Source organism: Onychostoma macrolepis, chromosome 22 (assembly GCF_012432095.1).
Source record: "Onychostoma macrolepis isolate SWU-2019 chromosome 22, ASM1243209v1, whole genome shotgun sequence".
Taxonomy (NCBI): Eukaryota; Metazoa; Chordata; class Actinopteri; order Cypriniformes; family Cyprinidae; genus Onychostoma; species Onychostoma macrolepis.
In genome coordinates this window covers 3,526,581-3,668,961 of record NC_081176.1, presented here as the reverse complement: position 1 = coordinate 3,668,961, position 142,381 = coordinate 3,526,581, and the positions used below count along the sequence as shown (strand labels likewise).

Sequence of the window (142,381 nt, the reverse complement as noted above, 5' to 3'; positions counted from 1 at the left end):
AGAGTCAATAGAAATGGAGCAGGAATTAGTAAAAACCTCCAACATCTCTTCTGTATTTAATTTGTCGAAAAAGGCGGCATCTGCAAAGTTTGCTAGATAGTGCTCTGAAAATAAACTGGCAGTGAATGGTTGAATAAAACGAGAGTAGTTTACAGACTGAGGGCAAGTAGGGGTGGTGGAAACACAGACAGATTCAAACACAATTGGCAAATGGTCTGAAAAGGCAGCATCAATTACTCTCAGATTTGTTATTGGGAAGCCATAAGACAACACCAGATCCAATGTGTGTCCCAAATTGTGAGTAGGGCTAGACACAAATTGTGACAGATTCAAGGAATCAATAAGGTGTAAAAACTCTTTCACCAGGGGTTTGGATGGACAGCAGAGGTGAATATTAAAATCTCCTAGAATCAACAGTCTATCACAGCGAGACACGACACGTTTAAACATAAAATCTTTCTTAAAATATATACATGCATGTGTGTGTATTTATATGTAAGGGATAATCAACGGCTAGCTGTTGATTATCCCGTTTATGCCATGGTCATTTACCAGCATTCACATATTAAAGATGTTAATAATATTTGACCGGAACGATAAAAATGACGATTATTTTCGTCTGTATTAATATTCAACTGTAACTGTATGTTACTATGGTTACCAATGTTTATAGGAAGCGCATTAATATAGAACGTGATTAAACTGACCTGGAACTACCTGTGCAGTTCAACGAATTTAATCAACACCTGCCAGCCAATCAGAATCCAGTATTCAGACAGACCATGGCATAAATACATAATAAATATACACAGTACACACATATGTAAACAAAAACTTTTATTTTGGATGCGATTAATCATTTGACAGCACTAATATATGATGAACAGCAGAAAGTATAATAAATAAAATTTATTAGAACCAATGACTTCAACCGAGGGGGACATTGATTATAATAACTACAAAGTACTTTAAGTGTGCACCTACGAAAATACAAGTATCAGACTGTGACAGATTGGGTATTAAATTACCCAAATTGGGGCACAAAAATGATCAGTTAGTAAACTGAATCACTTTTTGAAACGAGTTTTTGAAACAAACAGTCTGAAAGAACCAGTTCACAGAGAAAAAAAAATAAAAATCAGACTTCCCATCACTAATGTAATACTCACCTTTCCTTTTTACAGATGCAGCCATGAACAGCAGGACACCAACAGCAGCAGCAGCAGCAGCAGCAGTACATATTCCTGGTATTTTACCTGAAGACAGACCTGAAACTGAACGAGTAAATAAGTCATTATTAATAGAGAGCAAATTATAATCCATTTTACAAATGTTTTTTTCAAGTTGTTACACTTTTCTGCTTTAGTCATCAGCTGCATGATATTGCTTTAACTGATAAGTGGTGAGTTCTAGTGTGTTTTTGAAGAACAGCACCTAAAATAGCATCACATCATTTGAGCTGTCAGAAGAAAATTGCAATCACTTGATGTGAAGGTGATGATCTAAACAGTAGTTTAAAACTAGGGTTGCAAAGACGTGAAACATTTCTGGTAAATTTCAGAAACATTCCAGAAATTGTGGAAATTTTTCAGCGTTTTTTTGTTTTTTGTAAAGTTTCTTTGAAACCCTACTTGATACCTGAGTCAAAGCTCACTTTTTCAAACACAATGAAACAATGAAGAAAAATTATTGAATGAAAAAAAAATAAAAATAAAATGTTTGAACTATTTTAAGATTGATCAAGGGAAATAAACTAAATGATACACACCAGTGACAGTAACACTGAAGCTCCTTGTGATGCTGAATCTGCTGCTGCTGATCTGTAGTTTATAAAGTCCAGAGTCTGTGATTGTGATGTTTGTGATGGTCAGAGATCCAGTCTGATGATCCAGCTTCAGTCTGTTTCTGAATCTCTCAGTGCCATTTATACACTGAACATCTGTACAATTCATTCTGGGTTCTTCACTGAGTTCAGCGATGCAAATGTCATTAAAATGCCACGTCATCAAATCATTTGGGTTTTTTATTACACCAGGATCTAAAGTGACAGATTCTCCCTCATTCACTGACTTTCTCTTCATTTCATCTCGTTCAGCAGCAGGAACACCTGAAACAAACCAGCTGACTGAAGGATCTTCATGCCAAAACATAAAACAAACTCTGGATCTGAAAGTGATTAATCATGCTCTTTGAAAAGCAACACATATCTCTGTTTTGCATACATTTTATAAACTTATTTTACATTAATTCCTCATTCAAACAGAAAGGATAACATTAATTATGTGATCTAAACCTGCTTTTAAAAAGATTTATTCATTAAATTCATTAAATGACTCACCATGAACAGTAACAATGAAGGTATTTTCGCTGCTGTATCTGATGCTGATGATCTTTAATTCATAAAGTCCAGCGTCTGTGGTTCTGATGTCTGTGATTGTAAGAGTTCCAGTTTTACTGTCCAGCTCTAGTCTGTCCTCGAAACTCTCATTACCACCATTACACTGAACATCTGTACAGATATAACTGAGATCTCCAGTGATTTGAGCAATTCTATTGTCATTAAAATACCATTTTATATCTTCTTGTTGTTTTGTTTCAACATCAGTGTGTAGAGCGACTGAATCTCCATCCATCACAAATGCTGACAGTCCATCAGTACCAACACTGTAAACACCTGGAGAAGAAATTAGTTAATTATAAACCAAACAAAATTATTCATCAGGAGAGTACAATGAAATAGGGATGTCACGGTGAATAAATCTTCAACCGGTATATAAATGTATAAATGTGTGACAAACTGTTTTTGCACAACAGTAAGACAGAACTAAAACAGATATATATTTTTGGGACCCACTATCCTGCAAAGTTAATTTTCAACCTGCTTCAGCACACCTGCCTGTGTATTTTCAAGCAATCTTGAGGAGCTTGATTGGCTGCTTCAGGTGTGTATTCCAGAAAGCAAGGTTAACTTACCATCTGCTAAACCCTGAACTCTCTGTTGATTAACCCAAACCTTGATTACTTGAGGTATGTTGGTTCCAAAAACGTGCCTGAGAGTGAGTTCATTCAACACAGAGTATGTTCCTGGTTAACACGCAAGACATTCTCCTCAGAGCGACATTACCGTGGAAACAGCTCTGTTCTGCTGTTCATAAGCACCATCTGCTGTCAAACTGTGTATTTACAAATTCACTCAGTCGGTCTGCCATATTTTTGTTCAGATCAATGTGAAAATTGAACCAAATTTTTGTTGTAAATATTAACCGGTCGATGGAAAATAGGCTACCTTGATATCAGAAGTGTTGAGATTTTTAGAATGCACATTAGCGTATGTGGAACTGTTTATAAACAGTTCCACATACGCTAATGTGCATTCTAAAATCTCAACACATCTGAATAAAAAAAAATAAAAATAAAAATAAAAATAAAAAATAATATATATATATATATATATATATATATATATATATATATATATATATATATATATATATATTTATTATTTTTATTCATCATTCTGACTCATCCTTTTATAAAAAAAAATAATAATAATAATAAATATTTAAAATAAAAATAAATTAAAAAAGATTTAAAGGCTGAAATGTTATTTTATTTTATAAATGGTCTAAAATTTATTTGAACATGTAGTATATGTCAGTAGATAACATGTTATAAATATGTTTTGTTAGTTTAAAATCCGGCCATCATTTATAATGTTTTTATTTCACTGTTTATGCAAACAAAAACTGCATACTGCTGCTAATTTTATTTAATTTATTTAATTTTTTATTCTCAGGTCCAGCAGGAATTGTAGGTGGGGGGAGTGAATAACCAGCACTCTCTTCCACCTTCGATACTATCCCTGCGTCCCAATGTGCATACTATCCACCATGCCCTAAATAGTAAAATCACTAATATCACATAGAATTTAGGATGGATAGTATGCACATTGGGACGCAGGCTATGACTGAGGTGAGACCCTTGAGCAAGGCACCGAACTGTTCTCCGGGTGCCGCAGCAATATGGCTGCCCACTGCTCCGGGTGTGTGTTCACTACTGTGTGTGTGCACTTGGATGGGTTAAATTCAGAGCACAAATTCCAAGTATGGATCACCATACTTGGCCACACATCACTTCACTTTCATTTTCATTCATTTGTTGGCTTTTGTCATAAAACTTGGTAAAATGATTTCAGTGTGTGTATCAGTACTTTTTATTGTTATATCTCCATAACAACGCCGTGTATAACAGTTTGGATTGATATTTAAGAGCTTTAAGTATTGTGTGTAACATTGGTTGCTCTCAGCCGCTTTCATTTTTAAAAAGTAGCTCCGAATGAAACAAGGTTGGAGACCCCTGGTTTACTCGAAACGTGCTGAGGACATCTACTGGTTAAAGTCGTGTAAATGCAACAAGAACAACAAAAACTGAAACTGACTCGTACACAAGTATGAATAATATTTATCTTTAAAAGACAATAACTGTGTAAACAGAGTGACGGATTCCAACTCCTCTCGTCTTTGAAGGATCTCATGTTCCCCAAATCATCTGTTTTTTCTTTGGTGTCTTTGCGACACGTAAGCAGTAGCAGGTCACTTTCAGTATGTGGAAACTGCAGCGCGCGAGATTACAATAAAGATATATGTATTGTTCACTGTATTTATATTATCGTTATCGCTCTTGGTGTCAACAGACCTTAATACTGGTAACACCGACTACCGCGCCAAGATAAATGATTTCTGAAGATCCCAAGGGTGAGAGACATTCATAAAGTAACTCATGAAACAAACAGCATAAGCTCATCATTGATTTATTTTGCCTTCACAGTCACCCATCAGGCTTACTTCACATATTAGCTGCTTTCCCCGAATATATTTGTGCGTCCGTACAGCCAAGTATTTTCACAAAATCACAATAAATAATATTTCCCATTACGAATATTATAAACTAGCATATTCCATGAAAACACTTAAGGAAATGGTGCTAATTACAAAATATTGATTTTATTTTTAAATATTGGTACTTTGAAAACATAGTAACTTTTGGTTTTATGTTCATTTGTAGGCTATTATTTATTTGGCAGAAGCTTTTATTCAAAGCGACTCAAATTGCATCCAATGTAGCCACTTATCAGTTTATATAACGATTTAATAGATTTCAACATTTGTGTAATGATTTAGTTTTAATAGACTTCATTTACTCACTGTATGAAGCATAGATTGTAATCATGTCCATAGGGCTGCCAGTGCCACGTGTATCTTTGAGCGCTCTTTGTTTAAACTGTAGCTGACAAGAACAGAGATTGTAACATAAAATATCTTACCGTGTGCGAGTAAAAACAAGAACGCTGAGATAAAAGTAGATCGGAGCTTCATTTTTATTTTTATTTATTTGTTTAACAAGTTAAAAATAATAATATTTAAAAAACGGATTTAGTTTCGATTTCATTCATTCAGTCAGTCATTCAAGTTCGTCTTCTTCTCTGACCTGTAATGGACCAGCTTAAGGTGCATACCGCCATCTACTGGGATGGAGTGTAAGGCATTGACGTTGAGGGAAAAAAACAACAACTAAATACTCAGTCAGCCATTCACTCTGACTGATTAACTCTGTGAAAGCTGATTAACTTAAATATCCACCCTCTTGTGGAGAAAAAAAATAAATAAAATAAAAATAATAATAATAAAAAAAAATAAAAAATAAAAAAAAAAATATATATATATATATATACAGTGGGTACAGAAAGTATTCAGACCCCCTTAAATTTTTCACTCTTTGTTATATTGCAGCCATTTGCTAAAATCATATAAGTTCTTCTTTTTTTTTTCCTCATTAATGTACACACAGCACCCCATATTGACAGAAAAACACAGAATTGTTGACGTTTTTGCAGATTTATTAAAACTCAGGTGCTGTCCATTTCTTCTGATCATGCTTGAGATGGTTCTACACCTTCATTTGAGTCCAGCTGTGTTTGATTATACTGATTGGACTTGATTAGGAAAGCCACACACCTGTCTATATAAGACCTTACAGCTCACAGTGCATGTCAGAGTAAATCATGAGGTCAAAGGAACTGCCTGAAGAGCTCAGAGACAGAATTGTGGCAAGGCACAGATCTGGCCAAGGTTACAAAAACATTTCTGCTGCACTTAAGGTTCCTAAGAGCACAGTGGCCCCCATAATCCTTAAATGGAAGACGTTTGGGACGACCAGAACCCTTCCTAGAGCTGGCCGTCCGGCCAAACTGAGCTATTGGGGGAGAAGAGCCTTGGTGAGAGAGGTAAAGAAGAACCCAAAGATCACTGTGGCTGAGCTCCAGAGATGCAGTCGGGAGATGGGAGAAAGTTGTAGAAAGTCAACCATCACTGCAGCCCTCCATCAGTCGGGGCTTTATGGCAGAGTGGCCCGACGGACGCCTCTCCTCAGTGCAAGACACATGAAAGCCCGCATGATGTTTGCTAAAAAACACCTGAATAAGATTCTCTGGTCTGATGAGACCAAGATAGAACTTTTTGGCCTTAATTCTAAGCGGTATGTGTGGAGAAAACCAGGCACTGCTCATCACCTGTCCAATACAGTCCCAACAGTGAAGCATGGTGGTGGCAGCATCATGCTGTGGGGGTGTTTTTCAGCTGCAGGGACAGGACGACTGGTTGCAATCGAGGGAAAGATGAATGCGGCCAAGTACAGGGATATCCTGGACGAAAACCTTCTCCAGAGTGCTCAGGACCTCAGACTGGGCCGAAGGTTTACCTTCCAACAAGACAATGACCCTAAGCACACAGCTAAAATAACGAAGGAGTGGCTTCACAACAACTCCGTGACTGTTCTTGAATGGCCCAGCCAGAGCCCTGACTTAAACCCAATTGAGCATCTCTGGAGAGACCTAAAAATGGCTGTCCACCAACGTTTACCATCCAACCTGACAGAACGGGAGAGGATCTGCAAGGAGGAATGGCAGAGGATCCCCAAATCCAGGTGTGAAAAACTTGTTGCATCTTTCCCAAAAAGACTCATGGCTGTATTAGATCAAAAGGGTGCTTCTACTAAATACTGAGCAAAGGGTCTGAATACTTAGGACCATGTGATATTTCAGTTTTTCTTTTTTTTTTTTTAATCTGCAAAAATGTCAACAATTCTGTGTTTTTCTGTCAATATGGGGTGCTGTGTGTACGTTCATGAGGAAAAAAAATTAACTTAAATGATTTTAGCAAATGGCAGCAATATAACAAAGAGTGAAAAATTTAAGGGGGTCTGAATACTTTCCGTACCCACTGTATGTATATATATATATATAAGCTATATATGGTTTATTAAGGAAGACACCACACATGTTGTTGTAACTGTTTTATTGAGAAACTAGTTTAAGTAAAACACCACACATGCTGTGTTTTAATTGTTTTATTAATTGTTTTAAGCATTTATTGAGAAAATGTTTATAGCATATATTAGCAAGAGTAGCTAGAGATGAAATATGTATTAGCAAGAGCGTTGAAGAAAAAAGGTGGACAGTACCTCAGCTGGTGTGTTTCAGAGCAAAGAATCCCGAAGAAGAAAAATGAGAAGATGCAAGGCCTTTTATAAATAACTTCTGAGGGGATTTCCAGTAACGTCACAAGACATTGGGATCCACCTGCTGTCTATAAGAGACTGAAGTCTGCTTCAAGACCACCTGAAGAGCTCTCCGGCACCAGAACCATAACTGATATTGCCTTGAGCAAAGAACGTTTTCATATTTATACTTTATTTAATACTTATATACAGTAGTTGTAGAATATTTGCACTGCTTACGAAGTGTAATAATAAACTGACTTGTATTTATATAACACAATACACAATTTATAGCTAAGCCAGAACAGACCACGGAGAAGTCTTCTTCTGTGACTTGTTTTGTAAGTATGAACTTAGATGCTTATGAGATAGGACAGATTTGACTTACTTTACCTAACCTGAGAATAAATAAAATAAGAAAGGTGTAGGAAATTTAGCACCATAAAACAGTATATAGGCTTCTTGTATCAAACTAAAGCCAAATAAAAAGGGAGGGAACAAGAAACAGCCAAACAGACTAAATATAATCTTAAAAAATATTAATAATAATAAAAATATATATAAAAATAAAAAGCCTACTATGCCTGCTATTTTTTATTTGTAAAAATACTTTAAGACATTCAATTATTTAAAAAAATAATAATAATTTGAATTATTTATTAAATGTTTCATATTTTAAAATACATTATATTTTATATTTATGAATTTTTTTGTTTTATGTTAGAGCAACAGCTTTAAAGGTACTAGTCAGCTCAGGGTCCCACATGGTCTTCATCTCCCTCCTCACAAGAAAAGCCATCACACAAAATGAACTTGGCAGTGAGACAAACTAATTAGCGCCTCATAAAACATTACAGACATTTGTTCACAATTTCCGATGAGAAAACTCAATGTTACAATTTAATTGTTTCATTTAAATATGTTCATTTTTGTTTTATCAACTTTAAGTAAACATGTGTGCTGTAACATTCCTCCTGACAAACATCATATGAAGTATATCTCATGTTTAACACCAGGAAAACTGTTTGCACTAACACTACAAAGCAGGGTCACGCTACACATAGTTAACTGTAGTAAATTGTAAATGTGTGTGTATATATATACACACACACACACATTTACATATATATATATATATATATATATATATATATATTTTATTTTTGCAGACAGATAGATTAGGTTCAGATAGTGCTGTCAATTGATTAAACCAAAAAAAATAATAAATAAATTCTGTAATTATGGTTTATTGCATAAAACATTTGGAAAGATTTGGAATCATAAATATATTTTCACACTGAATCTTCAAATTAATGTATAAATTAATGTATATAATTAATTTATATACCCCCCACACACACACACACACACACACCACCTTGCATAGATAGATAGATAGATAGATAGATAGATAGATAGATAGATAGATAGATAGATAGATAGATAGATAGATAGATAGATAGATAGATAGATAGATAGATAGATAGATAGATAGATAGATAGATAGCCCTATTATTTTTAGGCCCACATTATTATTATTATTATTATTATCATCAGTAGCGGTAGGTAGGCCTATTATCATTACTAGGCTATTGTTATAATTGGCAGTAGCACCATACTTCTAATGTGAGCTTGCAGACATCATTATTATTATTATTATTATTATTATTATTATGAGTAGTAGTAGGCCTATCATCATTACTAGGCTATTGCTATATAATTATATGAGGTTACATGCTTTATTGTTGTTGCTGTTGTTATTATTATTATTATCATCATCAGTATAGGCCTATTATCATTACTAGGCTATTGCTATAATTGGGAATGGGCACCAGACCTCTGATATTAATTTATGCTTTATTATTGTTATTATTACTAGGCCTTATAGTAGGCATCATCTGCATTTTTTACAGAAGCTTGCAGGTAGGTGATGTTAATGTGAGACCTGAGCCTGCTTTGCCTTGCAAAGATCTTCAATTCTTGGCTCAATGTTTGATAAACATAGCCTCAAATCATCCTCGATTTGTGCATGATTGCGGTATTTCGTTTTGAGTGCAGTCATTTTTGAGAATCCTGCCTCACACAAATATGTGGACGCGAAAGGAAGGAGAATCTTCAAGGCAACGTCACAGAGTTCAGGATATTCCTGCATCAATGCTGCCCAGAATGACGAAAGAGGGCAGGAGCTAAAGAGTACATTCAGTCTACTGTCACTCTTCAGCTCAATAAGCTGTTCCTGCATATCAATTGATAGCTCGTTTGCTGTGCACACAAACGGATCTCGAACCCACGCAAAAGAGCGATAATCCTCTTTAAAGTACGTCGCAAATCGGTTTCTCATTGCTGACAGGTGCTCAGACGCTGAGTGAAATAGGGAGGAGAAATCGTGTGACGTGCCTGCATCAGCGATAAAGTCTGCAAGGCTGGGGAACATGTCGCAGTTCCCTCGACTGATGCAGCCATGCCAGAGGTCTAGTTTTTGTGTGAAGGCGTGCACTTTGTCTTGCAAGGAGCAAAATATGAGTTTCGCCGCCTTTGCAAAGACAGGTTGAGGCCGTTCAAGCGGTCAAATATATCGACCAAATAGGACAGAGACGCAAGCCACATAGTGTCATCCAGATGCTTCACCAGATCTGATCTGATTTCTGTCAAAAACCACTTCACCTCCTCTCGCAGCTCATACAACCGCTGTAACACCTGCCCCTGGAGAGCCAGCGAACTTCAGTGTGCAGAAGCAGCTGTTCGTGCCCTGACCCCATCTCCTGGCAGAGGACCCCAAACAAGTGAGAGTTTAGCGGCCGTGATTTGATGAGATTTATCATTTTCACTGATTGGTTCAGCACGGAGTCAAAAAGAACCGGCATTTTTTTAGCAGCTAGTGCTTCGCGATGGACCATGCAATGTGTCCATTTCACAAGTGGAGCTACTTGCTGAACGCGAGCAGCTAGGCCACGCTCACGCCCCGTCATTGCCTGCGCACCATCCGTGCATAGGCCAATGCATCGGTCCCAAGCCAAACCATTTTCACGGATAAAAATATCAAGGACATTGAAAATGGCTTCTCCTGTAGTGTGCGACTGAAGAGGCCGGCAAAACAGGACATCCTCCTCAATCACCTTGTCCCGCAGATACCTGACATAGGTGAGGAGCTGTGCCTGCCCAGCAATATCAGTGGATTCGTCCAGCTGCAGCGCGTAGTAAGGACTCTTTTTTATGAACTCTATCAGTTGCTCTCTGATATCATTGGACATGTCTACAATTCTCCTAGCGACGGTGTCATTGGACAGTGGTACTGCACCGAGTTTGGCTGCTGCACTATTGCCTATCATTATTCTGTACATGTCTTGCGCTGCCGGCAAAATGAGAGTCTCAGCGATTGTATGCGGTTTACCAATTCTTTTGGCCACTACATACGATGCCTCCAAACACTGTTTAGACACAGTGCTGTGCATTGAAATGGTTGCCTGTTGCTGATGGAGGCCATCAAGCTTTCTTTTAAAATATTCAGCCGGTTTGTTTTTAATGCCAGCATGCTTTGTTTCGAGGTGCCTTTTTAATTTGCAGGGCTTCATACTGTCGTTTGCCAGCACCTCGGCACACACGACACACTGAGGTCTCAGATCAGCCGTGACTGTAAACCCAAACTGCAGGTATGCTTCATCGTACCTTTGAAGCTTTTTTGCAGCTGGTGGTGCGTCGGTTGGCTTGTTGGTCCTCACAAGAAATTTCTCCATTTTTGTTATGTGTTTTCAATAAAGTTTAGGCAATATGTAACTGTGTGTGTGGCTATGTTGAGAGACGTATCAGGGGCTAATCAGTCGGGACTTAGGCATGTTTTATACGTTTGCAGCCTCTGAAACTTCCGTCCGTCATAAAAATTAATTCGGATGGTTAGATTTTCTGCATTTTTCGCATCCGTAGCAAATATTTTGAGGGGTGTTTTTGACAATTGAGAGCCACGAAATGACGAATATGAAAAAACGAATACGACAGGGTGCAAGGACCTTAAACTTTTGAGGCTTGCGCAGCTTCTCGAGGAGAAATCAAACAAATGAGCGCCGTTTTCTAAAGTCTATGAGCGCAGCACACACAAATAAACTAAATTGACATACTGCAGTTAAATTTCAGTTCAGCAACATACATCACACGACCTGACGACCAAGAGAGCTGACAATTGACCATCACTTAATTTACCATCACCTCACGATTGAAAATGTGAAACTGATTTCATATGACAGTTCAACAAACAAGTTAATAATATTAAGTCACTTACATTTTAGACGAAATAATGACTGTTTTGGTCTATTTTAGCAGCGAAAATAGATCCGATGAATCTAAAAGATCACAGCATAGCGCATCTCACAGCAACACTCAATCGTGTTTTGAATGATTCAGTGTTTTGAACGAATCGGTTGAGTCAAAGATTCAATGACCCATGCACAAACATCTGTCTCATTCTTGATGAATCGGCCGTTTGAACGAATCGTTTGAATGAACGACTCAATGACTCGTTTAATAAAACCGCTTATCACCTGCATTTGCGCTCACTATCGACAAACCAATCAAATGTTCAAAACACTTTTTTTTTAAATCAGTCCAAACACATTTTAATTTTTATTCAGGAGTTATGTATATACAAAACTATAACTTTATAGTAGACAGTAGTTTAGTGATAAAAAAAAATTAGCAAATTTTTTTTTTCCAGGTTTCTTTTCCTCCCATCCTGTAGTCTACTCGCCCCGGGAGAGTGTCCGCAAGTGACCGGTTGAGAACCACTGGTTTAGAGGATGTCCCATTGGCAGCGTGGTTCATTAGAGGGACTGTCTGATTACAGGATGTCCCATTGGCAGCGTGGTCCATTAGAGGGACTGTCTGATTACAGGATGTCCCATTGGCAGCGTGGTCCATTAGAGGGGCTGTCTGATTACAGGATGTCCCATTGGCAGCGTGGTCCATTAGAGGGGCTGTCTGATTACTGGATGTCCCATTGGCAGTGTGGTCCATTAGAGGGGCTGTCTGATTACAGGATGTCCCATTGGCAGCGTGGTCCATTAGAGGGGCTGTCTGATTACTGGATGTCCCATTGGCAGCGTGGTCCATTAGAGGGGCTGTCTGATTACTGGATGTCCCATTGGCAGTGTGGTCCATTAGAGGGGCTGTCTGATTACAGGATGTCCCATTGGCAGCGTGGTCCATTAGAGGGGCTGTCTGATTGTCCCATTCGAGGGGCTGTCTGATTACTGGATGTCCCATTGGCAGCGTGGTCCATTAGAGGGACTGTCTGATTACTGGATGTCCCATTGGCAGCGTGGTCCATTAGAGGGGCTGTCTGATTACTGGATGTCCCATTGGCAGCGTGGTCCATTAGGGGCTGTCTGATTACTGGATGTCCCATTGGCAGCGTGGTCCATTAGAGGGGCTGTCTGATTACTGGATGTCCCATTGGCAGCGTGGTCCATTAGAGGGACTGTCTGATTACTGGATGTCCCATTGGCAGCGTGGTCCATTAGAGGGGCTGTCTGATTACTGGATGTCCCATTGGCAGCGTGGTCCATTAGAGGGGCTGTCTGATTACTGGATGTCCCATTGGCAGCGTGGTCCATTAGAGGGGCTGTCTGATTACTGGATGTCCCATTGGCAGCGTGGTCCATTAGAGGGACTGTCTGATTACTGGATGTCCCATTGGCAGCGTGGTCCATTAGAGGGGCTGTCTGATTACTGGATGTCCCATTGGCAGCGTGGTCCATTAGAGGGGCTGTCTGATTACTGGATGTCCCATTGGCAGCATGGTCCATTAGAGGGACTGTCTGATTACTGGATGTCCCATTGGCAGCGTGGTTCATTAGAGGGGCTGTCTGATTAGGGGATGAGTCTTCGACAGTATCATTCTTCTGTAAGTACAGAGATTCACAGAAGGTAATACAAATTGGATTGATTTGTACAGTTACACAAGTACAAAAATACAATAAAATACAAGACTAGAGAATGCTACTGCCATAAATTGTGTGTTCTAACATCTAGATCTTTTAGCTTTATATTATTTGTTATTTAGCTTATTTGAGATTTTTTATTTATTTTTATTTTTTTTGGCGCTGCCTCAGCTTGAATGTCTGTACCCACGGGTATAAAAATAAAGGTAAAAAAAAACCTATAAAAGGACAACTAATCACAGTGTAAATTTATGTTACAACATGCCTCTAAAGTAGGGTCATAAATAAAAAATATGATTAATATAATAATGTTAGGGTTATATTAATAACTGTTCTTCACTGTAAAGTAAAAATTCTTAGTTATTATTAATACTAAATAAAGTTACTATTTTTGAAACCACATAACAAACAGTGTAACAGACACTCCACTTTCAGATCTCACAGATCTGAATGTGTAGCTATTTTTTTTTTTTTTTAACAGGCAGACATATTTAATGCACATAGAATCTCACCTGATCTTGACCTAGATTGTGCTGCAACTCAGTGTCTGTTGAAACAATAACAAAGTCAACTAAATATGCATTACTTATGAAACTAAATTTTCACATCTTTTAATGAGTCTTTTCACACTACACACAATAAATCTCATATTTTTAATCTTGTTAAGTCATCTGTATGTAATACTCACCCTTTATTTGTCCTGCCTGACACTTGTGACAGTAAGCAGCTGCAGCAACGATTATCAAAACAACACCAACACCAACACCAACAACTATTCCTGCTATAGCAGCTGGAGACAGACCTGGATCTGAAACAGCTGGAGACAGACCTGGATCTGAAACAGCTAAAGACAGACAGTCATTATTACTAGAGAGTGAATAATATAATAATAATATTTATCAATATCTTTGACTATTTACACCTTTCTACTTTGATCAGTTTTATTCAACTAATAAATGGCTCCATCTGGTGGGATTTTGAAGAATGGCACCTTAAGCAGCATCACTGCCTTGCTAGCTGAACAAGAAACAGTAGCACTATTTGTATACATTTTCCTGTTGATAACAAAATTCTAAGATTCACAATATCACATAAAATGCGATGTGAAGTCAGTTTTGATAGCCTTGTCGGCATTGTTCCAACATAGCAAGATTCAAGAATCTGTGTTTTGTATTAGTGTCATTTTTTAAAAATCTTGCATTTTGTATTGTTCTTGATTTAACGTGCATATGTAGTCTTGTGCATGGTCTTGGTAGTTCTTTTACTGTTACCCTACTCTAACTGTGTCCAGGTGTTCCTTGTTTCCCCTTCATTAGTCATGTATTTATCCCTGGGTTTGCCATTATTTTTGTCAATTATTGTTCGTATTCATGAGTTTTGCACTGTTTTCTTGTTCATGTCATAGATTATGTATTACATTTGGTTTCATTAAACATCTTTTTATATGCATATAGATCCAGCTTCCTCACTTATTTTTTAACAGCACGTTACGATAGCACAACTATGCCTTCGGCAACCCGAGTTTGATTGCTTGCTTAAGGTCCTGTGCTGATACCATTACCTTCTCTTCGCCCCATGCTTTCCTGTCCAACAAGCATGTAAAAATACAATTTAAAATTTAAAAAAAAATAATAACAAAATAATGATGTGAAAATTGTGTCACTTGGCACGCATGTGAAGGTGATAGATGTGGTATGTGAATTGATAGACAGGTACACAGACAACACACATTAATGACATGATTTAAAAATATATACCCTGCTTTTAAACATTCATTAAATTACTCACCAGTGATAGTAACATTGAAGATCTGTGGACTGATGCTCCTGCTGTTGTTGATTATCTGTAGTTTATAGAGTCCAGAGTCTGTGGTTCTGGTGTCTGTGATGGTCAGAGATCCAGTCTGATGATCCAGCTTCAGTCTGTCTCTGAATCTTATTTTACACTTTTCATCTGTACAGATCTTACTCTGATCTCCACTAATTTGAGCTAAGCGAGTGGTATTAAAATACCATATCATTTTTTCTTGTTGGTTTGTTGTAACACCAGTGTTTAGTGTGGCTGAATCTCCCTCCATCACAGACATCAGCTCTCCACCTGCATCAGCATCAGACACTCCTGAAGAAGAAATGAACACTTCATTATAAATCACATTTTGGTTTATGTAACACATGCAAACAGTAGAAAAACATCACTGAATCACACTTTCTCTCATCAGACAAACACACGAGTCTCATGGATGATCCTAGACCAGTGGTTTTCAATCCTGTTCCTCGGGACCCACTGCTCTGCACATTTTGCATATCTCCCTTATCTGAAATTACATGCAAAATCTGCAGAGCTGTGGGTCCCCAGAAACAAGTTTGAAAACCACTGTCCTAGACAACTGAACATCATACAAACCACATCCTGATTCATATTTTACTCTCTTTGTCTATACACAGCCTATATTTGTGGATTCAGTCAACAAAATATTGTCATAGTCTAACAATGAATATTACCCATAATGAATATTACATAGATGAACAGTCTATTACCCATAAAATAATACTTCAGAAAACTGTGCAACTCTCTGTTGTTCTAAATGTATATTCCCATATTAGACTTTACAGTCCAAGTACACTTATTTAATGCCAAGTTTGTTGGGCGGAGCTCTAAAATCTCAGTTAACGTATCCCATTGATCCACCTAAAGCCAGTTTTATTTTATTACTAACCTGATCACAGATTTGCGGTAACTTGGATTTAAAGGAATAATTCAGCCAAAAATGAAAATTGTCATAATTTAATCACCCTCATACTGTTCCAAACACGTCCATCTTCAGAAAACAAATCAATATATTTTTAATGACATTTGACAGATTTCTGTCCCTCCATTGAGTGTGTGCAACTACCACTCTGATGCTTTGAAAACTTAATTAATAGATTGTAAAACTAATCCATATGCGGTTTATTTCCATTTTTCTTTACATGATGAACATTTACTTTAGGCTTTTATTCACATATAAACATTAATCAGCGCACACATCAGATACGGTAAATGGACGCTATCGAGTGCACTCATTCAATCCCATAATGCACTGCAATAATGAGTGTACAACCGATGTACACTCGGTGGCTAGAGAATATAATGCACTATGAGGGTCGTGCTAAATGAATTCCTAGTCTCGACAATGTACTGTATCAGTTGACTAGGGAATAGTGACTGAGGGTATAGAAAGTTATTTTGAACACAGAATGAGGTTTGTTCTTGTGCATCAAGCATGATTGAGCTTCTGTTTATGTTTGCTGATCAATGTTTATAGGTGAATAAAAGCCAAAATTAAATCTGTTCATAATATAAAACAATCGAGATTCGAGTCTCTTCAGAAAATTTGGACTAAACAGCTAAATTCATATGTTCATACATATATGAATTTACACTACTGATACATTAATCAAATTCACATTCATATTAGTTTTACGATCTCTTAAAGAACTTTTCGAAGCATCAAAATGGTAGTTGCATTGTCAATGGAGATCTCATTATTCATTATTTAAAATTTCATTAAGAATATTTTAATTTGTTTTCATTTTTTTTTAGGGTGAATTAACAATTTTCAAGAGAACATCAGAGTAGGTCAGAATAAATTCAAACAATCTATGAACCAGGCAACAAAACAAAAAATAAAAAATCATTGATCAATAACATAAAACAGTGGATCTGTCAATTCGGGAGCAAATTTTCCACATTCCACATTTTTGTTTAAATGATACAGTTTCAGGTGTTCTTTACAGTTACTCTTTACAGAAGATGAGTGTTCATTTAAGAAACCAATGAGAACATTTCAGTATCAAACTCTCACAATTATATAGCTTCATAATTATCTCACAATGTTGAAATTTCGATGCATCATTTATTGCTTATATTTTTGCCTTGCCATCAGTTGTGTCAGTTATTTACATTATGCACTGTAACCGTTCATCTGTGAGACAAATCAGTTTTATACATCAAACTCAGCATTACACTAAAAACAGGTGTGGTTATGTTTAATGACTTTGTGAATTGAGTTTAATGAGTGTGATGAGTTTAAGACTTTTTCTAATAAATATCTCTACATTCATGTTAATTCATTGTCATTTCCACAACACCCTGTCATTTCCACCACTACCGTCATCTTAATATAAAAATTCAAGTTATTTATTTTCTAATAAGCTCTTACCCAAACCAATATTAAATTTCAGAGTGAGACAGGTGTACAGTTCAGCATTTGGTCCTTAGAGCAGTTAATTTATCTCATTGACAAATATATAATTATTGTACATTGTGGAAAAACTGCTAAAACTAGTTACAAAAATGATCTTAGACAATTCTTGAGTGGCATAAGTAAATAACAACTGTATATTGAGATGTGGTGGAAATGACATTTGTTCATTGCAGGTCGGGGAAAAAAAAGTAAAATATTAACAATTTCTCTTGTAATCTAAGTTTATCAGACCTTAAAACTAGACAAATTATTTAAACGTATGAGACATGTGTTACGTGACTTTTGAACAAGTTTTTTTAATTATTATTATTCAACTTCACAAGGCTAAAAGTGCCCCTAGTTGAAGAAACGTCCAGATACTGAATTAAACTGCGCCTGACAGGGTCAACAGCTTTCGCGCATGTCTTTTAAAATAAAAGTCTGGCATTGGGGAAATTTTAATTATGCTTTGTACTTGTTTCTTTGACACGCACTCCACGACCAACACAAAACCATCTCGCTAAAAACGACGACCCACCGTTGAGAAGCATTACTATAAAACATCCAGTAACACAGAAATAAATATTTTACCAGGCAATGAAAACGACACATGACTGTGCAGGAGATCTGTCAACTGATTCCCTGAAACTTTTGCCATCTCTCCTTAAATACCATTTGATTATAATTAGATTTTGCACACTATTAAGGGGGGTCGCACATGAACAATCGGATGATTATGTGACCTTGATACCTGTATTAGAATACACCTTATTTGTATACAGTAGGTATGAGATATTGAGGTGTTTGTTGCACCACGGACTATATTAAGTGTGACACGTGTGTTTAGCACAGGCTGGTAGGGTATGTTGTGTTAAAATATGTACGTAACTATATCAGCTTTAATCGCCCATTCTGTTATTAGTACAAGGCAAAATAAAACACTGTGGTAGCGGTGCTTTTTGAGGCGTAAGAACATACATTTAACAGACACAACGCGATTAAGACACCGTCTGACCGCTATCAGCCCTTTGTCTGGACTCCGACTATCTGGCAAAATCATGGAAAACGCAAATTCAACATTACATGCATTTTGGGTAAGTCTCAGGTGATCTCAGTATAAGTAGCCCGTGTATGATGAGGAACAAGGAAAAAGTCATTTGGTTCATCAGGGACGTCCTAAATGCCTCTGCGTTTAAAAGCTGATGGGTGTCTTTCATGCGAAAATGATGCTTGACCCCACCCAACCACCACTGTGCCGTGACTAAATCATGATGCCACCTGCACACTGTCCTATACATTGTTAGTCGCAACTCAGATTTACATTCTGTGAAGTTGCTTTAACTTTACTTTTCATACTGGAAGAACAAAATAGATAATAAAAATGTAAAAACAACAGTTTACCCTTAATAATAAACGCAATGTGTTATTTTCGACAAAGTGCAACCTGTGTAACTGTTAACACCTTAAAAAAGTTTTATATTTTCATGACAATTTAATGCACGTTATGAGCAGATATAGTATTTCGCCTGACCACTAGTGCTCGAATCACTGAAAATGCATCTTATTACTAGAACTAATGTATGTAGTTCTACTGATGTAAAACATTTAATCACACTGTGAGGCCATGCTACTTTTAGACAGCATTATTATACACTGATCTGTGTAACGGACTTAATGTATTAAAAGTTTTGCACACGTTCTATGGGACTATTATTTTGAAACGCAGCAGAACCGGTTAGCAAATCAGTTTGTTTCACACACAAGGAGAAGGTCTGTTGTTATTTTGTTTTATTTGTGTGTGTGTGTGTGTGTGTGTGTGTGTGTGTGTGTGTGTGTGTGTGTGAAATTATGCCGTGTGTGCTACGAATATTGCATCAGAGAACTAGTAAAACTATATGTAAGAGTTGTGTATGATTTTGATAAGGCCTTCAGCTCTTCCGTGTCTTTCTATAACCAAACAGACGAGTGATGTACAATAAAACATCGCAAAATGATCTCGAAAGTCTTGGCAATCATTCGGACAAGGTAAGCTACGCTACAGAGTGAACATGGAACATATATAAAAAAAAAAATAGCTTATTACGTTTTTACGTTACGTGAAAGCTAGCTTATAAGCTAATTTGTAACTGCGTCACACGTCGTATTTCGATGTATAATTTACCAGAAGAGAGATTATAACAAACGCATGTTATACAGTGGTCAAACAAAATACACTGACAACAAAATACGAATAATAAGTGATTTTCTGTCGAATATGAAGTAATTAAAGCTATAGCTTATAAGCTAATTTGTAACTGCGTCACACGTCGTATTTCGATGTATAATTTACCAGAAGAGAGATTATAACAAATGCATGCCAAACAATGGTCAAACAAAATACACTGACAACAAAATACAAATAATAAATGATTTTCTGTCGAATATAAAGTAATTAAAGCTTGTACGAACTTGAACCGGAAGAGATGTAACAGTTGTCTTACCTTTGACTAGGAAAAGAAAACACGGGAGAAAAATGTCCATTTTTTTTTTTTTTAAACAAAAATAATGCAGCTGATTGTACGAATCATTCGATTCCTTCTCTGCTGTTATCTCGATGATAAAAATGAACTTAAGATGTTGGTCTGGGCCTCTGTGCGCTGCCCCACCCTAATACCCATAGTTGAGGGATGCAAACAGGATTTTTTTAATGCTTATGTTATTTGTGTAAATGCTATTTTATTGAACTAATAACTGTATAGTGCAATTTGTTGTGTAGAATTTGATGTAATAAATGCGGTTGCAGAAATACATATAAAATTTTGAATGATTGTCTTTTTTTATTCGCTTCACACTTGTTTTGTTGTCATAGCAGCAATGAATATGTGCTAGTAAGGCGACAAAGGTAAACATGAAAAGAAAGTTAACACAAGATTAAAATTGCGATATAATGTGAAAGCAGTCTTGTGGAAATTAAAATTCTGTTGTCAATATCGGTTTCTCCGTTGACAGTCTGCAACCACTTCAACCAGTGGTTCTCAAACCTGTCCTGGAGTACCCCCACAGCCACAGTTAAAACCAAAGTTGTGTTCATCAGTGATTATATATCAAGAGCAAAGACACGATTGTGTGCATTTTGTTTCGTGCTTTTACCAGAACAAAGCGCTCCATCGTCTGTGTGAAGATGCTCATTGTGCACGAGCGCCAAGAGAGAACTAATAACAGCAGCAATAACACAGCTATAGACCGCCTGTTATTTAACATAGACCAACAGATTTCTAATAGAATGGAGATGTTTCTTTCTTTTAGGTACATACGACCGTGCGTGCCTCGAGATGGTCGTGCTCTCTCGCCTCTAGGAGAGGAATGCTGTTGTCGTGATTCCTGCGTGTGTTGGAGAGAGACGCACGCAAAGAGAACTGTTCAATTTAATATAAGAAACAGATAAGATACTGATTTTAGTTGGTCTAAATTAATTAGGTTAGGCACAAATTCGCTTATATAGGTTCCCTTCTAGACATGAGCGCTGTGTTTGTATGTGCTTCATAACCGTGCAGCCCAGGGGGCCCGGGGCCCGTCATTACCAAGTTACGCCACTGATAGGGAGACATACAAAATGTGCAGTGCTGGGGGTACTCCAGGACAGGTTTGAGAACCACTGGACTAAACAACTCCATATATATCGGTTTAGTCCAAATTTTCAGAAGAGACTCAATCGCTTTATATAATGAACAGATTATTAAGGCTTTTATTTCTGATCTCTTTATGAACTTTTCAAAGTGGTAGTTGTGTAGACCAGTGCTTCCCAAACCTGTCCTGGGTGTCAGTTGCATAAACTTAGCCACCACGTTAAGACTGTGTCTTCAGAACTAGTTAGACCAACTAGCAGTGGCCAAGGGGTAATCAGTCTTACTTTTCCAGTACAAATAAGACCAATCTACCTTTTCATAACTGAATTAAAAAAGTTATGACCAGTCTTGAAGAAAAAAAATTAGGTGACTAACTTTTTAAGACTAGTCTAAACAGTTTATGCAACCGGCCCCTGGAGGACCCCCTGCCCTTTTGTATGTCTCCCTAATCAGACACACCCGAACTATGATGTCACTTTGTAGGCGGATCGGCTGTTAGCATGAAACTGGTTCCTCGACAAACTACAAAACGATTAAAATTCAAAATGTAATATATTTTAAGTTGCTTATGTGTTTATTTACATGCGCTGCGTGACTGTGACATCTTTTGATCATAGGTTTTGATGGAGGCGCTGAGTCTCATCGTTCAACCATGGAAACGGGGCACACACTCCAACTGACAGCTGCAACACTGCATCTCGCTGTTGTTTTCACCATTTTCAGGTGAGTTTAGTCCCTAAAATCACACAAATATTACATACAACTGTTCCTGACACTTTTCTTTCTTGTAATTGACACGCCTCTGTTTAATATTTACTTCATAGATGGTTTAGTGTCTTCGAAAAAGTCCGTTAGCATCAAAGAGGAGGTATGCTAACTCTCTCTTATTCATCAAAGTTTTGACTTTTAATCACGTTTATGTGTAGATGGGAGGTTTTGATAGCTTTGTAAAAGTTTTGTCAATGGGTTACTGGAATTAGACTAATTTATTTAGCCTAAAATATGCGCTGTATTGTTAAATCGCTGACATCACTTAACTGAATCTAGTTAAAACGTGATTTGATATTTAATGGCAAACAATTATTGATAAAAAATGTTCTGTGGTTTCAGGAGTACCGCTACAACAGAAGAGAAGCTCCGATATATCAAAATTTCTGAAGGAAGCTGCTGACAGAGATGTGGGAAACATAGGTAAGCTGAGTCACTTGATATGCTTTTTTCACTACATATTTTCATATATCGCCATTCATCTGTTACACTTCTTTATTAAAGTTATTTTAAGAAAGTTTTGACATCCAAACATGAGTTAGTGATGTTAAAATGTATTTTATTTCTGTGATCAAATCTGAATTTTCAGCATCATTATTCTTCAGTTTTACATGATGATGATTCAGAAATCATTCTAATATGCTGATTTGCTGCTCAGGAAATATTCCTGATTATTATTGTGTGTGTGTGTGTGTGTTTCTTCAGGATTCATAGATGAACAAGTTTAATATGAACAGTGTTTATTTGAAACAAAAATATTCACTCTCACTTCTCATCAATTTAATGCATCTTTGCTGAATAAAAATATGAATTTCTTAAAAAACCTCACTGACTGCAAACTTTTGAATGTTTACGTGTAGATGGGAGGTTGTGATAGCTTTGTAAAGGTTTTGTCAATGGGTTACTGGAATTAGACTAATTTATTTAGCCTAAAATATGTGCTGTACTGTTAATCGGTGACGTCACTTAAAGGAGCATGTATTAACTGAATCTAGTTAAAACGTGATTTGATATTTAATGGCAAACAATTATTGATAAAAATTGTTTTGTGGTTTCAGCAGTAACACTTCTACAACAGAAGAGAAGCTCCAAGATATCTACATTTCTGAAGGAAGCTGCTGACAGAGATGTGGGAAACATAGGTAAGCTGCATGAGAAAGCTCATTAAATCACTACATATGCATTTTTTCATTACATATTTGCATATATCACCATGTTACACTTCTTTATTAAAGTTATTTTAAGAAGGTTTTGACATCCAAACATGAGTGAGTGATGTTAAAATGCATTTTATTTCTGTGATCAAAGCTGAATTTTCAGCATCATTACTCTTCAGTTTTACATGATTATTCAGAAATCATTCTAATATGTGTCAGGATTATAAAATAAAAATATTAATTTCTTAAAAAAAACCTCACTGACTGCAAACTTTTGAACAGTATTGTACACTACCATTTAAAGGTCTGGAGTCTATTTAACAATGAATCCTGAAAGAAAAAAAAATAGTTTAGACTAAAATGTTTATCAGCACATCTGTTTTTCTATATTGTTAATAATCAGAAATGTTTCTTGAGCAGCAAATCAGATTTATTTTTGAAGGATCATGTGACATTGAAGACTGGAGTAATGATGTTGAAAATTCAGCTTTGATCACAGCGATTTTATAATAAATAATAAATTATAATATAATATAATAAATAATTTTATATTATTATAATAAATATAATAAATTACGATTTTAACACATTCAAATAAAAAACTTGAACTGAAATATCATTTCACAATGTTATAGTTTCCCTGTTTTTTTTGTTTTTTTTTGTTGTTGTTTGTTTGGTTGTTGTTTTTTGTTTTTGTTTGTTTTTTACAATAAATGGAGCTGTGGGGAGTATAAGAGACTTTTTTCAAAGATGCAAAAAAATCCTATTGACCTCAGACTTTTGAACAGTTGTGTAAATTACAATTATGATGTTCCTCCCACTTCAATAAAACTGTGACATATGTAGACTGTGTCTGTTCCCTGAATACTGAGGACAAATTATATGCTTACTAAGGGATATAGAATAAAATCAGATTGCGATTTAACCAAATATTAGCAAAGTAAGCTAAATGATGTCACAAAACTCAGAATATCAAAGTCCAGTAAAGGAGGCAGAGCTTTTTCACATTTTACTCTTAAACTCTCAAAATAGCCTTCTGATAATGTTTGAGGCTCAGACACACTCTCTCTGTTTAAATCTAGATTAAAAATACATCTTTTAGCCAAGCGTTCACATAACAACTCATAACCTTGTACTCTAGTAATAAATGCGTATGATCATCTGTTGCCTGAAATAATATGAAGAGCATCTATGCTAATTCTTCTCCTTTTGTTCTCCTGTTTCTATCTCTCAGGTTTCCCATCCCAGTGTTACTACAGCTTGGATCCAGCCTCACTTGTGGTGACTTCAGATGAAGACCCAGATGATGGCAACTATAGATGAACATACCAACCTGACAAATGTTATGTATTGTAATCATTGCCTTAAAGCATACGTTGAGTGATTTTCAACCCACTTTGTATTGTTACTATGATGGTTATATATGTGAATGAACAATGTTTAATCTTTCTCTGAGTTCCATGAGATATTCCCATTTATTTGTCAGCCAAATATTATTTTGCATTATCCGAATAATGTTTATTTACATATTACAGACTTTGTGACAGTATAAAGTGGATTTAAATTCCCTGAACCTACCCTTTAATGGTTGTCCCTTTAACTGAACATGACTTTGAACACATAACTTGTATTATCTTAGAGTTATTGACATATAGACATTAATTTGTTGTCAGAAGATGCTCCCCATTGAGTCACAGTCACCTCAGGCTGTTGATAGGAATTTTTTTTTTTTTAATGCGCAGCTGTTTGTGGTATAGCTTACCGGACTTCCAATTCGTAACGTGACATGTGTTTAAATCGGACTGATGGGGCAGCAGGTGCTCTTATGTGGTGTCACGCCATCCCATAGGTTTCGGTCAGCCTGCATGGATGTGAGAAAGAGATACTGGTTTAAGGATAAGATATAAGGACAAGAGATAGTTCTTAAAATTCAAGGTGATTTATTATTATAGCCAGTTCTGTCAATGCATTTTAGATGTCTAAAATAAAATTACATCGCTAAAGGGGTCAATAAATGAGTAATAATGAGAGGAAAATATTGTAACAAAATACCACTCACACACACACACACATTCTAGTGACTGTATTCTCAGCATTATAATGAAATAAAGAATTAAAAACGTAGCTTAAGGAATAAAATAAATATTGCAATAAAAAACTTTGAGTGTAATGAAAACGACTTGCATTTTCAGAGAGGATGTGAAATTACATCTTTACACATTAACAGTACATCCTGAAATAAAAGGAATGCAGATAGTTGAAGCTGAGTGCAGAGTTTCTCACAGAAGTAAAACGAGACGGAGGGGACACATATCCGACTTGAGCGGGAACCGCGTGTTTAAAACACAGACAAAGGTAACTCAGTGAAGAGCAGTGCAACAGTTGCAGTCACAGCTGGCATCCGTAGCCACAGCTGTCCTGCCATTAGAAACACTTGTTTGCTACAGAGAGCGAACGCTGTGCCACGTTTCATGAGAGAACATGGGATCGATTCAGCTCTTATATGTTTTTATCTATGTTATCAATTTTTGGAAAGTATCCATAAAGACGCTTAGCTATTCATTTAAATAAGTTTGATTCATAAAAAATAAAATAAACCAATAAAAGATCATTGCAATACTTATTAAATATTCTAAGAAATCAATATATAGATCTTCTTGACATATTCTATTATTACTAATATACACACACACATATATATATATATATATATAATTCTTATAATGTTTTATTTTTAGTTAAAAAATCGATGTCTTCCTTTAGTTAAAATGACATTTTTATCATATCATACTAAGAAAAATCCTAGCTGACATTTGATACCCCAACAGGATCCTCCCAACATGGAACTGTTCCATATAAACTGACTTGGACTATGTCTAAATCTCATTCAACAGTGAACATACTAGTCAAGTCAAGTCACCTTTATTTATATAGCGCTTTTACAATACAGATTGTGTCAAAGCACTTAACAGTATCAAATTGGAGGACAGAGTGTCAGTAATGTATAATGATAAGATTAAACACTCAATTTTCAGTTAAAGGCATTTCATTATTGAATTCAGAGATGTCATTGTCTAGCTCAGTTTAGTTTAAATAGTGTCTATGCAATCAAATCTGCGATAATCGCTAGAAATTAAGTGTCCCCAACTGAGCAAGCCAGAGGCGACAGCGGCAAGGAACCAAAACTCCCTCTGTGACAGAATGGAGAAAAAAACCTTGGGAGAAACCAGGCTCAGTCGAGGGCCAGTTCTCCTCTGACCAGACGAAACCCGCAGTTCAAAAGTTTATATTTCTATTTTAATTTTGTTGCAATTTCTAACAATAGTAGTATTATGTAGTTAGGTATTTTATTATATTTTAGTTATTTTGGTTGATATATCTAGGGATATATCTCTGGGGGTCATCTGGGTGTCCTGGTCTCCGCTGAGGATCAGGGCTGTAGACATCATCTCTTGGTGCTGATCCACCATCTGATCGGATACGGACTGAGAAACAGACTAGGAAAGAAACAGACAAATATTAGCGTAGATGCTATTCAACTTACGATGTAACGAGTACATCGTGTGTTATGGGGAGTGTTCCCGGTTCCGGTTGATCTAATTAATGCAGCCTAACAATCCTTTAACGGATTTGAATAATAGAAGCGTATTAATGCGTTATGTGTAAGCCAGGCTAAAGAGATGGGTCTTTAATCTAGATTTAAACTGACAGAGTGTGTCTGCCTCCCGAACAGTGTTAGGTAGATTGTTCCAGAGTTTGGGTGCTAAATAGGAATAGGATCTGCCGCCCGCAGTCGATTTTGATATTCTAGGTATTATCAAACGGCCAGAGTTTTGAGAACGCAGCGGACGTGGAGGACTATAATGCGATAAGAGCTCGCTCAAGTACTGAGGAGCTAAACCATTCAGGGCTTTATAAGTAATTAACAAGATTTTAAAATCTATCCGATGCTTGATAGGGAGCCAGTGCAGTGTTGAAATACTAAGATTTTAATCTTTTTTTTGTTTTATTTTTTATCACCCGTGGCTGAGATGGACATACCAAATAGTGAGTAAGATTTAAAGATTCATATAGCCTTTGGATAATATAAATATTTAGCTGTTTAATCACAAAATTTATAAATAGTCTGATCATTTCACAGACTGGCAAAGGCCTATTGGGCTTGAATTTATTGCTTTTGAAGAGATCGACCAATATCGTAATTATATTTTTATACGTTTATAATATTTCTTTCTTTATTTATTTATTTAAATCTAATTATGCAGAATCTATTGACTTTTATTGACGACTCTTATTGTGCTTAGCGGCTGCAACAATATCAGATGTCTGCGGAAACGGTGAGTGATTTCTATCCATCCAAGGCACTAATAATCTATTATCTGCAACGTTATATTTGTCTTATTTATATATATATATATATATATATATATATATATATATATATAAATTATAATTCGCAGGCTTCGCAGACCATATAAATCAGGCGCCTGGAGAGGCATCCAGCTGCAGCCCCGCGGACTCACTTCTTGCTAGACACCAGTAGCTGGACACCAGTGGATGGACAGCAGACGTCATTTCCGTATCGTCATTCACTTTTCAAATTTGACGCGCCATGCAGATGTCAGCGGTAAGAAAAAATAATAAACTGTCGATGATTTATAGGTCATGTCAGAATTCAAATGCACAAACTAGCTAGTAAAAAAAAATCGTCTTGTTTTCAAGGTACTGTGTCGTGTTTTTTAAAGGTATGTGAACTCTGGTGTGCCCAATTGATAGGAGTGGTTTAATCTCTGTATGTGATGACAGTGTCAAAGCTCCTAAACAGAGATTTTATGGTAATTGTTAACTATTAATTATTCATAGTACGGTCATAAAATGAGTAAACATGTTTATACTATGAGATTAAATTATTTTATTTCATATTTATAACGGTAGCAAAACGGCGGTCGCATAACGGTTGCAGGTGTAGAGGAGGATTCGGTTAATGCACCGCCGTTTTGACTAAAGCGTTGGTTGTGTTCGTCTAGTATGGTCTGCAACAGATCAGACAAATTAAAATTTAGGTTCTGCTCCATTTCTATTTGGTGTAAATCATGAACATTTTGCAGACATCTGATATTGTTGCAGCCGCTAAGCACAATAAGAGTCGTCAATAAAAGTCAATAGATTCTGCATAATTAGATTTAAATAAATAAAGAAAGAAAGAAATATTATAAACGTATAAAAATATAATTACGATATTGGTCGATCTCTTCAAAAGCAATAAATTCAAACCCAATAGGCCTTTGCCAGTCTGTGAAATGATCAGACTATTTATAAATTTTGTGATTAAACAGCTAAATATTTATATTATCCAAAGGCTATATGAATCTTTAAATCTTACTCACTATTTGGTATGTCCATCTCAGCCACGGGTGATAAAAAATAAAACAAAAAAAAGATTAAAATCTTAGTATGTTCACTGTTGAATGAGATTTGGACATAGTCCAAGTCAGTTTATATGGAACAGTTCCATGTTGGGAGGATCCTGTTGGGGTATCAAATGTCAGCTAGGATTTTTCTTAGTATGATATGATAAAATGTCATTTTAACTAAAGGAAGACATCGATTTTTTAACTAAAAATAAAACATTATAAGAATTATATATATATATATATATATATATATATATATATATATATATATGTGTGTGTGTGTATATTAGTAATAATAGAATATGTCAAGAAGATCTATATATTGATTTCTTAGAATATTTAATAAGTATTGCAATGATCTTTTATTGGTTTATTTTATTTTTATGAATCAAACTTATTTAAATGAATAGCTAAGCGTCTTTATGGATACTTTCCAAAATTGATAACATAGATAAAAACATATAAGAGCTGAATCGATCCCATGTTCTCTCATGAAACGTGGCACAGCGTTCGCTCTCTGTAGCAGACAAGTGTTTCTAATGGCAGGACAGCTGTGGCTACGGATGCCAACTGTTGCACTGCTCTTCACTGAGTTACCTTTGTCTGTGTTTTAAACACGCGGTTCCCGCTCAAGTCGGATTTGTGTCCCCTCCGTCTCGTTTTACTTCTGTGAGAAACTCTGCACTCAGCTTCAACTATCTGCATTCCTTTTATTTCAGGATGTACTGTTAATGTGTAAAGATGTAATTTCACATCCTCTCTGAAAATGCAAGTCGTTTTCATTACACTCAAAGTTTTTTATTGCAATATTTATTTTATTCCTTAAGCTACGTTTTTAATTCTTTATTTCATTATAATGCTGAGAATACAGTCACTAGAATGTGTGTGTGTGTGTGAGTGGTATTTTGTTACAATATTTTCCTCTCATTATTACTCATTTATTGACCCCTTTAGCGATGTAATTTTATTTTAGACATCTAAAATGCATTGACAGAACTGGCTATAATAATAAATCACCTTGAATTTTAAGAACTATCTCTTGTCCTTATATCTTATCCTTAAACCAGTATCTCTTTCTCACATCCATGCAGGCTGACCGAAACCTATGGGATGGCGTGACACCACATAAGAGCACCTGCTGCCCCATCAGTCCGATTTAAACACATGTCACGTTACGAATTGGAAGTCCGGTAAGCTATACCACAAACAGCTGCCACGCATTAACGAACAATGTAACCGGTCTCTTATTTCACGGATGAGGATACATAAACATGATATATTACAAACACATGTCATAACACAGCTGCATTCATTAAAAGGTCATAAAGTTAATCCCTAAGGTCAAAGGTCAACAGCTGTCGGTCATCAATCAAAATCGTTGACAGACGGTGGCTTCCCATTACCACTGTCGTTCGTTCTTTTGTCACGTGATGTGACAGCTTTGGGCAGAGAAATGAGTTAATTTACAACCTTCCTTACAAACGGGTGCATAGTCATTATTATTATTATTATTATTATTATTTACTCGTACAGTTATGTGATGCATTTCTGGTCTCAAATTATTGCTTTTAATTTCTGTCACAATGGCTCTTTTCCATAATACTGAATGTAGTAATAAAGATAATAAAGAGTTGGTTATGCTTTAATTTAATTTAATTTATTTTTTTGGAGTCTAATCTTCATAAAATACAATACCTTGTTGTATTTGTCTTTTGAGTTAACCCTTTAGATTAGACTATAGTGTTACTTACTATACTTTTGTAACATATGACACTTTAGACATTAACACTTGTGTACACACTCTTGAATTGTTTTTTTATTGTTTATTTTTGTGCCAGAAAAAGCTTTAGCAAAGAGGATAACTATTCCAAAATGAATTAAAACAATTTAAATAAAAAATACAAGAAAATTAAAATATACTAAAGCCACAGAGCCAGATCATAACCTTAATATTTTAAACTAACATTAATCATTCATATTCAAAATGTTATTTGCTTTCACTTTATGTCATTGTGTCCTTTTTGACCAATCTTCTTATACAAACATTAGACCAATATGTCAAGTCTGCCTAGGAAAAACAGTTATACCAGCAAAGTCAAAATTGGAGTAAAAATGAACAAACTATAAGTGCTTTGTAATTTTAGGCTTGGATTTTATATTATATGTTTATTGATAGACAAAGAAAGTGAAAGGACAAATCAATCAATATTTTATTTATAAAATAACACAGATCCTCAAGAAACCGTAACAAAAACATAGTGACAGAAATGAACAGACCATTTTTATTTCTAGGAAAATGCTTATTACACATATTTTGATTATTTTTGATAATTCTTAAATATGATCCAACATACAAAAAATACAGTTTTACTTTATAGTATTTTACTGATCCGGCAAGTGGTCACGTGACAAAAGAATGAACGACTCAAACCCGATGACTCGGGAGGTGAACTAATCAATTCTCTTTCCGGCTCTGACTGCATTGGTTTAGCGTACGGGGCTGTCACATGATGAACGAACGACTCAAACCCGAAGACTCGGGAGACGAACTAATTAGCCTTTTTCACAAGAATCGGAAATTACGTCAGCGCAGGGTAAAGTTAGTTCCGTTACAGGTCTGCGCCTATTATATCAGTGTGCCCTTTTCTCAAATAATGCTTCTTGCCTTTTCTGTTTTGTCTGTTTTCCAAGTTGTTGTTATATAATCTATAAAGAAATATAATTTTATTTGTTTGTAACTTATATGGCCACTCAGACCGCTGACTCGTGAGATAATGCGCTTAAGATAGCACTGGATGGATCTATTCTCCGTCTCCAGCAAAGTCCCTTTTTTAAATAGTCTTTGATCTCTGGAACATTTGAGCGTATTATCTCAGTTTACTTTAATTTATCATGATGTGGTGATTCATCATTTCCCCTCGAATCACCACATCATGATAAATTACTTCAAAATGACAACATTTATGTCCAGATGCACATTTTTCCAAGAATACATTAAACAATTATCAGTCCGAAATAAGCATATTAAACTCAACACAACAACGTAATCCCGATAGAATAGGACCAAAGCAACCGAGTCATCTCTTGTTTAATATGTATTTCCCAGGGCACATATACAACGTACATTTACTCCATCACATTAATGCAAAGGAGACCAAGTAGAAAATAAAAAAATACTTTAATAATAATAATAGCGAAAAAAATCACGTGGAGAGTCATAATGCACAGCCAGCACCAAACGGACAGAATGGCAAAGCTACTGAACTGCACACCATTTAGAATTAATCAAACTTGTATTTTTGATGACCCGAGCTGACCAAACAGTTAATTGTGAAATGTTTGCGCTTTGTAGAGTACAATACCAGCATTTCAAGCATTTTCATAGGATCTAATTTGTAAAAAAAAGACTTTGATTCTCGAATTCATTCTTGTTCAGTACGGCCGCTGTTGTCACCGGAAAAACTTTTAACCTGCAAGCGCCAATCCAGAAGCCAGAAATGCGGAAGTGTGAAAAAGGCTAATCAATTCTCTTTCCGGTTCTGACTGCATTGGTTTTAGCTTATGAGGCTGTCACGTGATGAACGAACTACTCACACCCGATGACTCGGGAGGTGAACTAATCAATTCTCTTTCCGGCTCTGACTGCATAGGTTAGTGTATGAGGCTGTCACATGATGAACGAACGACTCAAACCCGATGACTCAAAACAGGTGAACTAATTCCAGTACAGAACCTATAGGATGTTGAGCATGCGCGACTGAACGAATCACTCCCTGAGACGACTCGTTCTTCCCGAGTCACATTAAAGATTCGTTCAAAATGAACGAATCGTTCAAGAACGACCCATCACTAATGCTTTCATAGAATCAGGAAGTCAACCGGTCGTTCAAATGACAGAGGAGAAAGCGGCTTACAATAAAGGTGAAATATATGAAAAATAAGGCGTTTTTTAACAAACGAAACACGAAGACATGTTATATTGCACCCCATAAACACAATCAAGCAAAGAAAAAAAGCAGTAAACCACCCCTTTAAGCCTCTGCAGCCTGAATATGTGAGTGGGCCTGCGTGAACACACATAAACATAATCTCAAGAACTGCTCTGAGAATTTTTATGAAATCAAATAATTAGAGATGCTTTTGATTATTAAAATTTAATGAAATTATTAAAATGGATTATAGAAAATTATTGAAAATCACAAAATTTGTTTAAAAAAATAAATAAAACTGAATCTGAGAAAAAAAAAAGTATTTCACAGAGTCTTAAAATGTAACTTTCAATAAATTACTATTAAATTGTTTAAATTTCATGATTTCAATTAATTAGACATGCTTTTTAATTAAAGTGCCTTAAGACAGACTGCTGCAAGACTGCTTTTAAACTAAACTCCATTAGTTAGTCAGCAATATTGTCTGTCAAACAAAGTTATATTCGCTATAATGATAGGCCTATATGTAATATTTATAGTGTATTTGAAAACTTGGTCTGGCCTATGTCCTTATAATCATGTTGTTCATAAAGGAAGAGTTTAGGTATAAGAAGAGGAGAATACAAGAGCAAAGTCTAGTTAAAAGAGTAGTATACACATCCTAATGTGTGGAACTAACTACCCAAGAAAAAGTTTAAGTCTGATGTAGCAATTAGTAGCTGTCCTCTGAACTGTGATTCTTTTTTGACTGTTTTATATGCATCAGTTTTGATGGTTTGGTTCAGTACATTTTTTACACTGGAAAGCAGATGTGTTTAGAGGTAAAGTTAGACTTTGGTTAGGTTAGGTTCATGCAGAAGAACAGGAAGAAGCCCTCAATCTGTAAACTAAACACACAAAAAAACAAATAGCCACGCTCACCTAACTATTTGTTCACCCAGCAGATCAAACCACCTTTCTGCAGAAATCAGACCACAGGTTTCTGTTTGACTCGGATGTTGAGCTGCTTTTGTCACACCTCAGCAAGACTGGCAATAGACTCTTTTAACTATTGTTTTTTTTTTTCATGTACACAATTTAAACATGGATATTCAACTGAATTATAAAATAAGATATATTTTACCATGTAATTTAAGGAGATTGACATAATATTCCACTCTTCTGCTTTTGCATAATTAATATAGTCCGACATCTATACCTTTCAAACATTATCAATGTTAAATAATGAAGAAGAATGTTGTTTTCAAATATTAAAAATGGTTAAAGTCTTTATAAGAACCAGAAGAGCATTTATATGTAACTATATATAACATGTATTAAGAGAGCATGCGTGTGTGAACTAGGAGGGTCAAACTCTGTCGTGGGCGGATTCACACCAGAATGCGTGTTTTCAGCTAATAGTCTTATGGAGCTCTTGAAGAAAATGTTTCACATGTTTGTTTTGTTCTGTTTGTGCTGGTGGTGCTTGATTGGTAAGTTATAAAAACGTTTGTATGGCTTCATGGCATTTTTATCTCATATCTGTTTCAGAACAGATTAAAAAACTACTGCTACTGTTTAGATTAGACAGTTTACACTAGCTGTTATCTCTGATCAAACTGAGATATTATTGTGAGATATACTTTGGATTCAGGTCTGTCAGGCAATATATATGTTCTTCTGTTTGATCTTCAGGTGCGTTTGCTGTTGACATTAAGTCAGTGATGGAGGGAGAATCTGTCCTTTTACACTCTGATGTTACTGAAATACATGAAGACGATGACATACTGTGGAAATTTGGAAAGGAAGACTCTCTCATTGCTAAAATCAATAGAGAAAAACAAATCTTCTCCATATTTGATGTTCCTGATGGGAGATTTAGAGACAGACTAAAGCTGGACAATCAAACTGGATCTCTGATTATCACAAACATCACAACTAAACATGCAGGACTTTATCAGCTAGATGTATTTGGAGCTGAACATTCATCAAAAGTATTCAGTGTTTCTGTCTATGGTGAGTACAGAGCTTATTTGTTCACATATTTTTGTTTATTAGAATATTCTCAAGTTAAGCTCAATCCGCTGCATTTATGGTGCAAGGCTGATTACCACAAAAATAATGATGACTCTAATATTGCTCATGTCGCTGTACTACTGAAACGGTGAGTATTTTATTGTTTGCAGATCGGCCACATTCACTGACATTGTGAGTCTCATTGTATCTCACAGATTTGTGCTTTTCTGCTGTAAATAAATTGTGGTTCTGTTTATTATCTTATGTCTTCCAGCTCGTCTGCCTATTCCTGTCATCAGCAGTAAATCTTCAAACTGTTCTTCATCTTCATATTGTTCATTGTTGTGTTCAGTGTTGAATGTGGGTCATGTGACTCTCTCCTGGTACAAAGGAAACAGTTTATTGTCCAGCATCAGTGTGTCTGATCTCAGCATCAGTCTCTCTCTACCTCTGGAGGTGGAATATCAGGATAAAAACACCTACAGCTGTGTGCTCAACAATTCATTCACTAACCAGACCACACATCTCAACATAGCTGAACTCTGTGGGCCATGCTATGTCAGTGCTGATATACTAGGTATGTCAGTGCAGCTGTGTACTAAGGTTCATTTACGGATCTATTTAATGTTTCTTGTAGATGGGACAGACACGTTCAGTCACACTTAACAGCTAATTTTGTTCATTACAGATCAGAGTCTGCCTTCATTTAATATGATGCTGATTTCTGCTGCTACAGCTGCTGGATCTCTGTTGATTGTTGCCGTGACATGCCTCATTTGCAAGAAATGTAAAAAAACAGGTGAGACATTCAGTTATGAATGACAAATATTAATTAATGCATTTCAATCAGATATACAGATATCTATACAAGATTGCAAGCTTTGTTGTTTCAAATTGTTTGTGATTATTGTTAATGCAGTCCAGACACAGGAAGAAGACAGAACTGATTCAGCCTTGTGTAAACCAAAATCACAAAAAGCGGTAAGATCATTCTTGATTGTGTTGCAGAAAGACATGTTGCAGTCAGTTAGGCTGATTTAAGTTTTGTCTATAATGTGCATCAGGCAGTCAGTGAACAGACAAGTGAATTATAATTGCCTTTAAAGGATCCCTACTAGATCTTAGTTTTAAGCTTGTATTTAACCTATTTACATTAAAGGATTAGTTCACCCAAAAATGAAAGTTCTGTCATTAATTACTCACCCTCATGTCATTCCAAACCGTAAGACCTTTATTCGTCTTCGGGAACAACTAATAAGATACTTTTGATGAAATCTGAGAGCTTTCTGACCCTCGATAGACAGCAAGGGTCCTACCATGATCAAGGTCCAGAAAGGTAACAAGAACATTGACAAAATAGTCCATGTGACATCAGTGGATAAACCGTCATTTTATGTAGCTACGAGAATACTTTTTTGTTGTGCAAAAACACTAAAATAACAACTTTATTCAACAATTCTTCTCCTCCGTGTCACCCTAGCTCCATTTTGGAGAGTACCACAATGCATGCGTGTAACTTTCCTCTGAACATAAACAATAAATTCAACTATTATTTTCTCTTGTGGATTATATGTAAACGTCTTTTATGTCAAATATCTTATTCAGGTCAGTACTAAATAAAAATAACATGCATTTTGTATGTCTCATTGTGTGAAATAAATGCTTAAGTTCATGTTGGGCACAATTATTGGCATCCAATTATTGCAGCATCCTTTTCCCAGGATAACAGCTCTGAGTTTTCTCCTGTAATACCTGAAGAGTTTGGAGAACACCTGATAAGAGATCAGAGACCATTCCTTCATCCAGAATCTCTCCAGATCCTTCAGATTCACAGCTCCATGTTAGCACTTCTTCTCTTCAGTTCACCCCACTCATTTTCTATAGGGTTCAGGTCAGAGGACAGGGACAGCCATGGTAAAAGATTCATTTTGTGCTCAGTGACCCATTTTGTGTTTATTTTGGATTGTTGTCCTGGTGGAAGATCCAAACACGGCCCATTATGAAATTTCTTACAGAGGCAGTCAGGTTTAGATTTTTTATCTGTTGGTATTTGATAGAATCCATGATGCCATGCATCTGAACAAGATGTTCAGGACCTCTGGCAGAAAAACAGGCCCACAACATTAAAGATTTAGCAGTGTATTTAACCGTGGACATGGGGTACTTTTTTGTCCCTGTCTGTACTCATCTGGTGGGTTTGCTGCCAAAAGCTATTTTTCAGTTTCATCTGACCATAGAAGCCAGTCCCATTTGAAGTTCCAGTCGTGTCTGACAACTGAATTTGCAGGAGTTTGTTTTTGGAGTGAGGAGAATTTTCCTTGAAACCCTCCCGAACAACATGTGGTGATGTAGGGGATGTTTGATATATATTTTTTTTAGGTTTCTGACCCCAAGACTCAAGTAATCTCTCTCCAGCTGTTATCCTTGAAGAGTCTTTGGCCACTCAAACTCTCCTCCTCACTGTGCATTAGGACGATATAGACACACGTCCTCTTTCAGGCAGATATTTTAATATCTTTAGTTGATTGGAACCTCTTAATTATTGCCCTGATGGTGTAAATGGGGATTTTCAATGCTTTAACTCTTTTCTTACAGCCACTTTCTATTTTGTGATGCTCAACAGACTTGTTCTGCACATCAGAACTACATTCTTAGGTTTTACTCCTTGTGATGGATGATTAAGGGAATTTGGCCTTTGTGTTCTTCATATTTATAATCCTGTGAAACAGGAAGCCATGGCTGGACAATTTCATACTCCTAATCACCCTGTTGTGCTAAAAAATGTAAATATGTATGGGAATATACTTCAGAGATATTTTACTCATAATAATTTATAGGGGTGCCAATAATTGTGGCCAACATTCATTGGAGAAAAACATTTATTTCATCATGAGATTTTTCCCCCCACTTTCAATTGTTTTACTTCAATGATAGATTAGAATTTTGTGAATTTTTTTGGAGTGAAAGATCAAAAGGATAAACAATGCAGATTTATTTTCACAGCCGCCTTTGCTCATATTTATCAAGGGTGCCAATATTAGTGGAGGGCACTGTATGGAAAAACTGGGGGGGGAACTGTAACAATTGGCCTTTGACTTAATGTAAGTTTCTTCTGTAACTGTGTATTTAAAACAAAACACATTATTTGTAACAAAGGAAGCTAAAATTAAAGGTGATCAGGTGGTTATGGCTGTTCATCATCATAAAATGGCTAGATTCACTGAACTCATCCAAGGTCTGCTCACTGTTCATCTAAAGTGTTTTGTCATTAATAAATTAAAATTTTGAAACTGTGCATCTCATGCAACCGTTTCAAAAGTCATATGATGTATATGACTTCGATGTATGATGTTATTTCCTCTAGCTGTTGTTCTTGTGCTGTTTTGTTGATGCTACAGTTGTAAATTTGAAATAATCAAGACACATTCAGATAAACATACAGTTAAATAAATAATAATAAATAAAAATAAAAAATTCTGCTCAATATAGTGGAAATGGTCTGCAATTAATTTGCACTCTGAGTGAATTTGAAGCAAATTTCTATTAATAGTTTCTAAAACATTGCATCTGCAGAATCCTGATTGAGTGTATTTTGTTTCCTTGCAGAAATCAAAGAAGGATGCGGTGTATGAAAATGTCCCAAAAAAACGATGATCTAATACTCTATCTACTGGAATGTTAAATATTGGAAGTTAAATACTGGACAATGACTCGCACATTTTGGTTGTATTCACATTTATTTTCTAATAGGATGTCTCTGTTTTGTTTTAACTCTTGTATCACGTTTTTGGTGTTATTGTGATTGTATGAAATTTTGTTTTCATTTTGTGGTTCCAACTTTTAGTTTATCATTTACCTAACTTAAATTATTAAAATTTTAATCACATCCCCTCTATGTACTATTTTATTATTTACTGTTCTTGTTTTCTTCCTTTTAGGCAATTTAATTGGATATCAACTTAATTGCATAGTGATTAGAGTATCACACATATACACTATGATTTGCTGGATATTTTGGCAAATTTATTACAAGTACATCGAAATCACATATCTAAGCAGAAAATCACATAGGAGCCTATCTGAATAGTGCTATACTTTTGCTCACTAGCAGGCACATGCACACACAGACATCAAAGGGGGCTTGAGCACCTGCCCTTTTTCCTCCTCACGAGAAAGTGCCCTTTTTTTCTGGGGTGTTTTTTTTTTTTTTTGCTTTGGTAAATAAGCCAGGTCGGGTCGGGAAATGTTGAAACTCTGTTGAGTTCCAATGCCTTTCTCCCCTCCGCGTCTCCATGCATTGATTGGCACATGCACATCACAGACAGGCAGAGAGCTACAGAAGTGAAGCCCTCCCTCCCTGTCCCTTTCCAGTTGTGTTTGTGTTGGTGTGGAGGTGAGTGGTGAACAAAAGACTAATCTACTTGGGCCTCGAATTTACAGCTAATTATCCAAAAGGCAAATATATAGTTTATTTGTCTTGCTAACATCCATGACTCATGATCTACCATGTAATAAGTTAGTCAAAGTTTAGCTAATTTAGGCAATATATCATGGGCATATATATATTACAATAACACCAAAAGAATTAAAACTATTTATTGTCTTGTGCAAAATAAACAAATTATTAGTGAAATATGTCCCTCTCTCCTTTGTGCAGTCATTTATTCTAAATATATATATACTTGATATAATATACTTGAAACTAATGGAAAACATGCACATTGTGGCTTAGTTTCCTTTGTTGTTGCCTGTTCTTGTGATAAAATTAGTTAATGCTAAAAAAAGAACATGGGCGCTATGTGAACTGATCATTTTTTTAGACATCTGTTGAAAAATGAAACTACATGAAACAATTGGGTGAACGTGAGGGAATGTCTCAGGTTACATATGTAACCATGTTTCCCTGAGTAGGGAACGAGACACTGCGTCCTCTAGGGGTCGCTATGGGGAACGGAATACCCACACCACCATGCTGAGGGGAGTGCAAGCCAAGCACAAAAGGCGAGCACTAAGTACCAACTCTACCCAGCTAAAGGAGTTGCCCCTGGGATGGTTCGACGGCTGTCAGTGACATTATCTCCTTCGGCCAAAAACCTGAGCTGCATACCCCAGAACTTACCTGTTAGGGGCCAGGCCTCCTGGACCCAGGGTAGAGCTCAAAGGCTTGGAATCAGAAGCAGAGATTCCTTTAAGGGGATATGACCAAGCGCCTAGGATAGTAACTAGGTCTTGGCCTGTCACCCAGGGGCTACTGCTTGCTCTGCATGAGCTCACTGAAGGAATTGCCTCAACAGATCCTTGGTAGCAACACCCTGTTCAAGTAAGTATCACTGGGGATACATAGGTAGAGTGGGGCATAAGGTGAAACCGGGGTCTGGCCAACTCAAAGAAAGGGCACGAAGCTGCAGCGCGTAACCCATACCGTACAGGATTTTAGAAAGATCGCACAGCACTTGGTGTGCGATCTTACCACAATGTGGCTTTCAGAAAGTGCACAGAGACTAGCGTGCGCACTTACCATAACATGGATTGTAAACACCGTTCTAGGGTTCTGGAGAGCGGAGAACTTAATTCTCAGATGAGAGGGAACTCAGACACTCAGAAGAGAGCGGCATGCTCATAGGTGACCCTCTATGGTGAGGGGAGCAATGCTAGCTCGACCAACAAGGGGGGTATTCTATCACAGAACTCTGGGGAGCAGAGAACTCACTCTCAGAATGACCCTAGGAAGGGGAGCAGTCCCTAAGCTAGCACATAGATATCCTCAGATAGCCATGCACCTTCTCAAAAAGAGGCGTCCCCTGCCAAGAAACTGAAGTAAAAAGACCCGCAGATCCTGTAATTGCAGTGTTGCAAGAGTGAAACACACAAATACCAATGAACCGTAGATTTACTGGATCGTACTCACCCATCCATGGTTCCGGCACAATCCGAAGAGTCGTGTCCGGAACATCAGTAAGGTAGTTTCTATGAAACATAGAACTTAACCAAAACATCATAAGTCCAGCATAGAGATTGCAAAAACATTTATTTATTTATTTATTTTTTAAGTGCAGGTTTCTAGGTTCCTAGGAATTAACGGTGGTTGCAGGGGAATTAGAGAGGGAAAGATGAGGGCAGATGACAGGCCCCCCGAGGGAAGGGAGTAGATGTTCAAGTCTTACTCTGGTCCGGACGAGAGCGTTGAGAACGCCTCGTCTGGATCACCTCCCTCAGGTCTTGCCTACCTCTCTTTGACCCGCGCCTCCCTCTAGCCCTACCCGCAGGTGGGGGAGGGGCATGAGTCGCAACACTAGCCTTCTGTGCCCATCTCTGATCCCCAGACGGAGATGGGCCAGGACCCCTGCGTTGTTCGGGCTGAGACCTGGACCTTCTTGGAATGAGGTTTTGAAGGCCGCTGAGCGTGCCTTCGCCTCCCTAAACTTCTTGACCACTGTTTCGACGGAGGTACCGAAAAGCTCGGAAGGCGAGACTGGAGCATCGAGAAGAAAGCCCTTCTCTTTCTTCCCAACATCTGCCAGATTCACCCACAGATGTCTCTCCGTTACCACCATGGCCGCCATAGACCTGCCCATAGCAGTGGCGGCCTGCTTAGTGGCACGGAGAGCCAAATCCATGGTGCGGCGCAGCTCAGCAACTTCATCAGGTGACAAGCAGATCAGCCTGGTATGCCTGACGCACCACTATCGTGTGCAACGAAGTGACAGCCTGAACTGCTGCTGCGTATGCCCTGCCATTTAAGCGAAATATTTCCTGAAGGGGCTTAGATGGCAAGGAGGGAGCCTTGAGAGAGGTTGCCTCGCCCACAGAGAGATAGCTGGCTAGCGTCTCTCCACAGGGGGCATCCCCTCAATGTCAGCATAACCGGTATGCTGAAACCTATGAATGCGAGAGGAAAACGGCTTTTTCCATTCCCTCTCAACCTCCGCATGGAGATCAGAAATGGGAGGCTCACTCGAGCTGGGGGGTTATGGCCAGAAAGATAACGCTCATCGAGACGACCCTGCGGCGCTTTTCTTTCTTTCTTTTTTTTTTTCAACAGTTCATCATATGCAGGGCAGGAGGATTGAGAGGGCTCAGTCTCAACTTCTTCGCCCTCAGACATCTCCTGCTCTTCCTGGGAATAACCCAGCAGAGCACTAGCCGCCGGATCAGACGATGAAAGAGAGATCGCATCATCATCATCCAGCGTTCGCGGTCGACGAGCGCGAGAAGGAAAGCCCCCTCTCTAACTCATGAGCCAGATCCACCTGCGAGCCCCACGAGCTCGTTCTCCATCGTGCCTCGGCAACAGTGGGTCTTGAGCCGCGGGAAGCAGACGTCCCTTCTTCCTCGAAAAGAGAGACAGATGAGAGCGGAGCTTTCTCATAGAATTGTTTTTTTTTCCCCCCTTGAGGACATTGCGTGCATGCTCCTCGCCCAAACAAAAGACGCAAAGATTGTGTGTGTCATCAGGTGTCAAATAACGAGGACACGAATGCACGCATTTTTGAGACTGTCCTCCTCCGAAAAACGACCCCATAGGTCGTTTGTGCAAGCAGCGTATTAGGACCTATTATTACGTTTTGAAATCAAGCGCCCCCAGCAGCCTTAGAAATAAGGACAGTCTCGTTTGTCTGGTGTGTCGTCATCAAATGACCTTTGACTGTCGTTACCATCGTTACTAATTAAAAAAGGAGGAGTGACCCAACAATTCACCGTACGTCGTTGTCCAGGTATGTTCATTATTTTATTTTATGGTTTGTTTTTAAGGTACCGTTCTGATCGTCTGCAATTAATGTGTAAGCAAGTGCAGTTTGACGTTTTCTTTACAAATCAGTTGTGAATGTCACTGAACTAATGTAATCACAGTGCTGTTAAATGCCCAGTGGCCACAACACTTTTTACCATAGTAAATGTCGTTGCTCTCTCTCTCTCTCTCTCTCTCAGCTTTTCCTTGCCTATTTTTCTGAACTGTTATTCATAATTAATTTACACATTTTTGCTCTCTTTCTTCCTTTCTCTTTTTCATCATGGCATATTTTCAAAGCTCAGAATAGAATTGTGATCGGTTATGTCAAAAAGCTGATAATATTAACAGGTAACTTGTACTCGAAGCTCAGTGCTGAACCTGAAGAAGCTGCCAGGGAGGCTAAAGTCCTTCAAAGGTTCAACATTTTCTGTTTTCTTTGTTTCAGCTAAAAAGGAAGACCAAAGGAAGGCCTGTCGAACTCTTGTCTTGTTTGTGGAGAGGGATGAATCTGGCCATCTTGTGTGTTTATGGAGAAGACCAAAAGCTGCAAAGGCAAACATTTCCAATGGTACGTCTGTGTTGGTCTTAACCCTTTGACTGAACTTTACGGCAGTTACATTTTGCACAGAATTTGATGTTTCTTAAACTTTGGTTTACATATCCCACGGCCCCATCAGGAAGAGCCCTCAACAAAGTCTTACGCCAAAGTAGTAATAATCCATAGAATTTCAGCAAATTCATATGATATACTGTATATTCCTACAAAGTTCTAGGACTTTTACTCCTACTGTCATTGGCCTTTGCCTCAACTCTCATGCAGATTGTGCCCATCGTAAGTAGTCAAGAGTGTTTGTATCATAAAGTTTATATTAAGTCAATTGTATTCTTTATTAATCTTTACAAATTGGCGCAGTCTCGTCCCGTTCAAGCAGTACATGATATCTGTCCACATCTCACAGTCTGCCTTTCTGTCCATGTTGATTTTTATTGAACACATCTGTCTAAGCAAGAGTCTGGAAATGCTAGTTTAACTTGTCACGTGACAAATCAGATCTTCAATTAATTTGGCCAAATCAGATCACTTAAAGCTGTTCACACCAAGAACATTAACTATATTGAGAACCATTTAGCATCCACACCAACAGACAATAACATTCTATTTATTATAAGAACGCTCTATAGTTGTGTTGTTGTCTGCCATTTGTTGTTGTCAATATTTTAATTGTTCATCATGTGATGAATTCTCTTTCTTTCTGTGTTGCAGGATTTCTCACATACTACTCCATCAGCTCTTCACAATATCAGCCCTTTCAAAAGCTTCCACATCTCTGTCTCTCTCTCTGCTCTCATACAGTGAGGAAAATAAGTATTTGAACACCCTGCTATTTTGCAAGTTCTCCCACTTAGAAATCATGGAGGGGTCTGAAATTGTCATCGTAGGTGCATGTCCACTGTGAGAGACATAATCTAAAAAAAAAAATCCAGAAATCACAATGTATGATTTTTTAACTATTTATTTGTATGATACAGCTGCAAATAAGTATTTGAACACCTGTCTATCAGCTAGAATTCTGACCCTCAAAGACCTGTTAGTCTGCCTTTAAAATGTCCACCTCCACTCCATTTATTATCCTAAATTAGATGCACCTGTTTGAGGTCGTTAGCTGCATAAAGACACCTGTCCACCCCATACAATCAGTAAGAATCCAACTACTAACATGGCCAAGACCAAAGAGCTGTCCAAAGACACTAGAGACAAAATTGTACACCTCCACAAGGCTGGAAAGGGCTACGGGAAATTGCCAAGCAGCTTGGTGAAAAAGGTCCACTGTTGGAGCAATCATTAGAAAATGGAAGAAGCTAAACATGACTGTCAATCTCCCTCGGACTGGGGCTCCATGCAAGATCTCACCTCGTGGGGTCTCAATGATCCTAAGAAAGGTGAGAAATCAGCCCAGAACTACACGGGAGGAGCTGGTCAATGACCTGAAAAGAGCTGGGACCACCGTTTCCAAGGTTACTGTTGGTAATACACTAAGACGTCATGGTTTGAAATCATGCATGGCACGGAAGGTTCCCCTGCTTAAACCAGGCCTGACTTAAGTTTGCCAATGACCATTTGGATGATCCAGAGGAGTCATGGGAGAAAGTCATGTGGTCAGATGAGACCAAAATAGAACTTTTTGGTCATAATTCCACTAAACGTGTTTGGAGGAAGAAGAATGATGAGTACCATCCCAAGAACACCATCCCTACTGTGAAGCATGGGGTGGTAGCATCATGCTTTGGGGTGTTTTTCTGCACATGGGACAGGGCGACTGCACTGTATTAAGGAGAGGATGCCGGGGCCATGTATTGCGAGATTTTGGGGAACAACCTCCTTCCCTCAGTTAGAGCATTGAAGATGGGTCGAGGCTGGGTCTTCCAACATGACAATGACCCGAAGCACACAGCCAGGATAACCAAGGAGTGGCTCTGTAAGAAGCATATCAAGGTTCTGGCGTGGCCTAGCCAGTCTCCAGACCTAAACCCAATAGAGAATCTTTGGAGGGAGCTCAAAGCCAGAAACCTGACTGATCTAGAGAAGATCTGTGTGGAGGAGTGGGCCAAAATCCCTCCTGCAGTGTGTGCAAACCTGGTGAAAAACTACAGGAAACGTTTGACCTCTGTAATTGCAAACAAAGGCTACTGTACCAAATATTAACATTGATTTTCTCAGGTGTTCAAATACTTATTTGCAGCTGTATCATACAAATAAATAGTTAAAAAATCATACATTGTGATTTCTGGATTTTTTTTTTTAGATTATGTCTCTCACAGTGGACATGCACCTACGATGACAATTTCAAACCCCTCCATGATTTCTAAGTGGGAGAACTTGCAAAATAGCAGGGTGTTCAAATACTTATTTTCCTCACTGTATCTGCTCTCAGTCCTTTACTACCAACTTCCAGTCTTAGCATGTCTACGTGTATTAATTTTTCCTCTACAGTCAACACTCCCATCTCTACTGTGAGCACTTCTGTCGCTATCACTATGACTTTTATAATTATAAAATTATAATTGTTATCAGCCATTTTAATTTGTCTTGCATATAGTCACAACAGAAGAAACAATGATTACAGGAGATACATTTTTAGCCTATTTGTTCATTAAAGGGAAGAAAATAATGTATTTTCAATTGGAGGCTCAAAACTTCCAGTTTGTAAAATATTATTTGGCATCTTATAACGTTTTTCTGTAAACAAACTCTCTTTTTCTTTTTGAATATTAGACAGTTTTTTTAAGGGGTCTTCTATTGCATACTTTTTAGTTACATGTTTGTTTCCATGTACCCGTTAATTACTTTTATCAATCAGTCATTGATTTAAATTGTTATATTTCACTATAATTGATTACGTCTTTGCAGATACATTTTAATAATCAACTTTTTTTTTTTTTCATAGTGACACAAACTAGAGAGAGAATGCTGTTCTGGGCACTATGTTTGTCTTGGAAATGTTTTACATATCAATAAACACTGGGAAATGACTACAAAGTGTGTGATTCGTATTTTTATTATTCCTATTGTTCAACTGGCACATCTAAGATTGGGAAGATTGCAGGGTCCATTTCCAGGAAATACAGAGGTGATTAATTGTATACCTTTAATACACTATAAATACATTAAATGTTACAGAAGCAAAATTGATGTTTGAATAATTATGAGAGTTGTAGTTTTTTTGTAAGCAAATGAAAGTATATGCAAACCTTTGAGTTTAAATATTGCATATTAATTAATGTTAGTGTAAACAATGTAACTTATACAATGGAAACCATTACACCCTTGTTTAAAAAAAAAAAAATAATAAATTAATAAAAAATCACTGTAATCAACAAACCTATTGCTGAATTAGGTTAACCACACGATGCAATCTGATGTTGCAGTTTTATATTGAGTGGAGACAAATAAATCTTTATCTTATTATCGGTCCATTTACCACAAGTACCCGGAAGATCCTGTCATAGATGACCATATATGGACAAGTAAGTGTGACGCCTCTGCTCAACTGGGTTGCCATTGGCTTTGAACTTCTCTTGGCACTCGCAGAACTCACTGTGATTGGACTATCTTTTAACCCAAATTAAAAAACGCTTAATGTTGCAAAGTACATTTTGCTGTTATTAATGCGTCAGTAATACCTTCAGTTAACAATTAAGTGTTGCTATTTCGTGAAAAATCACCTCTTTACCGAGATCCTAACCCTAAGCATAACTTCATTGAACTACAAATAGTTTTTTTTTTTTTGCATTCAATGGATAGAATGGCAGAGGCTTATGGGTAATGTAGTTTAAAATGTTTAATAATGAAATGGGGAAAAATACAATCTTATTTGAACAAACAGGATATCTAAACATGTTCACTGTGCAAACATTTACGACATATTTAAGAGACAGGCTGAAATTTGGTATTTTACTAAGAGCACTTTTTTTAACACCTTTATACCACCTTTCCATACCAACATTATTTAGTAAACATAGCACAAATAGTTGTCTTGCCAATTTTAAGTTTGATACTATAAACAGACTTTGATTTACAGCCATTTGAAATGTTACATTTTTTGCTCTTCCAGGGGTCTCTGCTGGGCCCCTGGGGATTGAAGGGCTGCAAAACATACACAGATCTATTCCCATCATGGACAACAAACTGTGTTGAGTTGCATTTATGTCTGAAAATTTATTTTAGATTGTTTTTTCAACAACGTTCCATTATGTAAGTTGTGGCAAGTCATAGTTAGAATAAGAATGGACCCCAAAAATCGCCATTTGGAACGGGCTCCATTTATTTAATTAGATCAAGAACAAGAATACAGTGCTGACAGTAAACAAAGACACCAAATTAAACAACCAGTACATATTGTGACACTTCATTGTACTATTACAGTATTACGCCAATGTGTCATTCAGTAAGACAAGGTACAGACAGTGTGTAGTTTATGTGCGAAGTCATACAATTCGTGCATTGCCAAGAATCATAGCATAAAAGACCTTGAATTTGTAAAACTCTTGTCAAAAAAAATGCATCTTTGTCCTACTCAAGTGTTGGACATCAGTAATGTACATGTTCATCTTCATTATACTATTCATGTTGATCTTTCCCTGGTAAATCATCCTCAGGTATGCATGAAGTGCTTGTAGCAATTTAGTCCATGCAGTCTCTTCTAATGCATCTTTCAGCCTTCCCCTAATGTTAATATGACCTAATGATAATGTCTTAATTAAAACAATCATGGTAATTATATGTATTGTTTACAAAATTAAATGGTGTATGTACCACCATTCTTAATACAGAATATTCACCATACTTTATTATACAACACCATGTGCAATACTTTACTGGAGGATACAGCATAAAAACAGCTAAAGTATCATAAAGACAAATCATATTCAAGAGAAATAAAAAATAGTTATTTAAAACCATATTATATTAATCAGATAATCAGATGAAGCCACCCAAATGCATGCATGGTGAAATGTCTTGAGCATCATATAATCACATTCAGTTTCCTTCTCATCAGATCTCTCCTGGTTTTCTTCCTCTTGCTTGCTTGTCCATGTCCTTATCATAATCTTCTTCTTCAATGTCATGAACAATTTGCAGTTGTTATCCATCACATTACAGTACAACTGACGAACAAAAGAAATGTGACCAATTCAAATCAAATCACTTTATTGTCACAATACCATGAACACGTACAGGTGGTGAAAGTATTTTGTGTAAACTGCAGCATGACGTTATGGATGGAAATGGAAATGTGCAAATTTTCAGTTCTCTGTCTTCCCTGTTTGGGCACAAGAAGACCATGTTCGTTCCCAACAGGACTGGTTTGACTGGCTTGCTGTGATTGATTTTCTTTGTGTTTTTGGTCTTCCATTTTGGCTGTAAAACAAGAAAATATCTATTGACCCCATGTTTAATTACTGCTGTTGGTTAAACATATAAATTAAGACAGATATAATTAAGTTAATTCACCAAAAGATTCAGGTCAGAGGATTTGATGAATAAATATTGATTACAATTTTCTACAAACCTTATCTGGCGAGGGCTCATCATGACAAGAACTCGCTGACCTTCACTAGCAGCTGTTCAGTTGACAAAACTGAAAAAGGCCATCATGCGAACTCTCTGTTTCTACCTTACAACAGAGCAAAAAGAATGTGTGAGTGAGTGAGGGAGTAAAGGACTAAGATGAAGAGAAATAGGCAAAGAAAGGCAGAATTGTGTGTTTAAGTTTAACGAAATGAGAGGCAAAAGTTTTTTTAGAAAAAGCTGCATAAAGCTATATTAATATGAATTATTTTAAACATGAGTCTATACCGCAGCTATTTAATATTTAATGACAGCGTAACAATATCATCATAATCAATTTAAATTTTTTTAACATGACTTTAAAAAGACAGAGGAACAATATAATTGGAATTAATTTTCCAGCTGATGAACAATAAAGACAGCCAATCAGAATTCACCTGACTTTAAAGAGCTTGAGCATTTAAAGTGGCAGACAACAACTTAACTGCAGCGTGTATAATAATAAACTGAACTTTATCATTTGTTGTTGTGGATGCTAAAATACAGTAGTTCTCATTATAGTATATATAGTCATCTGATTTGGTCAAATTAATTGAAGATCTGATTTGTCACGTGACAGGTTAAACTAGCAGGTGTCCAGTTATGGGTGGGGGGTGGAATTTTTATGAGGGCGCAAAACATCAAATTTTTGACATAACGTATACTATGGTCTCTCTAGCAGCTTTAAACATCATCACAACACTGTGAGCTCAACTGGAAAGAGCTGGATTCACAGGAAAACTGACTAATTGTATGCATTGTTATGCAATATTATGTATGTAACATTCATAATGTTCTATTAAATGCAGTGAGAAAATTGTTTTACATTGGGTGCAAATTAAGACACCTTAATTAACCATGAGCACAAGACATGCATATGAAGGTGATTGTGATGTTTTTGAGTCAAAGCTCTTTTTTTGTTTTCATTTATTTGGTTGATTTAAAATCCTAAACTGTAGTTTCACATTTCTCATAAGAAAATTTATTGAGCAATTAAATTATATTCACCAGGCAGTGACATTAACACCTACAGTTCCTACAGCGGTTCTGACGATTGTGATGGTGAGAGATCCAGGTGAATCATTAGCCCCTTTCGCACCGCTTTAGTTCCAGAACTAAAAGTACAGTACTAAAGTACTGGGACGATTTTGCGCGAACTATTTCCCAGTACCATTTAAAGGGTTGCATTCGCACCGACAGTGGGTACTAAGAAGTGACGTAAGCCGTTCGACAGCGACGTCATTTGTGCGCGGCGTTCAACAACGAAAACAAAGAAGAACAACGTTAACAACAGGAGGATGGAGGACGCTGTGATCGGAGCTGTGTTTTTGTTGCGTCTTGCGGGGTTCACAATAATGCACATGGAATGTCGACGTAACTTATACGTAAAGCGATTGAAAGATCGGAAAGGAGTTCATAATGTTCAAAAGTGCCTGCACTTCAGCGTCCGTCCGTCCATCTATCGCTAGTCTCCATTCTTGCGAAATACAAGTTGATGCGATGTTTACACAGTATGTGTTTACACGGCGTTTTAAATCATGGCGGGTGAGGGCGGGTGAGGGCGTTTTCGTACGCGTTTAGCCAATCAGTGTACACTTACGTCACAATAGTTCCTATGGAACTGTTTTAGACCCTGCTCTTTAGACCCCTACTATTTAGTAGGAGCTAAATAGTTCCTCCAAATGGAGTTCCCGGGAACTAAAACAGTTCCTAGTTCCCGTGGTGCGAACACGCCAAAAAGTGGGTAGTTCCACAATTAGTTCGGTACTATGAAAAGGTTCCTGCGGTGCGAAAGGGCCTATTGATATACACATTCCCCTTCAAAGGATTGAAAAATGAATTTAATGCAACTGCATGTTTTTATGAAAAATACTGCATGTATTTTCAAATTTATTTTCACTCTCTCAGGATTCTGTGAATGATATCATGTCAAACTGAGCTGTACTAAGTCACCCCAGTGGAAACCTATTATTAATTTATTATTTTACAATAAAATGTGAAGAAAAAAAACTATTCAGTCAGGACCCCTACTGACCCCCTCCACAAGGTGTCCCTCACTTACTGCCCTCAGGCTTCTAGAGGAGAAGTAGACTCAAGTTTGAGTAAAGGTAGGAGGGTACGGAGCCTGTGGCTGTTCTGTCAGTAAGCAAGCATGAACCTGATGCAAACCACAACCAGTAGCCAACAGAGAGATAAAGAGAGGTGTGACATGGGCTTCCTTGGACTCATTGAAGACCAGTAATGCTGGTGTTTTCATTTTTCATGATTGTTTTGTTGAATCATTTGTAGAGGTTTTATTGCACATGATGGAATGCCAGCGTAGACTTGACAACAGCCTGGACAAAAAGTTGTGCATCATGCTCCGTTTGGAAGGGCCTGATGTTCCTGATGTTGTGCAGTGAATGCAAACCTGCAGGATCGAGCGTCTTTTGCAATGTGCTCTTTGATGGTCAGCCGGTCATTTCAGGATTTCTGACCAAACTTGATCTGAACTTGATGGGATTGTTTTTGATCCCTGCTGGATGGTCAAATTGTACCGTACAGTTGGAGTGACTGGGAAGACGAGAAGATCTGTTTTTGCTAGTGTGGCACTCACATAGGTCTAAAAGACCCTAAATCACAATTAGTTTAATCTGACTACGCCACCCTGGTGGAGTGCCAGGGAAATACTCCCAATAAGGACACGCAGGTACATTTTACGAATTGAGGGAAAAGAAATAAGATGTAGTGAGACGCAAGTATCAATACAAAAATACACTTTCAAGATCATAAAAATAATTCTCCAGGGCCAGGCTTAGCGGGAACAGGGCAGGCCGGATGCAACTCGCGAGGTGATCTGAACCCACCTTACACCACATCAAACACCACACACACACTGCCAACACACACCACAATGAAGGAAAGCGGCTAGCCTCCCCTGCTCCACACTGAGTCCTTACTGGCTCCTGGAGAAAGAAATAAGAAACACACATTAACCAAAAGTTACAAAAATAAAAATACACTGAATAATAAAGAAAAATAAACAAAAAAACAATCAGACTAAGTTTACAAACACTGGATGTAGTGACTCCAGGGGTGTATTCCAGAAAGCACGGTTAACTTACCGTCAGCTAAACCCTGAACTTTCGGTTGATTAACCCCAAACCTTGCTCACTCGAGGTATGTGGTTCCAAAAACGCATCCGGGAGTAAGTTCATTCAACTCAGAGTATATTCCTGGTTAAGATTCAAGACATTCTCAACAGAGCGATGAATCACTATGGAAACAGACGCTAAGAATAAGCGCCATACTGCTTCTTTCTTCTTCTGTTCAAAGGTCATGTAGGCCTTATGCTTAGTGCATATCACCACCTAATTGATGGTTTTGCAATCATTTGTATTTTTTTGTCCGTTCCTTGAGAATAAGAATTATATTGTTTGTTTGATGCTAATTATATATTAAGTCATATCAGATATGTATTTTTATTATAGAAAATGCCGATTCATGTGTGAGATGATAATATAAAATGTGTATATATATATACAGTGGGGCAAAAAAGTATTTAGTCAGCCACCAATTGTGCAAGTTCTCCCACTTAAAAAGATGAGAGAGGCCTGTAATTTTCATCATAGGTATACCTCAACTATGAGAGACAAAATGAGGGAAAAAAAAGAAATCCAGAAAAATCACATTGTAGGATTTTTAAAGAATTTATTTGCAAATTATGGTGGAAAATAAGTATTTGGTCAATAACAAAATGTCATCTCAATACTTTGTTATATACCCTTTGTTGGCAATGACAGAGGTCAAACATTTTCTGTAAGTCTTCACAAGGTTTTCACACACTGTTGCTGGTATTTTGGCCCATTCCTCCATGCAGATCTCCTCTAGAGCAGTAATGTTTTGGGGCTGTCGCTGGGTAACACGGACTATCAACTCCCTCCAAAGATTTTCGATGGGGTTGAGATCTGGAGACTGGCTAGGCCACTCCAGGACCTTGAAATGCTTCTTACGAAGCCACTCCTTCGTTGCCCAGGTGGTGTGTTTGGGATCATTGTCATGCTGAAAGACCCAGCCACATTTCATCTTCAATGCCCTTGCTGATGGAAGGAGGTTTTCACTCAAAATCTCACGATACATGGCCCCATTCATTCTTTCGTTTACAAGGATCAGTTGTCCTGGTCCCTTTGCAGAAAAACAGCCCCAAAGCATGATGTTTCCACCCCCATGCTTCACAGTAGGTATGGTGTTCTTTGGATGCAACTCAGCATTCTTTCTCCTCCAAACACGACAAGTTGAGTTTTTACCAAAAAGTTCTATTTTGGTTTCATCTGACCATATGACATTCTCCCAATCCTCTTCTGGATCATCCAAATGCTCTCTAGCAAACTTCAGATGGGCCCGGACATGTACTGGCTTAAGCAGGGGGACACGTCTGGCACTGCAGGATTTGAGTCCCTGGCGGCGCAGTGTGTTACTGATGGTAGCCTTTGTTACTTTGGTCCCAGCTCTCTGCAGGTCATTCACTAGGTCCCCCCGTGTGGTTCTGGGATTTTTGCTCACAGTTCTTGTGATCATTTTGACCCCACGGGTGAGATCTTCGTGGAGCCCCAGATCAAGGGAGATTATCAGTGGTCTTGTATGTCTTCCATTTTCTAATAATTGCTCCCACAGTTGATTTCTTCACACCAAGCTGCTTACCTATTGCAGATTCAGTCTTCCCAGCCTGGTGCAGGTCTACAATTTTGTTTCTGGTGTCCTTTGACAGCTCTTTGGTCTTGGCCATGGTGGAGTTTGGAGTTGGACTGTTTGAGGTTGTGGACAGGTGTCTTTTATACTGATAACAAGTTCAAACAGATTCCATTAATACAGGTAACGAGTGGAGGACAGAGGAGCCTCTTAAAGAAGAAGTTACAGGTCTGTGAGAGCCAGAAATTTTGCTTGTTTGTAGGTGACCAAATACTTTTTTTACCGAGGAATTACCAATTAATTCTTTAAAAATCCTACAATGTGATTTTTTGGAATTTTTTTTTTTTCTCATTTTGTCTCTCATAGCTGAGGTATACCTGCGATGAAAATTACAGGCCTCTCTCATCTTTTTAAGTGGGAGAACTTGCACAATTGGTGGCTGACTAAATACTTTTTTGCCCCACTGTGTATATATATATATATATATAATTTTTTTAAATAATAACCACATTCTATGACCAAACTCATACCAGTAAATTTTCAGGACTCAACTGCATTTTTGGTGAAGCCCTGCTGTGTGAACAAAACTGAACTGGACAACTAGTTTTCTGTAATGTCTTTAAGTGCGAGAGATATAATTTGCTTGTAATCTGACCTAGCACAGAGGTGTCCAAACTCGGTCCTGAAGGGCCAGTGTCCCGCAGAGTTTAGCTCCAACTTGCCACAACACACATGCCTGGAAGTTGATTAGCTGTTCAGGTGTGTCTAATTGGGGTTGGAGCTAAACTCTGCAGGACACCAGCCCTCCAGGAGCAGGATTGGACACCCCTGATCTAGCGTTACTCGTCATAATTGCATTTTGACTAGTAAGCAACCACTGAATTAAAGAGCTGTACAGTTTAATTTTTTCTAGTCATATGTCTCCATTGACTTCCATTCATTTTTAATTAAAGAGCTCTACCAGTCAAAATTGCAGTTAGAGAGCTCTTTAATTCAATTAAGGCAGTCGCACACCGGACGAGAGGCAGAGCATCACATCGCAGCTAGAACAGTTTTATAGGCATCACACACTGGACACTTCGTGTTCAGTTCAAGACTGTTAATCTAATCACCAAACATTGAGTTTGGTGTTTTAAAAAAAGAGAGTAAAGAGAAAGCGTGATCTATTATAGATCTTAATACAACGGATGAACTTGCTCCTCAACGCTTGCCATTTCAAATGTGGCAAGACTTCACATTTTTATTTACATCACCATCATTGATATTACTTTGGTCACTGCTCTTACAGTTCATACAGACAACAGCCTATTCAAGACACGTAAGCTGCTGTGTGAACAGAATACTTTGAGACTCACTAATACGGTTGTCAGTCCCAAACACTGACAGCGTGAATGTAGCCAGTGAGTGGTCAAGGACACCTCAGTCATGTGTATTGAAGGTGGAGAAGAGCTTTGTACATTCACTCTCCCCACCTACAATTCCTGGCTGTACTGAAACTCTGAACGCACAACCTTTTGGTTACAAGATCGACCCTCTAACCATTAGGCCAAAACTGCCCTCATTTAACTTAATTTGCTTAATTTTACTTTAATGTTATAAATTGTACATGTTAATAGCATTAGACTTGTGAACTGGATAAGCTTGTTGTGCCATATTGAAGCGCATGCAAAGGTGATGGGTCTCAATTATATTTTAATAACTCAAAACTCACTTTTGACCACAATAAAAATATTTACTGGGATGATTTAAACATATATATTAAAAAAATATATATATTTTTTGTTTTGTTTTAATTGCTTAATGGAAAAGGCCCTGAAAGACTCAATTTTACTCAATGACAGTAAAAATGAATATTTTCAAACTGGTGAAGCTGATGCTGTGCTGAAGGATGCGGCTGATGATCTGTAGTTTATAAAGTCCAGAGTCTGTGGTTCTGGTGTTCATGATGGTCAGAGATCCAGTCTGATTGTCCAGCTTCAGTCTGTCTCTGAATCTCTCTTTACACTGAACACCTGTACAGATAAAACTCTGATCTCCAGTGATTTCAGCGATGAGAGTCTCATTAAAATACCAAGTCATCTCATAATTTTTGTTTTTTATGACACCAGGATCTAAAGTAACAGATTCTCCCTCCGTTACTGATATTGTCTTCACTTTACCCAATTCTGCATCAGGAGCATCTGAAACACAAACCAACAGCTGCTTGAAATAATTTTTTTGGCAGGTGCTCTTGACTTTCAGCATGAAACACAACATTAGCGCATGCATTTTGTTTCAAAGATGAATGTTTCATTAAATGTCTCACCAAGAACAGTAACACTGAAGGTCTTTTCACTGATTTTGCTGGTACTGAAGATCTTTAATTGATACACCCCAGTGTCTGCAGTGTTGATGTTTCTGATGGTCAGAGATCCAGTTTGGTTCTCCAGATTAAGTATGTCTCTGAATTTCTCAGTGTCATTATTACACTGAACATCTGTACAGATCCTGCTGAGATCTCCAGTGATAGCAGCGATGCAGGTGTCATTAAAATACCATAAAATCTCTTCTTGTTGTGTTGTTGTAACATAAGTGTATAGAGTAATTGAATCTCCCTCCAACACTAATACTGTCACCAAAACTGAATTTACTAATTACTAAAGTCAAAACACGGACGGAATTGGCGTTAGTGCGGGAGCGACGAGCCGCAGAGGATTCCACAGCCTTCCTCGAACAGTTATGTTCACGATTTCTGATTTACTTAAGGTAAAGGTACACTGCTTGAGGGGGGCTGTGATTGGATGAGGACAGCTGTCGTGTCGGTGATCATTCTCAAGTGTCGTGACCAGGGGTGCGTTTCCCAAAAACAACTATGGTCGCAAGTTCAGTCGTTACCAATAGAGTTCAATGGAACTAACGACCATAGTTAGCTAACGATGCTTTTGGGAAACGCACCCCAGCACTGCTGCTGTTTTATCAGTCAGTGGTTATCATCAGCGTAGCAGTCAAAGTACGGGACAAATCAATTAGGCCCAAAATACGGACGGTTAGGAACCCTATTTATAGAAAAGTGAAAGTAACAAATGTTTTACCAGGCACGACGAATACACACAACCTGAGCAAAAGAAAATAATCCATTTAACCAAGATTCAAGATCCATTCATATTTTTCTTCTTCTTCTTCTTCTTCTCTTCTTTGGTGTTTATTGGCGGTTGGCAACCTAACTTTTTGGTGCATTACCGCCACCGACTGGAGTATGGATCAGGACATTTGCTTTTAAACAGGATAGAAATAAACATAAAAACCAAGCAAAACAAATAAACAAACTGGAAAATAGAACAAAACAAAAAATCAATCAAAACTATATTCTTTTATATGATTTGCTTTCTTTCACAAAATTAATAATATTGCAACAACTGGATGTTATTCTATAGAATCTGGGGGTGACCTAAGCTAAAATAGGCTAGTAAACTATTACTGGGCTAACTGCTAGCGGGAAGCTAGCATCTACACATCGCAACTCTTAACTTTGCTAGCAAAAAATAGGAGTACTTGTGTTCCATGCATCGTATGACCCTGAGTGTCTCTATGAACAGAAATACTGTCATTACAAACCACCAGGAGGCAGCATTGCCATCTTACTCTTTTATAAGAAATCAATGTTTAAATTAATTCTTATTAAGTTTTAACATATTGTAGTTAATCATAAAGTAAATTGTGCTATGAGCAATATGTAGGCTACAGTGAGCACTTTGACAAGACAGTGTCAGACTCAGACTGTCAGGTTTATGGAGCTAAAGCATCTCTCTTTAATTTCACTACTCATTTAACAAAGAGTAAGTTTATCATCACTAGATTATAAGGATTTGATAGCTTATCATATATATATTCTTTCCTTTTCAGCCAATTGCAAACATGACAACACAAGCCTCAAGGAAATCTGAAGAAAGCCTGTTCTCTGCATTTCCAAAAGACTATACCTCCACAGCCTAATGTTGTATTTGTACTAGTTAAAGCCCGAATAGCCCTGAATGAATGGTCAGAATGACCCTGATCATATTCAAAACTCTCTGTCTCTCAATCTCTGCCAGGGTCAGAAATGAACTTTTCCATTGTGGGGCAATATTTGCCCCCAGAATAGACTTCCAGGAGCATTGTTTTCCTTTGTAAGGGCAATTTTTCTGTTGTTTTTGTCAAATATTTAAATTTAACCAGTATCTTCAATCACAATACTATTGACTACATTTAAAATTACTTACACAGTCTGTTTAATACTGATCATGTATGTGTATTTACACAAAAACTGCATAATGTAAATAGCCTAGAAAGGAAAAACACAGGAACTCCATAGTGAGTGAAGCAGCAATATCATGACAAAATAATTGTTGATTATTGCTCTTGATGTTGTAATAATGATTATTAATTTTGATTAATATAAAGGTTTTTGGGGGCATCTCATATTCTGGTCTGTGTTAAACATAACTTTTGGCATTTTGTTGTCCATCGTAAACTCTCACACCACAAACATTCCTATGTAGTAACAGATATTGAAAAATAAACAACATTTTCAAAATTTGTGTTTTCTGCATGAGTGAGTGTAATTTGCATTGTATAGCAAAATGTCAAGCTTTGTCAAGCTGTTTACCACAAACCTTATTTTACTCAGTAATTAAAAAAAAAAAAAAAATGAAATATAGGTAAATCTTGAGGGAAGCAGTGAAGAATTAGTCTTTATTAGTCAGGTTTTGACTTCACAACTAAACCACTCTATTCCCAGGGAAAGCTAGAACTGAAAACTGAAATAAAATGTCCTTGAGCTGCAGATTGATTGAAGAGGATTTTATATCTATTTCTATCTATATGTAAATAATAATTTAGATTTATACATATAAACACGATTGTCTTGTTTGCTTGTCTTCAGTTGTGTCTTTGTTTAATAATATTATTTAGATTATTTAGAACATTTATAAACATCAATTTGGTCGTTAACTTTTAAATGCATCATTATGCAGAAAATATGAGCAGAGTTCTCCGCATGAAAGACCCGTGACTGGCAGATCAACGAGCTACTTCTTTTCTCTCCAATACGGTAGGAAGTTAAATTAAATGAAATGTGGAAGATGTTAACTGTGACAAGATGATTGACAGGCCAGTTTACAGTCACAGGGTGCATGTAACAGGTGCGACAGAGACGCAGTTGTATGACATGATAGTATGTCCCAAAGCTTGCCTGCTCTTCTACTACACACTCAAAAGTGTGTATTTTTTCTTCACCAAAAGAGTACATACTTTAAGGGCATAGTATAAGTAGGCACATTGGGACGCAGCAATAGTCACTTACATGACACTCATGTAAATCGAGCATAAATCGAATCTAAAGCTATTTGCACTGTGTAAATAGCATATCACTAAAAAATACTGCTATTTTCACTTATCTACCGGCAAGGCGATAATTGTGATTGTGTCCCCCGTTATGTGATTGGCTTACGGGTACACCAATAATTTTAAACTTCAGACAAGCGCCCTCCCACGAGAAAGTAAACGCTTGTCAATTATGCCCTTCCAGACTCTGTCTACGAAGCATTACCAGGCTACCTTAAACTTGCCAAGACTGATAAAGAATCAGAGCATATAAAAACCTTTTCCTGCCCTAACTTTTCCACCCATTGCAAAGCAATTCAAATTGTCATCATCTCTACTGCATATACCCCTAATTTATTAGATGTTCTTTTATTAATTTCTACTTCTTTCCCTGGAATTGCCACCCCAAACCCTGTTTCCTCTGTCTCTGTTTTTTTAGCACCGTCTGTATAAATCTGAATAAATTCACTATAGTTTCCTCCTACTCGATTGTTAAATATGCTTTTCAAATGAACTTCTTCCTTTGATTTTCTTTTCTCCTCAAGCACAAACCAGTCTACCTCAGGCCATGTAATCTGAGGGGCAATCTCTGGAAAAACTACCGTAGGGCTTATTCACGGATTAAACACTTCTAACTTTTTTGCTACATTGTTTCCAATTCAACCAACGTTTTCCTTAAAATTTCTTCCATTTTCCCAGCAATCCTGCAATACTGCTTTTGTGGGATGAGAGTCAATATGTCCCTGCAATCCAGCCCAGTAATTAGCCATCAGTTGAATCCTTTTTAATTCCAGTGGCAATTCTACCATTTCCAGTATGGCAGGTGCCAAAGCATCTCAGTATGGCCGCTGCCATCTTGAGTAAATGACGTCATTTGGAGCCAGAGTCTGCGCAGTAGAGATTTGTTTGGTGACTCATGGCTCGGAGCATTCAGCTGGAGTTTTGATTCTAAAAAAGCTTTTCACTGGGGATGTTTTGCACTATTTCAGTGACCCGGATGGACATTTTCTGCTTATGGTCATCTGTTTAAATAATACTGTGGTTATTCTAATTAATATATATGGTTATAATAGTCCTCATGAGAATGACTTATTGTTAGATGCAATAGATGGGAAAATTCTGTTGTGGCTTAATGCATATCCAAATGTTTTAGATTTCATTGGTAGGTACTAATATTGTGCCTAATAATATTCTTGATAGACTGCCACCTAAACAGTCTTCCTCTACTAATTCTAAATTAAAAATATTTATGGATAAATTTGATGTTACTGATATTTGGAGGGAGAAATTTACCAATATTAAATCCTATACTTGTGTAACAAGACTATAAGTCCTGCCTTGTAGGGGGAAATTAATGTTACCTTGAAAGAGTTAAGGAGGAAAGAATCTTGGTCCCCCACCCCAGTGCTTTGAGTCTCAGTGTATATGTTATGTATACGTGTTACCTTACTCTGTTGTGTAGTATACTAAAGGGACCAGAGAGTGCGGCTTCAGGTAAGTTTATAAATACTTATATTAATCTGGTGGCTGCCTGAAGTGTGAATATGTGAGGCAATATAACAGTAACAATTCACATTCCCACCCCCTGGTACCTAACAGAGCAAGTGAGACGCCCCTACCCCAAGGTAAACTCAACAATAATGCTCTTAAGATTTACTTAAACATTCAATCAAATTTATTCCTCTTTTTTAGAATGTTTTTCTTCTGCAGTGTTTCAGAGGGATAAAGAAGATGAGAATGAAGACATGAAATGAATGTAAAAAAAAAACTAATAAAACAATGTTACTCAAATAAAGTTGTCACTATACTCTTTACCCGTGGTGCACCACAAATATATTTTCAGACAGCACTTGATATCTTAAACAAAACTCTGAACCATATAAATGATTCTTGCAATTGAAATCAAATGACTCACTTCATCACAGCTATTCCAGATTTACCTAGACTTATCTCCAAATGACTACAGCGCCATTGACTCCCTCTGCCAATGCATTGATGAAATTAACAGTTGGATGTGCCAGAACTTTCTTCAGTTAAACAAGGAGAAAACTGAAGTCATTGCATTTGGAAACAAAGATGAAGTTCTCAAGGTGAATGCATACCTTGACTCTAGGGGTCAATCAACTAAAAACCAAGTCAAAAATCTTGGGGTGATTCTGGAGACAGACCTTAGTTTTAGCAGTCATGTCAAAGCAGTAACTAAATCAGCATACTATCATCTCAAAAACATTGCAAGAATTAGATGTTTTGTTTCCAGTCAAGACTTGGAGAAACTTGTTCATGCCTTTATCACCAGCAGGGTGGATTATTGTAATGGTCTCCTTCCAAAGAAGACCATTAGACAGCTGCAGCTCATCCAGAACGCTGCTGCCAGGATTCTGAGCATATCACACCAGTCCTCAGGTCCTTACACTGGCTTCCAGTTACATTTAGATTGATTTTAAAGTACTTTTACTCGTTTATAAATCTCTCAATGGCCTAGGACCTAAATATTATTTAGAGGTATTTAGTACTAAGTTAATACTAATATGTATTAAATAATTATATTGTGTATTTATTTGTTTGAAATATTTTAAGTTTGAAATGTGTCATGGGAGTTCAAAGCAGTTTGTATTGTTAGACTATAATACGTGTCCTTTCTCAATTTCCAGGGAGCAGAGCAACTTTTCCATAAGCTTCTGATGCTGACCCAGAGGATGTAGTGATAGTACCAGAGATCCACTGCCCTCATCAGACAAGAATCTTATCAGAATCAGACAAGACACATCACCTTTGAATGACTGGGATCTTGATCTTCAGACACCTGATATTATGCAAATATTTTAATTTCTTTGGATCTCTAGATTAAAACAAACACAGTTCACAAGTACATAAGAGGTTGCACAGTTCAGCCAAAAATAAAAATTATTTTACTCACCCTCATGCTGTCTCAAATGCATATTACTTTCTTTCTACTGGACAGGTAAACACAAATTAAGATTTTTAGGCAAATAATCAATTTCTGTGAGTCCTAAAGATGCTTTAAAAACCACACACAGTGACCGTGACAGTAGGGGTGTGTGATATGACGATTTTTGATCGTGGACGATAAAAATGTCTCCACGATCTGCTTTTGAAGAAATATCGTAGTATCGTGCTACAGCGCACATTCTATACTTGGGTAAAGTTGGTTTTATATTCGCACATTCGGACTATTGCATTCAATTACTTTGTTAACCACACTACATTGGACATTCAGCGGACATTCGCAAGTAAGTATGACATTAAAACAATACTTGGCCGCTTTGATCGATTGTGAAAAAAATGTAGTAGGTTGACAATAATGTCGCTGATTAGAATTTGCAGAAAAACTAATTTATTGCACATATAATTAGAAAGTTATTGAACGCAAAAATGTGTGAATGTTGTGAATGTGCGAATATAAAACCAACTTTATCCAAGTCGGGGTTACACCATCAAAAAGGTCATGTGGTCTAAATGTACTGTTTAGTGATCATGAAACACTGGTTACCAATACTTTCCCCGTACTGTGTTTGTTTTTTCTCTCGATACAGTGTAAGTTGGGGTCATCTTATTTGAAAATGTTCACTTGTTTGTTTTTTCTGCTTGTGGCATCTGGTTGGTAAATTAATTTTATTTGTAACCTGTCGCTGCAATCTAATATATAGAGTTCTTAATGGACATAGTAGCATACAAAATGCTGAAGACCAAAGTATATGGTGGCTGTTCTGTTAGGCCTGCTGGTCAAACAAATAAAATAAATATTTCCCTAAAACAGTTCAAATGCATTTTTCTTGTTCCCTTATTAGTCCTTTTATAAAGATGTATCCTTCAAAGTGACAAAAAATGATGAAAAATCTACTACTTTCGAATTCTGGTTCATTCAAAGTCATCCAAATTGTATAGTGTGTTGTATTATCTGTATACATGAATCGATGACACATTAGTCTCTAGATAAAGCTTGTGTCCCTCTTCAATGTGCTGTGATATATATTTTTTTTTTCACCTGTTTATCAGGTGTGAGATGTACGAAATGGATTATAATATATACATTAGTAAGCACTACTACTACTATAGTATGGATATTGCAAGCCGTATGCATACTAGAACATCATTTAAAGTTTTATTTTTGCCAAATGTAAATGCCCTTTCACATCAAAAGTGAAATGAATAAGCCTCAGGCTGAAGGAAATGTAAATTCACGTCTGTACAGTAGAGGGTGCAGCTACAAACAAACCTTTCAGCTTTTAAGGAATACTGAATCTGTTTTTGTGCAAGTGAAATGAGTAAATGCATGTTGGCATTTAGTCTAGCAAACTCTAAAATCATGACAAACAAATGAACAGATTAGCCATTATGAGTGAATCTCATTTTTTTTAATGGCATGCATCACATGAACAAACAGAAATCTTACAAGTCATTGTCATTCATATAGGCTCAACTTCTTCATAGGCTGGTGCAAAATAAAAAAAATAAAAATAAACAGTCTGAAGATATCACAAGGCACACAATTATTGCATCTTACTGAGGTTGTGTTACAAGATTTTATGGGTGACAGCAGGCCTGGACTTTAACATAGGCCATTTCAGTACTTCAGCTTTGGCATGATAGTTTCTTTGTTACATTTACGACACAAAAATCAGCACCATGATGACGTTTCTAAAACATGTTTTAAAGCATGTCTATCTTGCACTGATCTCTGAAGTTGAGTGTTCAGAGAAATCTTCTGATATGTTCTGTAGGCAGATATCATTATTTCTGAATGGGATCAGATTTGATAACCAATCAGATTTTGAAACCTGAAAAAAATCTAATTACATTCAAAAATTCCTCTTACAGCTTTCCAGGACTGACGTCACAGAAAATTTGTCAGTATCACACACTAATATTATTCTAGAATATACACATCCGCACAAAATAATTACATAATATGAAACAAATAGATAAGTAGAACAGAAAGAGACATGAGATGGAAAAAACACTTGTAACAAATAGATAATGTGCAGGATAACCAGCATCTCATAAATATTACAAATGCTGATTACAATGTATTACATTCAATATTACAACTTGACTAGTACCTTAGTACCTTAAGAATATAATAAAAAAAAAAAAAAAAAAATACTACAGTGTGGAAATTGTGCTACAACATGATTTTCAGCATTAAGTGTTTTCCACAGACAAGTATACCTGAGTAAGCTCAGAAATAAATAAATAAATAAACACACATAACATTCAGGAATGTTCATGTATTAAAATAAATGAATGAATTTCCTCCATGTAAACCTAAATATCCCTTCTGTTCATGCAATAGACCACTGGAATGGAATCATGTAGGCAACATAATACAATAATAATAATGTAGACTTTTTCTGGTAACTGCAACAAAACCGTAACATCATCAACAATATCAATAGTGTGCTAATATTGTTTGACAGCTGCCTTAAACTCATTTGCATATTTGTGCACATTCTCTAGATAGAATGCTCATGTTTCACAGCATGACACTGTCTGAAAATGCCAATCTGTGAGGTATTCAAGTAAACAGGCAAGATAATAAAATCAGATCAGTGCATTAATAGGTCTTATAGTGTTCCCTGATGGTGACTGGCTCACTTTAGCAGCTGAAATAAAACATTCTATACTGTTATAGAGTTATTCTATTAATGTGCTGGTTTGTTCCTCATTTTATTACTGATATACAGTTTATTTGTTTTTCTTTGAAGCAGTGTTTACGTAATTGGGGCTCATGTTTTATGTTAAAATTTATATGACATATTATGGCTTCTGTGGATAGTTTTATACACGGCTTCTTGTTCTTCAAATAAAATGTTATAATTGCACTATTGACGGAGAGAGGCAGTTTGTTCTATGTCAAGGCAGTTTTCTTCTGAGGTAAACAGTGATAGGCAGGATCTTGGAATGTGCACCAATAAAGTTGTCAGACATACAGCTAAAATAGTTAATGAGTTTGTGTGCTGATGGGAGGGAAGACGATGGGTTTGTAATATATAAAGTATCTGCATATAAGATTAATTTATGGTGGTATGAATCTGACTTAATTCAAGAAATACTATGTGGACTTCATAATTAATGCTGCTGGTGGTTCGAATAAAGACTGCAATAGAGAAGATAATAGGCATCCTTGAGGAGCACCTCTTTTGAAAGATAATGGCTTTGAGATGATTCTTGTGGTTACAGGGGATTAATAGATTATTTTGATCAAGTTGGTGAAATGTGTATTAAATCCAAAATGATTAAGTATGGAGAAGAGAAATGAAATGCTTTTTCTACATCTAACGATGCTATTGTTTCCAAGCATGGGGTTTTCTGAAGGATGTCTCCCTTCAATAAATCCAGTTTGTTCATTGAATATTAAGGTTGTGATTACAGCTTCTAGTCTGGCAGACAGTCTTTCACTTCACTGTAATGATATTGGTCAGAAGTTGGCACACTGTGTTAAGTTTTTGTTTGGTTTTGGAATGTTTTACAAAGAGCAGCCTTGCAGCTACTATAATAAAATCAAATAAAGCTAACACTATTCAGTTTTGAAATGTTGTGTGCTGAATCATATTTTTACTCTTATAGGAAAATCCATGTATTTGTCATTAACGGAATAGAACTTGGACACTTAGTGGCACTGAGGAGTTATTTTTGCTCTTAAACAGCCTACGAAACAACAGTTTGAAGAGTATAACCAGTGTAACCGACCGCATGTAATAATGTAAGAACTTATCAACTTGTATTGTCAAACGTATTATGAAACGAGCTTGCTTGCAGTGTATATTTGGCACTATATAGCTTCTTAGATTCTAATCATGAGCGAAAGGTTTGCTGCATTGCAGCTGGCCTATATCTGAGTGTCGAATTTACACATGTAATTAACACGTAAACACAGAGACAGCGGTTCAAGTTCAGAAATGTACAAGCACGTGATTCCTGTACAAGCAGCTTAATTCATATGTGTGTGAGAGAGAGATGCGGAAGCACTGATATATAAACATATAACTTCCAATTTGTAAATACAAAGCTTATAGCAAATCATGGTAAAGTTTATGGTAATGAAGATATTGATACTTGGCCTCCTGACTGAACATAGCGGTTAAGTAGAAAATGAAGTATCCTTGGCAGCTTCTTTGGTTCTGTTCTTGATTTAGAGCCCATTATTGTCCTAGAAGAAGACAGATATTCACAAAAAAAAAAAAAAAATTAACAGGATTAATGATTTAGTTACACTAACACAAAAACATGAGACCAGAGAATACTACTTTGTAAGTAGTGAAAATATTTTTGATGTTTCACCTGATTATTTTGTTGAATACAGATGCCTGTTTGAAAAAAAAACAAAACAAAAAGCAAGCTCAATTAAACATACATTACTTTGTTTCATTAGAATTAAAATGCATATTTCCACATTTGAACAATTCTCTTCACACTTCATTTCATATTTGTGTCTTGTTAAATCAGCTTTAATTCTCACCTTTTGCAAGAGCACCAGCAACTGCACAGACAACGAGCAGCAGAACACCACATATTCCTGCAACAGCTGCTGGAGACAAACCTGAATCTGGAACAGCTAAAGAAAGACAGACATTATTACTAGAGAGTAGAGTTGACCAAAAGTCAAAACCAAGACGAGTGTGTTGAGAATGAGTCAAGACCAAGACCAGCACTACTCAAATTTAGCTTCTTTTTTATTAAACATTTATATAAATTGAACAAGTTTGCAATTGTGCTCATATCTCATAAAAATCTCGAAATCATTCTTGAAAATGGTGTGCATTTGCATTAATTTTGGTAAATCATATTACAAATTTATCGACTGCATTTGAAGCAGGAAGTTTTACATCCAATCACAAATGTGGTCGATGCACAGACAAAACTGAGAACAAATTGTGCAGGTCATAGATTTTACTTATATTACATAATCCGCATTTCTAGCAGGCCAGTCGCATTTCCACTGTCACATCCAGAGCTTGATTGTCTCTCATCAGGGCTTCCTCAGGGCCAAAGGCCAGAGATTTTCCACTCACTTAATGCCATGGTCCTGTCACGAACTGTCAGTTTATTTTTCATTCCATTAGATTACTATTGCAATTAATTTGATTATCACTCCGTTCGTTTAGTTTGTTATCTGCATGTACTTAAGTTCCTTGGTTTCCTCAGTTCATTGTCGGTCATTGTTTGCGTTTGAGTACACACTGTTATACATTTGGACTTTGCTTCTTAAAATTACCTTTATTTGAAACATTTGACATCTTTGGACCGTGCTAGTATGATAAAATATTGATGCTGAAGTCTTTATTTTAAATCTTTATGTAAGGACCAAACGTCCGCTTCTGTCAAGGTTTTAAAATTAGTTTTCATTAATTTACCCTGGCTGGTGAAATGGTGGGGTTGTGTGATGCCTTCTGGAAGGCATGTTACGGGCAGGTTTTTAGAGTAGCGATGCCCCATCAGTGGAAATGCAGCTTGATTTTGGCCTCCCAGTTTAAGGTCCGAGGCTATTGGCCCCACCTAGCACCATCGTTAGCCCTGGCACACACTTGCCCGACAGTGGAAATGCTGCTATTGGGTCAAAGCTATCTTGGATTGATATAAAACACTGAAATGTATTTAAAAATGCACAGAATTATGCTCACCAGTGACAGAAACGCTGAATCTCTTTAAACTGGTGACACCGATGCTGTGGCGACGACGACGACGACGACGACGGATGCTGCTGCTGCTACTGATCTGTAGTTTATAAAGTCCAGAGTCTGTGGTTCTGGTGTTTGTGATTGTCAGAGATCCAGTCTGATGATCCAGCTCCAGTCTGTCTTGGAATCTATCAGAACACTGAATGTCTGTACAGATCTTACTCTGATCTCCAGTGATTACAGCAATTAGAGTGTCATTAAAATACCACGTCATCGAATCATTTGGGTTTTTTGTTACACCAGGATCTAAAGTGACAGATTCTCCCTCCACTACAGACTTGGTCTTCTTTTTATCTCGTTGAGCAGCAGGAACACCTGAAACACAAATCAACAGCTGCTGATGAAAAAAAATAAAAATCTGCATAACCTGAGAGAACTTTAAACATGAATGCAATTGCACAAGCCCTTTCTTGACTTTGAATCTGACAAACAACCTTTATCCAAGTTTTATACTTACAAAACACATTTTACATACTGATTTTACGTGAAGTACTCAATTAAGAGAAGCTGATCAGAAATTATATGATGATAGACTGTCATTGTTTCAGAGCACAACTGCAAAACTACCTGTTAAAACTAACAACTCAAACAATCCACAAATAAATCTACAAATTCCAAATTAACAATAAATGTGTTTTAATGAAATTATCTATATAACTTATTTGAATATACAGGTAAGTGGAAAAACACATAAATTATGTACTTAAAACATGTATAATCTCCCTATTAACATTTATTACAGTATCTGACTCACCATGAACAGCAACTCTGGAGATCTTTGAATTGCTGCTGTTGCTGCTGATTATCACTAGTTTGTAATCTCCAGAGTCTGTGGCACTGATGTTCATGATGGTCAGAGATCCAGTCTGATGATCCAGTTTCAGTCTGTCTCTGAATCTCTCTTCACCATCTTTACACCGAACATCTGTACAGATCTTACTGAGATCTCCACTGATTTGAGCGATGCGAATGTCATTAAAATACCATACAACCTCTTCTTGTTGGTTTGTTCTAAAATCTGTGTTTAGAGTGACTGAATCTCCCTCCATCACATCTGCTGACACGTCATCTGTACCAACACCAGATGCATCTGAAGAAGAAATGAATCGACAATCACAAGCCAAACAGTGTAACACACAACAGAAAAATGCAGTGGAAATACATTTCTACATATCATAGAGATTGTAAGTAGAGAAATATTTCTGGATTCATAATGTAACACATCACTGATTTACACATCACACATTATCTTAATGTGTCATCATTTAACACATACTGATTCATATTTTATCCTCTTTCTCTATACATAAATTTGTGAATTCATGCAACCAACTATTTTCTTGTCTTCATAATAAACATTACACCTATTACGCATACTCGTTCAGTAAGTAAAACCAATGAGATGTTCCTTTGCAGGCCGCTCTCAAGTGCTATTGGCGTGTCTTATAGCTGAAATACAACAACAATGACCTATACTATATAGAGATCACACCGTCAGGCAATATTCAAACATAATTTATATGCTTAAAATATACAAAATCGGACCATTTAGAAAGGATCAACATTGTTTTAATAACATTAGCCTGAAACAAAGTTAAGCTTAGAATGTAACTGTTCATCTGAGCACAAAATTGTATAAATTGTGTCGTTATGTAATGAGTTCAGCCATTGATTTATTGAGGTATTGTTATGAGCCAACAGCTTTTTTACATTCTTCTGTTTTGCCTTTAAAAGTACACTGTAAAAAAAATGCATAAAATTTACAGTTAAAAAAACAGCAGCTTTGGTTGCCAGAATTTTACCGTAAAAAATATGGTAGCAACATTTTAGCATTTTACCATTTTAACTTAAATTTACAGCTAAATACCGTAATTTCATTAACTGATATGATGTTAATATACTAACCTATAGAAGTACTGAAATCTGTTTTGTACATTTGAAATACACTGATAACCACCAAATGCAGAAGGTGATGAGAAAGTCACATGATGAACTAAAGCCCGTCACAAGCAGCTTTTAAATAATAACATATATAGAAGGTGCACAATGTCATTCACACAAACACTAAACACCATCATGGTGAGACTCATTAAACTGAAATATGCAATAAACATTAATTTAACAACATTAGATTTAACATACAACCCTGATGTACAAAACTGATAAGAAAAAAACAAGAAGAAACAGTTATTTCAAACAAACATCAAATTTGAAATGTAACGCAGGGAATTCTGGGAATGTAAATTTACGGTCATTCACTGTAAATTACACGTTCTTTTTAACTTCCAAAAAAGGTATACTACCGTAAAATTATATGTAATGTCCAATACAGTTTTTCACCGTATATAGTAGGGGAATTTACCATTAACCATTTAACAAGTTTTTACTGTAGCATTTTAATGTTTTATTAATTTTAACTTTTAATGTTAAATTCGCAGTCATTTTTTATTGGTATTGGCATAATAGAAAGAAAAAAAAACTCATTTGGTGAAGGCAGCAGAAAACTTGCTTATCACTTCCTCCAAACTTGCTGTAAAGCTTAGAAACGAAGAATAAGACCCTTATTACTAGGGTCATTAATAATTTCTAAACAATGTTTTTCTTCTTTACAAAAGGTACATGTACAATAGCCTATGTGAAGGTTAACTTAACTTAACTAGGTTAACTTCCTCTGAATAAATACGTTTATTATTATTATTATCATCATCATTATCCTCATATATGGGAATGTAGTCTTAAAATGTAATCTAAACATTTTAATTATGATAAATTTGTAGTATAGCTAAAACATTTCATAAAATGCATCATATGAAAAATATTTGGTGTTGGCTCATTTATTTGGACTGTATCAACCCTACCTCTGGCAACAACACAATTTATTGTTGTTCAAGATGAACAATTATATTATAAGCTTAACAACTTCTGATGATGCATGTTAACTACTTTTTTGGAATACAGTTCTGTAAGAAACTATAGTCTGCCCTGACCCAGTGTATCAGACGCAGATGCTTGTAGACTTCTTATGATCTGCATTCCTCGCTCATTAACTAGTGCTCTCTCACAGGAAATGAGAGAAAAGAATAACAAAGGTGCTGGGAGAGAAGCTCTGCTTAGAGTTGTTGTGACTGATTTGGATAACATGAGAAAGATAACTGAGGTGTCAATGGAACCTGAAAAGCATCCTTTGGTATTTGCATCCAGGTTGTGGGAAATGTTTATCTGTTACAGTGGTGTGCTAAATGCAACTATACAAAATCTTCCCACAAATGTGGGAAGCCATTACTCTGCATGTAGATGTAAATACACCACACAAGCAAATAATTTCTAAAATGACAATATTTCAATGCAAATGAAAGCTGCAGAATCCAGACATCCAGCTGCTGCCTTTGACAGGAGAGAATGTTCAACATTAACTATGGCTTCCATCAGATACCAAGGATATTTTAAGGACATTTTGACCAAGGACAAGAGTGAATTCATAAGGTGTTACTTTCTGTTATGCAAGTGGAAAAGCTGGTCACATTGCTAGACTTTGTCAAGACAATGAGAGACCTCATCAGAAAAAAAAAGAAAAAAAAGGGAACTGATGGCTGCGTTATGCGCGTTTGTCTTGACGCGGAAATGACTGCATGACAGACCTGACATATTCAGCCCTAAGAAGCGTCGTAGAGAATATGCAATTCACACTCAAGCATAGGGCGAATGGAAGTTTTCAAACACGATTTTTGATCTGCATTAGACAACGTCAATTATCCCGCGTTCACCACCTCCGTCTGCAGAAAGACTCTCTGTCTTTCTCGTTTCTCGTTTGCAGCGGGAGCGAGACGATACTACGCACTTCAACATGGAGACACGCGTGATATGTACCCGTAGCAAAAACGAAATAGCGCGTCAATATTTAACAGTCCCACTGTTAACATTTTCAATGCATGGAAACAGCGTAATGCAACACTCAATGCTATCAAAAACAAAGATAAATTCCTGGGTGTAGACTTGATTTTAGAAGATATCAACATTTAATCAAGCTATATAGGCATTATGAGCATTACACAGTTAAAAATACATTAATATTGCAAAATTCACTTGACCCGAACATTTACAGGGACCGCGTTTTCAATATTTTTACCATAATATCTGCGTGACGAAACTAACTGACTATTTTTAAGTGCGACACACATCGTTGACTAAATCAGAGATTATAGCAAATTAATGTCTATAATGCTCAATCAAAAAACACTGCGAGCAAAATACAAAAAAAATAAATAAATAAATCTCCGTCGAATAAAAAGTAATTATAAGTGGAAATGGAAGAGGATTTAACATTCAAATGTCTTACCATGGTAGGACAAAATCAACAGGCAAATTAGTAGATTCTTCATTTGCAAGCCTAAAATAATAATAACAATGCTGATTTTATCAAATATATGCTCTTAGTTCCCTTTGCAATAATGAAGCACCTCCGCATAGGTCAGAAGGCATCTCCAGGATTGCAGGTCAGGGTAATAGGGTGGGGAAACTATGACGTCACTTTGTAGGGAGTGGGGGTTGCCTCTTAAGCAACATAACATGATGATAACATGAAAACCGTGGACTTGGCAGCATTGGAACCTCAGAAACTGTGAGTGTAATAAATAAGTTGAATAAAGAAATCAAACAATCAATAAAATAAAATAAAACATTAATTTATAGTAGAATTTGGCGTTTTTGAAAATTGTGCAATATGTGCAGAGATTAAAAATAGTTTTGATCTTGTATGAAAGCACATTGAATAAAATTAAAAAGGTAACATTTTTTTTTAATCACACAATTTTGACTTTGTTTTCTCAGAATTGCATGATATAAACTCGCAACTTTGACTTTATTTCTCAGAATTGTAAACTCACAATTGTGAGTTTTAAAGTCATAGTTTCATGATATAAAGTCTTAATTTTGTGTTTTAAAGTCAAAATTGTGAGAAGTCGCAGTTACCTTTTTTTCTTCTTAAATTCCATTGTATGTGTGTGTATGTGTGAGTGTGTCGTTTTCTTTGAAACGGTATAGTCTTTCTCCAGGAAATCGTCGTCATGCTCTTCATCTGGTTCTCCAAAGGCTGTTGGCTGTCAATTTTTCCTGTCAGTAATACCATCACCTAGTCAGTATCTTTATTTGCAGGTCCTCTGCTAGTCTTAAACATCCGCAGCAGCTCATATATATATACAGGGCTAGAATTGAAGGGGGATGCGGGGGGATGGCATCCCCCTGGTCGAAAAAAATTACAAAAAGCATCCCCTCTGTAAAACCACCATCCCCCCTTACCATCCCGTTTGCATTATAAATTTGTGTATTACGTAAAACTTATCATGCAAATGAAATGTTAAAATGATCGACTTATGATCATTTACGAACTAAATAACAGCGCACAAGCAGAAGCAATTTCGTCATTTGTCGCACAAAATGGTTCAAGCGCAACTTTTGAAGTTATTTTAAAAGAAGAAAATGATTTTTCCTTGATTAGAATTTAAAGACATTTTCCTGACATAATGTATGTGTGACTGTGAGGGACTGAGAGACGGTATGAGAGCTGACATTATACAACTTTGAGAAAAAAAGAAAAAGAAAAAAAAACACGTCTTGAGTCCAAAAGCATTCACTGCGCGATGAAGCCCATTAGAATACAGTTAGAATGCCCTTATAATTCCAGCAATGAAACAAAAAAATACCCATGTATGAGTTTTTATGTTTTTATATTCATTGCACAAGCAATGTACTTTTCTGTATATCAGCACATGTGCGCTAGGCCGCGAGCACAAATGTGCTATTAGTTTTATACAACAGCGCAGAGCAACACGGCGTTTCATTCTGTGAATTAATTCCGTGAGTTTTTGAACGAATCGAGTGAGCCAGTGATTCAACGGTCCATTCAGATGGTCCATTCACTTGTTTCGTTTCTATTGAATCAGCCGTTTTGAACGAATCGTTTGATATGAATGAATCAGTAAGTCATTTATTAAAACAGGGACTTGCTGCCACCTACTGGCGGTTTTATTGTCATGTTTATTAATTCATGACAGACTGAAGGTGCCAGCACAAAAACACATTCAGCAAAATATTGTTTACTTATATCAATATTGACCAAAATTCCTCTATTTCAGGTCACAGAAGGAAAAAAACAACAACTTACAAATAACAGTTAATTTAATAAGGCTATTTTTTCATTAAATACAAACCTTTTTAAAAATGAGACCAATTTTGTAATCATTGTGTAAAATTAGCCACAAGAAATCCAATCCAACTTTGTTGGTACCATGACACATCATCAACTTTGTGCATCAGCTCAGGTTTTGATCCTGTGTTTATGGAGTGTGTGCACATGAAATCAGTAAAGAACCAATCATATGCCTTGAAACTATGATTCACTGATTTAATTTAAAAAAATGTTTGGTCCCACTTTATATTAGGTGGCCTTAATTACTATGTACTTTCATTTAATTTAATAATTTGATACAATGCACTTATTGTGTACATACATGCTTTTACATTGTACTTATATTTTTTAAAATACCTGTATGTAGTTACATCTGTAATTAATTTCTGTAATTACATTTATAATTACACTGTTGACCCATCCCTTACACCTTAACCCACCCTTAAACCGACCCATACCACCAAACCTGTCCCTAACCTTACCCGTATCACACCTCAATAGCAGTAAAAGTGTTTTGCAATACAATAAGTACATTGTACTTATTTTTTGATGTAAGTACATAGTAGTTAAGGCCACGTAATATAAAGTGTGACCAAATGTTTTACTATGCAGTGGTCTCATGAAATAAGTTTGGGTCCCCTGTGCACATGTAAGGAAAGTCATGCTTCATTTTTATATTAGCATTCTGGACCTTCTTTTTTTTATGAAACTCGCCTGGATTCATCTGATCTTTCGTCTATGTGTGTTTGTTCTGACATCTATTTGCTTAAAAAGTTTATTTTGTTCAGTAAATTCTGCTGTTATTGTTTTCCATGGATTTGCTTCTCAGTTCCATACAATTTTAAGCTTTTCTTGGTTCACTCCATGTTTTGTAGGCAACCTTGGCCATAATAATTCAAATTATCACAGTTGGTTTTAAATTAATCTGATTTATTTTAGTTTAGGACTTCATAGTCCAGGTGATCTGAATTTAATCTGTGCTTCAGAAGGCCATTTTTTAAACCACGATTAAGGCCTACTTTAAACCCTTTCTGGGAAAATGACAATCAATAGTGCAATAATCAATAGTGTAATCAAGCACCTGAGCAAGAAGAAAATGTAGGGCGGGAATTGATAAGATCATTGTCGTTTGCTAGATACTAGGGGTATGACGTGACACTTATCCCACGAGACGAGACACGAGACAGGGTTCACGAGATTTTTACTTTTTAAAAAAAATCCTCAATGATGAAATACATAGGGAAAAATAGTATTTTATTCAACTCAAAAATGCAAAATGTAAAACAATGTAGTTTATGAAATTAAACTTCTATTTTAATTAATTATGCAGTAATAAACAGCATGTAAACTAAAGCTGCACTATTCTGGATAAATTGAGAATCACAATTTTGAACCACGATTCTGAAAAATACTACAGCAGAAGTATTCTTATTATAAGTGTTTCAAATTTAAATGGCTACTTGTAGTACTTTTCAAAAATAAGCATGCAAGCCCTATGGGCTGGTTTCACAGACAGGACCAGGATTAGGCCATAGTTCAATTAGGACATTTAAGTAATTTTTATAAATGTGCCTTAGAAAAAAAAAAACATTACTGGTGTCCATCTTGAGACAAAACAAAGGCACTGATATATTTTAAGATGCAAGTTTCCTTCAGTTGTAACCACTCAAAATTACATTTTAGTCTGGGACTAGGTTTAAGCCTTGTCTGTGAAAAGGGGGGTATATGTTTTACCACAGCTTGAGTCTTGAGGGTGTATGTGACTATTTACAATTAACTTTATATATTATTAGGGCCTATCTATTATGTAGCCTATCCATTTCTATAGGTGCAGAAAAATGTTTATTGTGAACATTCTTTATCAGCACTGTTGTATATATAAATGTACTGTACATATACATTTATAAAAGCACAACCTTTGGCCATTATGAACCTTACGAGAGAATAAATTCAGGGAAGAGGTACTTAATGCAGTTTCTAACATCAGGGATTCAGTTTCTTCAAGTGGGGCCTTCTGCAATTAGTGGAATAGATGACAGGCAGTGTGTGATATGTGAATATTATCACAGCCTGCTCTTTAATCATATGGTTCCTGTGAACAATTTTAGGATAGTATATAAAGTTCACACTTCAGTAGTCTTGTAGAGGAAATCATGGCTGCACTACAGCAAGTTTTCCAGTTGAGAGTGAGGCAAAGAGAAAGGCAAAGACAAAGACAGAGACGACCACGGAGTACACTATTTACTATAAATGTCTTCATTCGGCAGCATCAAAATCCTCTGGATATGCTTGATGATATGGCTGTCATTGACAGATACCGTCTGCCACGAGGAGAAATAGTCCAACTGCTCAATGTCATTGGGCCTCAGCTGATGCGTGCTACAAGGAAGAATTCCGCCTTGTCCCCTGATGTTCAACTCTTAGCTGCTCTGAAATATTATGCAACAGGCAGTTTCCTTCAGGTACTTGGTGATGGACTTGGACTAAGTAAAGCATCTGTGTCAAGAGCTGTACAAGCAGTCACCTATGCATTGCTTCCACTTGCTGCTGAACACATCCAATTTCCAGCATCAAGACAGGCCATGTCAGACATACAGGAGTATTTTTTAACTCATTACCATATACCACAAGTCACTGGAGTGATTGATGGTACTTTAATCCCCATCAGTACACCATCTGTAGATGGCCATATGGGGACAGCGGATATCCACTGAGGCCTGTTCACCCCTGTTGCTAATCCTGTCAGTAACAAGGAAGCAGATTTCAATGAGGCTCATCGTGTTGCCCGAAGTATTGTGGAGCGCACTTTAGGGAGGTGGAAGCTATGCTTTCGGGCTATTCACAAGTCCAGTGGTGGTCTTCTCTTTGTGCCACAAATGTGCTGTGCTGTAATAACAGAAACAGCTATGTTGCACAACATTGCAATGCAAGCAAGAGTGCCCTTGGACATCAGGGAGGAAGACGAAGGGGTGGAGGAAGAGAATGAAGATGACATGAGACCTCATGATGACCAACCAAGGCATGTTCAATACATTGCTGGGTTTCATGCACGCCAGTAAGTCACTGACACATTTTTTGAAGTTCCTCCTTTATTTTTCTCGTTTTTAAAGCACACTAACCATTTCCCTGTTAAATACAACATTTGTACTTTCCTTGAAATTTCCATATACAGCAGTGCACTTTTTCATTCTATAATTTATTTGTATTCAGTTATGTCATTTTTATTTTATTTCTTTATTCATTATTATTTCTATATTGAATTATGCGTGATGAATAATAATAATAAATAAAAAATAATAAAATAAAATAAAATTATACGTAAAAACTAAATGAAAGTCACATTGAAGAGAAGTATATTTTAGGTGCAATTTGCTGGTTGTCCAGAAGGTGGCCTCATAACTCTTTCTCCTTACGATGCACTTAGGGATTTACGATAACTCCAGAGCACTCGTAGATCTACGAAGATTTTCAAGTACTAAAGTTACGATGGTTTTGGGAAACGGTCTGCAAGTCTAAGATGATTCGTGCGATCGTTTTTACGATCAACTTTAAAAGCTTACGATGCTTTTGGGAAACGCAGCCCTGGGTTCAGTTATTTGGCAAGGAAGATAGATCTTGGTCTTTCTGTGATCATTTGAAAGATTTTTATGCTGAAATTTGGTTTCACTTTCTTGAACATTGCAAGACAGGGGTGAGAGTCTAGTCACCTTGCTGCTCTTGTTTGTAATTGAATTTACATATGCTTTATTACAAATGAGTTATGGGGGAAAAATGAGTTTTATTGAGACTGATCATCCTACCCTGTGGTGCGCTTCACAAAAGCATCGTCAGCCAACTATGGTCGCAAGTCCCGTCGTTACCAGCATAGTTCAACGATTCGGTGTTTCCCGAAAACATAGTTCGAACCAACGTTCGCAATCAGCATCACAAACTTACCTGGTTACAGCTCTCGATCTGTGGTAAGAAGCATAGTTTCTTGTTAGTAAGATATGGGCTTAAATATGCTCTTGGGCACAACAAGCAAGCTAACATGCAGTACTATCTGTATCTTCCATTCTATCTATGTTAGAGACTTTTGATTGTCAGGATCTGATTTGCAATTGGATGAGCGAATCCCCTGGGTGTCGGTTAGAGCACAATATTATATAAGGATGAGGAGACCGGTGATTGGGTTTAGATGATGTATTGATATGATATTATCGATTTACAGGCAGTAGAGGCATTAGTCTGGAATACCAGAAATACAATAAAAAATATTGATTATTTTGAGCTGTTTATACCAAACTAGCGATCACATTCTGATGTGCCGTGATTATAGCCGTATATGGAGGGATGTTTATCATGTTAGATGATTGCTTATGGCTTATAGTGTGATACTTTCCCTAACAGCACACATATGTCGGGCAGACGTCGACCCGATGTACAAAATTCCATCGGAACGATGTCGCTCAGGGAGCATTTGCTAATCGGGAATACGTCGCCGCGACGTCGGGCTCTGATCGCAAATGCTCTCCGGCAGATGTTGGGACGATGCAGCTGTAAATACCGGCCACTCTGCGTGGACGCGGTTCACCGCACAGCAAAAATGCTTTTCTTACTTAGATTTTTTTGTCTTGTTCCCAGCCAAAATATCTAAAAATTCTTATATCAAGAAGGATTTTCTAGACAAGTAAAATTACTGTCTTGTTTTCAGAAAAAAAACAAGTCAAAATTAAGTGATTTTTTTGCTTAGAACAAGCAAAATAATCTGCCAATGGGGTAAGAAAAATAATCTTGTTTTCGGTTTGAAAACTATGATTACTAAGTCATGGTTACCACAATTTTACTGAAGTATTACTACAATATTACTATAGTAGAATATTGCATCAAAACCATGGTTTGGAAAAAACAAACAAACATGGTTACTACAATCATGCTTACTACAGTTTTACTATAGTAAAACCATGGTTAAATGTTGTATAAGTGTAGCACTTTTCACAATACTTATTTCAAAGTAGGTTTACAGAAATTGCATGTTTCAAGGTTCAATTTAAAAACATCCTGTTAGCAGGGGATAATCGTACTCTCTTCACCTCTGCAAATGATTCAGAATGCAGCAGCACATCTTGTTTTCAAATGAGCCCAAGACAGCCCTTGTCACACCATTTCTCGTCTCTCTGCACTGGCTTCCAATTGTGGCTTGCATCAAGTTCAAGACATTGGTGCTTTCCTACAGAACAACCACGGCTCTGCACCCCCTACCTCCGCTCTCTCTTACACATCTATACCCACTCGAGAATCCTGCAAGAGCAATGAGCAGAGCCTCATTGTTCCTTCGCAGAGAGGCACAAAATCACTCTTAAAGACGTTTCCTCACTGGTGGAATGACCTACCTAACACCATACGGACAGCTGAATCCCTCACAAGTTTCAAGAAACAACTGAAAACTCATCTCATCCATGCATCTAAAAATATGATAAACTGAAGACCTGCATAACGGGCACTTCTCGTGTTTATTGCCATTTTATAATGATGAATCGCTTGTTGTTTTCCTGCCAAATGATTAAATGTAAATTAATCTTATTTGACTTTTCATACATCGGTTTTGATCGATTGATTTACTACTTTATTTCATTCTAAAGCAGTTTTAGAGAGGAAGTCAAACTCTAAAGTTCATTGCAGCAGAACTGGAAGAAACCTTTCATCTACGAACTAAACACACATCTAATCAATGGCTACATACAAGACGTTTCTTCACTCAACAGATCAAACTACTTTTCTGAGGAAAAACAACCACACGAGGTTTCAGTATGACTCAGTATGAGCTGCTAGAATCACGCTTCAGTAAAACTGCCAACGTTTTTGTTTTATTTTTCCATATACACAGTCACTGATATATATTCCGTTTAATTATAACATAAGTCAGTAAGATCCATGTTACCATAGAATTCAAGGAAATATACCACTTTTCTATTATTAGGAGTAGTAACTAATATAGTCAGACAACTATACCTTTCAGACATTATCAAAGTTAAATGATCAAGATCAAGATTGTTTTCCACTGTCAGGAACAGTTAAAGTCAATAAGAAGTCTACAGGACAGAAAACCATTTATATGTAACTATATATAACATGCACACAGAGCATGTGCATTGAACTAGGAGGGTCAAAGCCTGTTGTGGGAGGATTCAGACAGGTTGAGTGTTTTCAACAGATAGTCTTATTAGCTCAGACATCGAACAACTGAAGAAAATGTTTGTTTTGTTCTGTTTCTGCTGGTGGAGTCTGATCAGTAAGTTATAAATGCTTTTTTTTAATATATAATATATAATATCTCATCTGTTTCAGAACAGATTTACAAACTACTGCTACTTACCTCATTAGACTACTTTCATTTGCTGTTGTCTCAGATCAAATCAGACAACTAAGATATTGTGAGATCTGCAGTTGATTTCATGCTTTGCAAACCATTAGGAGCCTTAACCTGTCTAAAACCTGTTTTGTTTGTCCTGAAGGTGTTTTTGTTGCTCTGACAGATGAAATACAGTCAGTGTCAGTGGTTGAGGGAAATTCTGTCCTTTTACGCATGGATGTTACTGAAATACAAGACGACGACAATATACTGTGGAAATTTGGAGATGACCATTTTCTCATAGCGAAAATCAACAGAGATAAGCAAATCTTCTCCACATTTGATGGTCCTGATGGGAGATTCAGAGACAGACTGAAGCTGGACAAACAAACTGGATCTCTGATCATCACAAACATCACAACTGAACACGCTGGACTCTATCAACTACAGATAATTGGTGCAAAATGGTCATCAAAAACATTCAATGTTTTTGTCTATGGTGAGTAGAAACAAAATCAAATATTCTTGTTTTATTAATAATTCATTAATTTTATATTATTTTGGACTGTTCTCAGAGGTTCGCTTATAATGTTATCAAGATTTTTACATAAACAATATCATCATTTTCATCGCCCACTGCTATGATTGGCTAACAGTTGTGTATATTTGACAGCCTACATCCTTCACAGATGGACACATAAATACTCAGTACATACCTGTAATAACAGACAAAGCTATAGTGAGAACGTAATAAAAACAGTTACTCACACTTGCATGGTGTGATGTTACTTTTGGATCCAATATAGTCGGCACAGCATCGTCTTTTAGTTTCAATCTTTCTTAAAATCCTGTGTCGAATTGTGCCTTGTTTGTGAAAGAATCCATGAAAAAATGAAGTTAACAAAGAACCGAGTTCTTACTGACGTGGTCTGGATCTTCATTAAAAATAAAGTTCATACACTCTTTCCTAACACGAGAAGGAAGGCAATGCAAAGACAGTTTTTCCACAACTTGGCACTGCACAGCGTCTTGTATTCAGAGCCACCTTTATCATTTGCATTGAAAAAAAGTAGAAGCAAGCATTGAGCTTCTTTTGCGTAGGCGGTGTTTAGCCACACTATTACGTCATAAAACCCTTTTGAGATACCTTAGTTTTGAGATGTGACACTTACAGGATGTTTTCATAGTACATTGATTTCTTATATGCCATAAGATCCTGGTAATTTTGATTTCTCAGTTCATAACCCCTGTAATAAATTAATCAAGAGCATTTCTTGAATACCACAAATAAAACTATGACTCCTTTTTTCCCCCAAGAAACTGAGGTTATGTTTAGGTCGCAACAGAGTGCGGCACCAGCGGGCAGGTAGACACATTTGCGTCCAGCAGGATTCAGAAGAATAAAATGATTTGCAGGATTCCCGCAAAATAGAAATATCTAAACATTAATTGCTATTCATCTATTGCACAAGAGCAAAAAGAACAACTAATATAAAATAAAAATGATTAACAGGCGCAAGCAAAGATAGAGTTTCTAATTAGAACATGTGTTAGCAGCATTGAGCAATGTACCCAATCAAAAACATATCTGTTGATTTCTGGAATGGCCAATCAGAGGTGTTTAAGTTAGAATTCTTGGGTAGTGCTAAAATTTGCGTTCTCGTGAATCCTTTCAGTATAACACATGAAGTGTGGACATAATGAAAGATTCATTGTGCATATATTCATTGTGTTATAACAGCTTTGTGAGATTGCGATGAACTGAGACGTCAGCTTTTTAGTGATTATAAAGCGAGCGCTCTTTGCTCGCATTCTATGCCAAACATGCAGCAGCCCATATGCTTTTCTGTTAAAAATAACAGTGGTTTGTGAATGTTGATGCTTTAATAATAAATATTGTATTGGGAGCATTTATGCTGGGATGTTGTGGAACTCACGGGATGTTACAGAACTTACCATTTCATGTAAATGGTAAGCGGGAGTGGGACAAAACCTCAATGTTGCAGGTGGGAGTGGGACTGAAAAATCTGTCCCGTGCAGGTTTCTAAATGAAAGTCCATTTTTGGAGTATTTTAAAAGCAGAAATGTAACACATTTTTATATATATATAAAAATATGTATATATATATATATATATATATATATATTTTTTTTTTTTTTTTTTATGAAAATGCTTCTGAAAATGCACTGATTCTTCTGTCTAAACAGGTCATCTACCCACTCCTAACATTACCAGAGATTCTTCACAAAATCTTTCATCATCATCATGTTCATTGTTGTGTTCAGTGGTGAATGTGGGTCATGTGACTCTCTCCTGGTACAAAGGAAACAGTTTATTGTCCAGCATCAGTGTGTCTGATCTCAGCATCAGTCTCTCTCTACCTCTGGAGGTGGAATATCAGGATAACAACACCTACAGCTGTGTGCTCAACAATCCCATCAGCAACCAGACCACACATCTGGACATCAGTAAACTCTGTCACACATCTCCAGGTATGTCAGCATTGATATGTATTTATGTATAAATTCACTCACACTAATGACTGTCATCCTCCATTCTCAGTTTCTCTGATAGTGCTGGTTTCTGCTGTTGGATCTCTGTTGATTGTTGCTGCAGTCGTGATGTGCTGCATCTGCAGGAAATGTAGAAAAACTGGTAAGGAATTCAACTATTACCTACAAATATTAACTAAAGCATTTGGATCAGATATTTCTAAGATTGCAAGCTCTGTTGTTTCAACATGTCTGTTTTATAGTTACTGCAGTTAAGACACTGGAGGAAGACAGAACTGATTCATCAAAATCTCGAAAACCGGTAAGATCATTCATGATTTGAGTTGCAAGAAGTTGTTGCAGTGAGTTAGTCTGATTGAAGCTTGCTGATTGAAGTTGTGTGTGCAATAGCATCAGACAGTCAAAGAACAGACGTGGGTGGTCAGCCTTGGTCATTATTACATACAGGGAACAGCTCGAAAAAGGAAGCTTTTTAAGCATGTTTTTGCCTTATTTTCATTAAGTGTATGTACTGTTTGCACCTCAGTGTAAATATTAACATACTTAATGAGACGTCACATCAATAGCTGATGCTACCCACATGAAAAAAAATACTATAGTAATTTATAGTAAATACTATAGTATTTTTAAACCATACTATATTAAAATAATTTGTTGTGGTAATTTCATTGTTGCTGTGGTAATATAACAACTATAGTCATATAAACAAATTACTTTACCAAATACTGTAATTCTATACTAGTTTTCAACAACTATAGGTTATATTATACCACAATACACTACAGTTTAATGTAGTAAAAACTTAAGTATACTACAGTATTTATTACAGTTTATCAGTTCACTATAGTTAATACTACAGTTAACATTCATTAAGAAAGTGTTGTAAATACTATAATATATATAGTATAAGACACTTTACTATAGTATGGTTCCAAATTTACTATAAATTACTATAGTATTTTTTCATGTGGGTATTGGGGGAAAAAACCTTTTCCTTAAAGTACTGAATCATTATTGAATTACTGCAGCAGCTTTGGAAATGAAAGTAATGAAATATTTTAGCTCTGTTTTTCAACCCCTCACAACTGTGCATGTTTGATGATCATTTATTTGGTCATTCTATTTAAAAAGTCATGTGATTGGATGTATGATTTCCTCCAGCCACTCTGTGTTAGCAACTGTTCTTGTGCTTGATGCTATAAAGTTATATTGTGAAATATTCACTCTGATTATTTTGAGATGGTTTTTAGACTGTTTGCTGATTCTGGATTTCTTGTTTGTGTTTCCTTGCAGAAATCAAAGGCAAATGCTGTGTATCAAAATGTCCCCAAAAAACGATGATCAAATGCTGTATCTACTGGAATTGATGCCAGAGTACATATGGGACAATACCTCACTTTTGGTTTTATTCACATTTGTTTTCTTCAGGATGTCTGTTCTGTCTTCACACTTTGTATCACATCTTTTGGTGTTAATGCGATGTCTGAATTTTTGTTTTAATTAAGTGGTTCATCAGTAGCATAGCATCCAGAAACTCAACTAAAATGTTCTATTTTTAGTTTATCACATGGAAATTTACCTAATATTTATTATTAAATGTTAATCACACCCATTAGGAGTGCTGTCATGTCATTGTCTGTCATTTACCATTCTTGTTTTATTCTTTTTGAAGAAATTAAACTGGATAATAAATGTATTGCATATTGGATTACAGTGTCACACACAATAAACTCTGATGGATACTTTGGTAAATGTAACACAAGCACAACATCGCTCTCTAGTGCTTAAAACAGAAAATCTCTCTAAAAACAGCACAACTTCTATCTGATACAGTGCACTATAGATGTTGCCTGAAAAAAATTATATTCATGTGTAATGGTTTAACCACTAGATGACTGTATGGCTGTTTAATAGATATAGGCCACATGTATATTGCTCTAGTCTAAAATAAATATAAGACATTTAAATTTAATCCAATAAAGAAGTTTACAATAAAGTAAAAAAAAACAAGGCAAGGGTAAATGTAAGTTATTGTAATAATGTATTATGATTTGGGACACACTAATTTTAATTTCGAAAACTATTTAAGATTGATAGCCTGAAAATTAGGCTGCAGCAGATGCAGTCGGATTTCATACAGGCCAGATGTGGGCTGGATCTGGGCCAGAACTATGTTGCTGTCTGGGATGTGTTCCACGAGAGAAATCACAAGCTTCTTTAGATTGACTTTTCCCCCACACATAGAAGACAAAGAACCAGACTGAAATTCCTTTGTTCACAGAACATGTCCTTATGTCCAGAACTACACAGACACTGTCTTTTCCATAGGCACCTAAAATCATCTTAAAAGGACTTATGAGCAACTAATCATTTCTATGCATAACTCCATATTATGTATGTAACCCACACATTAGATTATCATGTTTTAATCACATATTATGTATGTCTTTTTAATAACTATTGAACGACTTTAAGGATTTATATTCTTGTTTGGTATGTATGAGTTTGAAAAATCATGCTTTAAACGTTTCTTCCAATCAATTCTTTGTCAAATGTATCATATTCTGGTTATAGAAATCACATCCAAAAGTATACTTTGCAAGAGCGTGTAAAGTTCGAACATGTGACTGACCAGATAACATACATGAGTTATGATGGGGAGGAGAAACATAGCAACACCCCGAGCAAAGACAATATCTAATTGGTCAAGACAACATTGGGATGTGTCCAAAAGCCAAGTTTAAAAACTCAGGACACCATAAAATCTCTCTCTTCTCTTCTAACTTTTAGCCATGCGTTTTGTCATCACTTTCTGTGTTCTTTGAGCACCATTCCAGCGTGCTTCGGCCTGCACGCCAGCTGCTACCACGATGAGAAGAAAACCCCCCTAGTCTCATACATCATTTTATTCTTTTACTTTAGTTTCTTTTCTTTCCGTTGCGAGTTTTGTGTTCTCAGTTTATGTTTTGCCGCCACGCCTTGTCTCCGAGTTCAACTCGAGCCTGTGACCGCCTCAAAACTTCAACCAGACCAACTCCGCATCTCCAGCCAACGCCCAAGACATCACTTCAACGCCTACTGAACTTCCAGCCAATCAGCAACTTGTGAAACCCCCTTTCTGCAAAGACGATGACAGAAGGAAATCCCTTAACACAAAGGCAACGCAAGTACAAACTTCCAGACTGAACTGGTTCATTTAATATAAATTTTAGCCTCATTGAGAAACTCAATGCGAGGGTTAATTAAGTGATTTATGGTTGTTCAGATCTATGCAATTGCACATATTGCTGTAAACTTGGGATTTCACATTTTCATTCTGTAAACTCATCCTTTCCTCACTCTCTCTCTTTCTGCAACTTGTGAATGCGTGTTCATGTGTTAGATTAGTTTATGTCTTAGGTTTATATAAGTAAAGTCTTATTTATATTGAAAAGAGAAGTATCTTGTGTTTTGTGCTTACAAGTTAATGTCTTAGACTGCCGATCTTGTTACTGTGCTATTAAATAGTGTTTTCACTATATTTTGGATTTCAATATCCATTGCAGAGTTGATGTTATATGACTCGTTCAGTGATTCGCTGGCCAACTCAGTGATCAGCCATAAAAAGTGATTCTGTTCAAATTCCCTATAAAATCATCAATGATTCCCTTTGAGCTAAATTGACTTATTTCCCTTACATTACATTTACCAACAGCTTTCCAGATACAGTATTAAACTATTTTATTATAAAATGTGAAAAAGTATTAAATATGCATTAACTATGACCACTGTGTTTCTACATTTATGCATTTAGCAGACGCTTTTATCCAAAGCGACTTACACTGCATTAAAGTAACAGTTTTTACATTTTATCAGCTCTTGCTTTCCCTGGGAATCGAACCCATGATCTTGGCGTTGCTAGCGCCATGCTCTACTATTTGAGCTACAGGAAAGCTGTTTCTGTTACACTTTTGCATCATGGTTCAATGTTTCTGTACACTCTCAGAAAAAAAGGTACAAAAGCTGTCACTGGGGCGGTACCTTTTCAAAAGGTTCACTTTTGTACCTATTAGGTTCAAATATGTACACTTTAAGTACTAATATGTACCTTTAAGGAACCAAAATGGACCCTTTAGGTACAGACATGTACCTTTTGAAAAGGTACTGCCCCAGTGACAGCTTTTGTACCTTTATTTATGAGAGTGTAGGTTACAGTGCCTCAGTTGTACATAAAAGCAGGAAGAGGCCTTTCACCTCACGCTCTAAATGCCAGTTCTCTCATGTACAAGATGTTTGTCCACCCAGCAGAGCAACCAACGTTTCTGAAGAAAACCGACCGCAGCAGCTTTCAGTTTGACTCAGAAGCTGAATTTATGTAAGACTAGTAATGTTAGATGCAGACACTGTAATTTTTTGAACTTTGTATTTCTATGCAGAACAACTGACTAAACTGAACAAATACAACCATTTTTAAAACCCTAGTTGGCTAGATTAATATTCTTCTTATAATTAGAGTAATATTCTTCTACTTTTACATATTTACCAAGTCAGACTGTCGTTAAAAATGTCAATGTTTTCCACCATTGTGAACATTCATATAGATAGATAGATAGATAGATAGATGATAGATAGAACACATTCAGAAAATGTTATGGTGAACTGAGCGTTAACACCTGTTGGGGGAGGATTCATCACCAGATCAACAGGTTGAGAGTTTGCAGAAGACATCAGCGCACATTAGATCAGACCTTTCACTGAGGAACATGCTTCACACACTTGTTTTGTTCTGTTCGTTCTGTTTGTGCTGGCTGAGTCTGATGGGTAAGTTATAAAAGCATTTTAACGAAGTAATTTCAATTCTCTTTCAGCTACTGTTATACCAAATGAATGGAGATTCAATTAAATTCAAGTCTGTTTTATCTACTGATCTCAGTGTGTCATTTATTTAAAAAAATCTTTTGAAATTATCAAGCAGAATTAAACTTTAAGGCTGTAATTATTGTATATTTATAAAAAAAAATAAAAAAAAATAATGTATTAATTTGCTCATGTTAATGTTCTCCAGGCATGTTTGGGACTAAAACAAATGAAATAATGTCAGTGATGGAGGGAAATACTGTTACTCTAAACACTGACACTGACTTTGAAAAACACGAAGACGACATATTGTGGACATTTGGAGCTGAAAAGTATCAAATAGCTTTAATTCAAAGAAAGAAGCGAATCTTCTCTACATCTGATGATGTTCCTGATGGGAGATTCAGAGACAGACTGAAGCTGGACGATCAAACTGGATCTCTGACCATCACAAACATCACAATACAACATGCGGGACTCTATCAACTTGATATTAGTGGAGCAAATTTGAAATCAAAAACATTCAGTGTTTCTGTCTATGGTGAGTAGAGATCATTTATCCAAACATTCACATTCTTGTTTTATTAACTATTTACAATTTAACTCATTTTATATATTAAGATCACAGAAACATTCACTCAAAACATTGGACCAAAATTAAGATTGATTAGATTTATCCAGATTTCTCTTTATTCTCATGTTTTCAGCTCGTCTGCCGGTTCCTGTCATCAGCAGTAACTCTTCACAATGTTCTTCATCATCATCTTCATCACAGCAGAATTGTTCATTGTTGTGTTCAGCAGTGAATGTGGGTCATGTGACTCTCTCCTGGTACAAAGGACCCAGTTTATTGTCCAGCATCAGTGTGTCTGATCTCAGCATCAGTCTCTCTCTACCTCTGGAGGTGGAATATCAGGATAAAAACACCTACAGCTGTGTGCTCAACAATCCCATCAGCAACCAGACCACACATCTGGACATCAGTCAACTCTGTCACACATGTTCAAGCACGTTGCAGTTTTATGATTTGATCTCTATATATTTGTGTAGATCAGACTGACACATCCACTTCTTTCTTTATCCATACAGCACTGGACCCACACTCTCCTTCACAACAAGACTCACCTCTAAAAATGCTGGTCTCTGCTGCTTCTGGATCTCTGTTGATATTAGCTGCAGTCGGGATCTTCTGGATCAGCTGGAAATGTAGAAGAACTGATCAAGAAGGCAAGTTTTACCTACTGCGTATTATAAAACATATTCAAAAAATGTTAATCTATTAGCCCTAGAAATCTTATACGAGCTTCAACAGAAATCATGAACATTTCTAGAAATGACAATGTAATTTGTGAAAATTGTGAATCAAGGATATCGTTCTAATTATTGCATGCTCTGCTAAGGGCTTTTATGTATGTGTGAACCGTTGTAATGTGAAATACATACATGCTTGTGTTTTAATTATAGCAATTGCTTGTAATTTAATAATATCATTGAAAAATTACATTAAATAATAGAATGTTGTGAAGAAAGACATATATTTGGGATTGAGGTTTCGTGTTTTAATTCCTGGCTGGTGGAATGATCTTCCCACCCCCCTCCGGAATACTGAATCCCTGACGATTTTCAAGAGACAGCTGGAAACTCATCTCTTTCGTCAACATTTGACTGCATACTAAAAATAATAATAAAGAACTTAGCTTTCTCCTTCCTTAATCCCTCCTTGTCTAGCTTGTATTTATCTGAACAAAGTCTGAAACGTTGTATTATGAGCACTTCCTGTGTATATTTGCCTCTTTATGATGAGATGCTTGTTGTATTCTTTTTTTTTTTATTATTGTTTGGATTTTTTGATTGATTTTATTATCATTCTTTAAGCAGTTCAGAATTGTGATGAAGAAATAACTTATGCTGAAACAACATTCTACAAAAGAAACACATGCAAATTGGTAAGAAAGTTTAATCTCTGCATTTCTCTATTATTTTATCAGTGAGTCATATTTAGATATGTGTCTGTATAATGACCTGTCAAATGTGAAAACTATCAACACTTTTAAATTACTGTAAAAACTCTCATTAGTCATTAAACATTATATGTAAATTAAAATAATAATAATAATAATAAAACAAAAGAAAACATTTCCACACAATTAATTCAACAAGACTAGAATGTTACCAAGTTTGTGTTGTCCGTTATCTAGACGCTATAGCCCTGTCGCAAATTAGCATACTATTAAATCATATACTTTAAAACGTTTTTTAAGCATACTTGAAATTACAGATCCACCGCCCAAAAAATGATTTTACATAATTCATCCATGATTCATCCAGCCCTAACACAAAATGACCTTCTGTTTTACAAATTTTAGTGAATTAAGTGAACATTGTGTTTCTGTTGGCAGAAAACAAACAATCTGATAGGAAATTAAAACCTTTTAGAAAATAAAAGTCACAATGACACACATATTTCTGCTCCTGTGCATGACAGTCCATTGGAAAATGTGCAACCATTCAATGACAGTCAAAACTGCTTTGGACCATGGATTGGACATTGATACAGCAAAATCATGCATCAGTTCAGATTTGTGTGTGTGTGTCCAATTTGGTACTGCTTTCATAGGGTATTAAATCTGACTGGTAGTCTAAACACAAAATTTCAAATTTTCAGCTTACATCTTGTTTATATTTTGCATAGTCATTGGCCTGTGCAGTTTATGGTACACTCTTATAGAAAAAATAAATAAAATAAAAATAAATAATAATAATAAAGACACCTTTGTAACTTATTTACCAAAAGAGTTCATAGTAGTACACTGTAAAAAAAAAAAAAAAGTTGAGCGAACTTAAAAAATTTTTTTTACCAGCTTCAGCAGATTTTTGAGTTTGCTCAACTTATTTTTGTGGGAGATTCTCGTATTTTTGTTGTATAAACTTAAAACGACAAATCTGCTGAAGCTGGTTGCCTTAAAATTTGAAGTTGGCTCAACTTTTTTTTTTTTTTTACAGTGTACCATAAGAGGTACGATAGGTATATAAAGGTATTATAAGCACCCCGACAATCTAATATTACTTAATTTCGATGCATTGCCACTTGATGCCCAACCTAAAATTTGGGCCCTGAAGAAAAACTACTGAGAACCTAATCTTAATCTGCTTTATGTTAGTTTAGCAGTTAGAGTAAAATAAAGATTTTATCAAATAACATTGCATCAGTGTTATTATTTCAATAGGAATGTCAATCAATCTTCAGGATGCCACATTTTAATGGTTAAAATATTATAGCTTGTGTGATGTTTTTACAGAAAGTTAAAGAGGAGAATCACGTGGAGTATGTACCCGTCGTCATGAGATGATATTCAAACTAAAGTATTTTTCTAAGTCCCAAATACAACTGTGTGATCACCTTCATTAAGAAGCTCCTGATACATCCTCAGAGATTTAGAGTCTATGGTCGAGTTCTCATACTGGTAAGAATCACATAAACAATAACAACAATAACAAATTCACATGGATGATTTGATATAAAAACAGATAACTTCTAGCTAGCGTTGAAAGCATAAGATCTCACCCACGCTGCAACTCACTCTCCAAAGCCACACCTATTATCAGTGTTTGTATATGAATAAAGTTTAAATTAAATCGGTTTGTTATATAAAATGATCGTGTCTTTTCAGAAGACTTGATATGACTTTATATACTTTTTGAAGCTTGAAAATGTTCATGAAGAAAAATGAAGATTAATGACTTGGGGACACATGTCATAAATGTAAAATGTTCATCAAAAGTCGAAATGAACTGCTTCATTCTGTGAAATGTGGTTTGGTAGACAAACATCTTCTGCATGAGAATGTGTCTGCTGCTGTATGTTTGTGTTTGATGTCTGTTCATGAGTTTGTGTCGGAGGTGTCAGTAGTGTGACTGTGTTTATAGCATGTGGTTGTAGAGTGTTTTTCCATTTCTGCCCATGATTTTAACAGTTTGACAGTTTCCTGTCAAAAAAAAAAAAAAAAGATTATCTCCAATAAAACGAACATCATGTACTTGTGTCTGTGAAATATAAAGCTGATGTAGGGCATGTGCATCTCATTACAAATCAATGATCGTATGAACATAGCTCTGCTAGTTTTAAAAGTTACTTTCAGCGCTAGCAAGAAAAACGTAAGTTATTTCTAACAATAACTATTCTTGGTCTCACAGATGTTTTAACGATCATATCCTGTTTTGTCTGTTAATGTCTGGAATTTGTTTTAAGAATAAATGCAATGTATGATTTGCTATTGTGATATTTATAGTACCATGCAAATGTTTATCAGTTAATAATGTCTTTAGTTTTCATCAGTTTGGTGGAGTAACTAACATAAAAGAGCAGCACTGCTATACACTACATGCCTTAGTAAAAGCATTTTGTGATCCAGACAGACTGTTTCATGAATTAAATTAATATTTATTTATTATTACATTATATGACTGCCCCATGCAACTGAGTGATTTCTGAATTTAGTATTCAATATTAAAACAATAAGCATAAATTTGCCAATCTTGACTTGCAATGCTATCCTTGATTAGCATCCAGCTCAGTGAAATATCAATGCTTATATTAGGGTTATTATTAATGTTCACAGTTGTTTCCCATGGAATTTCTTCAGACAGCATCTAAGATTTGTTATAAATTGCCTAATATTTAATTTGTGCATAAAAGAATATGTTTTTGTACTACAAGCAGTGTATAAGCATACCACTGGAATGTCCTCTAGTGGCAAAGCCAGGAACTGAGGACTCAAAATGAAATAAAACTTTAAAAGGTGCAAGTTTTAACCAATCAGAGTTGAAATCATATTACAGCTTATACACACAATGATTGCTGTAATAACTCAGTGTTATTTAGTTATTCCAGTGTTAGTTGGTTCAGTTGTTTCTCAATACAATCTTCACAACAAACTCACAGATTACAGACTACACAGATGTTACAAAACCGTTTATTGCCAAAAAAAAAAAAAAAATTCTCAAAAAGTTGTATAAAAACATACAAAAGTTTTGAAAAATTCAGAAATACAAAACCAAAAGCATGAGGACTATGCACACACACAAAAAATAAAATAAAAAAATAAAATAAAATAAAATCATGAAAAATGAAAACTTGGCAGTATGCTAAACTCATAAAATATCACCTTTTTCCCCCACAAGGACTAAATGTAATGGTTTCATTTTTTTCACATTTTAGCAAAGATATACAGATAACAAATACAAGAAGACTATTAAAAATGACTATACAAGTGTTTGTTACTGTTTTATCATGTAAACACACATTTGTGTGGAAATCGTGCAGTACCTTTGTGTTTCATACACATATTTCATCATTCAAACACAACCCACATCATGTATGCATACAGGCATGGGACGTAATAGAGACTCCCAGTGAAATGTTTCAACTACTATGAAGTAAATGACTAAATGGTCTTCTAGTGTAAAGATAGTTGATCTTAATGGCAGCTTTAGGTAAAAACGCTTGTTACATGAAAAATACAATGTCAGTATTTTCCATTAATGTCAACAATATCAATTAACAACACTTACAGCAGTAGTATAGACTCCTTTCAAAACCTAAACACCTGGGCCCGTATTCTTAAAGATTCTAAGAATCCTTTTAGAGAGCTCCTAATTTAGCTTAAAAATTTCTAACTAGGAGTCTTAGCTTAAAAGTGATTCAGGACCAATCTGAGAGTAACTCTGAGCGAGGAAAACGCAAAAACTTTTATCTTAGTGAGGAGGCGGGGCTGACCCCGTTGCTAGCTATGACACAGTCTTTTGAAGACTGTGATTGGTTAGTTGTCCAAGAAGGAAACAAAAGAGCGCTTTTAAGAGTATGGGTTTATTATAAGCCTTCACTTTGCAATTACAGGCGTAGTTTTTCCTGTTTTACCGTACTCTTTTCTCTCTCTCTCTCTCTCTCTCTCTCTTTCACACACACACACACATTATATATGTATATTCTTTATTTTTTTATTTACCATGCTGTCATACTTAACGTATTTTATAGGAAATGAACAGCGACACAATGAGGTTCTGAAAGTGCTGTAACAGACCCAAATCATCGCTGCTGCAGAGTTGCATTTTTCCAGTTGCCAAATATGTTAATGTAGTGATTACGTCCATTTCTGGCGCTATGGCATTTCTGCGCAGTGTCGGAGATGTTAGCGTGTCTCTAATAAGATCGGTCACAAACATGATTCCTGCACGATCTAATGTGCAGCGTCTTATTAACTCACTTTCATGCATTGTCTCTTCTCCCTCTTCATGTTTCGTCCATTTTCTCCGCTGCTAAAGAAACTCTTAAGCCTCTTAAAAGTCCTCGTCCGTACTCCTAACAATTTTGGACCTTAAAACCTCTTTTAAGGGTTAAGATGCTTTCTGAATTACTTTTTTCTTTACTAAGATCTTTTTTTTTAATTTTAAGAGGAAACACCCACATTTCTAAGAATTTTCTTAGAATATTGTTACTAGGAGCAGCTCTTAGCACTAAGATTTTTCATGAATACGGGCCCTGTTGTTTAGTCTCAAAGCGGTCTTAAGCGTGCGCATTTGTGTAAATGCTCTAATCTGCGTGACATAAAAATGTAAACAGTCAGCAGCTATAAGTGAATGCCTCTAAACAGGACAAAATAACTGCTAAGTCAAGGCATTTATACAGTGTAGTTCTTGTCACAATATTGGAATTAACCACAAACCACTTACAACCAATGGCACAATAAATACAACAGAACAAAAAAAATTCAAATTATTCAGTAAGGTCTAACAGTGATTTTTTTTCTCTCTCCCTCCCTCTCTCTCTCTCTTGTTGTTTGAATAACATTAATGACATCACTTTAACACCAAATGGATCTAATAATGAGGATTTCCTCTGCTGTTTATGTTCCTTTAAGACATGGTGACTGTTTACGATGATATTCACACCAAGGCAGGTATTTTCACATAACTGACATTTATCCGTTTAAGCGCAAGGACTTGAATGTTTTAACTGACAAGATAAAAATGTGCAGCGTCCACTGTGAACCGAGCTGCACAGAGTCACTGAAAAGAGTGGATAATGTGAATGTAAACATTGCGGTGTGAGTGAACTCACGGTTGGTACCAGTATACCGCAGAATTGCAATATAATTTCGATTCAAGTAGTTTAGTATAGATATGTATCGAAATACCTTTTTTTTGACAACACTATTAGTGTAAATGAAAAGAAACAAAAACCTCCTGTTCCTGTGTGAGTCACTTTAGCAGCTTCAGCAAACTTCTACATACAAAAACAGGTCAAAAACCCTAAAGTTTATACAACTTAATATGTAGGCCACATGCTTTCATTTATTATTTAAATGAGTCATATTAAATATCAAATTAGTTCTTGCTATAGTGTTCAAACAACTGTTGAGGTGAAATTTCACTTGGTATTTGTAAGTGCTGTTATAGATGTGGGTAATTAATTACAAAATAATTGGTTATGAAACAAATACACAACAATTCAAAGAGTTTGTAGACTTTCTATCAAAGGAAGTAGCTCTCGCTTGCTTGCGATCCTATATCTTCAGTACAGGCTCTTAGTATTGTGGAGAGCAGGAAACCAAACCATTCAAGTAAAAACACATGTACACAAACGGGTCACAGAGAACCATCTCATCATGCACCTTTTGTAAAAGACTAGAACATGTCTTAGCCAAGAGTAGAAAGTTCATTGAGAAGACAGTTCAAGATCGTGTCAAGTTTTTATGTTCAGAGCAACTTTGATTTGGATGTTTGCAGACTGGTCATCATTCAAGAAGGTGTGATAATAAGAGCATATGTGAAAAGTGTCAGAAGAAACATCCTACATTTTTGCATGATGAAAAGTTCAAAGAAGTTTCAAAGTATCAAACAGCCAGATCAAGAAGTCCTTGTCTATGCACTCTTAGACAACACAGAGTGACACAACCTTTATCCTAGATCAGGGCTCCTCAAATCTGGACCTCGAGATCCACTTTCCTGCAGAGTTTAGCTGTAACCCTAATCAAACACACCTGAACATGCTAATCAATGTCTTCAGGATCATTAGAAAATCACAGACAGGTGAGTTTGATCAGGGTTGGAGCTAAACTCTGCAGTGGATTGGACCTCCAGGGTAAGATTTGAGGAACCCTGTCCTAGATTAAGTAGTTCAAGAGTTAAATACTAACAATGAGAATGTCCATCTGCAGCTATCCACAATGTCGGCAAGAGTAACAGTCGTACCTTGTCAGAAACTGGCAAATCTACAATCGAGAGGATACAACAAGTGGATACAGACAAGTGGTGCCTGCAGTGAAGTCATCGTTTGAAATAAAGAAGGCAGTGCACTTTGTTTGCCGGACTCTTAAGGAAGTAATTTCTACAGACATCATTAAGGCACTTGAATTAGACTTCATAGAACACAGTGCAGATGATAATCCAGTTTCTCAGAAGGACATTCTCTTTATGTCCAAGGGAAGGTATAAGGCAAAAAGGAAGATGGCCACTTTTAACTCCCACTTTGTTTCAAGTCAGACAAACCTAGTTTCCGAGATAACAAACAATGTGACTCGTAGGTGAATCATAGAATCATAGACTCACCTCATTGGAGTGGCAACTGAGAATAGATAAGAAGTATTTTGTGGATTGTGTCCATTTCATTAATGACAAAATTCGAGGAGATGCTGAGAGGGTTCCAAGGTTCCGCACCAACCCAAACCAGGGAAGATCCTTGTGGTTTTGATTGTTCAGCACACTTCCATGAAACCTCTCTGAATGATCACCTCTTGACTGGTCCAGACCTGACCAACACATTGGTCGGAGTGCTGTGTCACTTTAGAAAGGGTCCAATAGCCATATTGTGGGACATTGAAAGAAAGTTTAATCAATTTCACGTTGCAAGGGAACACCAAGACTGTCTGAGATTTCTCTGGTGGGATGACGGCAATCTGGATTCCAAGCCTTCGGTGTACAGAATGACGGTACACCTTTTTGGGGCAGCTTCATCCCCCGGCTGTTCCAACTTTTATGAATTTGGAACTTGAGATTGAAAACTTGCAAGTGTATTACTGGACTGACTCTAGAGTAGTCCTTGGCTATGTGAACAACGATGCCAAGAGATTTCACACATCTGTAGCCAACTGAATTCAACGCATAAGGTCTAGTACATGCCCTGAACAGTGGCAACATGTCAGTTTGGAAAACAACCCTGCCGACCATGCCTCTAGAAAGCTTAGTGCAGTTCAACTGAAAGAGTCAAACTGGCTGAAAGGGCCTGACTTTCTGTGGCAGAGAGATTTTCAACATGCAGAGAAAACGGTGGGAGAAATAGAAATGACCAACCCTGAGCTTCGCAAGGCCCACATTCACACAATCAAGATGAAAAAAGCGAATTCAATGGTAAACCACTTCACAAAATTTTCTGACTGGTCTCAAGTAGTGAGGGCTTTTGCCAGGCTAAAGAGGTTTGTCAGAATTCAAGAGAGTTCAACCAAGAACAAATGAAGCAACTGGTCTTGGAGAAAGGAAGGAAGCAGAAATCATCATCATCATCAAACTTGTTCAAGAAGAGAGGGGCCTTTGCTAAAGATATTCAAAAGATCAAACTCCAAAAAGATGGCATCCCGAACAAGCGCAACAAGATAAGTCAGATAAATGCTTTCTTGGACAAAAATGGTGTCCTCAGGGTGGGAGGATATCTACCGCAATCCACCTTGCATCATGACATAAAGCAAAACTTCCAAAGAAATCGCATGTGTCAGTCTCAATCGTCAAGCATTATCATGAGCGTGACCAAGGAAGAGGCATGGCCATGAATGGGTTATGCGCAAATGGAATATGGATCTTAGGATGTATAAGTGTGATTTCTTCACACATCTGCAAGTGTGTAAAATGTAGAAGATACAGAAGGTTCAATGAATGGCAGATTTGCCAAAAGAAAGAACTGAGGAATCACCTCCCTTTACGTACCGTGGTATAGATTGTTTTGGCCCCTTCACTGTAAAGGAGGGAAAAAGGGAATTCAAATTATATGGATTGCTGTTTACTTGCTTGTGCTGTAGAGTGGTACATAGAGACACTCGATTACCTGATAACAGACACTTTTGTGAATGCAAGTGTTTATAGCTATCAGAGGACCTGTACACCAATTTTGATGCGATCAGGGAACACATTTCATGGGCGCTAGAAAAGAGTTTACTGACTTGCTCAAGGGGATGGATCAAGAACATCTTCAAGCAATCAGTTGCAAATTTTTAGCAAAGACTACCTCTATCTGCTTAAGAGGTGGAGAAGAGTGCAGTTCCTGGCAAATGAATTCTGGCAGAGATGGAAACGTGAATATCTATTAAATCTCTGACAACACAAGAAATGGCGAAATTTACAAATAAGTGACACTGTGATAATACAAGATAATGGGGCTCAAAGAAATGAATGGAAGCGTCCCAGGATAGTGGAAACTTACCCTAATACCACCAACGGTTCTGAGTGAAAGCTGAAGCTACTAGTCAGTGACACTACATTTGTTAAAGGAAAGCCACACACTGCATAAGTTTACTAGGAAAGGCATATTTACAAGGTAGTTACTTTAATCAAGGCCAATTAAGTCAGGCACATGACACAGTTACTCTCATGTACACCTGAAATTTGACTGTTGTTGATTTTATTTCAATATATTTGTTTAAAGGAAAATTCCTCATTTCAAGTAAATGGTGGGAGAGTAAGTGCTGTTATGTTGATGTTCTGTGTATTTGTTTCATAATTCTTTTGTAATTAAATCCATAACTTTGTGTATAATACATTTTAGGCGCAATTTAAAAATGTAAATGTGGTGTAATGTGATGTAAATTAATTTGGAGTTCTTTAAAACATGAGGCGTGAGAATACATCACTTCAATGGATTTGATGATGAGCAGATCCATCACAAGTCTCTGCTATGTTCAAATACGCTTAAGTTTAAATTCAGTTTAGTAAAAAGGCCAGTGAAGAGGATTTTCATAAAACTCAAGGACCTCCTTTCATGACAAGCAGCCAATGAGGTATTTGTTTCACTTGTATTGCAAGACTATGTGTTGTATAAATACTGATGTGTTTGTATGATGCTCATTACCATTACAATTACAGTTCTCATGTGGTGAAAGGTGTGAAAGGCATATAGAGGATGACCCTAAGAATTAAACATACATTTTAAAGAACCAAAAATGAAGAGAGTTACAATATTGGCACTGACTCCTTAAAAATCTTGGTATGATGAGACTATTTGTCTGAGCAGTGAGAGATCTCTCCGTTCTCTAACCTCTCTTCACTTCGCATGAAAGAATCAAAATAATTATAAATGTTAAATCTCACTGGCAGCCTCAGGCTCAATCTCCATGTGATTAGAGGACGAGCCATTGATAGTGTTCTTCACTTGAGCATCAGTGTGATTAGAGGACCTCTCATTAGCATCATCCATCAGTGGAATCCCACTCGGCGACAAATCGTTCACATCATTCGCCTGCAAGAAAACAGATTCACAGAAGGTAAAAGACATGAACAGGACTAATGATTCGTTTACACAAAAATAGACTAGGAACTGTAAGTGTATTTCTTTTTATGTTTGCAGAACATAACGTGTTCTTTTCCTAAATATTAGTGAATCTGATAAACTAAATTACACTGTCATCTTCTGTACTACAGTAACATACAGTTGTTGCCAAAAATATTGGCACCCTTGCACTTTTTTCAAATAATAACAAAAAACTAAATATAATTCTCATAATAATATAATTAAATAAACTATTTAAATTATATAATAAAAATGTATCCAGACCATTGTTTATTATGAAGTAAAGCCGTTAGAACAGTGCTGTCCTGATGAGTCAGCCATTATTGGTCTTTCAATGTAATGACTTCTAAATCAAACCACATAAAACAAACAAACATGTTGTCAACTTGCAGATCTGAATCTGACCCTTTGTAAGCAAACAGTGTTCATAGTATCTTACCTGATCACTGCACTGCATCCTGGTGTCTGTTTAAAACAACAATAACAAACTCAATTAAACACACATTACTTTGGTTGATTAGAGTAATTGTTTAAAAAAATCTTGTTCATTCATCTGTATGTGTAATATAGTGTATGTGAACAACCAGTTCACAATGCATAAAAGGTTGTGAATTTCTTTCTTTCTTTTTTAAAATGATGAACAGCAGAAAGTATAACAAAAAAAAAACTTATTGGAACCAATGACTTCAACTGAGGGTGAAACTGATTATAATAACTACAACGTACTTTAAGTATGCACCTAACACTAGGAAATTACAAGCATCAGATCAGGACAGATTGGATAATAAATAACCAAATCGGGGCACGAAAATGATTGGTACATCCCTAGTATTGATTTGACTTGAATTATTTTTTGAACCAAGTTTTTGAAACAAACTGTCTGAAAGAACCATTTTAAAGGAAAAAATATATAAAAATTCCGACTTCCCATCACTAATGTAATACTCACCTTTCCTTTTTACTTGACGCTTGTAAAAATAAATCACCCAAACAGATACAGCCATGAGCAGCGGGACACCAACAGCAGCAGCAGTAGATATTCCTGCTATTTCACCTGCAGACAGACCTGAAACAGTAATAAAGTAATTATTATTAGAGAGCAAATTAATACATTTTACAAATGTCTTTTTCAAATATTTACACTTTCCTGCTTTAGTCATCAGCTGTATGATATTGCTTTAACTGATAAGTGGTGAGTTCTAGTATGTTTTTTTTTTTTGAAGAACAGCAGCTAAAATAGCATCACATCATTGAGCTGTCAGAAAAACATTAGTAATGTTAACGTAAATCACTTGATGTGAAGGTGATGATCTAATTAATAGTTTAAAACTAGGGTTGCAAAGAGGTGACAATTTCAGGTAAATCTCATAAAAATTACAGAAACTGTGGAAATGTTTCAGCATTTTTATTTTTTTTTTGGAAAGATTCTGGAAATGTTCCACCCCTTTGCAACCCTACGTAATATCTGAGTCAAAGCTCACTTTTTGAAACACGATGAAACAATGAAATAAATTCCATAACAAAAATAAAAAAATACAAGGTCAATTTAAAAAAAAAAAAAACTATTTTAAGATTGCTCAAGGGAACTAAACGTGTAAATTAAATGATACACACCAGTGACAGCAACACTGAAGCTCCTTGTGATGCTGAATCTGCTGCTGCTGATCTGTAATTTATAAAGTCCAGAGTCTGTGATTGTGATGTTTGTGATGGTCAGAGATCCAGTCTGATGATCCAGCTTCAGTCTGTCTCTGAATCTCTCATCGCCATCTTTACACTGAACATCTGTACAAATCATTCTGGGTTCTTCACTGATTTCAGCGATGCAAATGTCATTAAAATGCCACGTCATCAAATCATTTGGGTTTTTTATTACACCAGGATCTAAAGTGACAGATTCTCCCTCCTTCACTGACTTTCTCTTCATTTCATCTCGTTCAGCAGCAGGAACACCTGAAACAAACCAACAACTGCTGAAGGATCTTCATGCCAAGACATGAAACAATCTCAGGATCTGATAGTGATTAATCATGCTCTTTGAAAAGCAACATGTATCTCTGTTTTACACACATTAACTTATTTTACATCAAATCCTCATTCAAACAGAAAGGACAACATTAATTATGTGATCTAAACCTGCTTTTAAACAGGTTTATTCATTACGACTCACCATGAACAGTAACATTGAAGGTCTTTTCGCTGCTGTTTCTGATGCTGATGATCTTTAATTCATAAAGTCCAGAGTCTGTGGTTCTGATATCTCTGATTGTAAGAGTTCCAGTTTTATAGTCCAGCTCTAGTCTATCCTCGAATCTCTCAGTACCTTTATTACACTGAACATCTGTACAGATAAAACTGAGATCTCCACTGATTTGAGCAATTCTGGTGTCATTAATATACCATTTTATATCTTCTTGTTGTTTTGTCTCAACATTAGTGTGTAGAGTGACTGAATCTCCATCCATCAAGAATGCTGACAGTCCATCAGTCCCAACACTGGAAACACCTGGAGAAGACATTAGTTCATTATAAACCAAACAAAATTATTCAGCAGGAAAGTATAATGAAATAGGGATGTCATGGTGAATAAATCTTCAACCGGTATATAAACATATAAACGTGTGAAAAAACGTTGTTGAACAACAACAGTAAGACAGAACTAATACAAATGTTTCTTAACAAAAACTAATAAGATGTTTTGGAGGCATGGCATATACCAGAGGTCTTCAACTCTGTTCACTGGGACCCACTATCCTGCAAAGTTCATTTCCAACCTGCTTCAGCACACCTGCCTGTGTATTTTCAAGCAATCTTGAGGAGCTTGATTGGCTGCTTCAGGTGTGTATTCCAGAAAGCAAGGTTAACTTACCATCTGCTAAACCCTGAACTCTCTGTTGATTAACCCAAACCTTGATTACTTGAGGTATGTTGGTTCCAAAAACGCGCCTGAGAGTGAGTTAATTCAACACAGAGTATGTTCCTGGTTAACACGCAAGACATTCTCCTCAAAGCGACATTACCGTGGAAACAGCTCTGTTCTGCTGTTCATAAGCACCATCTGCTGTCAAACTGTGTATTTACAAATTCACTCAGTCTGTCTGCCATATTTTTGTTCAGATCAATGTGAAAATTGGACCAAATTTTTGTTGTAAATGTTAACCGGTCGATGGAAAATAGGCTACCTTGTTATCAGAAGTGTTGAGATTTTTAGAATGCACATTAGCTTATGAACTGTTTATGGAACAGATATGTATATATATATATATATAGTTTTTTTTTTATTTTTATTATCATTCTGACTCATCTTTTTTAATAAAAAATAAATAAATAAATAAAAAGATTTAAAGGCTGAAATGTTATAATTTTATTTTAAAAATGGTGTAAACATTATTTGAACATGTAGTATATGCACTGTAAAAAAAAAAAAAAAAAAAAAAAAGTTGAGCCAACTTAAAATTTTAAGGTAACCAGCTTCAGCAGATTTTTGAGTTTTCTCAACTTGTCTTTTTAAGTTTAAGCAACAAAAATTTTAGAATCTCCCACAAAAATAAGTTGAGCAAACTCAAAAATCTGCTGAAGTTGGTTGCCTTAAAATTTTAAGTTGGTTCAACTTTTTTTTTTTTTTACAGTGTGTCAGTAAATAACATGTTATGAATATTCTTTTTGTTATTTTAAAATCCGGCCATCATTTATAATGTTTTTATTTCACTGTTTATGCAAACAAAAAGTGCATACTGCTGCTTATTTTATTTTTATTTTTTTTTATTATTATTCTCAGGTCCGGCAGGAATTGCAGGTGGGGGGAGTGAATAACCAGCATTCTTTTCCACCTTCGATACCAACCATGACTGAGGTGAGACCCTTGAGCAAGGCACCGAACCCCCAACTGCTCCCCCAACACATTCTCATGTGTTGGCTCCCCAGGTGCCGCAGCAATATGGCTGCCCACTGCTGTGTGTGTGTGCACACTTGGATGGGTTAAATGCAGAGCACAAATACCAAGTATGAATCACCATACTTAGCCACAGGTCACTTCACTTTCATTTTCATTCATTTGTTGGCTTTTGTCTTAAAACTTGGTAAAATGATTTCAGTGTGTGTATCAGTAGGCTACTTTTTAATATTTCCAGCACATTTTAACAATGCCATGTATAACAGTTTGGATTGAAATTTAAGATATTTAAGTATTGTGTGTAAAACTGGTAGTTCTCAGCCACTTTCATTTTTAAAAAGTAGCTCCCGAATGAAATAATTAGGTTGGAGACCCTTTAGATCATTCCTGGAGGGCCACATCTCTGCAGAGTTTAGCTCCAAATCACACCTGCTTGGAAGTTTCTAGTGATCCTGAAGACCTTGATTAGCTGTTTCAGGTGTGTTTAATTAAGGTTGGAGCTAAACTCTGCAGGACACCGGCCCTCCAGGACCGAGTTTGGACAGCCCTTAGATGTACTCGAAACGTGCTGAGGACATCTACTGGTTAAAGTTGTGTAAATGCAACAAGAACAACAGATAATGAAACTGACTCGTACGCAAGTATGAATAAAATGTATCTTTAAAAGATGATAACTGTCTAAACAGAGTGACGGATTCCAACTCCTCTCGTCTTTGAAGGATCTCATGTTCCCCAAATCATCTGTTTTTTCTTTGGTGTCTTTGCGACACGTAAGCAGTAGCAGGTCACTTTCAGTACATGGAAACTAAAGCGCGCGAGATTACAATAAAGATATATGTATTGTTCACTGTATTTATATTATCGTTATCGCTCTTGGTGTCAACAGACCTTAATACCGGTAACAGACTACCGCGCCAAGATAAATGATTTCTGAAGATCCCAAGGGTGAGAGACATGGCTGCATTCATAATGTAACTCATGAAACAAATAAGTTCATCATTAATTTATTTAGCCTTCACAGTCACCCATCAGGCTTACTTCACATATTAGCTGCTTTCCCCGAATATATTTGTGCGTCCATACAGCCAAGTATTTTCACAAAATCACAATAAATAATATTTCCCATTACGAATATTATAAACTAGCCTATTCCATGAAAACACTTAAGAAAATGGTGATAATTACAAAATATTGTTTTTAGTTTTAAATATTGGCCACTTTTGGTTTTATGTTCATTTATAGGCTATTATTTATTTGGCAGAAGCTTTTATTCAAAGCGACTCAAATTATATTCAATGTACACTTATCAGTTTATATATCGATTTAATAGATTTCAACATTTGTGTAATGATTTAGTTTTAATAGACTTCATTTACTCACTGTGATGCAATAACGGCAGAGCACGTGTAGGCTATACATGCTTTGTTTAAATTATAGCTGAAAAGAACAGAGATTGTAACATAACATATTTTACCGTGTGCGAGTAAAAACAAGGACGCTGAGATTAAAATAGATCGGAGCTTCATTTTTTTTTTTTTTTTTAACAAAGTAAAAATAATAATATTTAAAAAACGGATTTAATTTCGATTTCATTCATTCATTCAGTCGTTCAAGTTCTTCTTCTTCTTTGGCCTGTAATGGATCAGTTTAAGGTGCATAGCTATATACCGCCATCTACTGGGACGAAGTGTAAGGCATTGACGTTAAGGGAAAAAAACAACAACTAAATAATCAGTCAGTCTTAAATCCAGATTATTAACTCTGTATCTTTTAAATATTTAAACAGTATTGAACACTGTTGCATCTTTGATTAACAAATTCTTCAGTGAAAGCTGATTAACTGAACAATTCTAAGAGCCTCTTTACTCTTTCATTGTCACATCATTTACACTTTATTAGAACAAACTCAACTGTTTCAGGGTGATCGATCAAATCTGACAAAACATCTGGATTCATGTCTTATTAATGTCTGACTGATGCCCACAATAGTAGCAGCAGGTGTTTTTTGTGAACTGAAACAAGTGGTTACATTTTGGCAAATGGTAATATAGTTTTATATCACTGTTGAATACAAACGACCAATAAAAGATGATTGAACAGCCAACTTTTTATTAGAAGCATATTAGAAGCTGGGCTTGATTGTGTCCGTACAATAATGATGGAATAGTTAAACATTTGAATGGCCAAACTGCATTACTATAGAAATAATAGATAGAAACACATGGTTTACATCAGGTGTTTTTAAAGGGGTCATATGATGCTATTTTGAAGATCATTATTTTGTATATTTGGTGTAACAGAATATGTTGACATGTTTTAATGTTCAAAAAACACATAATTTTTCAAATACTGTACATTATTGTAGTTCCTCTATGCCCCGCCTCTCTCAAATGCATCATTTTCTACAAAGCCCCTCTTTCCAACAAGTGCAGTCTGCTCTGATTGGCCAACTGACACAGTACATTGTGATTGGTCGAATACCATAAGCATGCGCCGGAAATATAACGCCCCTTACTATAATCGCGAGCTTCAGCTTTCAAGTTTTATCAGTTCAAGCCGGAAAGGGGAACAGAGTCACGTGACAGACACAGTGATGATGCTCGTATGTATTTGCACACAAGCCGCGGTTAAGACGATTTCTGACGGGCTGTACACTCCGCTGTGATGTAACCCTGTTCCCTTCACACACACACAACACATTATGCGCAAAACTCCACATTTGAACAATCAGTAGCAAATACTTGAACTAATAACAAAACATAATTACAGTTGCTGATTCAGAAGCGCCAGATTGTCAATGCAAAGTCGGAATTGACCCTTTTTTTTTTTTTTTAGAAATAGCCTTCGTGCATAGCCAGCCTTGTACTCTCCTAGGTTCACAAAACTGTCGCACTGTTGCACAAATTCGAACATTTGGGTTGTGCTGTTGTGTTGTAAACAAATCTTAACCAATGATTCCTAATTGCATCTACTTTCTGAAGGCCAAATAAAGTGCTTTTGCTTTCGCACACAAACACATGGCTGCTTCAACACTACTGCGGTTACTGAAACCACACCTTCTTTCTTTGCGTGAACATTTGGGCGGCATTACGCAAATATTTCCACATGGTGACGTAGACATGTGGGGGGCGTGTTTGAATGAGCCGTTTTAGGGGGGCGTGGACGAGTCTTAACTTTTATAAAGAATATCTCTTTTGGTTTGAGACTTTAGTCTTTGCAATTTTATTGTAAATATATATTGTATATATGTAAAACCTTAATGTGTGTACAATATTCTCTGTAAAACAACTTTGCTATGCTATGTAAATAAATGTGAGCACTTCTCTTCAGGTTTATAAAATAGTAAATATATATATATAACATAACATCTCGTTTGTCTGGTGTGTTGTCATCAAATGACCTTTGACTGTCGTTACCATCATTACCAATTAAAAAAGGAGGAGTGACCCAACAATTCACCACAGTAACATAGTTTTAATGTGGTATTTGTACTTTTTTGCACAATAACACTTCACTTGCCATGCCTTAATACCTCTGACCTGAACCCTGTAGAAAATGAGTGGTGAACTGAAGAGAAGAAGCACCAACATGGAGCTGGGAATCTAAAGGGTCTGGAGTGATTCTGGATGAAGGAATGGTCTCTGATCTCTTGTCCGGTGTTCTATAACCTCATCAGGCATTATAGGAGAAAATTTAGAGCTGTTAAACTGGCAAATGGAGGTTTCAAAAAGTATTGAATAAAAGGGTGCTGTTAATTGTGGCCAATGTGTATTAGAGAAAAACATTTATTTCATAATGATATTTCCCCCCATTTTAAATTCTTATTATCCAATGAAAGGTTAGATTTTTGTGATTTTTTAAATAAAAGATTAAAAGGATTAACAATGCAGATTAATTTTCACAACCTTCTTTGATCATATTTACCAAGGGTGCCAATAATTCTGACCACGACTGTATATATACAGTGCCCTCCACTAATATTGGCACCTGTGGTAAATATGATCAAACGCAGCTGTTAAAATAACTCTGCATTGTTTATCCTTTTGATCTTTCACTCAAAACAATTCTAATCTCTCATTGAAGTAAACAATTGAAAGTGGGGAGAAAATCTCATGATGAAATAAAGGCTTTCTCTAGTTCATGTTGGCCACAATTATTGGCACCCAATTATTGCAACGTCCTTATCCCAGGATAACAGCTCTGAGTTTTCTTCTATAATGCCTGAAGAGTTTGGAGAATACCTGATATGAGATCAGAGACCATTTTCTTCATACAAAATCTCTCCAGATCCTTCAGATTCACAGCTCCATGTTAGCACTTCTTCAGTTCACCCCACTCATTTTCTACAGAGTTCAGATCAGAGGGGACAGCCATGGAAAAAGATTCATTTTGTGCTCAGTGACCAATTTTTGTGTTTATTTTGATGTTTGTTTTGGATTGTTGTCCTGGTGGAAGATCCAAACACGGCCCATTATAAGATTTCACTGACCTGAGTCAGTCAGGATTAGATTTTTTATCTGTTGGTATTTGATAGAATCCATGATGCTATGCATCTGAACAAGATGTTCAGGACCTCCGGCAGAAAAACAGGCCAATAACATTAAAGATTCAGCAGTATATTTAACCGTGGACATGGGGTACTTTTTTTTTTTTTTTTATCTCTGTTTGTACTAAACTCATCTGGTGGGTTTGCTGCCAAAAGCTCTTTTTTCAGTTTCATCTGACCATAGAAGCCAGTGCCATTTGAAGTTCCAGTCGTGTCTGACAAATGAATTTGCTGGAGTTTGTTTTTGGAGTGAGGAGAATTTTTCTTGAAACCCTCCCGAACAACATGTGGTGATGTAGGGGCTGTTTGATATATATATAATTTTTATTTTTTTTTAGGTTTCTGACCCCAAGACTCAACTAATCTCTACAATTCTCCAGCTGTGATCCTTGGAGAGTCTTTGTCCACTCAAACTCTCCTCCTCACTGATTCCAGCCTTGATTGGAACCTCTTAATTATTACCCTGATGGTGTAAATGGGGATTTTCAATGCTTTAACTCTTTTCTTACAGCCACTTTCTATTTTGTGATGCTCAACAATCTTGTTCTGCACATCAGAACTATATTCTTGTGATGGATGATTAAGGGAATTTGGCCTTTGTTTTCTTTATATTTACCATCCTTTGGAACAGGAAGTCATGGCTGGACAATTAATGCTCCTAGTCACCCTGGTGTGCTAAAAGAAAAAATATATATATATATATGTATGGGATATTACTCATAATATTTTACTCATAATAATTTATAGGGGTGCCAATAATTGTGGCCAACATTCATTGGAGAAAAACATTTATTTCATCATGAGATTTTCTCCCCACTTTCAATTGTTTTACTTCAATGATAGATTAGAATTGTTTTGAGTGAAAGATCAAAAGGATATTCACATTTATTCTCTAATAGGATGTCTCTGTTTTGTTTTAACTCTTGTTTCACATTTTTGGTGTTATTGTGATTTATGAAATTTTGTTTTCATTTTGTGGTTCCAACTTTTAGTTTATCATTTACCTAACTTAAATTATTAAAATTTTTATCACATCCCCTCTCTGTACTATTTTATATAATTTACTGTTGTTGTTTTATTTTTTGTAGGAAATTAAATTGGATATCAACTTGCATAGTGATTAGAGTATCACACACACTGTATATACTATTAATCACACACCTTAGGTGTGCTGTCATGTCATTGTCATTTTACTGTTCTTGTTTTATTCATTTTGAAAAAATAAATAAATAAATGACTGAATATCAAGTGCATTGCATATTGGATTACAGTATCCCATACAACAAGCTCTGTTGGCTACTTTGGTAAATGTAACACAAGCAACAGCACAACTTCTACCTGATTACAGTGCGCTATAGATACTGCCGAGAAAAAAGAAAAAAAAAAAGAAAAAGAATCATATGTAATGCCATGGTTAAGCCACTAGATGACTGTCTGGCTGTAAATAATAAATATAGGCCACATGTTTATAGCTCTAGTCTAACCCAATAAAAGAAATTTAAATTGAACCCAATAAAGTTGTTTAGTTGTTTAAAGTTTAAAAAAGGCAAGGGTAAATGTAAGTTATTAACTTTTTAATAATGTATTATGATTTGGGACACACTAGTTCTAATTTTGAATACTATTTAGGATGGATAGCCTGCGAATTAGGCAGCAACTAACTGCATCACAGGGATAGTGGGACAAAAATATTTTCATAGACACCTGTGTTATGGGCGTGTAGTCCTCCAAGGAGTGCATAGTGCCAGCCTGCACAAGTTATGGGTAATCAACCAAACTCCAAGGAGTGCGAGGAGACCAAGAGGTGAAACTCAAATTCTTTAATAAGGAATAATAGTTCAAGAACAACATAAACCACATGCCAATTAGGCACTGTTATAAATGTGAGTAGGGGGGAGTTCTCTGGGTTTGGGCTATATTCTGGGCTCGCAGCCCTCCCCCAGGGCAGCATGCCCAAATTATGCTTACTTATTTGCTATCAGATTAGATGTAAGGGTGAACTGATGAATCGGTCAACAATAGGCCTGATTTTAGAGGTTTTGTCGAATCTCAACTGTAGTAAGTCAATCACCAGTTTCATATAAAAAAAAAGTGATCAGTAAGCAGAATTTAAGGTTGGAGACCACTGAGGTTCTTTTGCACAGTCGGTGGAAAATAAATAAATAAATATGATCACTGTGTTTCTATTACACTTTCTTATCCTGGTTCAATGCTTCTGTAGGTTAAAATGTCTGAGTTGTGCATAAATGAAGGAAGAAGCTCTTCACCTACAAACTTCATGCTTTAATACCAGTTCTCTCATGCACAAGATGTTTGTCCACCCAACAGAACAAACCACGTTTCTGAAGAAAACCGACCGCAGCAGCTTTCAGTTTGACTCAGAAGTTGAACTTACCATATGTAAGACTAGTAACGTGAGATGCAGTCAGTTTGTAACTTTCTGAACTTTGTATTTCCATCCACAACAATTGACTAAACTGAATATTCAATCATTTTTAAAAATATTTTTTAATATTCTTATTATTAGATTAATGTTCTTCTACTTTCACATATTTACCACAGTCAGACAGACTGTTGTAAAAAAAAGTCAACGTTTTCCACCATTATGAACATATATATATATATATATATATATATATATATATATATATATATATATATAGTGTACATACTGTATATAAATTAATATATGTATATAATATTAATATATATATATATATATATATATTATTAAAAACATTTTTATTTTTTTTGAAGACGTTTAGAGCATGTGAACTGAACGTCAACCTCTGTTGGGGGAGGATTCATCACCAGATCAACAGGTTGAGAGTCTTCAGCAAACAGCAGCGGACATTAGATCAGACTTTTCACTGAACCATTAAAGAACATGTTTCACACACTTTTGTTCTGCTTGTTCTGTTTGTGCTGGCCGAGTCTGATGGGTAAGTTTGAGACTCAAAAAATTGCTGAATATTTTTGTTCAGTTTCTAAGATTTACTTGCTTTGAATTCAAATGTCTGTTTTAATCAGAATTTTAATTTGAAATTTCCAGGACTCTTATTGTGACTGTAAATTTCTCCTGATCAAAAAGCCAAAACCACTAATGAACTACTTTCAAATTCCAGCCGACTGTTGTTAAATAACAATATATTTATTTAAAAATTGTAATTTTTCTTGCCAGCAATTTCTCAAAAATATTTTTAAATACTCCAGTGATAATCATAACTACAATAAATTATATAATTTAACACACTGATTATACACTAGATAAATGTATAATATATAAAGATCAAATTATTGGTTCATGATTATCTGTCTTTTCATGTATTTCACGTTTCACTTTGCTTTTGTGTCTTTGCTGCTGTTCTGGATGTTATTCGGTTCATATTTAAACAATTCAATCTGCAGCTGATTTCAGGCTTTAGAAACCATCAGGAGATTTAATCTGTTGCTGTTCATGTTCTTCAGGTGTGTTTGGTGCTGAAACAAATAAAATACAGCTGGTGTCAATGATGGAAGGACATTCTATTACTCTAAACACTGATGTTACTGAAATACGGGAATATGACAACATAGTGTGGAAATTTGGAAGAGAAAATGTTTTGATAACTACAACTAAAAGAAAGAAAGAAATCTCTAGATATGATGGTACTGATGAGAGATTCAGAGACAGACTGAAGCTGGACAATCAAACTGGATCTCTGACCATCACAAACATCACAACTGAACACGCTGGACTCTATAAAGTAGAGATAACTGGAGCGAAACTGTCATCAAAAACATTCAATGTTTCTGTCTACGGTGAGTAGAGATCATTAGTGATGACCCTTAAATATTCCTATTTTGTTAACTATTTACATGTTTGATAATTTTATATTTTGAGATCACATACATACTCTTACTGTCATCACTCTAAACACTCAACACACTGTTGATTAGATTTATCCGTATCCCTTTTTATTCTTTCATTTTTTCCCCAGCTCGTCTGCCTGCTCCTGTCATCAGCAGAGACTGTTCATCATCATCATCATCATCACAGCAGAATTGTTCATTGTTGTGTTCAGTGGTGAATGTGGGTCATGTGACTCTCTCCTGGTACAAAGGAAACAGTTTATTGTCCAGCATCAGTGTGTCTGATCTCAGCATCAGTCTCTCTCTACCTCTGGAGGTGGAATATCAGGATAACAACACCTACAGCTGTGTGCTCAACAATCCCATCAGCAACCAGACCACACATCTGGACATCAGTCAACACTGTCACACATGTTCAGGTACAGCAGCAGTTTTGTGATCTGATCTCTGTCTTTTGTTATAGGTCAGACACATTCACTTCTGTCTTTAACCTTACAGCACTGGACCCACACTCTCCTTCAGAACAAGACTCGCTTCTGAAAGTACTGACCTCTGCTGCTGCTGCTGGATCTCTGTTGATTGTAGCTGCAGTCGTGATCTTCTGGAGCTACAGGAAATGTTCCAAAACTGATAGAGAAGGCAAATGTTACCTACTGTTTTTACTGTGATTGTTATAAAATGTTTTAATCAATTGATAGCAGTAGAGATCTTATGTGTTCAAAGATTCATGCCTTTGCTGGTGTTCAAATAAACATTTCTATAAATGATAATGTTTCATTTCTTGAGCATCAGTGAAAATTAAGTCAAGAATATTGTTATAAATGTAATTATTGCATACTCTGCTAAAGACTTTTTATGTCAAATTCATAAATGTTGTTTTTAAAATTGCAGAATTAAATATTTTGAATTAATTTCTTTAAACAGTTCAGACTTCTGATGAAGAATTAACTTATGCTGAGACAACGTTCTACAAAAGGAATTCACACAAACTGGTAAGATTTTAATCTCTGCATTTAGTCTCTGTATTATTATTATTATTATTATTATTATTTTTGCAGCAAGTCAGATTTAGCTCTGTGCGCTTGTGTTTTTGTCTGTATAATGATCTGTCACATACATTAAACACAACAGCATCAGATATTTAAAGCCATAACATAATCTTATTTACCCCAAAATGGTTCATAAGATCACACATTACTTATCTTAAGGGTTCATATTACTATTATAAGCACCCTAAACGTGTATTACATAATTTCGATATTTGATATTAAAGAAAATGTGTTCACTTGTGAAAAATTTTACATTTTGCTACTATGTTGAGTCACTAATTGATGGCCAACATAATATTTTGGCCCTAAAGCAAAACAACTGAGAACTCAATCTCAATCTGCTTCACATTACCTTAGCAGCAGGAGGACCACCATATCACTGTTATTAGAAAAATAAATAAATACGATTTCGTATTGAATCCCAATCAATTTTGAGGATGCCACATTTTAAATAATTTTATCAGAATTATATATTGTGCAATATGTTTTTGTACAGAAAGTTAAAGAGAAGGACCATGTGACGTATGCAACTGTCAACATGAGAAAATGACCAAACTTCAGGCTTTTAAGTCCCAAATACACCCTCAGATTCAGAGTCTATGGATGAGTTTTCAGATTGGTAAGAATCGCCACCATGATGCTAGCATCATACTAATATAATTTGCATGTTGCTAACATGTTTTTAACAAGATGCTCACATGATTAGCACATTTTAACACATTTCATGTCATACTATCATATTTTTATATTCTCAATTTTTGTCCATCCATTGAAAGTCTGTTTTCAAACTTTAAAAAATACTTATTTGATGTGTTTCTGTGCATCAAGCATGCAGATATGAGCTTGCGTTTACTATATTTGATGACCTGTATGTATGTGCATTGATCACTGTTTGTATATGAATAAAGTTTAAATTAAATCTGTTCATCATATAGTGATCATGTCTTTTCAGGATACTTATATATAAACCGCTTGATTCATATGATTACTTTTATGACTTTATATACTTCTTGAAGCTTGAAAATGTTCATTAAATGGATGAAAATTAAGATGATTGAAAGTCTTACGGGTTTGGAAGGACGTGAGGGTGAGTAAATGACAGCATTTTAATTTTTGTGTCCAAAAACGAATTGAGGACATGTCTGCAAACCATAAATGTAAAATGTTTATCAAAACATGTCAAAGTGAACCGCTTCATTCTGTGAAATGCGGTTTGGTAGACAAACATCTTCTGCATGAGAATGTGTCTGCTGCTGTATGTTTGTGTTTGATGTCTGTTCATGAGTTTGTGTCGGAGGTGTCAACAGTGTGACTGTGTCTATAACATGTGGTTGTAGGGTGTTTTTCCATTTCTGCCCATGATTTTAACAGTTTGACACAGTTCTCTTCTGTACACAAAATGAAAAAGATTCTCTCCAATCAAACGTCATGTATTTTGTGTCTATGAAACATGAACTTGATGTTCAAGAGCATGTGCATCATTACAAATTCATGACCTTATGAACCTCATGACCCTGTACAAGCTCTGCTAGCATCAAGAGGTGTTTTTTTTTTCTTTGTTTTCAGCTCTAACAAAAGGGCCAGGTGTGCGCGGGGCAAAGAGAGCTCATGGTCAGTTCAGACTGGAGGGGAAAAGAAAAGTTGAAAAAAACCCTCGGAGAAAGAGAAAGATTAAAAAAGCCTCCGCGTTTTCTTGTTTTTAGGGGAGTTATGACCAGGGGCGGATCCACCGGGAAAAAGCTGAATTATCACAGAATAAAATATAAATGTAAGCAGTGTTTCATATGCTACTTTTCTGCTGCGGCGATGACAGCGCGAGATGGTTGCACGCGCAAGCAGCGCGCCCAGTGGAGTCGGCTTCATTAACAAATGACTCTTATGAACCGGTTCTTTTTGAGTCAAAAACACAAAGCGCAGCCCATTCACTAACAAATTGTTTTTACATTTGTTCGTGAATCTGCTTCTCGGTTTATTCAGAAGTCCTCTGAGAAATCTAATCCCGTCCGGATGTGTCTGAGATTCATGCCGTAATTGTTTGGTGATCGATTCTCCGAGCGCTCGCGCCACTTTCATCATGGATATAGAGGCTTTTCTGCCATATCGGACGAAACAATAACATGAAATCTGTAAGAAGATGCCGTTAACGAAATTTCCACAAATCATTAATTCAGTTCTCAAAACACATTTGTCAAAAAGTTTAACAATGAGTGAGTTAAACATTAGGCAGCAATACTGATGACATCAATCAGAATCTGCATCCTAACAACAGAGAGAGGAGAGAGCTGAACTAATAATATACATGGGTTTTATACTTACACATTCAGTATAATTACAGTACAGTACCAGTACATTTGATGATGGAAATTTCACTCTTCTATATGTACAGTAAACTGTAGCACATGTTGTACATCTTCAAACATGTGACTGTCAAATTTTATTTGTAACCATTTTTTATGTGTACTGCATGTTTGCAGAACTGAGAAATTACTGCCTAGAGATATAGTCTTGTGTCAGGAGACCAGGAAACTGCTATAGTACTGTATACTGTAATGAAATTTGACCAAATGTGCAGAGGATGCTGAATTAACTTTTATTTATTTTTTGTACTGTACTGTATTGTGGTGCATACCAAGTTCATATGCAATTTTTTGGTATTTGAACTTTTCTAGTTTTTTATATACTGCAAGATTTTTTTATAGTAGTACAATGAAAAGGATCTGTTCCCAAAAGTTCATTGCTGAATTATTATTATCTGTAATTTAATTTATGTTGTATACTGTAATAGACATTGAGCTGCAAAAATAATTCCTGAATCCTAATAAGAGTTGTTTGTTAAGTGTTATTGATCTCATGAGTGTTCACTGGGCAGGAGAGTCATCTGTGTATTTGAATTGTAAGCATTTAAGAATACCTTTAATAACTAGATTGAAAAGTTTGAAACATAAATAGTTTGGTCAGTTAGATGTTCTAGATGTTTGCTAAAGTGATGCTAGTTGGTTGCTAGGACATTCTGGATGGTTGCTAGGCTCTTGCTCTGCAGTTGCTGGGGTGTTGCTAGACTATTGATAGTGTTCTGCGTGATTACAGACATCCCCACCTCTGGTAATAACAGTCTTCTTTAATGATACAAGCTCAGAAACATTTATAACCTCTTGAAGTTTTTTATATTGTGTATTGACTTGGTGCCACGATGGAAATTGAAATGTTATTTATTTTTCATTTTAAACAGTAGATGATTACTTAATGATAATGCAATATTTGTGAGCACAACTGTGCATGTCAAGCAATAAATCCCCAAAAACTATGCATGGGGGCTTGCTTTGGTGTTGCCACCCCTCATAGACCCCATGCCACGCTAAAAATTATTTTCTAGATCCGCCCCTGGTTATGACGCCTCCTGATAGTCTTGTTCTAGGTTGTAAATTCAGGAAATAAACGAAGGCTGTTTGGCTGCTTGTTGAAACGGATCTCCGTCTCCTGCCTATTTATTCTGGGAAGTTGCACGACGCTACAATATTATTACTTCATATTATAATTGACTTCTGAATTTGACATTCAATATTAAATCGATAGTAAATCAGAAATCTGCTAGACTTTACTTGCATCGCTATCACTAGCATCCAGTCGCCTACTGTAAGCACAGAGACCAAATCATCCAAGTTCTTCTTTTTGTTCATCAAATAATACTGATTGTATTAGGGTTATTAACGTTCACTACCGGTTGTGTCCCATGGAGTTTCTTTGTAAAGACAGCATCAAATATTTGTTATAAATTGCCTTACATTTCATTTAAAGTGTGTGCACTACAAGCAGTGCATGAAATACCGCTGGAGCGTCCTCTAGAGTCAAAACCAGGAATTGACTGATTCTAAAAATAAATACTTTTGAAGTTGAAAGTTAATTACACAATATACAGACACAGTGATTCCTCTAATAACTCGGTGTAAGTTAGTTCAGTTATTTCTGAATACAAACTCACAGATTCCAGCTGTTGAGTTAATCAAATGTTTGACATTTATTGCAGAAAACAAATCTTTCAAGTTGTATAAAATGTATAAAAATGTACAAAAATACAAAATCAGATGATTCATGCATACACACAAAAACAATAAAATAAAATAAAAATGAAAATGTGGCAGTGAGCTAAACTAATCAGCAGCACTTCATAAAATATCACGTTCGCAAAGACCATATCATCAAAACTTTATTAAGGACACACTCGGACCAAACAAAGACACGACAATAACAACTTACAAATACACAGAATCCACAATATCTCATATTTACGTGTGTCATATTTACTAAAACGCCAATGATTCCACATATTTGAAAAAAGCCTTAGTGCCGAGTTCGTCAGTGTTAAAATGATACTATTTACAGATTCTGATTATCTACACATACATACATGAGATTACGCATCACAGCAGCGCAGGTAGGCACACCAGCACTGACAAACATTTGTCTTGCACTGCTCCATCGTGGCACCTTAAGCAGCAATCGCATACCATCATCATAAGCTACATTAAGTCTCTGCATGATGCGCTTTCTATAATGCCGCCACAAATGGGCAGTATACATAGGGGTACAGTATGCTTTAAAAAGTGTTGTCTTGTTCAGCACATACCAAACAAAAATATGTTATTGTTTCACTGTGATTCCTTTTCACATTTCAAAGATTAGCCCCTGGTTTCACTGAGATAAACTTGCACTGACTGATCTTAAAATATATCAGTGCCTTTGTTTTGTCTCAAGATGCTCACCAGTAATGTTTTTTTTTTCTAAGCATGTTTATAAAAATGACTTAAATGTCCTAATTGAACTATGGCCTAATCCTGGTTTAGTCTAAACCCTGTCTGTGAAACCGGGCCCCGGTGTTTTCATCATTCAAGCACAACCCACATTATATTCATAAAGGCATGGAACATAATAAACACTCTCAGTGCACTGCAAAAAATAAATAAATAATAACCTGGGTCTTGTAATTTTCATTTAAAAACTTAAGGTGATAATTAAAAATAGTGTGTGTATTTTATTAAAGAAATTGTGGTTCAATGTTGTATAAAAAAATATTGAGAAATTGTCACTAATAAAACCAAGGGCTGGACAATAATTCAATATCAATATGTATCGTGATACATTTTTTTCAATAATGGTGATATGATTTTTAACTCTGGTTTGGTGTTCTAGTATAAAGATGGTTGATTTTATCCAGCAAGCTGCCATTAAGATTAAAAAAAAAAAAAAAATGCTCGGTACATTAACAACATAATATCAGTCTTTTCAATTAACATCAATATCAATTAAACAACACTTACGGCGTCAGTAGTACAGACTAAACCGCAATACCTGTTGTTTGACTTACAGCGGTCTTGGAAAAGAGCACATTTGTGTACATGCTCTTTTCTGTTGCAGCTGTTCAAGCTATAAGTGAATGTCCCCAAACGAAACAAAATAACTGGCATTCATAAATCTTACAATGTAGTTCTAGAAACTAGTGTGTTGACTCCTAACTCCTAAAATCTTGGTATGATGGCACTATTTTCTGAGCAACAAGAGATTGTCTTATGATGAAGAGAGAATTGGAAATGACAAAATCTCTCTCGTTTCCCATCCTCTCTTCATTTCCACGAACGTATCAAAATAATGAATAATGTTAAATCTCACTGGCAGCCGCAGGCTCAATCTCAATGTGATTAGGGGACAAGTCATTGGTAGTGTTCGTCACTAGAGCATCAGTGGAATGTCACTCTGATTAGGTGACAAATCATTAACACCATTCGCCTGAAAGAAAACAGATTCACAGTAGGTTAAAAAATGAAAAAAGACAAACTATTCACCTTCACAAAAATAGGAAGTAATATACAGTTGTGGCCAAAAATATTGGCGCCGTTCCACTTAAAAAAACAAACAAAAACATTTAATATAATTCTGATAATAATATAATTAAATAAAATATTGTAATTATATAATATAAAATGAATCCACGTGCAGATCTAATTCTGATTTTTTTTGTAGACAAACTCAGTGCTCATAGTATCTTACCTGATCATTGTGCTGCATCTGTTTAATGATGCTGTCTGTTTAAACAACAATAACAAACATTACTTTGGTTAATTAGAGTAATCTTTAAAAAAATATTTACACATAATTTACATCTTGTTAATTCAGCTGTATGTGTAATCAGATCTGGGTAGTAACTGATTACATGTAATCTGTATTACATAATCAGACTCCAAAAAGCAAGTACTTGTAATCAGAGTATATTACATTTTCTAATGCTCATAATCAGATTACATTAACTTTTGTTACTTTTTGCCTTTACAGAAATATATGCATTGCCCTGTATACATCGGATTCATTATAACAACTAAAATGTACTTTAAGTGTGCACCTAACACTAAGAAAATATATGTATCGGATCATGATGGAATGGATATTAAATGACCCAAATTTGGGGTGCAAAAAAAAGTGATTGGTACATCCGTAGTATTGATGTATACAAACTGGTGATCTCTTTAAAAAAAAAAAAAAAAAAAGTGTTTTACACCAGGTTATGGAAACAGATGGTCTGAAAGAACCAGTTCCCAGAAAAGAATCAGACTTCCCATCGTTAAATGTAATGCTCACCTTTCCTTCCTACTGAACGATACAGTAAACAAAGAGTTACAGTCACTAGCAGCAGAACTCCAACAGCAGCAGCACATATTCCTGCTACAGCAGCCAAAGACAGACCTGAATCTGAAACAGATAAAGAGAAACCGTCATGATTACTAAAGAGCAATTATTTTTACCAATGTGTTTTTGAAGTATTTACACTTTTCCAATTCATTCAATTTTGGAAACTTTCAGAAATTTTTGAAAGAATTCCAGAAATGTTCCACTCCATTTGATACTTAGTCAAAGCTCACTTTTTCAAACACAATGAAGAAAAAATAATAATAAATACTGGTTTGAGGGAACTAAACTAAATGACACGCACCAGTGACGGTAACACTGAAGCTCCTAATGATGCTGAAACTGCTGTTGATGATCTTTAGCTCATAAACTCCAGAGTCTGTGATTGTGATGTTCATGATGGTCAGAGATCCGGTCTGTTGATCCAGTCTCAGTCTGTTTCTGAATCTCTCATCGCCATCTTTACACTGAACATCTGTGAAGATCTTTCTGGGTTCTTCACTGTTTTCAGCGATGCAGAGGTCATTAAAATGCCACGTCATCAAATCATTTGTGTTTTTCATGACACCAGGATCTAAAGTGACAGATTCTCCCTCCTTCACTGACTTTCTCTTCATTTCATCTCGTTCAGCAGCAGGAACACCTGAAACACAATCCAACAGCTGACTGGAAGAATATTTATGGATATTCACCCTCTTTAAAAAGCAACATGTATCTCTGTTTTGTGCACATTTTATAAACTTATTTTACATCAAATTCTCATTCAAACAAACACCTCATAAAAACAGATGATAGGAGAAAAAAAGGTTTTAAATCAAACTGAAATGTCAAATGGATAAATGTATTAAATGACTCACCATGAACAATAACACTGAAAGTCTTTTCAATGCTTCTTCTGATGCTGATGATCTTTAATTCATAATCTCCAGAGTCAATGTTTCTGGTGTCTGTGATGGTCAGAGATCCAGTCTGATGATCCAGCTTCAGTCTGTCTCTGAATCTCTCAGTGCCTTCATTACACTGAACATCTGTACAGATATCACTGAGATCTCCAGTCATTTGAGCTATTCTGGTGTCATTAAAATACCATTTTATATCTTCTTGTTGTTTTGTTTCAACATCAGTGCGTAGAGTGACTGAATCTCCATCCATCACAAATGCTGACAGTCCATCAGCACCAACACTGGAAACACCTGGAGAAGACATTAGTTCATTATAAACCAAACAAAATTATTCACCAGGAAAGTAGAGTGAAATAGGGACGTCACAGTTAATAAATCTTCAAACCGGTAAATAAACGTATAAATGTGCAACAACAATAAAACAGACCAATAACAAATATTTATTTACAAAACTAATAAGTCTTGGAGGCAAGGCATATATTTATATCTTCAACTCTGTTCATGGGAACCCACTATCCTGCAAAGTTCATTTCCAACCTGCTTCAGCACACCTGCCTGTGTATTTTCACGCAATCTTGAGGAGTTTGGCTGCTTCAGGTGTGTTTGATTAGGGTTAGATTCACTGTTTGGATGAACTGGAAACATGGATGCTGAGGACATCTGCTGGTAAAGTCGTGTAAATGCGAGAACAACAGAAACTGAAACTGACTCATTCGGATAAGTCACAAAGCAGTGACAGATTCTCCAAACTCCTCTCGTCTTTGAAGGTTATCATAGTCTGCCCCAAAGCAGCTATAGTTCACTGGTGTATTTATAGTCGCTCTTGGTGTGAACGACTACCGCAGAAAGAAAACATGTTTTTCTAACGTTACAGATCCTGAGGATTGTGAGTGACATTATTAAATTAATACATGAAAACAAACATCATAAGTTCATAACTGATTTAGCCTACACAGTCATCTGGCAAACATACACGAGTCTCATGGATGATCTTGAACAACTTAATAATCAGCATAATATCATGAACGAGCATCAAGTAGCCTACTTTATTTTTACAAATTCACAATAACGTATTTCCCATTACGATTATAAATAACTATATTTCATGAAAATACTTAAGAAAATCGTGCTATTAATTACAAAATATTGGTTTTATTTTGAGGAACGTACTACTTTGAAAACATAGTAACTTTTGGTTTTATATTCATTTATATTATCTATTTGGCATAAGTTTTTACTCAAAGCGACTCAAATTACACTATCACAAATTAAACTGATCAGTTTATATAGCGATTTAATAGATTTCAACATTTATGTAATGATTTAGTTTTTAATAGATGTCATGTACTGACTGTATAATGTAGCGCCCTCAGAGTGAATAAAACTGTCGCTTTGGATAAACGCTTCGTTTTTAGCTGACAACAGAGAATAAAACATAAAATGTCTTACCATGTGCGAGTACAAACAACACCGCAAGCTTCATTTTTTTATTATTATTTTTTTTTTACAAAATAATAATAAATTTTAAAAGTCGGATTCACGTTCAAATGTCGCGCTTCTGCTGGCGAGTGGCTGTCTTCTTCTTCTGGTGTTTTATGGCGGTTTGGCAAACCCACAAAAAGGTGCATTACCGCCACCTACTGATCTGGAGTGTGGAGTGTACATAGATTTGGAAGAAAGAAATATAAACAAACAAACAAAAGTAAAGAGGAAAAAAAACACCTAGATTCTATCTATGGTTCCTGTGTTTTTCAAGTATTTAAATAATATTTCATGTACTCTTGATTGCTTTGGCCCGTTTCCTAATAATACTTTTAAAGAAATATTATCGACTTCCAACCATCCTAATTCTTGTTTTAACTGAAATCTCTCCCTTTCATATGCAGAGCCAAGGGCGTAACCATGGTATAGACATTGGGGGGGGACCAAATGTGAACTGATTAACTGAATAACTCTAAGAGCTTCTTTAAGTTGTAGTCATTCATTGTCATAATTTACACACTTTATTAGATAATAATGTATATGTTGTTTCCAGAAATTAATATTTGGAATTTATATTGTAACTGTATTAAAAACAATTTATATAAAAACATATTTGCCATTTATTAGTTAATGTATAAACACGAATAGAAGTGCTCAAATTTATTTACATAGCATTCTATCACAATAAATATAATTTCAAAGTTGTTTTGCAGAGAATATTCACATATAAAATACAACACACATTAAGGTTTTAGCATGTTTGAATGGTTTCCAGATTCAACAAATGCAAAGTTGAAAAAGAAGCTTCAAAAGTGAGAAAATTAGTTAGGGGGACACACACTCAAAACAGCTCTACAGAGTCATCTGAAGTAATTCATATCAGTTTAACACTTTGTGGCAGCTCACCACCCAGCCAACATGTATATGTGGGCCCCACATGGTTTATGCTGGGTCTACATGGGTACCAAGTGGGCATGGTCCCAAAATGGGCATCTTATCTGGGGTCCACTTGGGTCAGCTAAGTAGGTCCCACGTGGTCAAAAACAGATGGGCTCCCTATGTGGGTCCTAGTTGGGTCACAAATGGGAAATGAGTGCATGGGCTCGAAATGGGCAACACAAATGGGGCCCATATGGGTTTAACCAATGGGTTAGACGTGGGCAAATACAATCAATCCCATATAGGCTGCCTACACTGGCCCAAGGTAAAACCCACATAGGCAACGTCTATATGAGTTCAGAATGGGGAAACGCATATGGGGCCCTCTTGGTCAAACCACATGAGTAAAACTTGGGCAAACACAATCAGTCCCATATAAGTTGGCTACATGGGCTCAAGGTAGTACCCACATGGGTAATCTCTGTATGGGTTGTGAATGGGGAAATACATATGGGGTGATGGGTCATTCATGAATGATCTGTACATTATGTCTGTCATGTGACAAATGAATGAAGGTAAAGTAATTATTTATGTTCCCCATAAAGTATATTTGGCTGCATTATAATGATTTCCTAATTTGGAATATGATCAAGATTGTGTAGGTGGATGTCTTCGGGGAATTTGGCTGGTAAAATGTAATATTTAACGCCACTTAAATGATTGAAATGACTTGAATAAAGATTTGTTCATTTTGATGAACGAGATCAAAGGAAAGAGTCAGTAAGATCCGAACTAATCCGAACTACCGAAGATCATTAATATGGGGCCCTCTTGGGTAAGACATAAGCATTCTGGATAAGACATGAGCAAACATAATCAGTCCTATATAGGCTGACTACATGGGCCCTAGGCTGTACACGAATAGGTACAGATTGGCAGTGTGTTTGGGATCTATGTGAGTACGGTATTGACTTTATTCTCCAGAGAAACAAGCGCGTCACCATCTTCAGAATATTGTCTTTGAACTTGTGCGGTAGCTCTGTATATTTCTATGGCATCGCTGTCTAAGTTATTTAGCTGGTAAAGTGGTTTTATGTATTGTAGAGTTAACGAAATTTATCCTAAACATTGTAATGTTTAAAGCAAATGTCTTGACAAATGTCAGTAGACCAGGACGATTTTAAAACAAGCGGTTCATTTATAAATCTGTCTGATCACAGAAGATGGCAAACACAGCACTAAAAAGGGGCGGGGCTACATAAGGTGAAAAGGCAACTCCAGACCTGGAGGGCCGGTGTATAGCATACTTTAATTTCAACAAACACACCTGTCTCTAATTCACAAATAATTTTGAACACTGTGATTAGCTTGTTTGGTGTGTTTGGTTAGAGATAGAACTAAACTCAACAGTACATTTAGGATTGTTGGAAGAGTTCATGATCGAGTCAGGAGTTGAAGAGCCCTGGGCTGCGTTTCCCAAAAGGATCGTAAGCTTAAGTACATCGTAGACCCATTGAAACCAATGGAGCTACGATCATCTTAAGCTTACGATGCTTTTGGGAAACGCAGCCCTGGAATAGACAAATGAAATTAAACCCAGTGTGCCATCAGCAATGGCCTGCAAAGCACATGCTTATCTCCATATAGTTATTTCAAAATCTAAATGGTTCAAAATATCCAGAAAACGGTCATTGTGCAATATGAAGAACGGGTTACAGAAGGCTAATTATCTATCAAACTAATGGGATTATAGTGGCTTTGAGATGCAGAACTCAAACCCCTAGCAACAGCTGCCTGATTCCACAGAAGTACTCCAGAGTTTTATGGTCAGTTGGTTAGTAACAGATAATGAAATAGCCCAAGCGAAGAAAGATAGAATGGAAATTCATGTTTCTGATGGGAAAATCCAATGTAAATCCAGAAATTGTATTTGCAGCATGATACAGGAGTTCAGAATAAAGTGCCCTTTCATTCAGTTAGCATATTGTGTTTTGTCTTGAGTTTTCTTTTTGGACCAACAGTACAGACTTTTCTTTTCAGTCTAGTCGGCACATGACCGACCTTCAAAGTTGAAATATGATTGAAATAATGTCAGTTGCTGTTTTAACGTTGACACAGTGTTGATATAAAGTTTATTGCCAAATCATTGAAAAATTATTTTAACAAAAACAAATCATTACAAAAAAAAAGACAATTAAAATATCTGTTGAATCAGTGTCATGTCATTAACAAGAAATATCTGCCTTGAATTATTATGATCATTAATATTTTATTTATTAGCATTTTATGATATTTTGATCAAAACACCTCTTCAAAAATCCAAATGTAAATGTACAAATATAATTATTATCATTAGTAACAATAATTATAATGGATGCAGTTTTAATCTCAAAAGAGCAGTGAGATTTTGTGAGGATTTACAATTGTGTGTGTGTGTGTGTGTGTGCCTACAGTTTACCATGCATTATTGAACTTTTATTCATACACTGTCATCAGAACACTATTTGACCAATTTATCAAATAATACAGCCTAAAACAATAAAACAATGCACATGTTTCTTTAATAATGATTAAAAAATAAATAAAAACTCTTTACTTTCGTTACCACTCTGAAACAATTGCAATTGGTTGTTTCACCTGGTTGCTCTCATCATGATTGGTTAATCTGACTGTCATCCACGAAACTGGCCAATGACAAAAGTGCACGCCTTCTTACTAGTACATTTTAAAATACGTCAGTTTGGTGATGTGCTTGACTGCGAGATTACGCGGTCAATTCCGGTTATGTGCCTGTCTTATTTTAAATTAATTTGAGTTGTGGCATGTCAATGGAGAACAGAAGCTGGACTGTGAACACAGACTGGATGTGGTCCTGCAAACATGGCGATATCAGGTAACAAAACATTTTTCAGTCAAACCATAGTAAAGTTATTTTTTTTTTGTCCATAATTTAGTGAGGGTCTAAAATTGCGATTAGCGTATTAGCGCTGACTAGTAAATTATGTATTTCAAAGCAGCGTCTGAGTTTGCTGTGTGTTTGTATTAATGTCAGCTAAATTAGTTTAAAACTCAAACTCGTGAGAAGTAAAGGAGCATCGGAATAAGTAAAGTGAATGAGAAAACTGCAATTTACACTCGGAGACACTGGAATCTAAAGGATATTTGAGAAATGTTATATTTGTTGTGATGACCGTTTCTGAGTATTTTTTCTTTCTCTTTTCACCTCTTCAAATACTGATAACGGCTAATGATAAGATATTGGTTTACATTTTAAATCAAGCACACGTTTTTCAGGGAAAACAGCTAGGCGCCAAACACAGAGACGACAGTAAGATGTTACTCAGTTTTAACCGTTTCTAGACCTCACATTGGGATTAATATCTGTAGTATTAAGTATGATTCTAATCATTATAAGTACATTTGTAAGACATTTCCCCACTGGTGATAGAAAATGTGAGTAACTTTTTTTCCCTCCTGTTGTCTTTCTTCCTCTGAGGTACGGGGCACAAAGAAAGAGAAACAGAACTTGTCGCCATCATCAGTCCTTTATTTCATTCACTGGGGAACATCACAACCTTCAGATGTGTCTTATCAGGATAAATGCAGCTGCAGGGAAAATTATTTGAAGGTAGGTTTGATTGTGGTGTACAAATTGGCTTTTTTTGTAAGCTACAGTTGTGTTTACCTTGCTATGATATCTATGGAAAGGGTCCATTTTTGTGAATCCTCTTTGTCTTTCTTTTGGGGATTCACATTTTTCTGATGAGATTGTCATGCATTAGGTTTATGTTTAAATTTTCAATCGTTACTAACAGTTTCAAAGCTGACAATTTATGTTGTCTAAATTGTGCATAATGGCAAATGGCAGTACAATTTAAATACATTTTGTTTAAGATTGTTTTAAAGGAATGGTTAAAATAATAATAATAAAAATCTTTCTTTTTAAGGACTCGTCAGCCCCATCCTACTCCAGATTCACCAAGGATCCAGCTGAAGCCCCGTTCACACTACAAGCGACACGCAACGACAAGGCAACACGATCCCATTCATTTCAATGGAGAGCTGGCGATTTCTGGCGACAGAGGCCGTTGGTGACTGGATGGGGCGTGTCCAGCGACGCGACAAAGTTCAGAATCATTCAACTTTATGCAAATGAAGAGCGACTTTCGGGAGCAATAGCCAATAGGAAAGAAGACGGTAGAGCTCACGTGATCAGCCGTAGATAAACATACACAATGGAAAAAAAGTAGGCTCTGTTTCTCATTCATATTTGTTTGTATGTATGGATTTAATTTATATTTAGTCTTTTGCCTCCCAAATGTTTTTATTTAGCAGCAAGAATCCTGATTCGCTGTGAAGGCAACCAGTAGTGAGAACGCCTGCTAGCAACCTCATCGCCAGCCCCTGTGACTGCAGCTTTATTACTGGCCATTTGGAGGAGGATTGTCCTTTATCTGCTACACTGCACTGCCACTTCTGGTATGGATTCACAGACCTTTTGTGATATGTGAGGATGTTTACTTAAAGGGACAGTTCACCCCAAAAGGAAAGTTCTACCATCATTTACCCTTCAGCACCCTTATGTTTTTTCAAACCTGTATGAAGTTCTTTCTTCTGTTGAAGACAAAAAGATATTTTGAAGAATGTTGATAACCAAACAGTTCATAGTAGCCATTGACTTCCATACAGTAGTAGGAAAAGAAAAAATTACTGTGGAAATCAGTGGGGCCCGTTAACTGTCTATTTACCACCATTTGGAACAACATAAGGGTGAGTGAATGATGACAGAATTTTCATTTTTGAATGAACTATCCCTTTAATAGAATGTATAATTATGATTCTGAATTAAGTGTTATGTTTCTCTACAAATATTATCAGAAATATATGGGGACACATATACAGTGCCTTGCCAAAAAAAAAAAAAAAATCACATTTTGTTATGCTGCTGCCTTGTTAAACTGCTTTAAATTACTTTTTTTCCACATCAATCTACACTCCATACACCATATTGACAAAGCAAAAACAGAATTGTCACAACTTCGTAAATGTATTAAAAATAAAAAACTAAAATAAGTATTCATACCCTTAACTAAATATTTAGCTGAAGAACCTTTACAGTCTAAATTTTTTTGTTTAATGCAACAAGCTTTTCTCATCAGCATTTGGCAATTATCTGCCATCCTTCTCATCTCTTCACCTCTCAAGCTCTTGTCAGGTTGAATTGGCGCAGATGCACATTTTCAGGTTTCTCTAGAAATATTTGATTTTTTTACATATCAAAACTGCTGTGGCAGTTGAATGAATTGTTTTAATTCATTCCAGATTAAACATTTTAAATAGACTGCAGCCATTAACATTTTGTCAGAGCTTCTAGTAAATTACATTTTTATTTTTAGTTGTCTGTTCAGAATCGTGATGTCTGAAACTAAAAATTGGAATTCTCTATGCATCCAGAATCATGCAGCTCTAACTTGTCGTCATTTACTCACCCTCAAGTTGCTCCAAACCTGTATGAATTTCATTATTCTGCTCAACACAAAAGATATTTTGAAAATGGTTGTGGGGTACTATGGACTTCATATTATTTTTTCATACTTTGGAGGTCAATGGTGCCTCACAAAAAAACTTATGCATTATTTTGTCAATCTATTCCGTCCATGTCAGAGAATCTGAACATGAGAAACTACCTAACAGAAAAATATCTAAAATGCATATGCATACATTATAAGCTGATTTTATCATTACAAATTGAAATCAGAATTGTCTGAATAAACAGTAATTCTGTAGTAATTTGCCCTTCCAGTGACATTCCAATACATTGACCATTCCAATTTAAGTTGTTTTTTCTTATCCGTAGTAGAAGTTATTTCATATGGCATTTTAACGTGCAAGTGGCATAATATTTCACGTTTACTAAACGCATCCTAGAAAAGTTGAATGGCATAAACACTTTGGTTTTTACTCTGTTGTTTTCCTTACTGTAGGGGAGGGCAGCATCCTCATACATCGTCTTCCTGAAAATTTTTAAAATGTCCTTTCTTTTTTTTTAAATCATTTTAGTATAACCATGATTCAGCTAAGCACAAAAGTGCTAATCTAATGTTATCTTGTATAGCTGTATATCTAAAAAAAAATTAATAAATATTTGTTTTGCAGAGGCTCTTAAGAAGACTGCACTGATGTCAAAGGTCAACCGGCAAGAAGCTGAGGGGGAACTCTCAAAATTGGTACAAGAGACAAAGGAGGACTGAGGGTGTCTAGAATGCACAAATGTCTGTCTGCAGTGTAAGCAGTACTGAAAAATGTATAGTTGCTGCTGCTTCTAACTGTCCCCAGTTTTTTTTTTCTTGTGCAAATGTTCAAAGCTTTCAGTAAACACTGGTTCAAATACAGGTTCAAAATTTGTGCTAACTTTAACAGTTACATTAATTTGAACAATTAGGTGTCAGAATATAGCATAATATGATGGGTAGTTTCAATAAACTTGAAATTTTAAGCATATTGTCTTGTTGGGCGCACCCTAACTCCCAAATGGGTATTGCATATGATCTCTTGTTGGGCCCCACTGAAAACCCAGGGAAATCCTGCATAAAACCCACATGGGTAAGCTGCACAGGGCCAACATGGAACCTGTGGACAAACCCACTTACAACCCATATTTAGATGGAACCCAGATGGGTTTTGCATATCATCTCTAGTTGGGCCCCACCTAAAGCCCAGGGAAATCCTGCATGAAACCCACATGGGTATGTTGCACGGGGCCAACATGGAACCTGTGGACAAAACCCACTTACAACCCATATTTCAGCCCATGTAGTAACCTTGTAGTACCCACATAAAAAAATAAAGCTGGGGCCAAGATGGGTCTTGTGCATGTTGCCCAGTTGGGGCCCACCTGTTGGCAAGAACAATCCCACATGAAATCCCATTTTGGGCCCACTTTTTCAGCCCATGTAAAACCCACATGGGCCCCACACACAAATGTTGGCTGTGTACTGAAACCAGAGTCTACTTGGGTGTGAAGTCAATCCCTGTTCTGAATTCTGAGGTAAATTGAATGCAGTATTTTTACCAAAATAATAAATAATGCCACTGTAATGTCCCATTATGAGCAGTGATCAATGGAATCCCTTCCTGCTAAGGGAATTGAGTCCACACCATTTCCCTGTAAGAAAACACACATTCATGAAAGGTAAAACAAATAATCAGGTTTGATGACATGTTATTTTCTCCATGATGTTTGGTAAATCTAAAGAACCTCTTTCTTCATTCAAGAAATACAAGGGCACAATATCAGTGATCTCTTAAATAAGTCAATACATGTATATAAATATTGGTGTTTCTATGTAATGATTTCTGAATAAAACCACATACATGCATACATACAATTCAGCCACACTTACACTTGTGAGACTTACAGATCTCACAGATCCGAATCGGTTGTAAATTCACAATTTCTTTTTTTTTTTTTGCAATCAGATTCAGTGCACACAATATCTCACCTGATCTTGATTGTGCCGCATTGTATCTGTTTGAACAATAATAACAACAAACTCAATTAAGCAGATTACTTTGGTTAATTCGAATAAAAATACACTTTTAAAATACAATTTTAATTTTCCATCTTGTAAAATCAGCTGTATGTAATGCTTGCCATTTTGTCTTGCTTGTGTAGATTTCCTTTGATGATAGTAAATCACAGCAGCTACAGCCACCAGAAGAACAGCAACAACAACAACAACAGCAGCAGCAGCAGAAGTTGAATCTGGACCAGCTAAAGACAGACAGTCATTATTACTAGAGATTGACCAATAATCAACTTTAACAATACGTCTGACTGATATTTACACTTGTCTAGGTCTTCTGTTCAATATTGATTTATTTAATAAATTATCATCTGGTGTGTTTTGACAAACAGCAAATGTGGCGACAAGAATCACCAGGGAAACTGACTAATTTTGTACATTTTTCTCATTAACATTAGACTTGAAAACTGTAAAATCCTAAATGTGACATGCATGTGAAGGTAATCTGCTATTTTTTCATATCGAGTCAAACCTCACCTTTTCTAACAGCCCACAATTAAAACATTTGCTGGGTTGATTTATATGTTTAAATTTGCTTTCTAAAACTGCAAAGTAAAGTGGATGGAATGACTAATGATACTCACCAGTGACAGTAACACTGAATATCTTGATAATGCTGATTCTGCTGCTGTTGATCTGTAGTTGATAATCTCCAGAGTCTGTGGTTCTGGTGTTCAGGACGGTCAGAGATCCAGTCTGATGATCCAGCTTCAGTCTGTCTCTGAATCTCTCATCAGCATCTTCACACTGATCATGTGTACAGATTTTACTCTGATTTCCAATGATTTCAGCGATGAGAGAGTTGTTAAAATACCATGCCATCAAATTATTTTGTTTTTTTATTTCACCAGGATCAAAACTGACAGATTCTCCCTCCTTCACTGACTTTTTCTTCATTTTATCTCGTTCAACAGCAGAAACACCTGAAACACAAACCGACAGCTGCTGGAGGATCTTTTTGAAGGGAAAACACTAGATAACATGAGAGAACTGTGTAACCCTCTTTACTTTGTCTAAAAAGCTGCATTTATCCACAATTGAGCTAATATGCATATTTTTCATCAAATCTGCCTGACTTTGAATTCCTAATGAACTATAAAAAATACTGAGTATAAAATAATAATAAGATAGATTTAAACCGATCAGAACTTTCATCTTCATCAGAACAAGACTGATAAAATTAATAACTAATCAACCAATAACTAACTAACTTTAAGGCATACTGAAATAAATGTATATTTAAAACTACAAATTCCACTTCAACAGTAAATGTTTTTGACAAAATGATCTTTATACTATATGTGAATTAACATAAAGGTAATGAGAAAAAAATCTGTAAAAATATCACTAATTTTAAATGTTAATGACTTGCTTTTAAACATGATGACTCACCATATACAGCAACAATGAAGATCTTTTCATTGATGTTGCTGCTGATGGTGATCCGTAGTTTATAAACTCCAGAGTCAATGTTTCTGGTGTCTGTGATGGTCAGAGATCCAGTCTGATGATCCAGCTTCAGTCTGTCTCTGAATCTCTCAGTACCTTCATTACACTGAACATCTGTACAGATATAACTGAGATCTCCAGTCATTTGAGCGATTCTGGTGTCATTAAAATACCATTTTATATATTCTCGATGGTTTGTTTTAACATCAGTGCGTAGAGTGACTGAATCTCCATCCATCACAAATGCTGACAGTCCATCAGTAACAACACTGGAAACGCCTGGAGAAGAAATTAGTTCATTATAAACCAAACAAAATAGGCTTGTTTGAGATGCGCCTCGCCTCGCCTGAAATGTAAGGAGAGTAGGCGGCTGCAGTGAGGGGAGGAGTGAAATAAGCGCAGTCAAGACGGACAGTTCTGAGCTCTCGAAGAAGAACAGATACCTACGAGATCAAAGGCAGATATCGCGTTATTCTCACTCATATGCTGTGCTGCTGATAAACATGATATCATTTCAGTTCTGTTGCTTTTATATGAATATAAAAATAATGAACAAGACACTCAAAGTGCTTGCTATTTAATTCCATACAAAAGGCGGATTTATCATAAATTTTTATTTTAATTCAAACATGTATTTTAGATTTTTATAGAAACTATGACAACAATAACATATCTCACACAGAGATCGCACTATAGTGTTTGGGAATATTCATGCACAATTTAAATACATAATAGCATGAAATCAGATTAAAAAAAAATAAAACATTTTAGAAGAGAACGCAGCATCACGGTTGTCTGAACCAATGAGCATTAAGCTGTGTCGTCAGTCAGTCGTTTCCCATCATGCTTTTGATCAGCGCAGTCGGTGGAGAGCAACTGCACGCGACTGCTCAATCTGACACAGCCTCCTCGCCGTCGCGAGTTTTTTGGCACACGTCAGCATGACATCAGAGCAAGGCGGACGTAACTCGGACACTTTTCTAACCGGCATGCACCTCGCGGTGATCACCGGTGATCGGTTCTGCGCAGATTTTGCTCATCTCAAACAAGCCTAATGATTCACCAGGAAAGTAGAGTGAAATAGGGACGTCACAGTTAATACATCTTCAAACCGGTATATAAACGTATAAATGTACAACAACAATAAAACAGACCAATAACAAATATTTATTTACAAAACTAATAAGTCTTGGAGGCAAGGCATATATTTATATCTTCAACTCTGTTCATGGGAACCCACTATCCTGCAAAGTTCATTTCCAACCTGCTTCAGCACACCTGCCTGTGTATTTTCACGCAATCTTGAGGAGTTTGGCTGCTTCAGGTGTGTTTGATTAGGGTTAGATTCACTGTTTGGATGAACTGGAAACATGGATGCTGAGGACATCTGCTGGTAAAGTCGTGTAAATGCGAGAACAACAAGAAACTGAAACTGACTCATCCGGATAAATCACAGATAAGCGACAGATTCTCCAAACTCCTCTCGTCTTTGAAGGTTATCATAGTCTGCCCCAAAGCAGCTATAGTTCACTGGTGTATTTATATCGCTCTTGGTGTGAACGACTACCGCAGAAAGAAAACATGTTTTCTAACGTTACAGATCCTGAGGATTGTGAGTGACATTATTAAATTAATACATGAAAACAAACATCATAAGTTCATAACTGATTTAGCCTACACAGTCATCTGGCAAACATACACGAGTCTCATGGATGATCTTGAACAACTTAATAATCAGCATAATATCATGAACGAGCATCAAGTAGCCTACTTTATTTTTACAAATTCACAATAACGTATTTCCCATTACGATTATAAATAACTATATTTCATGAAAATACTTAAGAAAATCGTGCTATTAATTACAAAATATTGGTTTTATTTTGAGGAACGTACTACTTTGAAAACATAGTAACTTTTGGTTTTATATTCATTTATATTATCTATTTGGCATAAGTTTTTATTCAAAGCGACTCAAATTACACTATCACAAATTAAACTGATCAGTTTATATAGCGATTTAATAGATTTCAACATTTATGTAATGATTTAGTTTTTAATAGATGTCATGTACTGACTGTATAATGTAGCGCCCTCAGAGTGAATAAAACTGTCGCTTTGGATAAACGCTTCGTTTTTAGCTGACAACAGAGAATAAAACATAAAATGTCTTACCATGTGCGAGTACAAACAACACCGCAAGCTTCATTTTTTTATTATTATTTTTTTTTTACAAAATAATAATACATTTTAAAAGTCGGATTCACGTTCAAATGTCGCGCTTCTGCTGGCGAGTGGCTGTCTTCTTCTTCTGGTGTTTTATGGCGGTTTGGCAAACCCACAAAAAGGTGCATTACCGCCACCTACTGATCTGGAGTGTGGAGTGTACATAGATTTGGAAGAAAGAAATATAAACAAACAAACAAAAGTAAAGAGGAAAAAAACACCTAGATTCTATCTATGGTTCCTGTGTTTTCAAGTATTTAAATAATATTTCATGTACTCTTGATTGCTTTGGCCCGTTTCCTAATAATACTTTTAAAGAAATATTATCGACTTCCAACCATCCTAATTCTTGTTTTAACTGAAATCTCTCCCTTTCATATGCAGAGCCAAGGGCGTAACCATGGTATAGACATTGGGGGGGGACCAAATGTGAACTGATTAACTGAATAACTCTAAGAGCTTCTTTAAGTTGTAGTCATTCATTGTCATAATTTACACACTTTATTAGATAATAATGTATATGTTGTTTCCAGAAATTAATATTTGGAATTTATATTGTAACTGTATTAAAAACAATTTATATAAAACATATTTACCATTTATTAGTTAATGTATAAACATAAATAGAAGTGCTAAAATGTATTTACATAGCATTTTATCACAATAAATTTAATTTCAAAGTTGTTTTACAGAGAATATTCACATATAAAATACAGCACACATTAAGGTTTTAGCATGTTTGAATGGTTTCCAGATCCAACAAATTCAATGTTGAAAAAGAAGCTTCAAAAGTGAGAAAATTAGGGGACACACACTCAAAACAGCTCTACTGAAAAATAATCATCTGAAGTAATTCATATCAGCTGACCACTTGGGGGCAGCTCACCAGTACCTCAGCAGATGGTGGATAAAAAAGAAATATCCACCCTCTTGTGGAGAAAAAAAAAAAAGCACTTCAAATGGTCTTCTTACATGCTCACAAATACCTTTTTTACAATTGCTGGTGTTGTGGAGAATAGATTTAAAGTATCCTCTCTTGAGTTTTTAATGTTATATTTACAATGTGTTTTTGCAGGGGTTGACCATTGAGTAATTTATAAAGACACTCATTAAATTATTCAATGTTACTTTAGTTCAGTTATTTCTGATAACAAACTCAAAGATATATATATATATAAATAATATTATTTAAATTTTTTTAACAAACACCGATTCTGGCTGTTATGAGTGAATCACATTTGCTTTAATGGCACTTTCTGTCAAATAAACACACATACATCTTAAACATCCTTTTCATTCTAAGAAAATAGTGTTCTTGTTTTGTTTTGTTGTTTTTTGTGCTTACCTGCATTTTTGTGCAACAAACCAAATTTTTTTCAGACACCTTCAACATTTCTCACATTATCACAGATTTTTTGCTATAGTTGTTTAGAAAATGGTAATAAAATATGACAAAAATGTAAACTGTGTCAGAGCAAATTCATCTTGATCACAAATTAATTACAGTCAAACCTAAATTTATTCAGACACCTTCAAAATTTCTCACATTATCAGTTTATTTGCTATAGTTTAGAAAATGGTATGACAGGAACTCAAGAGTTAAACTTTCAGAACAAATCCATCTTGATAACGTCAGATAACTTTGATAGAAAAGTTATGAAACAAAACATGGTGAAGTCAAAGTGTCAAATCAAATTTGGTCCCAAATTTTTATCAATTTTACTGGTAGTCCACTGTATGAAGAATTGTTGGGTATAATATGTCACAGTTTACTTTATTTTGCAATCCATTGTGTTTTTGTGACAAATATGCAAAAAATTTAAAAATCAGGAAGGGGGCCAACACTTTTCACACCACTGTATATATGTATATCTTATGTATATCTTTTAATCCAATTAATTTTCAATGAGTCATGTGACTCTCTCCTGGTAATAATAATAATAAAATTATATATATATAGTTTGCTCCCCATTGTAAATGTGTTTAACTTTTATTATGTGCTATGGGGGAGGCGTCTGAGGGAGTTAGAACAGTTGAAAAATATAATATTGCATTTAAAGCCTACTACTTCTCTTCATGACATTCTTCCGTCCCGATTGTTTAAGGACGTGATAGACACTACTGGTCCTAATATATTATCGATTATAAACAGTAGCTTATTTCATGGTATTGTACCGTTAGAGTTTAAGCAAGCTGTAATTGAACCAGTCTTAAAGAAAATTAATTTGGATTCACAGGAATTAAAAAAATTTAGGCCTATTTCCAAATTACCTTTTATGAATAAGTTCTTAGAGAAAGCTGTCCACAATCAACTTGTTGATTTTTTGAGTGGAAACAATATATTGGATACTTTTCAGTCTGGTTTTCGGACCAAACATAGCACTGAATCAGCATTATTAAAGGTTACAAATGATATTTTGTTAAGTATTGACTCCGGGAAAAGTGTTGCCTTAATGATGTTGGATTTAACTGCAGCTTTCGATACTTTGGATCATGCGATTTTAATAGAACGTCTTAGAGAGTATGTTGGGATAAATGGGGTAGCCCTTAAGTGGTTTTCTTCCTACCTGCAGGACAGGACATGCTTAGTTAAAATTGGAAATCATTTCTCGTCATCTGCGACTGTCACTTGGAGGGTTCCGCAGGGATCAATTCTTGGTCCGACCTTATTCTCATTATATATGTTACCCTTGGCATCGATTTTTAGGCAATAAAACATTAATTATCATTTGTATGCTGATGATCTTCAATTGTATTTTCCTTTGGAGTGTGATGGCTGTACATCTTTTGCTAATTTTTATAAGTGTCTGACTGAGGTAAAGGGATGGCTAGCAAATAATTTTTTACAACTAAATGAGAGTAAGTCTGAGTTTATTGTGTTTGGGAACAAAATGTCTGGAAATGGCCTGATTGAAAGTTATGGACTTCTATCCAATAATAGTTACGTGAAGAATCTTGGTGTACTTTTTGATTCTGAAATCCGCTTTGATCGGCAAGTTAATAGCGTGGTGAAAACATCTTTTTTTTAGTTAAGAAAATTGTCTAAACTGAAATCCATCCTTTCAAAAAATGACTTGGAGACTGTTTTGCATGCTTTTGTTTCTACAAGGTTGGATTATTGTAATGCTCTCTATCTGGGCGTAAGTGAATCTTTGATTACCCGTCTTCAGTATGTCCAGAATGCTGCAGCAAGGATTTTGACAAATACTAAAAAACGAGATCACATAACACCTGTATTGATATCCCTTCATTGGCTGCCTGTAAAATATAGAATACAATACAAGGTGCTAATGTTTGTCTATAAAGCTTTGCATAATCGGGCTCCTGAATATATAAAAGACATGTTAATTCCTTACCAGTCCCAACGTCATCTACGTTCCTCTCAAAATATGCTTCTAATTGTTCCGCGCTCTCGGTTGAGGCGCAGTGGAGACCGTGCTTTTTCTGTGGCGGCTCCTACACTCGTATAACGTATTACCGTTATCCTTAAAATCATCGTCAAGTATGGACATTTTTAAAAAGGACTTGAAGACCTATTTATTCTATCAAACTTTTGGCGTTTAATTGGGTTGAAGAATTGTGAATGGTTGGCTATTTGTTATGTCTTGTCACTCCATGTTTGTATGCATTTTAGTATTTCTATTATTATGGACAGCACTTTGGTCCATTTTAATGGCTTTGAAAGTGCTCTATAAATAAAAATTGAGTTGAGTTGAGTTGAGTTGAGTTGAGTTAGCTGGGGGGAGGGGCCAGGTGTGCGCGGGGCAAAGAGAGCTCGTGGTCAGTTCAGACTGGAGGGGAAAAGAAAAGTTGAAAAAACCCTCGGAGAAAGAGTGTTCACTGGGCAGGAGAGTCATCTGTGTATTTGAATTGTAAGCATTTAAGAATACCTTTAATAACTAGATTGAAAAGTTTGAAACATACATAGTTTGGTCAGTTAGATGTTCTAGATGTTTGCTAAAGTGTTGCTAGTTGGTTGCTAGAATATTCTGGATGGTTGCTGGGGTGTTGCTAGACTATTGATAGTGTTCTGGGTGATTACAGACATCCCCACCTCTGGTGATAACAGAATGTCTTCTTTAATGATACAAGCTCAGAAACATTTATAACCTGTTGAAGATTTTTATATTGTGTATTGACTTGGTGCCATGATGGATATTGAAATGTTATTTTTTTTTTCATTTTAAACAGTAGATGATTACTTAATGGTAATGCAATATTTGTGAGCACAACTGTGCACGTCAAACAATAAATCCCCAAAAACTATGCATGGGGGCTTGCTTTGGTGTTGCCACCCCTCATAGACCCCATGCCACCCCTTTGCCACCCTAAAAATTATTTTCTAGATCTTCCCCTGGTTTGGACGCCTCCTGATACTCTACCCGGATCTCCGTCTCCTGCCTATTTATTCTGGGAAGTTGCACGACGCTACAATATTATTACTTCATATTATAATTGACTTCTGAATTTGACATTCAATATTAAATCGATAGTAAATCAGAAATCTGCTAGACTTTACTTGCATCGCTATCACTAGCATCCAGTCGCCTACTGTAAGCACAGAGACCAAATCATCCAAGTTCTTCTTTTTGCTCATCAAATAATACTGATTGTATTAGGGTTATTAACGTTCACTACCGGTTGTTTCCCATGGAATTTCTTTGTAAAGACAGCATCAAATATTTGTTATAAATTGCCTTACATTTCATTTAAAGTGTGTGCACTACAAGCAGTGCATGAAATACCGCTGGAGCGTCCTCTAGAGTCAAAACCAGGAATTGACTGATTCTAAAAATAAATACTTTTGAAGTTGAAAGTTAATTACACAATATACAGACACAGTGATTCCTCTAATAACTCGGTGTAAGTTAGTTCAGTTATTTCTGAATACAAACTCAGATTCCAGCTGTTGAGTTAATCAAATGTTTGACATTTATTGCAGAAAACAAATCTTTCAAGTTGTATAAAATGTATAAAAATGTACAAAAATACAAGATCAGATGATTCATAAATACACACAAAAAAAAAAAAAAATGAAAATGAAAATTTGGCCGTGAGCTAAACTAATCAGCAGCACTTCATAAAATATTTTGTTCGCAAAGACCATATCACATCAAAACTTTATTAAGGACACACTCGGACCAAACAAAGACACGACAATAACAACTTACAAATATACAGAATCCACAATATCACATATTTACATGCGTCATATTTACTAAAACGCCAATGATTCCACATATTTGAAAAAAGCCTGACTGAACTTAGTGCCAAATTCGTCAGTGTTAAAATTATACTATTTACAGATTCTGATAATCTACACATACATACATGAGATTACGCATCACAGCAGCGCAGGTAGGCACACCAGCACTGACAAACATTTGTCTTGCACTGCTCCATCGTGGCACCTTAAGCAGCAATCGCATACCATCATTATAAGCTACATTAAGTCTCTGCATGCTGCGCTTTCTATAATGCCGCCACAAATGGGCAGTATACATAGGGGTACAGTATGCTTTAAAAAGTGTTGTCTTCACAGATTCTGAGCACATACCAAACAAAAATGTCATTGTTTCACTGCGATTCCTTTTCACGTTTCAAAGATTAGCCCCTGGTTTCACAGACAAGGCTTAAGCCTAGTCCTAGACTAAAATGTAAATCTGAGGTGTTTCAACTGAAATAAACTTGCTCTGACTGATTTTAAAATATATCAGTGCCTTTGTTTTGTCTCAAGATGCACACCAGTAATGCTTTTTTTCTATGTTTATAAAAATGACTTAAATGTCCTGATTGAACTATATTCTAGTTTAGTCTAAACCCTGTCTGCGAAACCAGGCCCCGGTGTTTTCATCATTCAAACACAACCCACATTATATGCATAAAGGCATGGAACATAATAAACACTCTCAGTGCACTGCAAAAAAAATTAAAAATAAAAAAGTATTAAAAAATAACCTTTTTTGTGATCTTTTTTTACATCAGGTTATGGAAACAGATGGTCTGAAAGAACCAGTTCCCAGAAAAGAATCAGACTTCCCATCGCTAAATGTAATGCTCACCTTTCCTTACTACTGGACGGTACAGTAAACAAAGAGTTACAGTCACTAGCAGCAGAACTCCAACAGCAGCAGCACATATTCAGCAGCCAAAGACAGACCTGAACCTGAAACAGATAAAGAGAAACAGTCATGATTACTAAAGAGCAATTATTTTTACCAATGTGTTTTTCAAGTATTTACACTTTTCCTGCTTTAGTCATCAGCTGATATTGATTTAACTCATAAATGATGGGATCTGGTGGGTTTTGAAGAACATCATCAGCTGTCAGAAAAACAGATTAATTTTAATGTTAACATTAGTCTTGTGAAGAGCACGTCTTGGTTGTGTCACTTGAGATGAAGGTGATGATCTCAATTATAGTTTAATATTAGGATTGTTGCAAACAGGTGGAAATTTTCCAATAAATTTCAGAAACATGCATTCAATTGTGGAAACTTTCAGAAATGTTCCACACCATTTGATACTTAGTCAAAGCTCACTTTTTCAAACACAATGGTAAAAAAAAAAAAAATTACTGGTTTGAGGGAACTAAACTAAATGACACGCACCAGTGACGGTAACACTGAAGCTCCTAATGATGCTGAAACTGCTGTTGATGATCTTTAGCTCATAAACTCCAGAGTCTGTGATTGTGATGTTCATGATGGTCAGAGATCCGGTCTGTTGATCCAGTCTCAGTCTGTTTCTGAATCTCTCATCGCCATCTTTACACTGAACATCTGTGCAGATCTTTCTGGGTTCTTCACTGATTTCAGCGATGCAGAGGTCATTAAAATGCCACGTCATCAAATCATTTGTGTTTTTCATGACACCAGGATCTAAAGTGACAGATTCTCCCTCCTTCACTGACTTTCTCTTCATTTCATCTCGTTCAGCAGCAGGAACATCTGAAACACAAACAAACAGCTGCTGGAGGATCTTTTTGAGGGAAAACACTAGATAACATCAGTGAACTGTGGAATCCTCTTTACTTTGTCTAAAAACCAACATTTATCCACATTTGAGCTAATATGCATATTTTTCATCAAATCTGCTTGACTTTGAATTCCTAATGAACTATAAAACATACGGAGTATAAAATAATAACAGATAGATTTAAACTGATCAGAACTTTCATCTTCATCAGAACAAGACTGATAAAATTAATAACTAACCAACCAATAACTAACTAACTTTAAGGCATACTGAAATAAATGTATATTTAAATCTACAAATTCCACTTCAACAGTAAATGTTTTTGACAAAATGATCTTTATGTGAATTAACATAAAGGTAATGAGAAAAAAAATATCACTAATTTTAAATGTTAATGACTTGCTTTTAAACATGATGACGCACCATATACAGCAACAATGAAGATCTTTTCATTGATGTTGCTGCTGATGGTGATCCGTAGTTTATAAACTCCAGAGTCAATGTTTCTGGTGTCTGTGACGGTCAGAGATCCAGTCTGATGATCCAGCTTCAGTCTGCCTCTGAATCTCTCAGTGCCTTTATTACACTGAACATCTGTACAGATATAACTGAGATCGCCAGTCATTTGAGCGATTCTGGTGTCATTAAAATACCATTTTATATATTCTCGATGGTTTGTTTTAACATCAGTGCGTAGAGTGACTGAATCTCCATCCATCACAAATGCTGACAGTCCATCAGCACCAACACTGGAAACACCTGGAGAAGAAATTAGTTCATTATAAACCAAACAAAATTATTCATCAGGAAAGTAGAGTGAAATAGGGACGTCACAGTTAATAAATCTTCAAACCGGTATATAAACGTATAAATGTGCAACAAACTTTTGTTGTACAACAACAACAAAAAAAAAGACCAATAACAAATATTTATTTACAAAACTAATAAGTCTTGGAGGCAAGGCATATATTTATATCTTCAACTCTGTTCATGGGAACCCACTATCCTGCAAAGTTCATTTCCAACCTGCTTCAGCACACCTGCCTGTGTATTTTCACGCAATCTTGAGGAGTTTGGCTGCTTCAGGTGTGTTTGATTAGGGTTAGATTCACTGTTTGGATGAACTGGAAACATGGATGCTGAGGACATCTGCTGGTAAAGTCGTGTAAATGCGAGAACAACAGAAACTGAAACTGACTCATCCGGATAAATCACAAAACAGTGACAGATTCTCCAAACTCCTCTCGTCTTTGAAGGTTATCATAGTCTGCCCCAAAGCAGTTATAGTTCACTGGTCTGGACGCAGATATAGTCACCGCTGTGTTTATAGTCGCTCTTGATGTGAACGACTACCGCAGAAAGAAAACATGTTTTCTAACGTTACAGATCCTGAGGATTGTGAGTGACATTATTAAATTAATACATGAAAACAAACATCATAAGTTCATAATTGATTTAGCCTACACAGTCATCTGGCAAACATACACGAGTCTCATGGATGATCTTGAACAACTTAATAAACATTATATCATGGTTCATAACTGCTTTCCCCCGAACGAGCATCAAGTAGCCTACGTTATTTTTACAAATTCACAATAACGTATTTCCCATTACGATTATAAATAACGTAACTATATTCCATGAAAATACTTAAGAAGATTGTGCTATAATTACAAAATATTGGTTTTATTTTGAGGAAGGTACTACTTTGAAAACATAGTAACTTTTGGTTGTATATTCATTTATATTATCTATTTGGCATAAGTTTTTATTCAAAGCGACTCAAATTACGCTATCACAAATTAAACTGATCAGTTTATATAGCGATTTAATAGATTTCAACATTTATGTAATGATTTAGTTTTTAATAGATGTCATGTACTGACTGTATAATGTAACGCCCTCAGAGTGAATAAAACTGTCGCTTTGGATAAACGCTTCGTTTTTAGCTGACAAGAACAGAGAATAAAACATAAAATGTCTTACCATGTGCGAGTACAAACAACACAGCAAGCTTCATTTTTTTTTACAAAATAATGATAAATTTTAAAAATCGGATTCACATTTAAATGCCCCGCTTCTGCTGGCGATTTTCTTCTTTGGTGTGTGGCGGTTGGCAAACAGCTTTAGGTGCATATTCCGCCACCTACTGGGATGGAGTGCACTGACGTTGAGGGAGAGATATAGACCCTTTTTGCGCCGACGTCACGATTACGTCACGATTACGTCACCGCGCTAGCTGGCGGCAAAACAAAGGGAGAACTGGAGGCGGCCCATTCAAACCAGCGCAGATTCGGCTACATAAGGAGCTTAAAATATCATAT

General features: G+C 36.1%; 12 protein-coding genes and 2 long non-coding RNA genes across 45 annotated transcripts in view; 6 read left to right on the top strand and 8 right to left on the bottom strand.

Annotated features, from left to right (window-relative positions):
* LOC131529707 (uncharacterized) overlaps positions 1-2,478 on the top strand; it is a 10,828-nt gene extending 8,350 nt beyond the window's left edge. The window contains exons 2-3 of the long non-coding RNA XR_009268185.1: positions 1,185-1,282; positions 2,096-2,478. This is a non-coding gene — a long non-coding RNA (uncharacterized LOC131529707). The remainder of the gene's footprint in view (positions 1-1,184; positions 1,283-2,095) is intronic.
* The window catches only part of LOC131529699 (uncharacterized), a 12,324-nt gene extending 6,774 nt beyond the window's left edge, over positions 1-5,550 (bottom strand). The window contains exons 1-4 of one of the 2 annotated variants that reach the window (XM_058759527.1): positions 5,205-5,550; positions 2,339-2,674; positions 1,769-2,107; positions 1,170-1,274 (exon numbers count right to left, since the gene is read on the bottom strand). In XM_058759527.1, the coding sequence (XP_058615510.1) occupies positions 1,170-1,274; positions 1,769-2,107; positions 2,339-2,674; positions 5,205-5,235 (811 nt within the window). In that variant the 5' untranslated portion in view covers positions 5,236-5,550. The remainder of the gene's footprint in view (positions 1-1,169; positions 1,275-1,768; positions 2,108-2,338; positions 2,675-5,204) is intronic. The other variant, XM_058759526.1, reaches the window with a different exon arrangement.
* Positions 5,551-12,881: 7,331 nt separating this feature from the next.
* On the bottom strand, positions 12,882-21,925 carry LOC131529698 (uncharacterized). Of its 4 annotated transcripts, none has more exons than XM_058759522.1 (5): positions 20,190-21,925; positions 15,273-15,602; positions 14,173-14,328; positions 13,997-14,031; positions 12,882-13,445 (listed from the first exon to the last, which is right to left on the bottom strand). In XM_058759522.1, the coding sequence occupies exons 1-5, from the start codon at positions 20,227-20,229 to the stop codon at positions 12,888-12,890; spliced, it is 1,119 nt and encodes a 372-aa protein (XP_058615505.1). In that variant the 5' UTR covers positions 20,230-21,925; the 3' UTR covers positions 12,882-12,887. The 4 variants fall into 4 exon arrangements, with proteins under 4 accessions (XP_058615505.1, XP_058615506.1, XP_058615507.1 ...); XM_058759523.1 differs by having other exon boundaries at positions 14,173-14,301; XM_058759524.1 differs by lacking the exon at positions 20,190-21,925 and adding an exon at positions 18,793-19,256.
* LOC131529701 (uncharacterized) lies at positions 19,420-38,472 on the top strand. Of its 12 annotated transcripts, none has more exons than XM_058759541.1 (16): positions 19,430-19,479; positions 19,671-19,734; positions 21,932-22,037; positions 22,139-22,182; positions 22,425-22,505; positions 23,141-23,224; positions 24,474-27,286; positions 27,381-27,437; positions 27,544-27,576; positions 27,700-27,866; positions 29,745-29,843; positions 34,257-34,577; positions 34,852-35,154; positions 35,266-35,376; positions 35,497-35,558; positions 36,957-38,161. In XM_058759541.1, the coding sequence occupies exons 12-16, from the start codon at positions 34,286-34,288 to the stop codon at positions 37,056-37,058; spliced, it is 870 nt and encodes a 289-aa protein (XP_058615524.1). In that variant the 5' UTR covers positions 19,430-19,479; positions 19,671-19,734; positions 21,932-22,037; positions 22,139-22,182; positions 22,425-22,505; positions 23,141-23,224; positions 24,474-27,286; positions 27,381-27,437; positions 27,544-27,576; positions 27,700-27,866; positions 29,745-29,843; positions 34,257-34,285; the 3' UTR covers positions 37,059-38,161. The 12 variants fall into 12 exon arrangements, with proteins under 12 accessions (XP_058615525.1, XP_058615524.1, XP_058615523.1 ...); XM_058759540.1 differs by lacking the exon at positions 19,430-19,479 and adding an exon at positions 32,304-32,363 and having other exon boundaries at positions 19,490-19,734; positions 36,957-38,162; XM_058759542.1 differs by lacking the exon at positions 19,671-19,734 and having other exon boundaries at positions 19,420-19,479.
* Positions 38,473-51,325: 12,853 nt separating this feature from the next.
* Positions 51,326-56,702, bottom strand: LOC131530149 (uncharacterized). The gene is made up of 4 exons (XM_058760271.1): positions 56,681-56,702; positions 55,392-55,694; positions 54,949-55,266; positions 51,326-51,363 (listed from the first exon to the last, which is right to left on the bottom strand). Exons 1-4 carry the CDS (start codon positions 56,700-56,702, stop codon positions 51,326-51,328), a joined length of 681 nt encoding a protein of 226 aa, XP_058616254.1.
* A 6,089-nt stretch (positions 56,703-62,791) lies between these two features.
* On the bottom strand, positions 62,792-81,725 carry LOC131530295 (uncharacterized). Of its 2 annotated transcripts, none has more exons than XM_058760482.1 (6): positions 80,409-81,725; positions 67,880-68,215; positions 67,069-67,440; positions 65,907-66,002; positions 65,729-65,754; positions 62,792-65,597 (listed from the first exon to the last, which is right to left on the bottom strand). In XM_058760482.1, the coding sequence occupies exons 2-6, from the start codon at positions 68,172-68,174 to the stop codon at positions 65,580-65,582; spliced, it is 807 nt and encodes a 268-aa protein (XP_058616465.1). In that variant the 5' UTR covers positions 68,175-68,215; positions 80,409-81,725; the 3' UTR covers positions 62,792-65,579. The 2 variants fall into 2 exon arrangements, with proteins under 2 accessions (XP_058616465.1, XP_058616464.1); XM_058760481.1 differs by lacking the exon at positions 80,409-81,725 and adding an exon at positions 71,462-71,638.
* LOC131530297 (natural killer cell receptor 2B4-like) lies at positions 76,848-83,766 on the top strand. Of its 3 annotated transcripts, none has more exons than XM_058760486.1 (6): positions 76,848-77,268; positions 79,825-80,139; positions 81,849-82,133; positions 82,204-82,296; positions 82,397-82,455; positions 83,448-83,766. In XM_058760486.1, exons 2-6 carry the CDS (start codon positions 79,875-79,877, stop codon positions 83,493-83,495), a joined length of 750 nt encoding a protein of 249 aa, XP_058616469.1. In that variant the 5' UTR covers positions 76,848-77,268; positions 79,825-79,874; the 3' UTR covers positions 83,496-83,766. The 3 variants fall into 3 exon arrangements, with proteins under 3 accessions (XP_058616469.1, XP_058616468.1, XP_058616467.1); XM_058760485.1 differs by lacking the exon at positions 76,848-77,268 and adding an exon at positions 77,921-79,580; XM_058760484.1 differs by lacking the exon at positions 76,848-77,268 and adding an exon at positions 77,921-79,580 and having other exon boundaries at positions 79,804-80,139.
* Positions 83,767-86,572: 2,806 nt separating this feature from the next.
* Positions 86,573-108,152, top strand: LOC131530294 (SLAM family member 5-like). Of its 2 annotated transcripts, XR_009268352.1 has the most exons (9): positions 86,573-86,954; positions 87,199-87,531; positions 87,698-87,997; positions 88,080-88,217; positions 88,869-88,936; positions 90,290-91,145; positions 100,979-101,379; positions 102,320-102,394; positions 107,318-108,152. XR_009268352.1 is itself a non-coding variant. In XM_058760480.1 (6 exons), exons 1-6 carry the CDS (start codon positions 86,897-86,899, stop codon positions 90,338-90,340), a joined length of 948 nt encoding a protein of 315 aa, XP_058616463.1. In that variant the 5' UTR covers positions 86,573-86,896; the 3' UTR covers positions 90,341-93,247. The 2 variants fall into 2 exon arrangements, 1 of the variants encoding a protein (XP_058616463.1); XM_058760480.1 differs by lacking the exons at positions 100,979-101,379; positions 102,320-102,394; positions 107,318-108,152 and having other exon boundaries at positions 90,290-93,247.
* LOC131530291 (uncharacterized) lies at positions 93,276-105,942 on the bottom strand. 5 transcript variants are annotated; one of them, XR_009268351.1, is made up of 7 exons: positions 103,908-105,942; positions 100,712-101,047; positions 100,156-100,494; positions 99,491-99,607; positions 98,981-99,006; positions 98,806-98,887; positions 98,396-98,490 (listed from the first exon to the last, which is right to left on the bottom strand). XR_009268351.1 is itself a non-coding variant. In XM_058760474.1 (6 exons), exons 1-6 carry the CDS (start codon positions 103,957-103,959, stop codon positions 98,332-98,334), a joined length of 1,029 nt encoding a protein of 342 aa, XP_058616457.1. In that variant the 5' UTR covers positions 103,960-105,942; the 3' UTR covers positions 93,276-98,331. The 5 variants fall into 5 exon arrangements, 2 of the variants coding, with proteins under 2 accessions (XP_058616457.1, XP_058616459.1); XM_058760474.1 differs by lacking the exon at positions 98,806-98,887 and having other exon boundaries at positions 93,276-98,490; XM_058760476.1 differs by lacking the exon at positions 98,806-98,887 and having other exon boundaries at positions 93,276-98,490; positions 103,814-103,937.
* A 1,715-nt stretch (positions 108,153-109,867) lies between the features above and the next one.
* On the top strand, positions 109,868-112,765 carry LOC131530296 (SLAM family member 9-like). Its single transcript, XM_058760483.1, has 6 exons — positions 109,868-109,921; positions 110,448-110,780; positions 110,960-111,250; positions 111,330-111,470; positions 111,756-111,823; positions 112,377-112,765. Exons 1-6 carry the CDS (start codon positions 109,918-109,920, stop codon positions 112,428-112,430), a joined length of 891 nt encoding a protein of 296 aa, XP_058616466.1. The 5' UTR covers positions 109,868-109,917; the 3' UTR covers positions 112,431-112,765.
* Positions 112,766-115,871: 3,106 nt separating this feature from the next.
* LOC131530292 (uncharacterized) lies at positions 115,872-121,183 on the bottom strand. 3 transcript variants are annotated; one of them, XM_058760478.1, is made up of 6 exons: positions 120,907-121,183; positions 119,413-119,748; positions 118,860-119,198; positions 118,508-118,618; positions 117,923-117,957; positions 115,872-117,661 (listed from the first exon to the last, which is right to left on the bottom strand). In XM_058760478.1, the coding sequence occupies exons 1-6, from the start codon at positions 120,938-120,940 to the stop codon at positions 117,605-117,607; spliced, it is 912 nt and encodes a 303-aa protein (XP_058616461.1). In that variant the 5' UTR covers positions 120,941-121,183; the 3' UTR covers positions 115,872-117,604. The 3 variants fall into 3 exon arrangements, with proteins under 3 accessions (XP_058616461.1, XP_058616460.1, XP_058616462.1); XM_058760477.1 differs by lacking the exon at positions 120,907-121,183 and adding an exon at positions 120,009-120,891; XM_058760479.1 differs by lacking the exon at positions 120,907-121,183 and adding an exon at positions 119,906-120,136.
* Positions 121,184-124,545: 3,362 nt separating this feature from the next.
* Positions 124,546-129,632, top strand: LOC131530302 (uncharacterized). Of its 4 annotated transcripts, none has more exons than XR_009268355.1 (5): positions 124,546-124,711; positions 125,315-125,446; positions 125,766-126,064; positions 126,151-126,297; positions 127,975-128,319. It is a non-coding gene; the product is annotated as an uncharacterized LOC131530302 (long non-coding RNA). The 4 variants fall into 4 exon arrangements; XR_009268356.1 differs by adding an exon at positions 129,494-129,632 and having other exon boundaries at positions 124,547-125,446; positions 127,975-128,103; XR_009268357.1 differs by having other exon boundaries at positions 124,547-125,446; positions 125,776-126,064.
* Positions 128,467-133,171, bottom strand: LOC131530290 (uncharacterized). Of its 3 annotated transcripts, XM_058760473.1 has the most exons (6): positions 133,029-133,171; positions 130,797-131,132; positions 129,989-130,327; positions 129,473-129,592; positions 129,321-129,346; positions 128,467-128,983 (listed from the first exon to the last, which is right to left on the bottom strand). In XM_058760473.1, the coding sequence occupies exons 1-6, from the start codon at positions 133,060-133,062 to the stop codon at positions 128,924-128,926; spliced, it is 915 nt and encodes a 304-aa protein (XP_058616456.1). In that variant the 5' UTR covers positions 133,063-133,171; the 3' UTR covers positions 128,467-128,923. The 3 variants fall into 3 exon arrangements, with proteins under 3 accessions (XP_058616456.1, XP_058616454.1, XP_058616455.1); XM_058760471.1 differs by having other exon boundaries at positions 129,321-129,592; XM_058760472.1 differs by having other exon boundaries at positions 128,467-129,592.
* Positions 133,172-138,058: 4,887 nt separating this feature from the next.
* LOC131530298 (uncharacterized) overlaps positions 138,059-142,381 on the bottom strand; it is a 17,386-nt gene continuing 13,063 nt past the window's right edge. For both annotated transcript variants that reach the window (XM_058760487.1, XM_058760488.1), the window contains exons 3-6: positions 142,044-142,381; positions 140,481-140,816; positions 139,691-140,029; positions 138,059-139,245 (exon numbers count right to left, since the gene is read on the bottom strand). The exon at positions 142,044-142,381 is cut by the window's right edge and continues 5,922 nt beyond it. In XM_058760487.1, the coding sequence (XP_058616470.1) occupies positions 139,187-139,245; positions 139,691-140,029; positions 140,481-140,816; positions 142,044-142,077 (768 nt within the window). In that variant the 5' untranslated portion in view covers positions 142,078-142,381 and the 3' untranslated portion in view covers positions 138,059-139,186. The remainder of the gene's footprint in view (positions 139,246-139,690; positions 140,030-140,480; positions 140,817-142,043) is intronic.

Bases quoted from the DNA above. Each gene is read 5' to 3' on its own strand.
- LOC131529698 (XM_058759522.1), bottom strand. From the start codon at position 20,229: ATGGACATTTTTCTCCCGTGTTTTCTTTTCCTAGTCAAAG. The intron at 15,603-20,189 runs GTAAGACAACTG...TTTCTTCTTCAG, and splicing joins TTTTCTTTTCCTAGTCAAAG to GAGTGTCTGATGCTGATGCA. The intron at 14,032-14,172 runs GTGAGTATTACA...TTGTTTCAACAG, and splicing joins TCAGGCAGGACAAATAAAGG to ACACTGAGTTGCAGCACAAT.
- LOC131529701 (XM_058759532.1), top strand. From the start codon at position 33,988: ATGGAGCTCTTGAAGAAAATGTTTCACATGTTTGTTTTGTTCTGTTTG. The intron at 34,055-34,256 runs GTAAGTTATAAA...TTTGATCTTCAG, and splicing joins GTGCTGGTGGTGCTTGATTG to GTGCGTTTGCTGTTGACATT. The intron at 34,578-34,851 runs GTGAGTACAGAG...TATGTCTTCCAG, and splicing joins ATTCAGTGTTTCTGTCTATG to CTCGTCTGCCTATTCCTGTC.
- LOC131530149 (XM_058760271.1), bottom strand. From the start codon at position 56,702: ATGGCAATGCTGCCTCCTGGTG. The intron at 55,267-55,391 runs GTGAGACATTTA...TTTGTGTTTCAG, and splicing joins CTTCAGTGTTACTGTTCTTG to ATGCTCCTGATGCAGAATTG. The intron at 51,364-54,948 runs GTTTGAAAATAT...TTCTTTCTCCAG, and splicing joins GCACAGCATCAGCTTCACCA to GAGCCAGTAAGGACTCAGTG.
- LOC131530295 (XM_058760481.1), bottom strand. From the start codon at position 71,504: ATGAAGAATCTACTAATTTGCCTGTTGATTTTGTCCTACCATG. The intron at 68,216-71,461 runs GTAAGACATTTG...TTTCTTCTTCAG, and splicing joins GTTGATTTTGTCCTACCATG to ATGCATCTGGTGTTGGTACA. The intron at 65,755-65,906 runs GTGAGAATTAAA...TTTTTCAAACAG, and splicing joins TGCTGGTGCTCTTGCAAAAG to GCATCTGTATTCAACAAAAT.
- LOC131530297 (XM_058760484.1), top strand. From the start codon at position 79,541: ATGTTTGTTTTGTTCTGTTTCTGCTGGTGGAGTCTGATCA. The intron at 79,581-79,803 runs GTAAGTTATAAA...TTTGTCCTGAAG, and splicing joins CTGCTGGTGGAGTCTGATCA to GTGTTTTTGTTGCTCTGACA. The intron at 82,134-82,203 runs GTATGTCAGCAT...CTCCATTCTCAG, and splicing joins ACTCTGTCACACATCTCCAG to TTTCTCTGATAGTGCTGGTT.
- LOC131530294 (XM_058760480.1), top strand. From the start codon at position 86,897: ATGCTTCACACACTTGTTTTGTTCTGTTCGTTCTGTTTGTGCTGGCTG. The intron at 86,955-87,198 runs GTAAGTTATAAA...AATGTTCTCCAG, and splicing joins GTGCTGGCTGAGTCTGATGG to GCATGTTTGGGACTAAAACA. The intron at 87,532-87,697 runs GTGAGTAGAGAT...TCATGTTTTCAG, and splicing joins ATTCAGTGTTTCTGTCTATG to CTCGTCTGCCGGTTCCTGTC.
- LOC131530291 (XM_058760474.1), bottom strand. From the start codon at position 103,959: ATGAAGCTCCGATCTATTTTAATCTCAGCGTCCTTGTTTTTACTCGCA. The intron at 101,048-103,907 runs GTAAAATATGTT...TGTCTTCTCCAG, and splicing joins CTTGTTTTTACTCGCACACG to GTGTTTCCAGTGTTGGGACT. The intron at 100,495-100,711 runs GTGAGTCGTAAT...GGTTTGTTTCAG, and splicing joins CTTCAATGTTACTGTTCATG to GTGTTCCTGCTGCTGAACGA.
- LOC131530296 (XM_058760483.1), top strand. The intron at 111,251-111,329 runs GTACAGCAGCAG...TTAACCTTACAG, and splicing joins ACACTGTCACACATGTTCAG to CACTGGACCCACACTCTCCT. The intron at 111,471-111,755 runs GCAAATGTTACC...TTCTTTAAACAG, and splicing joins TTCCAAAACTGATAGAGAAG to TTCAGACTTCTGATGAAGAA.
- LOC131530292 (XM_058760477.1), bottom strand. From the start codon at position 120,117: ATGTCCTCAGCATCCATGTTTCCAGTTCATCCAAACAGTGAATCTAAC. The intron at 118,619-118,859 runs GTGCGTGTCATT...TATCTGTTTCAG, and splicing joins CTTCAGTGTTACCGTCACTG to ATTCAGGTCTGTCTTTGGCT. The intron at 117,662-117,922 runs GTAAGATACTAT...GTTTTCTTTCAG, and splicing joins AGATGCAGCACAATGATCAG to GCGAATGGTGTTAATGATTT.
- LOC131530290 (XM_058760471.1), bottom strand. From the start codon at position 133,062: ATGAAGCTTGCGGTGTTGTTTGTACTCGCACATG. The intron at 130,328-130,796 runs GTGAGTCATCAT...TTTGTGTTTCAG, and splicing joins CTTCATTGTTGCTGTATATG to GTGTTTCTGCTGTTGAACGA. The intron at 129,593-129,988 runs GTGAGTATCATT...GTCTGTCTTTAG, and splicing joins ATTCAGTGTTACTGTCACTG to CTGGTCCAGATTCAACTTCT.